The 124,528-nt window shown below is 40.2% G+C and overlaps 1 protein-coding gene across 1 annotated transcript; it reads left to right on the top strand.

Annotated features, from left to right (window-relative positions):
• Nucleotides 1-46,598: 46,598 nt before the first annotated feature.
• Nucleotides 46,599-118,400, top strand: Fyb2 (FYN binding protein 2). Its single transcript, XM_048351412.1, is given in 20 exon segments — nucleotides 46,599-47,304; nucleotides 51,635-51,796; nucleotides 53,578-53,611; nucleotides 71,772-71,872; nucleotides 78,594-78,628; nucleotides 80,724-80,755; nucleotides 81,543-81,639; nucleotides 82,560-82,713; nucleotides 84,640-84,645; nucleotides 98,208-98,322; nucleotides 98,416-98,456; nucleotides 99,097-99,160; nucleotides 100,118-100,216; nucleotides 101,930-101,958; nucleotides 104,573-104,633; nucleotides 107,978-108,064; nucleotides 113,673-113,763; nucleotides 117,286-117,442; nucleotides 117,556-117,589; nucleotides 117,883-118,400. Coding segments are annotated over 20 exon segments (2,127 nt in total). The 3' UTR covers nucleotides 117,905-118,400.
• The last annotated feature ends 6,128 nt before the right edge of the window (nucleotides 118,401-124,528 follow it).

Here is a 124,528-nt window from a genome sequence, read left to right as displayed (position 1 = left end):
TCTAGTTTCCTTTTGTGCTTCGGGACATAGTTATCTGATGGCATGAGGCTTGCAAGTGATACTTTATGCCTCTGCTATCATCCTGAAAAGAACATGCCTGGTGTAGCCCTCTAGCCCTGCAGGAAAAGAGATAGAATGGCAGAACAAATCTGCACATCTTCAGCTTGAAACAGAGTTGCTCAATCAAATCCAAACTCTAGCTGGCCCCCCAGCTGCCATAACACGAAGCTGCTGAGCTGACCACAGATCTGTGGATGGAAAGTGTGTGATGTAAACTTTAGAGTTTGAGTGTAACTGTTTCACAGCAATATTGTGATTGTACCTTTCCAACACACTCTCAGATTCCCTGATCTGTTGTCAACTACATGGGAGAATTGGATATCTCAGTCTAAGACCACACTAATATGGAGAGTAAATTCTCTGGTAAGCAGCCTTAGAGTTTGGGAACTTATGAGCCCTACCTCTCTCCTGGTATGTGAAAGCAGAATATTTGCTGAAGTATCCCACAAGCCAGGTTAGGCAGGGCCTGTGACATAGTATGGTCAGGACAAGTTGAAATCCAGGATTGAGTCTATCCACAGCCTTGAAAGTAACCAAAACGTTATAGAATTACTAATAAGATATGAGGAAGTGGATTTAGACAGAGCTTAGCTGAAGGCAAAGCTCAGGAAATAAATGAAACTATACCTGGCTCGTAGCCTCCGTTTCAACAATTCAGTAAGCCTGCTCTACTTACGATTTCTCTCTGCCTAAGAAATCCAGTACTGACTTTAAAATAGAGATTTTCACCATCCACAGTCACCTGGAAACACCATGGGTACAAGCTTAAATCTGACTCCCTTTCTGTTCATATTTTGCTTCCTTGCTTTGTGCCACTACATTGTTTATCTACCTGGTACTCGCTGGAGAAATCTTCCCAGTGGTATTTGTATACATAATTTAAACCTGCTCCTCACTAAGCTTATAGAAACATTTGAGGATTGTTAGTCATGTGTAATTAATGCTATTATTGCTAAAATTAAGATTATTAATGGAACCAGCAGCAGCAACTGCCATTCCCTGCATACTCTCTCCACGCCTATCCCTATGAGATATTCCATGTTCAGCTCATCCAATCCCCAGCCCACCCGAAGCAGTGGTTACCATGGTCCCGTGTTCTTCCAAATGATAATAAAATAGCGTGTTTGACGATGCCTCTTTGTCAAGCAGCCAGGTGAGCCTCAGAACCTTCTACAACAACTATATCTATGGGAATGGTTATCTCCCCATTTATCAAGTGAGAACGTAGAGTGGGTGAGGGGATGTCTTCATGTCACATAGCTGAGGTCTGCCCACTTCTTAATGTTTTCATTTGGCCTCATCTCTGACCCTCAGAAACAGAATCTACCCTATTGCCCCTTCGCTGACCTCTCTAGAAGGCAAACTCTCCTTGCACCAAAAAGCTAGACCTCTCTGATCTCATTTATAGATGGAATCTGGTGACTCAGGGCCAAATAATCAGGAAAGACTAGAAATCTTATTATCTCACCAATGCACAGCCAGCATCTCCCTTTCCTAGCTTCTGACATAGAGATATGCTCTAGAGAGCCAGAGTACAGAGGGATCTTGTTTTTCTGTTCCTGGGGTCTTGATTAGAAAATGATCAGGGAGAAACAAAGCATACACATTGTTCTTTCCCCAACCTTAACAGTTTACCAATCCATCTCATGTACTTTTAAGTCGTGCATTCACTCTACAAAGTAAATACCATTATGCTGGATTTATTCACTAACCGGAGAAGTAGTTGATGCCATGCACTTTGCTGGCAGTTTCAGATAAAACACTTCACTTAAATATATCATGAGTTCTGCAAAACAGAAGTTACTTATTCCCATTTTTCAGGAAAAAGAAATAAAGTTTTTAAGCCATACAATGACACACTCGCTATTACCCATAAAGTTCCTGGTAAAGTTGAGGTTTAAAAGCAGATCATCTAATGAAATACATGTGCTCAATCTGTGGCTCTAGGCTCCTTCAAGCAATCAAACACACACACACACACACACACACACACACACACACACACACACACAGTGACAGAGTGTCTGGGTCAGAGCTGAATGAGTGGAGCTGTTCTACTTTTTCGAGTCTGTCTTTCCTACCATTGGATGTGGACAAACATCCACATCCACATGATTGTCTTTTAGTTCATGGGACTACTGATTAAGAAAGCGCTCTCTCTGAAACCCCACATTCAAAAAGACTCAGGGACATCTTGACCTGTAATGATGACAAGATTCTGGACCTTGAACCTATACCTAAAAGCTGTATATAATGGGATAATGTTTTAGGGGGTAATTTGGATGTAGTAAACATGGTTACTATGTGAAATAAATGCAATTTGTAGCCAGAGAAGATTCTAACACAATACTTTTAAAACAGGATTCCTATGTCATTGATGTGCCCCCAATCTTGAACCTGGATCCTGAGATTTCTTGGTCAATAAGATATGATAGAAGTGCCACAGTGCAGATTTCTAGGTGCAAGTATTAATAAACTGACAGTTTCTGCTTCCAGTTTTTTGTGCCACTTCTAGCCCAGCTACTACAGAAGGATAGAGTCCAAGACATGCCAGGGAGAGGAAGCGATAACTAGCTTTGCTAGCCATGTCAGTGAGCCATCTTGGAAGAAGGCCTTAGAGAGAGAGGCTACCCCAACCCCCACCACCAGCCAATGCTACAGAGAGCAGGGCTGAGATGACATTGCTGAGCCCTGAACCAATGGCAACTTCATGAGCCATAGAAATGGCTGTTCTCATGTGAAACCACTTTGCTTTAGCATGGTTAGTTATACCACAATCAAGAGAAAGCCAATAGTGAGGGCTCATGCCTGTAATCTTAGCTACCTAGGAGGCTAAGATCTGAAGATAGCTGTTCACTGCCAGCCTGGGCAGAAAAGTCCACAAGACTCTCATTTCCAACTAACCAGCAAAAAAAAGCCAGAAGTAGAGGGGTGACTCAAGTGGCTGAGCATCAGCTTTGAACAAAAAAGCTAAGAGAGGTTGTAAGACCCTGAGTTCAAGAAATGCAAACCTGGCACCTGCCAGGCCTATAGCAGATTGCAAGGCCATTGTGTTAAACAGTCATTCTGGGGTCTTTAGAGAAATCACTTAAACAAAAGACAAACCCAAAGCTCAGAAAGGGCATGTGGCTAGCTTGAAATTCCACACCTTGCTGTGGAATCAGCATTGCTCTGAATTCAGTCTGGTGGATGGAGGTCTCCAATCCCTAGCTATGTGCTCAATACATGGTCAGTGACATAGACACTGCTGCCCTCCCCGTCCCAGCTGCCTACGTATCGAATCCAGGCTTACTTCTCTGATTGCTTATTTCTGAACACACTTTTGGATATATATTCCAAACTCAGCTGGGGAGGTTGAGTCAGCTGAGTGCCTTTCCAGCTAAGGTCACCTTGCATTCTTCCCTAAGCCTGTTTTCTCAACATAGATGCCAGAAATAGCTACTTCAGAGAGTTATTGTAGGGACCTAATGAGAAATTGTTATAAAAAATGATTCATCCAGTACCTAGCCATAATAAATCTTCAATGAATCAAGTGCTTTAAAAAAAAAAAAAGATGTGGATTTGGGCTCAGGAAAGTTTCTATTGCTCATCCTTTCTGACTCAGATAGAGAGAACCCCCATCTTCAGAGTCACAATGAGGAGGATGCACCCCACCCTGGATCATCATTTATCTCCCCCCCCGCAAAGATTTACCCCTTTTTGCCTCTGCTCCTTCAACCCTTCTGAACAAGAATGAAATTCAAACACAATTGTGAGCCGCTAAGCTTTGCTCACAGATTCCCCCTTCACGACTGACTGAGTCCTGACATGGGAAAGAAACATTCCGGCGAATCATGTAAATCCCCGCTCATCTCCAAATTGGGTGCTGGAGCGCCTCAGGGAAGTGATTTTACATCGTCACCGACTTCAGCCAGCGAAGGCACCAATTGCTCCCGCAAGATAATTCAGCCTGCTCCTGCCAGCAAAATCAACATGGGCAGGAGAAATGGCCCCTTGGGCTGAGGTGAAACAGGAAAGACACATGGTAAGCCATATGCCTCCTGCCACCCTCCCTGGACAGTGCAGGGAAAGTTCACAACTCCCATCCCCACTTGAACAAAGGATTTCAGCGATGGTAGGAGGGTGCTATGAAAGACAGTGGCTGGAATATGAGGTCAAGACTGCCTGGACCTCCCCTTCCTCCCTCTTGCATTTCAGAGGCAGTGATATGTTAGGATGGGCTGAGCCAACCTCCAGTATTCACGTAAGAGACACATTCTAGCCTGCCCTGTCTCTGAGGAGAACTGTTATCTGCTCTTGTGCTGCTGCCTTTTTAAAATAAAACTTATTTTCAAATCTGGTCCTCACAATAGCTTATTGAGCCAACAGCCAAGTGAGTTGCGGGAAGCACAGCACCTCTGTCTCCACGTAGCTGACAGAGCCCATCTTTCTGAGTGGCCATGGCTGCCTTCACACAGGCAGTGTGCTTCCCACATACGCTTGAAAGAATGCTGTCCTCTGGCTGGGTGCCAGTGCCCCACTCCTGTAATCCTAATTGCTCGGGGGGGCTGAAGTACTAGGTTCAAAACCAGTCCAAGTAGGACAATATGTGAGATTCTTACCTCTAATAAGCCATCAAAAAGCCAGAAGTGGAGCTGCAGCTTTCAAGTAGTTGAGCACTAGCCTTGAGCAAGAAAGATCAGAAACAGTGTCCAGTTCCTAGTTCAAGCCCCAGGACCAGCACTGAGGAGGTGGTAAGGGGAGAGAGGGAGGGAGGAAGCAATAAAGCAAGGGAGGAAGGAAGGAAGGAAGGAAGGAAGGAAGGAAGGAAGGAAGGAAGGAAGGAAGGAAGGAAGGAAGGAGAAGGGAATGAGTGCCTTTCTTTCAGGCCATGGCTGCCCAGGTCTGACTGCAAATATTAGAGAACAGGTAAGGAGCTCCATTTGTTATTAATAATTATATAACAAACTATCAGCTCCTCTAAAGGCTTTGACTCTAGGTGTTTGATAGACATGCGGTGGCAGAGCTCTAGCTTCAGCTCCTCCAGGCAACGCTCCCAGTCCCCTGTGCTGTGTTCACAGATGCGGATGTGCTACTCAGGGAACGTGTCCATGGGCATGCAGATGCTGCACAGCAGAGTTAGAACTCCAGTCCTGCTGTGACTGATCATTGCTAAGCTCTGTAGGGAAAGTTCTTCCCTGCTGGCTGTCGACTCTGATAGGAAAACCTGGTCTCCAGGCCAGGTAAGTGATGGCCAGTGATCATCCCACCCATCTTCAGCTGCAGTCCTTTCACAGCCTCCATGGACAGCCGCCGCCTGCATGTCCTGGGTCAGTTCAGTGTGAACCAAAGCCCGGCTCTGTCCTCATCTGCGAGTTTTCTAGATTGACTGTGTGCTAGTACCGAATTCAGTCACATACATGAACTTGTCTCACCATCCATCATTGGCCTGGCCGCTCTAGCTCACTCTCTGATATACTTGAGACCAATGGCACCACTAGACTCCATGACAGCCCTGCTGTCATGGCTGGCATAGACCCACTAAAGTTTATTTTTGCTTTTTTCTCTTATGGAGAAAGAATGACGCCATCGTAGAGGGTGAATGAGCATAAGCATGTGCCCACCAGTCATCCTCAGCGCCTTCATGAGAAGCGATACTGGACACAGGGCTTTCCTTGTCCACTGGCAGAGTCCAGTTCGTACATTCTCCAGGGTCAGCCTTCTTTCACCAAAGGAAACTCCCCTGCCATACCACAGCCCCCACGCCACCATGGGTAGCTTGTGGCTCTGCCCATCCCTGGAGCCCCTCAGTGATACCAGAGGCGAGCATCTGAGCACAGGCCAGTTATAAGGTAGCCCAACATGGCACATTCTGCCCAAAGAACAGTAAGCTGATCAACGTGATGTTCGCTCTGAGGAACACGAATTTAAAGATAGAAGGAGAAGCCAGTTAGGGATAGCACAGAGTAGGGCTGGTTGGATGTTAGGGAAAAAAAGGCTCAATAACCTGAAGCTGTGTGTGAATGAGGAAACCTGAGTACCCAGGGCTCTACAAAGACCAAAGGCATTCAAGAGGCAGGGAGAAGCCAGTGCTAGGATGCTGCTCAGAAGCTGTGATTCTGGCAGGCACTGAAATGCAGATCCATCATGCCCCACAGCTGGTGTTGCTGGAGGTCTGGATCCAGGCCTTGAAGGGAGGAGGACTGGATCTTATTGTGAGATTCCTAGGACCTCTCCTTTTCTCTCATTTCCCAGGACATCTTCATGCCACCCCTTCTCCTATACCCCTCTTCCTATATAGGTCCCTTTGCTATAACAAAAAAAGGCTGCCAAAATTCCAATCCCCATACAGTCATATTTGTGCAAGGCAGTTGGCTTAACGATACTTTATAGACTTTGAACTGCAGACATTATACCTTTCCTGTGAGCATCTAAAAAGCAAGGGCTAAGTTTGTGTCCTGCCAATAACTGAGCAGAGAGTTTACCATGCTGAGCAGTTCCCTTCATTTCCTTCTTCATCCCCTTGTTCATTAAATCTATGTTTAACTTTTGTAACTTCACATTTTCTGTTTTGTTATAAACTCCTTTCTAAGATAAAATAATGAACACACAGAGTTGATATCTAAAATAAGTCAAAGCCAAGGAAAGACCAGTCTTGCCCAGATCCAAAGGAGAGGGTTAATGGCAGGACAGAACTCTGCAGCCAGGACTGAGTTGAGGAAACTGATGAGGAAGCACAAGTCAATGAGCTCCACAGCAGCCATGACCACCCAGGTACCTGATGGGACCTGAGAAAGAGAGTTTCCTAAAGCGAGGGAGACTAAGTCATGGAGGGAAGGAAGGGCTCAGAATGATTGGAGATGCACACCAAAGCAGGGACAGGGCAGGGACGAGAGAGATACCTGACTTCATCCTCTCCTTGCCTTGGGACCTCGTGCCGAAGCCATGATGTCCAGGTGCTGTGTTCTGTACGAGTCAGTCTCCGCAGACACAGTGAAAGGCTGGGAAAGGTAGAGAAGGCCCCAAAGGTAATTGGTGGTCAGTGTGTGCTTAGGACTTCCTCCTAGGGGCAGGAAAACTCCCAGCCAGTTCTCTCCAAACAGAAGCCCCTGCACAGTGGAACTCTTCGCATCCTTAGCCTGACAAACTTGTACTGAAGGCTTCATGAATATGCATCGCATCTCATACATAGACTTCAACCTATGGACAGGTCCCTTCCAAAACTTTGCAGAGTCCCCATCCCTCATTGTCCTAAGGCCGTCCCATATTCTTACTATGAATATATTGCACATTGTCCAAATCCTAGATTACTAAAAGTTTTAACCGTGCTTGCCCCTGAGCCACCTAGCTCAAGCCAGTCATTTTCCTTACTGGTGAACTTTCTCTCTACTAAAGTCCTTGCCTCTCCGTTTTACTTTTGTGCGGAAGCTTCATTCGATTCTTTGTTGAAGATGCCAGGAATCTAGATGGCCACCCTCGCAAGCACCTACCAGTAACAGACTGGGGAGAACCAGAGTAGGTAGAGCTGTGTGGTTCTGATTCTATGATGGGGGCTAGTGCTGGCTTCCCTGTGGCTTGATGGCACACCATGACCAGCTTTTCTTCTAGGATTTTCAGCTTTGCCTGAGCCTAAGGGTCCTAGATGTTTGCAAAACACCTGCAACTCACTTTCTTCCCAAGCCTTTGTGGTCTGCCCTTAACAGCAGCAGACAAAGGGTCTCTCAGTTGTCTTCGGCATCCGGGTAAGGGCTCTGCACACTCTCAGTCTAACACTCTGAAGTTTTGTTCCCCAACTTTGAGGGGAAAAAAATCCTTCATCTTTCAGCAAAGGCCCAAGTTCTCATCTGTACAAGCAGGTCTTATCATGGGTACTAAGGGATTTAGAAAGAATTTTGTCCTGCATCAGTGCTGCTGCTTACCCAGTCAGTCATAGAACGGGCAGGGGGGAATCTTTGAATACAAATTCATATACTAAAGCAGGGCTCTCTGAGTTCCATTATATTACCTACCCATAGAGTTGGAAATAATACAGATACACTTCTTAAAAGAATCCCCTAGTGCTCATTCTTCAATGGATTGGACAAGGTTATTCTGTCTTACCTCACTGTGCCATGGAAAGGATCGGGCACACATACTCTACTTACTATATCCCCCACCCCCAAGCCCATTAGATTCCACTACCTTCAGGGCAAATATCTCATGCCTACCAGGGCTAGAACTCACATCCTCTGATTTAGGTGTTCAAGACAGATTTATACAGGATAACAATCTTTTTTAGGTTGTAGTTGCCTCCAATTTTCCATTGTCTGAATCATAGCCAGGGAATAAATTGAATCTTTTTCTAACATAGAATATATTACTCTTGAAATAGTAGGAAATGTTGATAATTGCCTTTTATTGGACTCACAAATAATTTATAAGTTGGTCCGGATTTTTTTTTTTTTTTGAAGTATCATAGTCTTTTATTCCTCTGCTTCTTCCTTGAGGCTAGAAGCAGTCTCTAAAAATAGCTGTGCAGAGATGTGCCTATTGCTCCCCCTGGTGGCCTTAATGCAGAATTGCGACTCAGTAAAATGGAGCCAAAGCTTGCATTTGAATAATTCTTTCTCCTCTAAGTACACAGAGACATTTGATTTACTCTTCCTAGTCATGTCTGCATTACAGAGAACTTCTCCTCATAAAGTCCATCTGCTTTGTGGGTAAGTAAATGATCAATCCCTTGTATATATTATTATATGGTGAACCTTTCTCAGAGGTAGAAACAGTTTATGTTGTTCTATCAAATGTTAAGGAGGCTGGAAGTTTCTTCTTTGCTTAAGATATGAAGAAAAGAAATGAAATTTGGCCTTTTAGGTAAGCATGGTAACAATTTAATTAGGAGGATAGACTAAATGTGTATGGAGGGAAGAAAGAGAGGAGGGGAGGAAGGAACCAGGTAGGGAGGAGGTGGAAAAATAGCTGCAGAATGAGATGCTCACCTTGGAATTCTGGGTCTGTGTACAACCTGTAGCAGGCAGGAAGCTGGCATGGCCCTCCCTCTTCCCCTCAGGCAGAATACCTAGTCTCCCAGCTTTCTTCACAGCTAGGCTGAGGGCATGTGATGGAGTTCTGGTCTGGCCAGAGAATAGAGGGAGATGGCATTTCCAGGGCATCTCAACACCCCCATAGTGAGTTTTCACACACTCCCTGTCTCTGTATCTGCCCCAAATGGAAATGAAATAATCCAAGATGTCACACACAAGGAAGAGGAGTCAATTTTGCAAGCCATCACTTAAAGGACACTGAACCAAGAAAGCTATCTCAGTGTCATCAAACTGTGGCATAACACACATACTTGGGTCAGTGACCTGAGATGTGAAATTGCTTGCACAGCAGCTGGGGTAAATTGTCCTATTAACGTAAGTCACTGAACCCCCCTGCCCCACAGTTTCTTCATCTAGAACTAGCATTAGTGTAGGGAAATACAACCCAACTGGTGCAATACTGGTACATACACTGGGATCCATAAATGCGGGTTAAAAATCTATTGTGTCTCACATCAGCACTTTCATTCTAAAAGGGTATTTTTGTTGTCATCACCTGGGTTCATATTAGCAAGAAACGGGAGCTCTTACACCAACTGGAAGACCAAAAGTGAATTTTATTGGTTCTCAAGGCATGAAACTCCAAGTGGATATTAATTAAGACTTAGAGCTGATTTAATCTATCCAGCAACTCAGGGACCACACTTTCTTCTGCCTGATAAACTTTATTCTGGCTATCAACAGCTTCTGTTTCTACAGGTTCCAAAATCAGATTTGGGAACAAAAGAAAACCCCTCCTCCTGAGGGGTAAGAATTCTGTGAGTCCTCTGATTGGCTTAGATCACGTGCCCTCTCCTCACTCAATCACCTTATTGAGATGGAGAGCATGCCTGAAGACTGACCAATCTAGATTCACATATAGAGGTATAGGTGGGGGCAGATTTCCTTATATCACATAGAGTTACAGGAAAGGAATATACAACAAATACACACACACATACACACATATGTGTGTATACATATATACATGTATGTATGGAACATAGAAGGCCTTTCCTTGGACAGAAGAAAGAATGAGTAGAAGAACATAAGGTATTAGACATACCACCATAAATGAGTGCTCCTATTGGAGTGTTTATGGCCTTTAGAGCAAGAAATAAGTTGTAGGGGGGAAATGGTGACTGTTATTTTGCAATCACTCAAAATAACCTTTCAGAAATCTTTTAGTTAACTGGATATTATGGTTTACAACTTTCTAACCTCTGACAATGTGTTTCCTAAAATATCCTCAGATATTGACTTCTTGAAATACCCTCAGATATTGACTTCCTGTCTCTCTCGACAGTGCAAGGTTTTAAAAAAAAAAGTCTTATAAGAATAAATTACTCTCTGGCTCTTCTGCTTCTCTTTCCCTGTGTTTCTTTGTGCTTCTTTTGGCTTTGTTCGAGCTTTTCGGAAAGCAGGAGGGAGTGGCCTGCTCTTCCTAGCAGGATAAATCAAATGACACTTAATCAGAAGGTAATGACACTGAGTTTTATACAGACCATTTAGATATTCGAATGAGATGCTCTTCTGAGCAGTCACCCAGGGAGGTGATTTTCATATTCTGATGAATAGTTGAGCCCCAGCTCGGATTGTATTAATTATGCTCTGGTTTCAACCAAAAAGTTGTCACAGTTTGGTGGACTACATTCTGAAAATGCACCTGTTTTCCAAAGCAATGATTTGTCTCTTAAAACAATGTATCTGCGGATGGAAAGCAAATTATCCATGGAGAATCACAGAACTATTTTGAATGATGGTACTAGAATAAATCTTCAAATGTGCACATTGAACCAGAGGCGTGGATTGTGTTTCATAGGGGAGGAGAAAGAAGAGAGGAGAAGGAATCAGGAAGATGGCAGAGTGGTAGCATCCAAGATGTGCTCCTTGATAAAGCAAATTCCCCCCTAGCCTCAGGCAAAGCCTGAACTCCTGTGAGTACTCAAAATCATTCACCACCAGGTGCCAGAAGCTCATGCCCATAATCCTAGCTATTCAGGAGGCTGATATCCTAGGACTGCAGTGTGAAGTCAGATTGAGTAGACAAGTCCATGAGACTTTTATCTCCATGTAACCAGCAAAACAAAAACAAAGCCCCCCCAAAAAAAAAATCCCCCGAAACTAAGAAGTAGCACTATGGCTCCAGTGGTAGAGAATCAGCCAAGAGACAGAGAAAGACCCTGAGTTCAAGCCTACTATCATCTCCCTGTGGCTGCTACACACACACACACACACACACACACACACACACACACACACACACACACACACACACACACACACACACACACACACAGAGCTCTCCTTCCAGGCCCAAATTTCCTCTACCCCTAGGGGAGTCAGGCCTTTACCAGAAGCCATGGTCTTGGGAATACCATTGCCTCTTATAAAGTGCCCTTCTCCTTCTCCCTGCCATCATTTCAAATTTTCATGCCACTTAACACCCAGTTCATGTATCTCCTCCCCAAAGCTCTCCTGCTAACCCATCTCCTACATAAAAAGGACTTTCATTGATTTTCATTTTTTGATCTTGCAACTTAAAAAAAGAGCCTAACATAAGATTTAATATTTTTCCCTTGTAGTACTTTCCTAGTTTGTGCCTGACTTGGGAGACATTGCCTATAGAGCCATCCTTTACCCCTGCCATCTCCCTCTGTATGGCAGGATACCGCCATGATGCCCATCTCCGACTCCTACCTGCACTTGAGCAATGGAAGGGGATGATAAGAGACTGATGGATGGGATGATGAAAGGAGTCAGGGCATTTCTTAGTATCTCTAGTAGCCTCATGGGATGTGTCTGCCTCTCCCGCTTCCATCTACTGCCCTCTGAATGGCTCCGGTTCCCAAGGCTAGAGATCAGCACCCACCACTTCCTATCTTTCCCCAGCCCCAGCTTACCAGCTCCCAGCTCTTGCTAACTTATGATTTTCCTCACGTCTCTCCAGCTAGAATCCATCATCCATATTAAATTCTTTCAGCTACCAATATTGAATGCTGTTTTTTGTTTTCCTAATGAGACCCCAACAGATATATCAATTCACCTCTCTATCTAGCAGTACCTGAGGAAGGTTGGTGTCATGATTAAATCAGTGAGTGGATTAATGACTACCCATGTTTACTTATTATAAATGATTTCTATTTCTACTTTCTCTACCCTTTTTTTGGCCTTTCCAAAAAGAAAATAGCTTTTCTAGAACTCTCTGGACTTTTACTAGCTGGATACCACATATCCACCTGCTTGGTCAGGTTTGCCACCACCACCACTACCCCCCACCCCCTGCCCCAGCATGGCCCAGACATCACTAGCAGATCGTAAAGACATCGGATTTGCAGGGAGATGATTAAGATCAAAAGCACAGAGTCCCAAATGCAGGCACAGGAGAGCATAGTTTCACTCTCGCCCTCTGATATATGACTTTAGCTGGGATGAGGCCAACTTCCAGTCACTCCTAGGCCCCATACAATTTGCAGACGAAGAGAAGATGGAACTTTGTAGGCAAAGTGGAAGATGTGGGTATTAGGCTGGCTTTTAAAATGCTCCCCTGAACACGAGGACAGCAACGGGGCTGGATGGTGTCCTTCATGCTGGCCAGAATGTTGTTCTATTTCCATGGTCCACAGGCCAAATGAGCAGAAGCCAGGCATTTGGAAAAGGTCTCTGAATGGCTGAACCCATTAATGCTACAGCTACAATGAAGAAATGGTGCAGCCACCATTTGCCCCACACATCTCTCAAATCATATGAATCTTTCAACACTTGGCTGTAAATGAGAGTGACTAGCTAAGGAGAAGAAACTGAGAGCCAGCATGGGGAAAGGAAAGGAATATAACTCAACGAAATCTCACCTCAGCCAAGTGCTGGTGTCTTATGCCTGTAATCTTAGATTCTCAGGAATCTAGCCTGGAGAGAATAGTTCATGAGACTCACATCACCACCGAACAAGCAAAAAGCCAGAATTGGAGATGTGACTCCAGTGGTAGAGTACCCACGAGGCTCTGAGTTCACACATACACACACATACACACACACACACACAGAGAGAGAGAGAGAGATCGATCTCACCCATGCGTAACACTTTTATAAACATTTGTCATAGGTTTATCACTAAGTTGGGTGTACAGGAAAAGAATGTGCCAAAGGCAATTTCTGTACTTGAAGGTCCTCCTGCCTACTTGCGGAGATTACAGGCATGAACCTCCAGTGCTGAATAACAGTGTGTATTTGTTTCACTTTTCATGTCTTGGCCAAACCTAGTTCACAGTAGACACAAGGTAAATACTTGTTGAATGAATGAGTAATAACTGAATGAATGACTAGGGACAAGAATATAGGCATAGACAGGCTATAGGTGGGAACCAAGAAAGAGGGAGCTAATTAAGTATGTGACCAAGTTCTTCCTGGAGCTTCCAGCTCTAAAATTACAAGTTTACAAATGTCTCCAATCTTCCAACTCCCTTCTCCTCCCCCATACACCACACCTCCAAAACCTGGCCCTCATCAAATCCTTTCGCTGTTCTGGTGCTCTCCCATATATACAAGGAGGATTTATGACATGCCTGCCTCCTTTATTATAGCGGCTGGGAGCATCAAATGAGGTACTTCAGTTCAACAAATGTTTATGTAGGTGATTAAATGCCACTATGATAAATGCGTTTGGGGCTGGGAATATGGCCTAGTGGCAAGAGTGCTTGCCTTGTATACATGAAGCCCTGGGTTCGATTCCCCAGCACCACATATATAGAAAATGACCAGAAGTGGCACTGTGGCTCAAGTGGCAAAGTGCTAGCCTTGAGCAAAGAGAAGCCAGGGACAGTGCTCAGGCACTGAGACCAAGGCCCAGGACTGGCAAATAAATAAATAAATAAATAAATAAATAAATAAATAAATAAATGCCTTTGGATGAACATACTGACCTCTGTGCTAAGCAAAACCTGGCTCATGTGCATGCTGATTGTGCCACTGGGACTGGAGTTTGCACGGTCTACTGTGAGAGGGTGGGGCATCTCAGGGAGCCCTGCCTTCCAATGACAAGACTCATCTGTTCCATCCAACCTCCTCATTCAGAGTTAGTGGACTGAGAACTGTCATAGGGGCCATGGCAGAGGGGCTTGGCTGCCTCCCACAAGTTGTTGTATGAGGTCTTAGCTGTCTTGTTACCTGATCTGAGAAGCTTCCACTGATGGCATAGCTCCTGAGCAGGGAAAGGGGGCACAAGAGTAGAGAGGGATAGGCAATTTCCTCAATCTGCTGTCAGGATGGCAGAGTCGGAAACAATTCCTACAAGCAGAAGTCGTGCTTCCTTTCCAATTTTGTTTTTCTATCCTTTTTTGGTTTGTTTGTTTGTTTGTTGATTGAACTCAGGGCCTAGGCACTGTCCCTGAAATTTTGTACTCAAAGCTAGAGCTCTATCACTTTGAGTCATCACTTTACTTCTAGTTCTCTGGTGGTTAATTGGAGATAAGAATCTCATGGACTTTTCCTGATTGGCCTGGCTTTGTACTAAGATCTGAGGATCTCAGCCTCCTGAATCACTAGGATTACAGATGTGAGCCACCAGCACCCAGCTCATTTCAAGTTCTAAGTTACACTCAGGACATTTGATTGGTGAAGGTAGGCCATTGTGAAAATTGTTCTCTCTCTGCACTGCCCTAGCCCTAAACACAAAGACTGAGATTCAAGTCTTATTGGCTCAAGGAGGCTTTCCTTCTCTCTCTAGGCAGAAATGCATATCTTTCTTCTATGGAGAAGGAAAAGGGGGACGTATTTACCATTATCGGGTGCCTGCCAGATGCCACCAGCTACGCAGGATTCTTTATATTCATTATGTCACAGTCACAACCATGTGGGAGCTGAGTATAGGAGCTCCATTTTACAGACTAGGAAGCTGAGGGGAGAATACTTGATCAAAAATCATTTGATCAAAGCTAGCAAGTGGTTGGACCAGGACTGATTAACTATCAGCTACTCAATATTCCCACAGCACTTTCCCAAGCTGCTAGCAAAACATAGGTGAGTTTTAGTTTGTCCATTCACAAACAAAATAAAATAATCCAAGACAAAGATGTCTCTAATCCATCCTCCTGCCTGGCCCAGCCACGTGCTCTATAGATCTAGAGATCTTTGAACACACAGGGCCAGTTGTGCTCAGGCCCCAGCATCTCCTAACCAGCAAGGAGATCTGGTGTCAATCTTCCCACCTTAGTCGGATGTCATGAGCCCTCAGGGGCAACTGATCTTTTCTGCAATTCTTATGCATCACTTCCTATTTCATCCCATTGGCCAGAATATAGTCACCTGCTTAAATCTAATCGCAAGGAAGGTTAGGGATATAGACTTCTCATATACCTAACACAAAGAATTCCAAACTGGACTTGGTGAAACATTAAATGTTTTCTCTGTCCTCCTTCCTCCCCATCCTTAATGGCCCCAACAGGTGAGGAGGAGGAGAGGAGTGGCCTCAGCACCACACCCTCCGGACCCAGCGCCAGTGCTACAGCTGCACACGCTAGAGGATATCCGGCTCTGGTAATCGAACCTTCCAGGGTCCACATTTCTTTGTCCCTCCCACAGAGCTGAGAATGGGTGGCTGAGATGAAATGTCATAACCACAGCAGATCATACCCACACTACTGGGGGAATGACATGTGAAGAGTCAACAGAGAGCACCAGAGCTTGCTGATATGTGTTTTTCAGAAGTGGAGTTCATGAAGACTCAGCTTGGATCTTCCGCAGCTCCGTCACACAGGGCCCCTCCAGAAGCCAGCTGGCCTCTACTTGCCAGACACACGTCACTCCCACCACACAGAAGCATGCCATTCAAGGGAGAGACATAAGAGAAAGGTGTGTGTGTGTGTGTGTGTGTGTGTGTGTGTGTGTGTTTGCTTTTTTTCATGGAGAAAAGCCGTATAAACTCTAGACTTCAATAGCTTTTTCTTATACATGGCAAACAAACTACCAAAATTATAATTCAGAGATCATGTAACTATTAATATGCTCTAAACATATATGTGTTCCCCCAAATGTGTGTCAGATTTTAATCTCCAATGCAATGATATTAAGAAGTAAAGAGTTTTGGAAGGGATTAAATCATGAGCACTTTACCCTCATTGATTTGTGCTTTGTAAAAGAGCCTGAGGAAGCTGGATGCTAGTTGCTCACGATTATAACCCTAGACACTGGGGAGGCTGGGATCTGAAGCCAGCCCAAGACAAGTCTGTAAGATCCTTGTTTCCAATTAGGCAGTGAAAGCATAGAAATGGAAGCATGGCTCAAATGATAGAGCACCAGCCATGAATGAAAATGATTGTGGACAGTGATACAAGATAGTAGTAGTGGTAATTGTAATAATAATAAAGAGCCTGGGGGGGGGGAACTAACTAAGCTCTTTTGCCATTGTCTTCTCCCATAGGAAAAAGCAGCCTCCAGAGAATGCAGTGTTCAAGGCAGAGGTTAAATCCTTACCAGACACCTGCTGTTGTCTTGATCTTCTCAGTTTTTACAACTGTGAGCCATGGATTTATGCCATTTAGGATCTGTCAAAGGTGTTTCCTTATAACAGCACAAATGGACTGAGGCACCAACCAACCTGTGGGTTTTGTGGAAAGACCTACCTAAGGCCTCCAACCTAATACTCTGAAACTTTCTGCATTACAGTCACGTGACTTGATTATGCATTGAAGTCCGAATCCAAGTAAACAAGACCTGAAGAGAGATGGGAATTCCCAGCTTGCGTTCTCTATCGAAGGCCCCACTTTTCTGGGTGATGGAACATGGGAATGATTGATATTGGTAATGATTTCCTACTTCCAAGCAAGCCCAATCTCCTTACCACATGGGAGTGATCTCCCTTTGATCTCAACAAGACAAGCATAACAGAAAACATCTTAATAATTCATCTAAGTGATGCATACATAATGTAACCAGCATTTGTGGAGGAAGAGGTTCCTTACAAGAACCTAAAGGCTTGCCACATGCCTAGCTCTGAGCATAGCCCCTGAACTGAAATAGGGATTAATATTCTCATTAAAATACAATTTAAAAGACAGCAACTTGCCCCGGTCACATTTCCTTAGCATCCTTCAAAATATCTTACTAAATTATATATTAAGATGTTTACTGAAATAGGTAGAAAATGAAGACAGGCATTTTCTTCAAAACAAGAGAGAAAAAGCTAATTTATACAGTTTTCCCCAATAGGCAAAAAGACATAAGACATTTCTTAAAGGTCCTTAAATATATTTTATCCTCCAATGTATTATCTTGAACTCAAGGCCTCACTACCACCTGAGCCATACATTCAGAGTTTTTGTTTTGAGTCTGTTTTTCAGAGAGGCATGTGCTTTTGTCCAGGCTGGCCTTGGATAGTAATCATACCTTCACTTCCTGAATAACAGGGATTGCAGTCATGGGCCACCATAACCTTAAATACATTAGCTTTAAATAGCTACATACCTTGTAATGTCTTCATGGAGTATCCATTCTTTCCTGTTTATCTGCCTATCCTCTCTTCATTTTTGTCCACCCTGTGTTGCATGGCTTTTCATTGCCCTTCCAGTTGTTTTGAAACCAATCAGGAATAGAGGAAGAAACAATGGAGTAGAATAGGCCAGAGTCCAAAAGGAAAATCAGACTCGTGCTCTCTGCATGGCCAGAAATTTGCCTTGACCTTCCCAAGCCTCGTATTCTTTACTTGCCAACTAGCAAATCACATCTCATACCTCACACTCAATGTCTGGAGAAATGGAATGAAATACTTGCTAGCTGTGTAACTCATTATACAATAGACTCTTCATAAATTTAACTTCCTTTCCTCTTCCCTTCTCTCCCTTGAAAGTAGTGAGGATATAAATTATACATACACAAATCACATATTATGCTGGAAATGCTCAGACATGATTAATTCAACCAATAATAATTTCAATATGAATAGGAGGTTACACAGCAGCACCATACTCACTCTGCCGATCAGTCCACATACCCCAGCTTTGTTGACATAGAACATGGAGCCCTCAATGGGCAGTGACTGCCCAGGTCTGCGTGGGTTTGACTGGTGCTTTCTCACATCCGGGTATTTTGCTGTGAACTATTATAGCATAAAGTTTAAGTAACATAGTTGCCAAGAAATAAAAGACTGAGAAATAATAAATATTGAAGCACTCCTGGCAGTATGTGAAACTGGAAGCAAGATTTGGAGGCAGCAAGAATATTCTGGAAGCAGTCATTTCTGCTGTTTAGTGCCCTGAAAAATGGGTGGGATGTTTTTAGAGAGTATGGTACATTAGCCAGGAAGAGCAAACCAAAGCAAGGAAACAGAAAGACCTACAAGATTTGAAACTTGACTTCAGCCTAAGTTATCTGCTAAGTTTTCCAATGGCCTATCTTTGGAATTTAGTTTGGAAACAGAAATGCTTAAAAGAACCCTTCAAAGTGTCAGATCCAGGGTTTCTTGTTTGCTACTTCTTGGAGACTAAATTAGCAGGCAATAGAATGGCTGTGAAGGAATTCTTGCCCTTTTATTTGCTGAGTGCCCCTGAATGCATGCCTTACTCTATTCATCCTTTGTTCAATGACTATACACTGTGGGGGGGTGGGGAGGGAGAATGAAGGAAAATCAAATAGTACATTTCAGGGCAGATATCAGAGGGACGGTGAGGGCCAACTGAGAGAGTGTGTGATGGTAAATTGGGTCAAAGTACTTTATCTGCATTGTAGGAAAATATAACAATAAAACAATAAATATAACAATAAATGTATAAAAAAGGGAAGAGGTGAAGGAGAGTGCTTCAAGGGGTGAGTTGGATACAAATACATTGTGTACATGTATGGGAATGTCACAATGAAATATTTTATGCAACTAATACATGCTAATGAAAACATTTTTAAAATATGTTGAGGGTCACAATAAGGGAATGTTTCCAAGTTCCAGAACCACTGCTCTTGGCAGGTAATAACAAATGCTCCATCAGCCATTGCCTTGTTTGTGATAAAGGGAGCTCATATGGAAAGTCACCTTGGCCTGGAGCTCATCCTATTTGATCAAACTGTGATATTCCTTCCTAAAATATAGTGCTACCTGAACTCAAAGGCCCAAATTTCACATCCTAACCTCTCCCCTCAATTCCTTTCTTCATTGGATGCCCATCCATTCTTCTGCCTTCACTTCCCATGTAATGATGCCTATGTTCCCTTTCTGTTCATATAGATGCAAAAATCTGCTGAGCATAGAATGGAGCCTCTCACTCATCTTAGGTCACTATAAAAAATAAAGCAGTAAATACAATCCACACAAACAGGTACAACACATACTTTATCCCCATCACAGACACCAGTGCCTGAGGGATGAGAGGAGAAAGAAAGAAAGGAATGATGTTTGGGTATTTGTTTCTTTGGGTAAGCACAGTACTAGGAGCCTTGTGAATGGCCTTTAGTCCTTAAATTAGCACTGTTGACTCTCATTTCATTTTAAAGAAGAGGGACTTATATCTCAAAGGTACCAACTCCCTCTTGGGAAACAGATGGATCATGAGACGGGAAATGGATGTTACGCTGTTCCAAATCACAGTTTCAACAGCTGTCAGTGATGACTGCCTATTATATCCTAGGACTTGTAACATGCCTTGAAACAAATCAAAGCAGACCTCACATCTAGGGACTTGAGACCAGCACATCCTCTCTGCCATTGTGAAGTGGCTTTGAGCCACTAGGGGGTGCCTTTACCTTGAGAGCAAGAGGAAGTTGGGCTCCAACTAACCCAAATGGACTTGGAGCCTGAGAGCTCCCGCCCTCACCTGATTTATACTTGGACACAGAGAGGAGAGAACACAAAGGCTCTGAAGGAAGTTTACAGGGGAGCCTTCTTCTGCAATACCTTGAGCTGAGAAGTACGTGACCCAATCTGAGGTGTCTCCAGACTATCATCTGATGAAGATGAGAGCCGCTGACTCATTCACATATTACAAGTGGTCAGGCAGGCACCTGCCCTCCTCCTCAACCCTGATCAGAGCAGGGAAACATTTTTGTTTCAAGAATTGAACCCAAACAGAGCAGAGCAAGATGAATAATACAAACCCCATGACAATAGGGAAGATCACCCTTCCCTCCCCTCGAAGATCACCCTTCCCTCCCCTCCTCCACACACACATACACACACAGTACAAAATTACTTTAGAGTCAGCCAGATCTGTGATCAGATAGATTTTTCTACTTCCTACCTAAGTGATTGGGGGTAGGGCTTGTAGCCTCTCAGAGCCTTAGTTCTAGGGGGAGGGGCCGGGTAGAATAACAGCACTTTCCGGGTCTAGTATGAGAGTTAAATCTAATAATGCATCCAAATACTTTGATAATACCTTCCACAAAGAGGTGCTGTGATTTTCTAGTTCCCCTTCTCACCTCTATTGAATACCCTGGTGAACTGAGCCACACTTCCGCCTATTTGGGATTTGGTTCCCCTGGAACGAAAGAAAGCATTTTGTGAAATTAAGTGGCATTAGGAGGAATGGAGTTAAACCCGAGGCTTTTACTAGCGGAGATCAAGGTGTCCTGTTGTCCCTGCCTGAGACTTTGTCATTAACTAGAGGGAGAAGATGTGCACTGTTCTGGAGCAATTCCCCAGAATGGAAGGAGACAGGACAGGACAGAAGCACAAAGTCAAACTCCAGGAGAGGGAGTGATTGTGATAGCGACCATGACCATCCGACCAGTTCTGGAGCAGTTGGAAAGGGCCACGTGACAAGTCCAAACTGGCTTTCTCCAGCCCCCGTTGCAGCTGGCAGAGATGAGGGGATAGAAGCCAGCCTGTGGTGCTCAGTCAGTGGTGTGGGAGGAGCCTAAGCCCAGGTGGAGCAGGTGGAGAGCCTGGGCTCAGATGTGTGCAGAAGTGACTGCTTCCTGGCCAGCAGAGGCAGAAGCAAACAGTCTGTTAGATCCAGCTGACGGGGAAGCTTGTTTTGTGTCCCAGACTCTGCCTCCCAGGAAAGCCATGGAAGAGGTGAGGAACCTGATTTGCATGTGGGCTCCCTGTGTCCTAGCTGACCAGATTGGGTTTACTACCTCCCTAGGGAGGGATCCCCTGGGAAAGGCTGTATGGCTTGGAACTTACTCAGGAGAGATGGGAGTGAAGAGGGCTGTGCTGTGTCCTACACCTCTTTGGAGCATGTGGACTAGAGAGCCACTGAGAAGAACACTGCAGGAGTTCTAGCTCTGCTGGGAAAACTGATTGTCTATATACTCCCCTCCCAAGGCACAGTGCAAGTGTCTGTCACTTCTGTGTGCTTGTCCCTGATGGATTGTGTCAGTTGGCCTTTATGGTTTTATGGGCCTTCAGGTCTGGGAACAGGGAAAATGAGGCCACACAGAACTCTCTCTGTAGCTTTAGATAGGTCTCTGATCCTTACTAATTGTATGACCTGGGAAAAGTCCATTTGTGCTCCTGAGCCCTGGAGCTCATTTGTAAAATAAGGTTATATTAGAATAGGTGCTTTGTGAGATTGAAGGTGCCTGTAAAAACAGAGATGAGCTGATCTCAGTCTGGTGTTCTAATTTCAACACTCTGGAGGTTCTGATAGGAAGATGAATTTGAGGCCTGCCTGAATCAAAGTCAAGAAGCTGAGTGCCAGTGGCTCATGCCTGTAATCCTAACTATTCAGGAGGCTAAGATCTGAAGATCACAGTTCAAAACGGACTAGGGTATGAATCTCTATGAGACCCTTAATTTTCAATTAATCAGTAAAAGGCAAAAGTGGAACTGCAGTTCAAGTGATGGTTAGCCTTGTTCAGTATCACTCAACTGGTAAGTTGCAGATCTGGGTAGGCACTCAGGCTTGTAGACAATCAAGGTCCAGTAGCAATGCCATACCAAGCAGTGCCAGCAAGGACTGGGGCAGGAGAGGAGGTAAAATAGCTGGAGTTTAGAGAAAAAGGTACACAAGGGCATATTTACTAGCTAGTAAAAGTTTCATGGATCAAGCTAAAATTACACAATGTTTACTGCTCAGAGAGAAGAAAAATGAGTTGAATGGGTAAGAGGGATGGTTCCTCATTTTAAAAGGAGGATTCTAATGTTTGGAAAGCCAACTAAATAATCCATGCATATGGAATTATTTCTTCACAAATATGAGCACATAATTAAACAATGAATATGTAAATTTAAAATATTTATAAATTATGTGTTCGAACATGTTTGTATGCATATGTATACATCTGTGTTTGTATATGTTTTATGTGGTCATATCCTATTTTAGGTGCTATAAATATAGCAAGGAACAAAGCAGGTGAAAATACTTGCTCTCATCAATGTATGCTCTAGTGGGAGAGGAGAAAGAGAGAAGCAAAAGCTCTAAGAGCTTCTGAAAGCGGTCATGATTGTAGTATGGATATACAAAGCAGGGAGGGGCTGCAGGATGCTGAAGCCTCAAGAGAAGCTCCCCCATGCTGGGTGCTGGTGTCTCACACCTTTAATTATAGCTACTCCAGAGGCTGAGATCTGAAGATCTTGGTTCAAAGCCAGTCCAGGCAGTAAAGTCTGTGAGACTTTTTTTTTTTTTTTAGCTTCAGCTTCTTTTTATTTTTATTTTTTTTCTATTTATTTTCAAAGTGATGTACAGAGAGGTTACAGTTTCATATGTTAGGCCTGGGGTACATTTATTGTTCTGTGAGACTTTTGTCTCTAATTAACCACCATAAAGCCAGAAGTAGAGGTGTGGCTCAAGTGATAGAGTTCTAGTCTTGAGGGAACACAACATGAATTCCTGAGTTCAAGCCCCAGTACTAGGACAAAAAAATAAGAGAGAGGGAAACAAGAAAAGTATCACTATAGAGAGGCACTTGATCAGAAACTCCAAGGAGGCCAGGGAGTTGGTTATGTGACTCATAGGACAGAAGTTTCTACAGAGATAAAAGCAGCTGTAAAAGCCCGGAAGCAGAAGATACCTGGTATGTTCAAGGATCAGCAAAATGGCTGCAGTTGGTCTTTCCTCACCTTGTAAGACTCCAGACACTTTGAAGAGACCCAGAAATGGACTCTGAGGTCTCAGGGAGCCAAGAATATGTCTTATTCAAAGAGGCACTGAAGCCTTGTACTTTAAAAAGAAGTCTCAGAGGCAGCCTGACTGATTTAAATTTCTGGCACTGTAGAAAACTACTGCCTGGCTTTGAGAAAGTTACTTAATTTCTCTATGCCCCAGGTACCTCATTTGTAAAGGAGAGAAAATAATATCTACCTCTTAGCATTCAATTGAGGTTTAAATGCATTAATACATATAAAGAATCTGCAACAGCCCAATGAGCTCCAAGGGCAGTTAACTCTGCAAACTGGCACAGTAATATCTTACAATAATAACATAAGCTACTATGTTTGCATTCTATCTCCTGCTCCAGAATTCAGTGTTGAGGCCCTAAACCCCTGTGGTCTCAGGATGTGACTTTATTTGGGGGTATTATCTCTTCTTTGAAGGGTGTCTACAGAAGAATCAAGTTGAAGGGAGGCTATTAGAATAGGCCTTAGTCCAACATGACTGATCGCCTCACAGGAAGAGAGTCTTTGAACATGGAGATACTCAGAGACATTGGTAAAGCACCATGTAGTCATGAGCAACACCTTCAACAAGCTGATGGCGGGGGTGGGGGGTGCTGGAGCAGAGCCCACAGACCCGCTCCCTCTAGGTCTTCAAAAGAGAATTCATCTTGCCCACCCATGGATCTTCACTTCTGGTTTCCAAAACCAGAAGACAAGAAGTTTCTCTTGTTTTAGTCAGCCGAGGATACTTTGTTACCATCAAGGAATATGAGACCTTTATCAGCAAATTAAGAAAAAGTATGCAAATGGTCAAGGCAGGGCAGAACACCCTCTCCCTCCCTCCCTCCCCCAATTTGGGGATAGGGATTTTTTGGACCCTATTGCCATTTTCACCTCTCCTGTTTAGAGAAGTCATCTAAGAGGGGTATGCTGCATGGGAAAGGGATAGAAATGATGTTGGAATGGGGAGTAAGGGGGTTACTCTTCACTGGCCACCAACTTCTCAGATTTGTTTCATAACTGTAAAACCTCAAAGAGGAAACTCCTGAAAGGACTTTTTTTTTTTTTTTCCAGTCCTGGGGCTTGAACTCTAGGCCTGAGTGCTGTCCTTGAGCTTTTTTGCTCCAGGCAAGTGCTCTAACCACTTCAAGCCACAGTACCACTTCTGGCTTTTGTGGGTATTTTATTGGAGATACATGTCTCACAGAGTTTCCTGCCCAGGCTGGCTATGAACTGCAATCTTCAGATCTCAGCTTCCTGAGTAGGTAGGATTACACATATGAGCCACCAGCAGCTGGCTTCCTGGAAGGAATTTTAAAAGATTATTTTAAAATAAGACAACAAGGTAACAAACAGTACAAGAAATGTATCCAATGCCTAACGTATGAAACTGTAACCTCTCTGTACATCAGTTTGATAATAAAAATTTGAAAAAAAAAATAAGACAACACTTTTCTAGGAGTTAATAAACACACATAAGGTACATAAAAATGTGCTTTAGAATTAATTAAGTAATTTAGTATCCCAATCTGCCTTATAGATAGGTAGACACAGGTACAAACTCAGATGCATTAACTCCAGAGTTTCCATTCTTAACCATAGCTTTGGGCCTTTTGGTCATGAGATAGACACAGGTTTTTAAGTAATTTTAAACCAGAAGAACTGATTGGAGACAACTACCAACTACTTGCTCTCTCTCAAGTTACTTATGTTCTCTTAGTTGTTCTTGTCTCTATGTTTTCTAGTAATAGTTATTTATTCATTTTTCTCTATAAGGATTGCAATGGATTACAAATGTTAATATAAGAAATAAAATCCTGTACTAATTTTCATAGTTATTGCTATCAAAGTTCCCCAATCTAAGCCAGGTGCCAGTGGCTCACACTTGTAATCAGGAAGCTGAGATCTAAGGATCACAGTTTGAAGCCAGCCCATGCAGGAAAGTCTGTGAGATTCTTATCTCCAATAAACTATTCAAAAAAAAACCCAGAAGTGACACTGTGGCTCGAAGTGATACAGCACTCACCTTGAGCAAAGAGAAGCTCAAGGACAGTGGCAAGGCGTTAGGACCTGCAAAAATTCGCTCATCCAAAATTTGTAGTAGAGCTGATACTAGAATTTAAGTCATCTTCCAGTACCCACCACCCTCATCTATGGTGAACTAGCCAAAGGACTTACCTCAAAGATCAGTGTGTGACCAGGCATGAGAAAAAGGAAGGGGAACAAATGTTGGGGAAAGTTTCTGACAATTTGAAGGCTGATATATCAAAACAAAGTACTATGTAAAGGAAGAAGTACCACTTTCTAAACCCTTCAAAAAGCAGCCACTATGTTTTGTGGTTGTAAGTGGGTGTTTTTTCCTGGTCTTTCTGAGATTTGTTTTGTTTTGTGTTGGTTCTAGGACTTGAACTAACTTGACTTTCCCATGCAAGGCTGGTACTCCTTGAGTATGACTCCACTTGATAGGAGGGTTTGGACTGAAGAATCTCAGTACCACTGTCAACTTTCCTGTCTGCCACTCTTGCCTATGTCCCCTTAGGCAAAATTATTTCACCTTCACGAGCCTTGGTTGCTTTCCTCTCTTATGAACAAAGGTTTAAATAATGAAATGATATATCTAAAAAAAGCATCTGTCACCAAAAATTCCCCTGCACTTCTAAACTAACATGCTTACATGTTTTGAGGTGGGTGCTGGACACAGTAGAAAAAAAAAATGGCATAGGCTGAGTGCTCCTCACTCAAAAAATCAGAACCTGAAATGCTCTAAAATCAGAAGCTTGAGCACTGATCAGACTCCAAAGTAGAAAATTCCATAAATTGAAATTTGCTTCATGCATGGAGTTATTCATAGTGATAAAATTAGGTCATCTTTTGACAATGTGTGTAAGGTATACATAAAATAAATGAATTTATGTCCAGACGGGACTTATCCCTAAGATAATCATGATCATATATGCTGGAATCCAGAGGAATCTAAAATGCTACTATTTTTAAGTTTTTCAATAATGAGTGCCCAACCTATGTGAGTCTTCTGCCTTGTTTCTGATTTTCATGTTATGTAGACAGGTGTCCTAATATCTGTCTTTGTACATTTACATGATGAACTACCTACTCAGGAGGCTGAGAGCTTAGGACCCAGTGTGAAGTCATCATGGGCAGGAAAGTCTGTGAGATACTTATCTCCAATTAACCACCACACACACACACACACACACACACACACACACACACACACACACACACACACCAAAAACAAAAAATAAAATAAAAATAGAAAAAGAAAGAAAGAAATTGAAGCGGAGACTCAAATGATAGAGAACTAGCCTTGAGGGGAAAAGCTGAGGGAGAGTGACCAGGTCCTGAATTCAAGCCCCAGTACTGGCATCAAAGAGAAAGAATATACTAATCAAACCTATGCTCTTGTTCCCCTTCTGTACTCACCATGGTCTCTTGTTTAGTGATCATTTTATTACATAGTCCTTTTCAGGAAGTAAGTTAGATTAGATTTGTGGAACATTCTCTTCCAGTCCTTTTAACTAAATGTATGACTTCATTCAAACCTCACAAACCCCATGGGAAAAATATTATCCCTGCTTTACAGATTAGGAAACAGGTCCTTTGGGGGTTACATGGTTTTGTTCTAAAATACAGGGAGTGGGGATTTGAACTAGATGTTTGAGTTAAAGCAATTCAGTGCTCAGTATTGCTTTGTGAGTTTGTTATCCAGAGACAGCTAAGGAAACATGGGACCTGGAGCCATGATTTTAAATAACATTTGGAGTGAAGTTATGCCTTTACCAGGAAATGCAATAGTCAACATTCATCTTCTTAATTCCTTCGTGAGACAGAAATTCTTCCTTGAGGTAAAGGCATGAAGTCTTTGAACATCAGCAAAGTGATAACTGAAGAATTGCTGGTTTGGCTCTTCTCGCAAATGAAGACTATTTTGGTTTTTGTTGTTGTTGTTTTGTTTTGTTTTGTTTTTAGAGAAAAGGTCTCCTGTACCCCAGGCTGGCCGCAAACTTGAAATCCTTCTGCCTCAGCCTCCTGAGTCTGGGATTACCAACATGAACCACCTTACTCAGCAAGGTGAAGTCTCGGAAGACTTGCCCAAGCTCTGGGCCTGGGCACTGTTCATGAGCTTTTGTGCTTAAGGCTAGTACTCTACCACTGAGCCACAGCTCTACTTCTAGATTTTTGTGGTTAACAGGGGATGCTAGTATCACATACCTTTCTGCTCATGGTTGGCTTCACACTGCAATCCTTAGATCTCAGCCTCCTGAGTAGCTAGGATGACAGGCCTGAGCTGCATGAGCTAGACTGGTTCTTGAAATGAAACGTTTCCTACCTATCAGAGTGGGAGAACTAGATTGAAGAAAGGCACTTCATGTAAATCTTTAACTCTTCTGATAAGATAAGCCAAGCCCAGATATTATTATTTCTACTTTTCACAAAGGAAAACTGACCTCTGGACAGTAAAGGATGAAGCATAAACCTGATGTTCTAGTCTCTTGCGCATGCTCCTTACCTGATCTAGAGCTTCCTCAGGATAGCACTGGCCCTATCTCCCCCCCACTGTCAGTGTGGAAGTGGAACAAGTGGGGTTCCTTCTCCTACCTCATGGCTCCCTCTCCCCATTGCATTCTTGGGTTACAGTAGGACATAAGGTTTTATGATAAAATGTTCCCAACAATGAGTCTCAAAGTTCAATACCCCCTCCTACATTGACACTTACGAAACTAAGTGCCAACACCAGTATATCTTCTGTTAGAAAAAGATGTAGAAAGTTTATCTCCACAGGGAAAGGATGAATGTCTGGGCTGTTACTATTTATTTCAAGGACTTAATTGCAAAGTACTTATACAATTGCAGCTATATTTTAGAGCAACCTTTTTAGCTAGAACGTGAGGCTGGGCTTTTTTTCTTCCCTGCTGGGTACTTCTTAGTTTTTTACTGTGAATTCAAGCTGGGAAGAAATACCTTTTCTAAAAAAGTAAGAACAAAAAAATCTTGAGGCACATGAAGAACATTTTGGCCATGCCATATGTCCCTAGGGGTTGTATGTAGTCAAAACTGTTTTTGTTTTTCCAAGCAGAGACTTCATGGCAACTTATGCCCTTGAGTTTCATGGCCTTGGTGTGCCCTTATCAGCTATGTTGGACCATGCCAGTACAGAAATGCTGTGCTAGCATTTCTGGGAAAGAGGAACTCTTATAAGATCGTGTCCTTTAGACCATTAGCTTCAGGTGCAGGGTGTACCTGTGTTGTACAGTATTTGCCCAGCATGTGAAAAGCCATGGTTTATATCTCCTAGGACTTCAAAAAACACTTGCCTTTAACTGAGTCCCAGAGCTACCTGGCCTTTTTTTTCAGAACCTCTGACAAGTTCTTCTGTCTCTCTGACTCTCTCAGCATGAGTCTCTCTCTGCCTAATGGCAGTGCCTGACCTAGAGGTGCTGTAAACTCAACTAATAGAATATTTAGACTCCTCACTGATGCATGCAAGTACTCAGTGGATAGTCACTCGCTGTGACTGTTGATGATGGTGATGTTACTGGAAATTTAGCACAGCTAACCAATTTCAATCCTTATGTTTGGCTTGAGAAGAATCCAGGCAAAACTCAAGCATAATAAAAGTGATAGCAAAGTTTATTGGGAAAGAAATTTGGCAGAACTAGATTATACAGCCTAGGCTTGCCATGGGATGATGGCCCTTTAGTTCATCTTCAGCTTTCTTCAGGGTACAGATAGGATTGTTGATTATTTATTTATTTATTTATTTATTTATTTATTTATTTATTTATTTTTGCCAGTACTGGGCCTTGGGCTCAGGGCCTGAGCACTGTCCCTGGCTTCTTTTTGTTCAAGGCTAGCACACTGCCACTTGAGCCACAGTGCCACTTCTGGCCGTTTTCTATATATACGCTGCTGGGGAATTGAACCCAGGGCTTCATGTATATGAGGCAAGCACTCTTGCCACTAGGCCATATTCCCAGCCCTGATTGTTAAGTTTAAAGAGAGGAAATGTCAGGGGCAATGGACAAAGGAATGCACAGTTTAAAAGTGTCTGTTTTACATATAGCCTGGCTGATCATTATCTCAGTTCTTTTTCTCCTAGTTCCAGAGATGTTGTTAGCACCACTTTCATTTGAAGGCAGCACTATGTTTCCCATGACATGATTTCTCCCATTCTAGGGGGCAGCCTGATTAATTTTTTGTCCATATTTAATTTTATTGTCTCATTTTTTTGGAAATACATTCATATCAATAATTTTCTATACTATTTGTATTTAACTTTGATCCAAGGATGTAGGGATATAGTTCTTCTTTATTTTGAGAATAATGTCATATCTTCTGATGACATGAAACAAGGAATGTATTTACAAGTTTGTATTTATAGGCACACCTTGAAGCATAGGAAGGAATTAAACAACCAGATTGTTTCAACTGTAATGTGTCAGTTAAACTTTTTTTTCTTTTACTATTCCCAGTTCAATCATCATTTTGCATCGGTTTGGCTCTTGCCTTTTAAAGTAATTTTTCTTCCATAAATGGCTTTCCCGTCTAATATGTTTATTGTTATTTTTCCCCTCTTGAATGACTGACTCTCATTCAATATGTAGAAGTAATGAACGGTTACCTTGATACATGGGGATAAGAAAGATTATTTGTTTTCACAGAGGATGTATTTATTGGAAGCAACAGCAAATGAAATTTGCACTGAACAGGGTTAAATAGACATGAAGCAAACTACCAGACATTATAACAATAGAGGAAAGACCATGAACTCAACTCCATGGAAACACAAAAAGGCAGGGTTTTTAACCAATGAAGAGAAATAATGGAAAAGTAACCATTAATTAGGCCACACGTTTGCTAATTGATGCTTATAAAATTTTGCTGTTAAACTTCACAAAAATTTGGAGACAGAAGTGCTTCTTCTATGTCTTTAAGATTTTTATCTCAGTATCATGGTCAGCTGTGTGTGATAAAACACCTGAAATAAAACAATTATACTAAGTGAAGTGAGCCAGACCCAAAGAAACATGGACTTTATGGTCTCCCTTATTGGGAATAATTAGTACAGGTTTAGGCAAGTCATAGCAGAGCATCACAAGGCCCAATAGCTATACCCTTATGAACACATAAGATGATGCTAAGTGAAATGAACTCCATGTTATGGAAACAGTTGTAACTACTTTCAACGTCCTATGTGTATCTGTAGCTTCTATTATTGATGATGTTCTTGTATCACCTTCCTGTGGTTGTACCTACACTATCTCTGTAATCTTATCTGAGTATATTGGAAACCGTGTATACTGGTATTGGAAGTAGGAAATTGAAAGGGAATACCAAATTTGAGAGACACAGGGTAAAAAAGACAAACAACTACAAAAGCAATACTTGCAAAACTGTTTGGTGTAAGTGAACTGAACACCTCCGTGGGGGGGGAAGGGAAAGGGGGAGGAGGGAGGGGGGTATGAGGGACAAGGTAACAAACTGTACAAGAAATGTATCCAGTGCCTAACGTATGAAACTGTAACCTTTCTGTACATCAGTTTGATAATAAAAATTTGAAGAAAAAAAAACAATTTCAAAGAGGGAAAGATGTATTTTAGCTACAGTTTCAGAGGTTCCAACCCATGCTTTTTTGGTTCCCTGGCAGCTCACTTCAAGTCAGCTCGGGAGCAAAGGGAAAGAGTGCATTTTATAACCAGACAGCCTGATTATTATAGGTAATTGTCTCATTTGAGAGTGACCAACCTATCCTGCAAGGCTTAGTCACAAAGATGTTATAGGTCAGTTTTGTCTTTCCTGGAACCCAAAATGATAGCAAAGAGATGGTGGAGAGAATGGCTTAGGACAACGAGAAACACAAAATGGAAGAAGAGATGTCAGGCCTTTAGTTAATTGTTAACAGCAAAAACAGTTTACAGATATGTAACAGAACCTGTTACATATACATTTTCAATAGACTGAAAGTGGGTTGTCTCTAGGATGGAAATAACATTCACCTTTGGGGTTTGAGTGCTAATTGAGATTGCCCATGAGAAAGTCCTATCTCTAGGTCCAGTTTACAGGGCTGAGGTTGCCTGTGAATTGGAAATTTAATTACAATATTTTCTCTAAGACCTTGTAACTTCAACCTCATTTTAAATTCTCCATCATTCACAGCTGGTTGCTACCTGACAGTGATATCCAGGGAAGGGATACCTGTCTACTGGGAAACAAGATATAGATAGATTTTTATTTTTAAAAATATGATATATAAAGAGAGAAACTCATAGGGTATTAAAGATTATGGAATAGGGGATAGTATATCTCACACAAGGAAGTGAGATATGGAATAAAGATATTCATATAAAACTTACAGCTGAAGCACGAATGAAGCAGGAGTAGACAGTGTAGCACTTCCACCACTTAGAAGAGTTAACAGGACTGGGGATGTAGCTCAGTGATAGAGCACTCACCTAGGATGTACAAAGCCCTGGGTTTGATCCACACACGGACACGTCACAACCACACACACACACACACACACATACAATACACACTGTGGATAATATTAGTTAAAAACATAGATGCTTGAGCTAGACAATTTAGATATAAATCTCATCTTAGAAACATGTCATTGGAAAAATTAGTTACAACCCTTTATGCTTCAGTTACTTCATCTGTAAAATAAAAATGATAATGAAACTTGCCTCCTACCTTATGCTTCCTATAAAATGAATTAAACTTTAGCTACAAAGCCATTAGCGTATCGCCTGACACATAACCAGCACTCGTGGCTTCATTATAATGAAACGTGTATGCTCCCTATACTTTCTGAATTGTGGTGTGATAGAAAACGTACGTATAAGGGATCTTGAGGAATCTTTGGCAATGATGTACTTGACTCTGGAAGAATGAAATACAAACAAGGAAGGTGTCAACCAGAACCACTGAGTAAGCTGGAATTTGGGTTTCCATCTTAGTTGCCGAGGCTTTTGAGGCTAAGTTTCTTCAGCTGTCAAATGGAATTGAAGGAATACATCATCTACCTTCTTTCAGGATGGCTATGAGATTGAGTGAGATCATCTAGGAGAAAGTCTATAAGGAAACTGTGATCCAGGTGAAATGAATATGATTACTGAAGAAATACCTGGGGTAGGAAGGGGTGAAGACTCCCAGGCTGTTACTTTGAGTCCTCATTTTTCAAGGTAACATCTGGTGTGGAATTAATTAGAGGCTTGGTTGATAAAAAGGGTATGTGAAGATATTAAACTTTAGTGTATAAGTCATTTGGAATACTGAGGGTCATACTGAGACTTCTTCTGCCGGTGACATCTACATGTCTGAAATATTAGCATCACCTGACCCAAAGTAGAGAAAATTTTAAACAGGAATGCAAATATAAAAATGTTTCTGAGTCCCAAGATCCCATTAGAGACTCTTTTCTGAAGAGTAGGAAAGATATAATTAAGTGACCTTTTCAACAAATGACTACATAACATTTTATGCAAAACAGAAATTCACTATGGAGAAGTAAAATATCCTTGCCTTCTTTTTCTCAGGTTGTTTGAATAAGTATATGTTAAATCTACTTTACATAGCCATAGCAACCTTGCCTTAGAAAAACTTAATACTAACCATTGCCAGACTCAGTAGTCACATCAATAATCCTACCTACTCAGGAAACTGAGCTCAAGACAATCACAGTTCAAGACTAGCCAGGTCAAAAAAAGTTAACAAGACCCCATTTCAATCAATAAGCCAGTCTCTACCTAGCACTGTGCACTAAAAATTTTCTTCCAGACCAAATATCACACTGTAAAAATTTTAATGTATAAATATCCATTTAATTTATCATATTGTAAATTTCATTAGGGAAAAGCAGTTTTTATTTATTCTTTTCTCTTGTGATAGCTAAGTGATTAAATAATAAGAATGACCACAGCCATAATGACAACAAATGGTATTTTAGGGGCTAGATACTATGCCCTTTCTACAAATGCTGCAATTTAATTTGTCCAGAAATCTGACAAGGGTAACTCAATCATTCCTGATCACAAGTAGAGAAACTGAAAGCTGGTTTGTTTAAGTAATTACCTCCTAAGGTCCTGCCACTACTGAGTCATGAGGCCAGGAATTGAACCCAAGTCTATTTGGTCCCACAGATCTTTGCTTTAACAGGCAAGGTTCCAACAACCTATGTAATAACACAATTTGTGCCTCCCTCAACTGGCTCAGAGTGTAATAAGGAAGAGACAGGAAAGCAATATAATAAGGCTCTATAGGAAATTGCCATGTGAACAATGAAGTCCTACTCGAGTGGCTGGGATACATAGAGGAAAAAATGTTTTTAACTCAACCTGGGGGAATCAAAGCAAGCTTTTTCAAGGAAGCTCATTGCTGATCTAGGTTGTAAAACATAAAATACCATGTAGTAGTGGATGGAAGTGAGAAAGGTACCCATGCAGTAAGGATGGGCATGAACTAAAGATCCAAGGCAGGATACAATACATCTGGGGAGAAAACAGACATCCTTTTGCATATCTGGGTTAAAAAACATGAGACAAAGGCAGAACAGAAAAAAGAGGAAGGGTATGCCTCTGCTGAGGGCTGTGTCTAGCTCACACTATGATGAAGTATTAAAAGGCAAACTGGACATACACATGGGATTCCAAGTTAGCTAAGCCTTTCTCCATCTTCTATTTATCCTCCTTGTCAGACAAGGAATATGTTGTCAGAGAACAGGTTTCAAATCTGAGGTATGACTTCACAGAACCATTATGAGTCCTATTTTTTGAGCTACCTCCTCTTTATCTCTCCACAACTCCATGGGCTTCACTCACCCACTCCTCAGTTCCACAGGTATTTCAAGTCACTAGCAGCTGGTGGATATTGTGTTAGACTCTGCCATCTTGAGCTAAATCTACCTTATGCCAGTTCTAGGACCCATACCTAGAACATCCTTTGTGTTAGATTCACATCGCTGGTGCTTAAAAGTGAATGTCTTCAGTCAGTGGTTGCATTTTATTCCACTCAACGTGACTTCATATTTTATTTTATTTTATATTCATAAGAAGAGTAACACATACATTGTATTTTAAATATCACCAAAAAATGAAAAGATTTTATATCCTTAATTGGTCAACAAGAATTTTTAGCTAACTTTCTCACATCATGACAAGTTCTTTGAGAGCTAACTAATTTCTGTATGGTTCTATTAAGATTGTAGCTAACAGAGTGTCTGGATATATACTCATTTACCCTGTGACCAGTATCAAGGTATCCATGATTAGTCTTCTAATTCTTACCACAGGCTTGCAAAAGAGAACAACTATGAAAGGGCAGTAGGGAGAGCAATAGCCAGCTCAAATAAACAAGCTCTGTGGTCAACATTCCTATTCCCTGGAATGAGTTTTTAGTGCAGCCGTCATTTGTGCCCTAACTTGCAATGCCAAATGAATGTAAAGAGGTGATCGGGGTTATCATTACCCCAGCCAGTCATGGGGTAATGGTCGAGCCTGGTCTGTTTTGCAGAGATCATATATTCAAATTTCAGGTTCACACTTATAACAAAGTCAAGCATGGATTCCTTTCTAGGGAGTTGAATTGTGAAATTGGCATCTGAGGGTATATGGCCCAATTTTCCCTCTGAGATGCTAACTATTAACACAAAATGCAGTGAAGCAACATTTTAGTGTCTGGGAGCAATCTCAAGCCCACCTTTGGTTGATTTCCTAAAAGGCACCATAAACCTCACTGTTTGCTAGAAGTAGTTGCTTGCTTTGATGCTCACTGTGCTGGGGGCAGGGGTGTCTAAAGGCCTATGCCATGAATGAAGAAGGTTTTACCATATCCTTTTCTTTGTTACCATCTCTCAGTTTAGTCCATGAAGGTATTTTAAACCATGAAAATAGAAATTTGCGTTTGTTCAGTTTTTTTTTAAAGGTTTGCAGGGATGGTGATACAACCCAACCCTTCCTCACCCTCCCCGTCTCTTATTTTAACCACACTCTCAGCTCTGCGAGGCTGTCTCTGGCCTTAGGAATTTTCAGCTTCCTCTCCTGGGCCTACAGTGTCCCCTCCCTATTGGTCATCCAGCTCCTATTTGTTCTTCACATCTCCATCTATCTAGGAGGCCCTTTTGCCCCTCAAACTCAGGTCTTCCCTGTTATGCCCTCGGTGCTGTCATGATTTCTGTGGTCTTTTCCATAATTCTGAACCCTGGAAGGCAAGGACAGTGTCTGTCTTGCTCATTTTTGTGACCCATAGTAACAGTCACAAAAAAATGTTGTATAGGTTTGAGAAAAGATAAGAGAAGCCAGATCTTGTCATTAAGGAAAGGGCATGCTATCACTCAGAGATGATTTCAAAACATCGCAGACTTTCATGTCTTTGTTGGGTTCAGATCATCATGGCTCCAGCACTCATTTGTTTTGTGACCTGAACACCGTAAGAAGTCTGAGCCTTGGTTTTGTCCTCATCATAAAAGGGCAAGCTTAGAAGCTGTTATAAAGATTATAGTAATTGAGCTGACAGTCACAATGTTGCTATGCATGCTACCTGGAAATACAGTAACATAGAAAAGTATAAAATCAAAACAATTAAAAGCACCTTTCAATTACTTTTATCTGGAATCATTGGTAATTTTTTCTTAGTTGCCACATGTTTACGACATACAAATATTTGAGCAGAGTTCAGCCCAACTGAGTCCAAAAAAACATATATTGGTAGTCTCCTGTCTGTGAGGGGAGGCAGTGTGACAGAGTAAGAATCCAAAGAACACAGTCTGGTCCATACTCCTAAGTCCCTCGCCATGCAAGGGAAGTGTGTGTAAAGCAGATACATATAGAGATCCCTATAATCAAAGTCAGTCAAACTGGAAATATAGGAGTGAGCAGAGGCTGCTGCAAAACTGTGGAGCAAGTGCTCTGAGCCCAGCCCAAGCACTGAGAGCTGCTCCTGAGAGGGACTTCTAACTCAGCCCAAACATGGAATGAACATGGAAAGGCCATTCCCAATGAAAGGAATAGCATGAGCAGATGCACAGAGGCAATTCAGTTGTTCCGGAATGTTGAATTGAGGCAGAAAGTGGTGGGGAGTCAAGCTGAAGATGCAGGTAGGACATGGGAGAGGACTACATGTGTCTAGCTAAGAAATGCTTAATTTTTCTTGAGGTCATGAAGGAACATTAAAGGGTTTTCAACAGAAGCCTGTTTAGAACTTCCATTTGGATACATTGCTGGCATAAAATTAACTAGCAGTTCTCTGAGGAAGATTATTCGAAAAAGGGAATACCCTCTAGACCATTAGTAAAAAATCTGTTCATTCATTTTACTCAGTAAGTCCATTGGTAAATATTTATTGAGCACTTGCTAGAATTCAAGCATCATATACGCTGTGGGCTCTATGAAGATGGGTATGCTTTTCAACCTTTCCTTAAAGGAGATCATAGACAGTGGGGGAGAGGAAGCATGTGCCTGAGTAATTGCACTGAGTAATTGTATGGACAGTAATGAGAGGCAGACCACCAAAATAAAATGATAAATGAAAGTGGAAAGGTTTGGATTAGATACTGACTTGGCTATAGAATAAGTACTCAAGGATTCATAAAATGTCTTCTCCCTAGAGGTTTTATGTCAGAGAGGCAGGTACAAGGGTCCCTGTGATATCTGGTATACAGTCAAGATTGAGAACCATTGCCAAAAGAGGTCTTGGAAGGGAGAGGTTAAGTTTTGAAGAAACTCCCAATGAAGGAGTTATGGGATTGTCTCTACTGTGTATAGAAGAATGGGCAGAATTTAAACAGGAGTTGTCTGGTCAGGAATTCCAGACATTTCAGATAGTAGCTGAAGTATACTCTGGGAGGGGAAGGGGAGGTTTGCAGAAAAACATAGCCCATATAAGTGAAGCCCAGGAACACTGTGTGTGACTATAACCTAAAAAGTTGTAATAGTGGTACAGGACTCAGTAGTAGAGCACTTGCCTAGCATGTTTGAGGCTATCATTTGATCCCTAAGGTGAAAAAGGGAGGAGAGAAAGAGGTAGAAGTGGTTAGAATAATCAAATCCAGGAGATGAAGCAGTTAACATCTTAAATGACAACTAATGATAGAGGAAATGCTAATCTTTCAAAAAGAGAGTGAAATATTAGACTGGAATTGCATCTTAGAAACCTTAGATCTCTGAAGAAATGTTCAGGAAAGTTGCCAGGTAGAATTGCAAGCATCTGAGAAGACAACCCACTATTCTAGGGGATATCAGCAGTTACAGCTACCATTTCTTATGCCTGGAGCCAGATAGTTGTTTGGTTTTTCTCCTTCTTTAAACCTTGAAAAAATATCCTAGGGAAGGGGTAGGAACTTATCCGTGATCCCTTACTTACAATTCCAAAATCTAATGAGCTTAACAACCACTAATTTGTCATCACTGTTTGGCCTACCTGAATCAATATGAGACAATTTATGGTCTGTAGTTATGCTACATTAGATAAACATTAGCCTGTTTCACTGCAGAAGTAGTAGCAAATCTGAGCCCAATGCGCTGTTTGAGCCCATCCCTGTTTTACAGCTATAGGGTCTAGAATATATTACCTTTCTAAAAATGGAAAAGTTCTGAATCCAAAAGCGCATCTGTTTTAGCATTCTGTATAAAGATTGTAGACCCAAACTACAGTTGTTTTGCTGATGCTAAAATTAAATGGTTATGGAACCTGAGCAACTCCCTGAAGACAGAGGCAGAAAGGAAGCCTGAGCATGTGCAGGGCAAGAAAAAAGGGATGGGGCTTGATGGGGAAAGGTGTATGCACAAGCTTTCATGTCGGGTACTGTGTTGGAGGGGGAGGATTATTGTGCTGGTGAGAACTACTAGGACCTTTGCATGAAAGTTCTGAGCTCTTTTTGATTGGTGGTGGGTAGACAGGAAGGTCTTCATGAAGGAAAGTATGTCTCAAAGAGACTTAAAGGTGACAAAGGGATGTGGTGTTGTATCTTCAGTGCCTGCGAAGGCAACTGAGATTCTTTATTTCTTCCTTGAATGAAGGCTCTGGGGGCCTTAAAATAAAAAAAAATAGCTTCATGGAAGATTAGCAGCTTTCTCCCTCCTATCACACTGTGCTATGCTCATGATAGGATATTTCAGAGACTTTGATCTGAAATATGCACTCACTGAAAATATGTTGTACCCTCAGACCTTCATACCTTACCTATGCTCTTCCTTTAGCCAAAATGTCTTCATAGCCCCTCTCCAATGAAAACCCACTCATCCTTCAATCTCCTTTCCCTTGGGAAGGGTGTAGTGAAAGGGGCTTGTGAAACTAATCCTTTATTTATTTCTTTTTGTTTTTTTTTGTCCGTCATGGGACTTGAACTCAGGGCCTGGGTGCTGTCCCTGAGATTTTTTTGCTCAAGCATAGTGTTCTTCCACTCAGAGCCACAGTTCCACTTTGGGTTTTCTGGTGGTTAATTGGAGATAAGAGTCTCATGGACTTTCTTGCCCCAACTGACTTTGAAACATGGTCTTCAGATCTCAGCACCTGAGTCGCTAGAATTACAGGCATTAGCCACCAGCACCCAGCTCTTCACTGTATAGTTTTTTGATACCACATACCATACTGTGTTTAGGTAATTGTTTGCATAACTACCTTCATTGAATGGGGATAAGGCATTTTGAATTGCTCTTCTTAGCTGGCCCAGCCATCAGCTGAAGATAGAGAGATGGAAAGACACAGTCCTCATTGAAAAAGATGGAGCTTAATGAGAGAGGCAGACCAGTGAACAGCTATACTAGGTTAGAGTGTAATATACCGAGACAGAAGCAAGTAGGTCCAGAAAGACCCAGAAGTCCCTAGGGGCACATGATCCTGTGGGACCTCTGTGGTCTATGGTGGACAATCTCAGGGAAGAGTGCAGACAAAGAAGAATTTTAGAGCTTCACTGGGGGCTGTCCAGATGTTTCATTTCTAGTCTGTGGTTCATGAGAAGAAGTGAGACAACCTTACCAGACACATACCCCACACTCTGGAGGAAAAAACAAACAAACCCAGTGGTCCTTATAGCTTTGTGATGGCAGTTTCTAGCTTGCCAACTTGTGCCTATTCTGAGAGCAGGTGGAAAGATTTCAAACCACCAAACTCTGAGCTCTGCTGTTCCTACCCCTTCTTGGGGCCCTAGAATTAATCATAGATTCCAGGAACATAGAAGTTTCACCTTATTACAGCTCTTGGAATGGGGAAGCTTGAAGTGAAGCCCTTTTGTTTGTGACTAGTGACTAAGATGCTATTCTGAAGACTGATATTTCTTTCCATCTTAGGTAGGGTTTGACAGCTATAATTGCCTCTCTTCCGGGCTCCTTGGATTCTGCCTGCCAAGCCTTGAATTTGGAGTTTGCATATTCCTTAAGGTTCTTGCATTTCTTTACCAGGGGAGGAATTTTTAGATTTGTGATAAATCATTGCCATCAATGTTTCCTTAGCAATTTGTAGAAATTCAAAAACGCACTAAAAATTTCTTTTTGAAATCAGGCAATAGGCATTAAAATAGCATCCTCTCCTTTTGTGACTTATTTAGCATATGTTTCTATGGCAATTTTCACATATTGAGCTACTTCTGGTTTTCTTGGGCATTTTTTGGTTCTTTTCCATGCCCGCTCACAGTGTGGTGTGATGTAGACCATGGGGAATGTAGGCCCAAAGAGCCATGACAAAGATGAGGGTCCCCTCGCAGTCTGCCCAGCAGGGAAACTTGGGAGAGGGCATAGCAGTCATCTTTGAAAACATGCTTTGTAAACCATGGACAGGGACAGGAGACTCTCACACAGAATACTTCTCATTTGCAAGTGTACTTGGAAAAGGTGTGATGATACTGAATTATGTTTTATATTTGTATTTGTTTTTGCAGTTTCACATCACCTTTTAAATTGCATTAACTCAGAACAACCCTGGGAATCTAAAAATACATGCAAAATAACCATGGAATTTACTAAATATCTTTTTTAATGTGTAAGTTATACTAGGAACAATGTTTTGTTCATGTCACTATAAATAATCAGAAATTGGAGAACACTTTATTAACAAATATGTGTTGGTTTCCATGGATCTTAACTTGTTTCAGTGTGGTGATTATTATAGAATTGTCTAAAGGAAATGTGGTATATACAGAATTGCCTAAGAAACTTGTACTAATACAGAAAAATAATTATATATTGGAGCTACACTTATAAGTAAGGTATACTAGCAGAATACTTTCTTTAAAAGTCATAAAATCACACAGACTTTTGTACAAATTCCTATACCAATCAATGCAACTAAGGGGCTGGGAATATGGCCTAGTGGCAAAAGCACTTGTCTCGTATACATGAAGCCCTGGGTTCGATTCCCCAGCACCACATACATAGAAAATGGCCAGAAGTGGCACTGTGGCTCAAGTGGCAGAGTGCTAGCCTTGAGCAAAAAGAAGCCAGGGACAGTGCTCAGGCCCTAAGTCCAAGGTCCAGGACTGGCAAAAAAAAAAAAAAGGGACTACATCAATGCAACTAAGTAACTACCAAGGTTACTGTATGTCTCTTTTCCCATCAGTTTAACTATAATGCTGGACAGTAACCATGCCTGCTTTGTGGATAATTGTGGAGATGAGCCTAAATGCCCAAAAGAAGAGCTGATAATCGGGATGATGAGGACAGAAAAATAGTGTTATCAAAAGTCTGAAACCAGAAAAGGTGAAAATTCCTTCTCACAAAGCTAAAGCTGTAGAATCATGCCCATATGGTCAGGTATTAATGTGTCTAAAAATAGTTTTTTAAAGAGTAGCCAAAAGATTTCTGCAGGAGGCAAACAAACTCTTCGGTTTAAGGAGTGAACAGTAGCACAATAGCTTCAATCCCAGCCTTGCCCTTTCCTTGCTGTGACCTTGAGGAAGTCACACTCACACTCTCTCAGTGCCTCAATATCACCATTTGTACCTGAGAACACAACAGATTTAAACAGGTGGCTGTGTGTGCAGTGCTCAGAACAGTGTCTGGCAGAGAATCAGAACATACGTTTTCTGTTCTGTTCTCCTTGTCTATTCTGTTATTATTTGCTTATCCTTGTTATTTTTTGTTATTGCTTATATTCGTATAAAATGGAAATTATTTGATGGCATTTTGTTCTCCTATCTTCTATGAATAGAATAATATCACACCGATAGAACTGGAATTCAGACCTGTAACTATCTGAAGCTGATCCCCTTATTCTTTTGAAATAGTAATTTCTTTGTTTTTCTTGGCTGGTTGCTACCTACTTTCCATAACAGAGCTAAACCCTTTGTGTTTAGAGGACTCCACTATCTTTTATCTTAGCTTGTCCCCACAATATCTCTGGCATTATTTTGTCCTGTGCTTCTCAAATGAGCTATTGGAGGCTGGTTCAGTCCAGATGAGAAATGCCCAGGCAATTTCCAGGGCTATTTTCAGAGCTGTCTTCTGACATTATAGTGATTAGATCATTTATTTCTCTGGCATCTAAACTACATTCATAAAGAAGATGCTAGAAAAGTTTGAAGTTTTGCACAGTTACTGTTCATCTATTGCATGAAACTGTTCACAGTCTTCATTCACTGATTCATTCATTTACCAAAGACTGTTCTGTTATCCTTGTCTGTTGTGAGCTATAAGGCTAGTGCTAGGGATATCAGCCTAAACGAGACACTGACTTTCCTTCAAATGGGCTCTGAGAGACTTGTAAATCTTCACTGACTCACTAATATTTCAGGGAGTATCCATTGTTTCCAGACACTGCTGCTCTGCAATGGAAGCGCACTGCAATAGTGATACAGTGCCCTTCCTTATGGAGTTTACATTGTGATTGAGGAAGACAAAGCATATACTAGATGTTCATAGGTGCCTTGAAGAAATCAAACTAGGACTGATTTTCCAGGGCTCTTCATTTCAGAAGACTAAACCTGTTATTGTTGATTTGAACAGAGAGACATTTATTCTAGATCACTTGGGGAATCACGCAGCACTGTGGAGGAGTTTGTATGCAAAGATGGGGTTGTTTCAGTGAGAACTTGTGGATACAGCCACCCAAGGTAGAGTATGTCCACACCTGCCGTAGCTGCTCCCCAAAGCTAGGATCTCATGTTCATCTTCCACACCTCCACTGACACCTTTGCTTGAAAGGACTGCAGTAGAGAGCATCCTGGAGGTGTAGCTTTGAGATTTCCAGAGTCTGCACTAAAGGGAGTTTCACTTCACAGGACTGGATGAGCCTGCACTCAGGATAAGACACATAGAGAGTGGAGCAGAGCTGCCCTTTGACTGACAATGGTTGTGCATATGACATATTAGTTAGAAATCTCTATGTATACTGAAGATCACTTCAAATACTATCTGGAGACATAGCCTCTGGTCTTTCCAGCCCCATACTTGGACACTGGGACTTCAGAGATGTGGGATGGCTGACTCACTCTACTGTATGCAGCATGCTGGTGCACATGGCTATGTTTTTCTATCTCTATCTCTATCTCTGTCCCACTGTCTCTCTCTGTCATACCAGAGGAGTTATCTTCAGGAAGCTACTTTTAACCTCTAGTACATATCACAAGCTTATTTTCTCCATTTCCCATAGCAGAATCTCTCTCCCCAATTCCATAAGCTCTGAGAGTGAAGGGCCTGACTTTATTCATCTTTAAAGCCTTAGTGCCTCCTAATTGGGATTTTGAGGTGACACAAGCTGAATTTTGAACAAGCAGGGGCTTTCTTTTAGTTCAAGAATTTGGAAGAGAGCTGAGCTTGGTGGAACACATTTGGAATCCGAGCAGTTGGGAGGTCACAACAGAGTAAGTAGGAGTTCCAGGCCAGCTTAGGCTATGTACTGAGATTCTTTTCTCCACAAAAGCACAAAAAAAAAAGAATTGGGGAGAAAGATGTGCATTGTGGGCCAAGGAAACAGGACATCCTAATGGACAGAGACTTAAAAAGAACACAGATTTGGGCAAATGCAAACAATTCATTGGGGTTTGCAGGAATAAAGAATGCTGGGGAAGGGTCCAGAATCATGTCAGGAAATTAACTGGCTGGGATTAAGATGGATCTTGGGTGCTATGAAAAAGCATTTGAACCTTTAAAAAAAAAGCTTTGGGGAACCCAACTTGAAGGATTTAAAACATGTAAGAGACTTACATGATCAGATTTGTGTTTTTAAACGTATTTGGCTAATAGCTGGGTAAATGGAGGATTACAGGGACTCAGAGGCAAAACAATGAGACTGTAAAGTTTTGTCAAGCAATAAGTGAGAAAAGCTTGAAGGCAGTCACAGGAAGAAAGGGCAGGCTCATGGGGATCCTGGAGATTTAAGGAGGATTTGAGGAGTCATTTGTTTGGGACGGCAGAAGTGGAGTCTGGTCTTGATGAGAAGATTCCTCAGCCATTTCCCAGCCCATCTTCATACTACTGACCTCATGTCCTGAACCCAGAATTCCCACCTATAAAGGTAAAAGGCATCATAAAAGGTGCCAGAAGAGACTTTGCAGACCATCCAGGCCAACTACTTTGGTGTGTGATTGAGGAAAGGAATGGCTTTTGTACCCTTCCTCTGAAAATTAGCCATAGTCACCTAGTCACCATATGTTAACTGCATACATCTCCATATAGCACTAGTCTCTAATGCTTTCTTGTGCATTTGTTTTTTTTTTTAATCTTACTCTGACATTAGAATGTAGTTTGTTGAAGCAGAACCCTGGACTGAGTAAAGCAGCGTTCTGTCCAGATGCTAAATGAACATCAGTTGAAAAGAGCACTAAGCCAGGAATAATCAGATTTACTCTTGACTGAACCAGTGATCTTTGCACAGGCCTTTCATTCAGAGGTTAGCAAATTCACATTTCTGTCTCCAATTAGGGCTTGGCTTAAATCAGTACTGCAGAGATAAAAATCTACCAAGCAATAATACTGTACATGGCTTTAAATACTGAAGAGCTAAAAATAAGTGTTACATTAAAAAAAACTTACCCACTGATCAACTCATAATCATTAAGATGGTTGCTATTAAAACAAAATAAGAGTTGAGGAAGATGTGGATAAGTTGGAATCTGAGTATACTGTTGGCGGGTGTATACAATGATGCTGTTGCTATGGAAAACAGTGGAGAGGTTTCTCAAAAGTTTAAAAATAGAATTATCATATGATCCAGCACTTCTACTTCTGGGCATATTCCCAAAACAATTGAAAGCACCACCTCAAAAAGATATTTGTACAACTAGATTTATGGCAGCATGATTCACGATACCGAAAATATAGAAGCAACCCCAGTATCTATCAACAGATGAATAAATAAACAGAATGTGTTATGTACATTTGTAAGTCCCAATTTAGTGTGAAAAATAGGGCTCAGAGAAGTGAAGTAGATGTCCCGAGGCACCTAACTTGAAAGGAGCTAAGGGAAGCTCTGACCATCAGGCACAGAGTTGCTGACTACATACCCAATGCAAGCTTCTGCCTTGTCCAGGGATAGGAACTGTAGCTGGATTAACTTCTCTGCTGCCTGAAGGATAAGAAATTAACCATTAGCAGTTCATGGAGAGGGCTGTGAATGTGTGCACAGGAAGTGGCTATATGGATGAATGAAGAGAGAAATAGAGAGGAAGAAAATAGAGATCATGCAAGCCAACTCCTAGACACCTGCTTTCTGTATCTTGCTCAATTTATCCCTCCCTTCCTAAACCTTCAGAGGACAGGTGTGAGTCAACTGTAAACACAGTTAGGAAAGGTCACCCAACATTCCCTCAGCTGCCAAAAATCAAATTCACTGCCATGGAGATGATCTGTGTACAGGAAATAAAAAAGAATCTGCAACGTAACCAGGAGAGGATAGTGGCTCTTGCTTTTTGAAACAGCTCCATTAGAAGTCCTTCTGCCTCATGTGATGACAAAAGGTGATAGGATGCACTTACAAAAATAAATTAAAAGTAGTGGGACAAAGTAGGAAGCAGTGGAAAGAACATTGGGCAGAAGATCAACCTTACTTGACTGGACCAGCTCACTATGGAGTCCTGACCATGCCCCTTCCCCTTCCCTTACCACCTTCATATACTAGATTTAAGATGACTTCTCAAAGGGAAGGGCATATCTTCCTGCAGAGCTGAAAACACAAAAGGATAATTTAGCTTTTTATATAGCTTCATAGGCTCTGTGATAGATGCTGTACAATGAAATATCTCTGTATGATACAACCACTTTTAAGATAAGATCAGGTTTCACAGAGTATTTGTCTAGAAAAAAGGTAGAGTCAGAATTTGAACATAGCCCCGTCGGTACCAATGTTTGCCCTTTTCCTCACTCCACAGTGGGAAGTTCAACAACCAAGATATGAAGAAGTAGCAAAATGTCAAAAACAAATGTCAGGAAGCTCATTCACTCTGCTTGGCCCTCCTCAGAGGGTATATTAATGACAAAATCAAAGTCACTTCCATGGAAATGGTCTGTGTACATGATAGAAACACCTGCAATGTGACCAGGAGAGAAAGTGGTAAGAAAGCAGTTGACAAGTGGAAGAGATGTGCACTGTGTGCACATGAGCCAAGAACACATGAGCCAAGCCAGTACAAATTATAAACAGCTTTGTTTGGTATAAGGACAGCCATGTTTAGTGGTGGTTAAAGATCAATTTCCACTATCTTTTCAGATAATTGGGAATGTATTATGTAGAACCTCATACACAAGAACAGAATGTAACTAATTTTTACAGGCAATGGAAAACAGTTTGGTTTATTTGTATTGAGCTGGTTGCTGGTGGGTCATGCCTGAAACTTTTGCTACTCAGAAATCTAAGATGGGAGTATTATGGTTTGAAACCAGCCCATATAAGAAAGTACATGAGACACCTATCTCTGGTTAACCACCAAAAAGCCAGAAGTGAAGGTGTGGCTGAAGTGGTGGGGCATCAGCCTTGAGCAAAAAAGGTAAAGGACAGCACTCAGGCCCTGAGTTTAAGCCCCAGTACTGGCACTTATACACAAAAGTTTGTATTAATAATTATTATCAACAACAATTATTAAAGTTTGTATTAGCAATCATCCATATACTCTCTACGTGTTCTTTTTATAGCATAATAATATTAGCCATACTTGAAGTATGTTTTTTTAAACCAGTCCTGGGGCTTGAACTCAGGGCCTGAGCACTGTCCCTGGATTCTTTTTGTTCAAGGTTAGCACTCTCCCACTTGAGCCACAGTGCCACTTCTGGCCTTTCCTGTTTATGTGGTACTGAGGAATCAAACCCAGGACTTCATGCATTCTAGGCAATCACTCTACTACTAAGCCACATTCCCAACCCTTGAAGTGTTTTAAAAAGGTGAAAATTATTTTATTTCATCTCTCCTAAACAACATTACTGAGTAATGTTGCCCAACCCACAGCAATTGTATCTTACCACTGTTAGAGCCTCTTAACTTGCCAGCTAATTACACAGCCAATTTTTCCTGGAATAATGAGACTACCCCCCCCCCCCACCTCTATGTTTTAGGAAGGGGTGAGAAACTTCAAGGAACTTCGAGCCAAATTTCAAAAGTTTGACACTCCACCTCTTCCAGGACCTAGCAAATTCCCAGCAGGTGTTCTGCAAAAGAGTGATAGAGGAAGCACACAGTCAGCCCAGACTTGGGCCAGTGGGAAGCCTCTTTCTTCCAACCTCAATTGGCCCCCATCATATTGTTCCAGCCAGGAGTCTCAGCCAACCAAAACCCAGAAATTGAAGTTTACTCCAAAGAGTGAAATTCAGAAGTGTCTAAGTTCCCCTGAACCTCCAGAAAAGTCTGCAGTGGGCTCACAGAGTTCTCAGAAGGCTTCTTTGCTGTTAGCAGGGAATCAGTCAAGCACTCAGCTATCCCATGAACAGGAAGCAGTGGCAGTCAACAGCTTCAGAGACAAGCTCTGGAACTGGGAGAAGGTTTCATCTCAGAAGAGCCAGGTATATCCACCCATTCTCACGAACTGTGGGAATAAGACCTTCTGTCAGAAAAGCACGAAACTTGCTCCAGAAAGGCCAGGAAAAAATCTGGAATCAACAAGCACCCAGACTTTTCCTTCTCAGAGGAACTCAGTAACCCAGAGAGAATCATGTGTCATCTCGAAAGAGCCCTCTTTTCTACTGCCTCTGAATGGTAGGAATGGTGAGGAGAACCCCAATCCTGAGAGAAGAAAGACATCCAACCCTGCCCCAGGTAAGTGACTGAGTCTCCATAGGCCTGGAAGGAAAGGCCATTGTATTTATTTTCTATTTGAAGTGTGCTGACTCCGGGATCAGATCTGGGACTGACCGATGTAACATGGAAATTGAAAGCCTGTCTTATTTAACTGTGGTCTCAGGTTTGAGTAAAGTTCTTAATCTCCCAGAATTATAACATAAAATCATTTGAACTGACTTGGATTTGGATCCTAGCTGTGTTTCATATAAGTACATGAACATGAGCAGCCTTACAGATCAGATCTGTTATCACCCTTCTCTGTATTGATAAGCAGCAAAACTATCCTCTACTTTCTCAGGCCAAAACCTAGGGGTAGTACTCTATTCCTCACTCAGCACCCTTTATTCTTTCCATTCAATCCATCATTGAAATCTTGGCTCTACCACAAAAGTTTGTTTGGGGACCCTCAACTTCTGTAGCCCTTGGTCTTGTCCATATTATAATTATTTCTCAACTGAACCATTGTCAGCAGCCCATCAATGTTCTTGCCTCCTTGTATTCTGTTCTCCTACCAGACAGCATGATCCATGAAAGCATGAATCACATCACACTGCTATTCTCCTCAGCCAGCTCAAACCATCTAACTGTAGTTCATGCAACTTGGTCTTTCCTAGTTCTCTTTCTTTGTTTCTCTTGCTATATTGTCTTACTCAGATACATCAAGTTGACTCCACCCCAGGTCTCTTCACTTGTCATTCCCTTTGCCTGAACACTCCTCTTTGAGATCTTTGAAGGCTTGTGCCCTAAATGTTTCAAGCCTCTGCCCAAGAGTCACCTGTTCTCAATGGACCTTGTGAGTCACTCTATACAAAATGGCTATGCCATTCCTATCACCTTTGTCTTCTTATATTACTTTGGTTTTGTTCATACCACTATGTATGGAATATCACTGTGTATTTGTGCTTGTCTAAGTATGCTGTGAATTTTAAGATGATAAAGCTTGGCTTCCTTTCTACCATAGCCTCAGAAAAGAAAGACCTATTAAGTAATCTCTCAAAAATATTTATTGAATAATAGGTTGGATAGATTAATGGACGGGTGTGTAGTTGGATGGGTTGAATGGATGGATTGATTTGTGGGTGGATGGATAGATGTATGTATGTGTGTGGAGTTGAATGGGTGGATGGATGAATGGGTGTGGGGTTGGATGGAGGGAGGGAGTGAAAGAAGGAGGAAGGGATGGATGGATGGGTAGATGGGTGAATTATCCTTCTTACAATCTTACATGACCTCTCTTTGTACTTAAAATAGTTCTTAAATTGCTACAGTCTAAATAACATTGCATTTTAGCCCTTGCAATGTCTCTATCTTTCCTCCAGCTTCTTTTCTACTAGCACATTAGCCCCCAGTAAATATACCACATCCATCTCTAGAATTATCTTATTTGGTTTTTTTTGCTTGTTTATCATCCATCTCTTCTTATTATACTGAACCAAAGGTCACATCATAACTACTTCCCACCCCCAGTGACCTAAGGACCTACTACTAGGCCCCATTTCTTAAAGGATCCATTCCTCTTAACACCACTACCCTACAAACTAGGTGTCAAGTCACAATGGATCCTTGCAGGACACTTGATTCTCACCAAAACCACAGCACTCAGAGTTTACAAATTTTGTGTGGGCTGTCCTACCCTTGCCATCCTCTTTAGTAGCAGAGGTAGGGCACTATAACTAGCTCTGCTATGTGAGAAGCATGAAGTGGCCCTGTCAATGTGGATCTGTCTTCTCTGGGATTCTGCTTCCTTCTTGTGATAACCTGGAGGCCATGTCCTCCCAAATGTGTCACTCAAAGATAGAGGCAAACCATTGTGGACTTTGTGTAAGCAAAGTCATTTGCCAGCCTAAGACAGTGAAATTTAGGGAGTGGCCTGTTGTGGCCACTAGTCTTATTCACAACAACAAACATAGCAACCTAGAGGATCGTGGTATTTAAAAACTGAATGAGCTGCTTAACACAGAGAAGTTAAATAGAAATCAAATGGCTTCTCTATGGAGCAGATATGTCTCCCTCTATCCCAAATTTGTCTCTTCAACATTTATATTTGGGGCCACTTACTGGTGGCTCACACCTTTAATCCTAGCTACTCAAGAGTCTGGGATTGGAGGATCCTAGTTCAAAGCCAGCCCAGGCAGTAAAGTCCATGAGACTCTTAACTACAGTTAATCACCAGAAAACTGCAAGTGGTGCTGTGGCTCAAAGTGGTAGCGTGCTGCTAGCCTTGAGAAGAAAGCTCAGGGACAACACCCTGTCCCTGAGTTCAAGCACTATGCTGACAAAAATAACAAACTACATTTTGTTGGACTCTCTTCTCCCAGGTTATCAAGCTTTGAAATAAATAAATAAGTATTCCTGAGTTCTGTTATCTATTGTCACATAAGGTTGAGAATGCTATATAGGATGAAGACCACCTCTGCTCAAGTAGTTGTTCCTTAACTTGCTATACAAGCTAACAGAGATTTGTTTTTGTGTGTCTCTGCTGTGAGTCAATGCTACACCAATACATATGATAACATTAAAGGAAATTTACCCATGAACATTCTAAGGTTTTCTTACTGAGCTGAAATCTACTATTATCCACTATAATTTCACAATAATTGTGGTTTTCTGCTCTTATGGACACTGAATACTTCTTAAATAAAATTTAATTTAATAAAATTTAATTCCATACTTTACAAACACAATTATATATGTATATATGTGTGTATATATACCGAGTCAGTATTCATATATGTATGTGTATGTGATGGGAAAGATGGATGAATGCAAAGAAAGATGGATGAGAAAGAATGGGAAGCAGAAAAGGAGTATCAATTACCCTTAGATGAAATTATTCAGTCATGGGGCTTGAACTCTGGGCCTTGCTCTTTAGCTCAAGGCTAACACTCTACCACTTGAGCCACAGCACCACTTCCTTTTTATTGAGAGATGAATGAAATGAACATGTGATTTGCATAGTACCTGGAAAAAATTAGGAGCCCAATTAGTAAACAATGTTTCATTTTTCCTGTGTTTTCTCCCTAATTTAATGAAATCTGACATTGTGACTTACAGTTACAGCCTAAAAATAAAGAAAGTTAGCCCTGAGCTTCTGGGAATTTGACTACTAATAGTAGGGGAAATAGAAGCTTTGCCTCCCCTCAAATATGGTAGAAGACAACACAAGGAAATCTCCAGGGGGATGTGCAAAGCCTCAATTTCCTGCCTGTTATTTTAGCATGGGGTGTTTTATTTTATTTTATTTTATTTTATTTTATTTTATTTTATTTTATTTTATTTTATTTTATTTTATTGCCAGTCTTGGGGCTTGAACTCAGGGCCTGAGCACTGTCCCTGGCTTCTTTTGCTCAAGGCTAGCACTCTACCACTTGAGCCACAGCGCCACTTCTCGCTGTTTTCTATACATGTGGTGCTGCGGAATCGAACCCAGGGCTTCGTGTATACGAGGCAAGCACCCTTGCCACTAGGCCATATTCCCAGCGCCAAGCATGGGGCATGGGTGTATTCTGCAAACCAAATGTCAAGCTGCTTCTATTTATATAAGATGTTGTATTTTTTCTAATGTTCAAGGCAGATACAGTTTTCATATACAATAATGGAATTTCTGTTGCAATTAGGTTTGTGAATGCAAAGGCCAAACTACCTGAAATTGTGATTGTTGTAGAAAAGCCCAGGACATAAAACAAATAGGTGCAAAGTACCACAGAGTCAGCTTTTAGTGGTAGTACCTATGTGTTATAAAATACATATCATTGAGAGAGAAAGAGTGAGAGAGAGAGAGAGAGAGAGAGAGAGAGAGAGAGAGAGAACAAGTCTGAGAGGTTAACTCTGGGCTTGAATTTAAGATAAGTGAATACACTTTCTAAAGAAGCTATCCTTTGAGCAGTCTTAAAAGAATTAATGGAAACTTACAAGACAGAATATGCAGCCGAGAACAAGAACTTGGAAAGACATGAACAGTGTCTTAGAGAAGAAACTTTGAAGGGGTTTAAAGCCCAATCTGGATAAATGGAAAGCCGGTGCTTTGTGTAAAAGGTTGGGTACCACATAGTGAGGAAAGTATTTTGAAGAAAGTGGGGCCATGTAGTGCTGTAGATGGTAAAAATGACATGAATGGGTTCCACACAGAGTTCCTGCATTGGGACTTCAGAATGGTGCCATGAGCAGGTAGGTATTTGGACTGGTGCATAATGACTGCTAGACAACAGATAGGAGGGAGGGAGCCAAAACTGAGGTTAAAAAAAAGTTAGTCTCACCTGAAAAGTAATCACATTCCATGACCTCATGTTTTCCTGTCTGTGCTCAGAAAACCAGCCAGATATCAGGCATCACCAACTTCCCAAAACAAAGCCACTGCCTTCCATTGAATCTCTGGGTGCACCTCCCCCAAAGCCTCCAAAGCCCCTGACTGTGAACCTCCAGGCCTTCCGGAGACAATTGGTTGCTATGACCAAGACCCCAAAAGAAGGTAAGGAAATCTGCAGGGTACCATACATGGCCAGCCTGGCCACACACAGCTTCTACGCCTGTTTCCTCATGTCACCTCCCCCCACCACCACCCAAACTCCAGGGTAGCAATGCCACCACTGCCCTTCCACAAAGCAGCAAAAGCATCACTACTATTCTCAAGTACAGGCTGTGGCAGCTTGCCCATAAAATGACAAATCTGCTAGAATTGGCCTCTTATCAATCCTGGGCCAACTCACTTCCCCTGGGAGCATTGCTTTTGATCACTGGGAATCTTTCCAAGAGGAAACAAAACAAAAAGTCGGCTGGGCAGAGAGGCAGTGAACCTTTGCATTTGCTGAAAAACCTGTGTTGCGAACAGAGTCAGCAGGAGTAGGGTGGGGATGAGGAAGCCAATGTGAACTTGGCCTGAGATCTTTTTGGTAGAGTTCCCCTAGGCCCTTGTGACCTGCCTTCAACAATTCAGTGACAGCCTGGGCCTTCTCTGATCCTTTCCAGGAAGCAGCAGTGGGAGCCATTTTTTTGTGTGTCTCTTTTGTTCCATTATTTTAAAAGAGCACTTTTGGTCCCTCGTGGCTCCCACCACAGCTGCATCTTGCTGACACCATGCATGCCTTTACTTATGTTTGCTCTAATGAAACATGAGGGGAACATACACTGTGAAGTGATGTGTGGGGCTGTGCTTACATTTGTTTCCCTGTGACCATCAGCACCAGCAGATGGTATATCCACAGAGCAAATGCATCTTTGTTCATTTGACTCCTTTGGGCAGCTTCATGTTGGAATTTCTCTAATGTAGAGGCTCCACCAAGAGCATGCATCGGAACCACCTAGAGGTCTTGTTTAACTCACATGATGGGGCCTCATCCCCCAGTTTCTGATTTGGTCTGTCTGGCTGAGAGCCTGAGGCTTTGCCTTTCAATAAGTTAACAGGGAATGCTGATGCTCTTGACCCATGGACACTTTGAGAACCAACATTACAACTCATGCTAAGCATTATCCTAAAAGAAAAGTCTCTAGGGGGAAACAGCACTGTTGGAAGTCTACTTTAGTAACATAAAGACTCATTTCCATCCATTTCAAAAAAGGACATGTATGATTTTTTTGGTTTGGGTCTTTTCTTTCTTGGTACTAGATATCAAACTCAGGAAGTTGCACTTGCTAGGCAAGCACTTTGCCACTGAGCTACATCCAGCCCTACTAAGTGACTTTTTTTATATAAGCATTAAATAATTCAGAGAACAAAATGCTAAATCTTTCATACAAAATAAGCTTTGTAGAACCCAGCTCCTCTGCCTATTTGTATGGTGCTCACTGAGCCTTGTTTTCCTCCATCTGAAAAGTAAGGAACATGGTACCATCAATAGCAGACAATTATTACAATCATAATATGTTAACACCTAAGAGATTAACCAGCATTCTCCCTGGCACACTAGGAAGCACTCACCAAAATCTTCAGTGTCATTTCAACTATTGAGCATCCTAACTATCTATATTCTCTGTGCCAGACCCTGTGATGGAAATGAGACTAAACCCCACAGAGGTATCGGTCCTCAGGGATGTCAAAGTCAGATGCTAGGGATTATACCCATAAATAACACCATAAAGTATGGTCATGAACTAAATACAGTAAAGGGACAGGTAGTTGGGATGATGGGGTAGGCATGAGGAACATTGGGGCACAAATGAGCTGACTTTATGGTCATGTCATATCATAAGCAATGTTCACTTTAACCAAGACACTGCTAACATTTCCTTTCCCTTTGCCTCTTGTTCTTGCAGTGTCTGTGGAAGAGGACCACCTGCCTACCGAGAGGTGAGTACAAGTTCCTTAATTGGGAAGAATGGAGCTCAATTGGTAAGGCTACTTGGCCTACCCATTGGTAAGCAAGAAGCACAAGCCAAACATCTGTATTTCTTGAAAGTGTTGCAGGAAGAACAGGTTTATAAATAACACTGGAAGATTAAATAAACTGCACTGGGCTGATGTTAGGTTGCAAAGATGGCCTTCTGAGGCACCTTTTTATTGTACAAATGTGTTTAGTGAATTGGAACATCAGCTTCCATGGGCACTGGAGATGTTAGGAGTTGGTAATGGAATGAAAGAGGCCCTCTTCCTAAAAACATACAATGGAGGTATCAATTCTTTCAAACAAATGATTTCTGATGAAGCCTTGGAGGTGATGTGCATTGATTTTACTGACCATTGTCTAGAGATTTCTTTCTCTGGTTGTCTCTGGAGGGCTGCAGAATTTGTTCCTGCTATCCTTATTTTTCAGCCCAAGGCTTGAGATCAGAAAATTTGCCAGTTGCCAAGCAATGATTCTTACCCAGCTAAGCCAAACTCCTTGCCTGTATACCTTTCCTTCACAAAGATGGTCTTGTTGGCAAGGAGGTTATTCTTAAGAGAAGAATCAAGTTCAAAAATGAATGATAATATTACTGATTCATCCACCAACTATTTATAATTATAAAGTCAATTACATTTGTAGTAGAGGAAGGTATAAGATTCAGAACTTGCACCAATGAGGAGGTAGTCATATTTCCTTGAGAGGGTCATCAAAGTTCTTAAAGAACCTTTTCTATTGCTGTAGTAATATTATTTAATAAGCACAAAGCTTCAGTAGTATTGAAGAGCTGTGGGTACAGCTAATCTGGGCTGGGGTCCACTGGCTTTGTGCATATGTTTGCAGGCAGCATGGACCATCTAAGGTTCTGCTCTGATATTGAGTGTGGTTGCTCACATGTTGGGGCTTGCTTACAGTTGGCTGATCTAGGATTGCTTTGGTGCTGCCATGACTGAGCCCCTTGACTTAGTACTATTTCTCTCCTTCCAGAAAACTAGCACGAGCCTGTTCTTTTGGTAGTAAGAGGAGATAAGCAAGACAAGTACAATAGCAAAGACTTTATGAGCCTTTGCTGTTTTACATTTCCTGGCATTTTATTGCTCAACTCAGCTCACATGACTAAGTCAGAGTCAGAGTGGAAGGGCATTGGAGGATCACATGAGAAAGGATAGGGATCCAGAATAGACATATGAATCCAATCAACCCATCACTGCTGTACTGAGCACATCTTGGTTGTCTCATGGTTGTCATGCTATGAACATCTTAGTACACTCTGAATGGTTTGGGATTGTTCAACTAGATATGCATTTCTCCCAGATCTTGGCACTAAGCAAACATGATTTCTATTGGTATGTTCACCACAGAAACAGCATCTGTTTAAATATGAGCGACCAACTTGCTATCTCTCTTGTTGGAGACAGCTCGTTTCTGATGTGACACCATGCTCCCAAGTGTGTGCAAGGGCAACTTTAACTTTTCAGTTCTTTTACACTGACTTTAGAGTACAACTCCTGTTTAAAATGGGGGAGGTACGTGTGTGTGTGTGTGTGTGTGCATGCATAGGTGTGCAACAGCACTGGTGCTTGATCTCAGAGCCTCGCACTCTCACAGCTTTTTCACTCAAGACTGGGACTCTACCCCCTTGAGCCATACCTCCACTTCTATTTTTGTGGTGATTAATTGGAGACGACTTTCATGGACATTTCTGTCTCTGATGGCTTTGAACCACACTCCTCAGATGTCAGGCTCTTGAGGACCTAGCATCCCCAGTGTGAGCCACCAGTACCTGGCTTGAAATGAGGTTTCATTGTACATCAGTTATCGTGTGGGCCATAGTACTGTAGGAACAAAAGATGATAAAAAAAAATAAATAAAGACCAGAATACTTAAAAGTGGATTTATGGAATATGAAATAATTTCAGCTATAGCTTACATGGTGAATAGAAAGTCTGTAGTGTTGATTATTTCTTCCCTCTCATGATACCTTAATATGGGTGAGGCAAGGTATTATCCCTAGAAAAAAAACACATTCCTAACATATGTTGGTGGATGGGTGGATGGATGGATGGAAGACTAGATGGACAAAAGACTGAACCAGGGGCTGGGGATATGGCCTAGTGGCAAGAGTGCCTGCCTCGGATACACGAGGCCCTAGGTTCGATTCCCCAGCACCACATATACAGAAAATGGCCAGAAGCGGCGCTGTGGCTCAAGTGGCAGAGTGCTAGCCTTGAGCGGGAAGAAGCCAGGGATGGTGCTCAGGCCCTGAGTCCAAGGCCCAGGACTGGCAAAAAAAAAAAAAAAAAAGACTGAACCAATTAGCATTCAGGCTGGAGATATACAATGATGGCAAATAGGGACAAAGTAATTAAGAGGAGATAATCAGGCAAGATATACTCTGAAAAAATAAGAGATATTGTTGGATTGTAAAGTGTAGTCAGCCCTTCATATCATCTGCATATTTTATACCCATGAATTCAACTAATCTTGAACTGGAAAAGCTTGGGAAACTTCTGTTTGTATTGGATATATCAAGTCACCTCATCATTACCATCTAAATAGTACATAATAAAAATTGCTCACATCGCACTTACATTGTATTAGGTACTATTAGCAACCAAGACATCACTTAAGTATTTAGGAGGATGTGCATAGGTTGATACAAGAGTACTAATCCTTTTTCTTATTTAAAAATCTTGGGCATCTGCAGATTTTAGTATCCATAACAGATGGTAGAAACAACTCTGTACATACATTAGGTGACAAATGCATAGTTAGTGCCATGTTAAGGAGTTCAGATTTCTTATAAAGGAGGTTAATTCCAAGCAAGATGGCAAAAGCTAAACTCATAATCCTAGCTACTAAGGGGGCTGAGATCTGAAGATTGTGGTTCAAAGCCAACCCAGGGAGGAAAGCCAATGAGACTCTTATCTCCAAATAACCACTTAACAGAGCCAAAAGTGGAATTGTGGCTCAAGTGGTAGAGTGTGAACCTTGGATGAAAAAGCTCCACAGTTCCCAGGCCCTGAGTGCAAGCCCCAGGACCAGCACAAAAGCACCCCACATACACACACACACTTGTGCATGCGCACACACTCATACACACACACATATGCACATACACACAAAGAATGTTAATTTGGACATATAATTCCAACAGCCTTAGATATAATTTCCATGGAAACCAGTATTTGTTTGGGAAGAATATCTCCCATGTACAAGGCAACAACTTTCAATACAGATATTAGATTTAGAAATAGTTAATGTAATATCATTACTAGAAAAGAACATGGTTATTATACAATGTAGCCAGGCAACATAACAAAAGCCTGGGCTTTAAATCAGCCCCTTCCACTTAACACATATAAATCTGAATGTGCCTTCAACTTTGCAAACCTCAGTTCAACCTTTGCATTATTGACACCACATATTGATATAAGCTGTGCTGCCAATATTGATATAAGCTAATTCATGTTATGGTGGTGAGGGTTGAATTATAAGATGCTTATCATAGTTCCTGACATCTAAAGGATGACATATGTAGCTATTATATAACTTCCTTCTTAAGAGAACAATCCATGCACAGAATTCTTATCTCCAAAAATCCCTTGATGAGAAACTTGGTCCTACAAAATTCACAGTTGGCCTTTGTTGGAGAAGATTTTTCTCCCATTCAACACATATGTATTAAGCCCATACTATATACTAAACATTCTTGTATGCACTACCAGAGCAAAGCCCTCAAAATATCTTACATGACTTTGTGAATGTGCACACAGTTCTATATTTATTTCCTCCATCAAGTTGAGCTGGAAGAAAAACTGAGCTCCACACTTCAATATCCAACCCTCTGTCCCATCTAAGATATATTCTTTATTACAGCAGAGATTAATTTTACACCTTTCTTTTTTCCTTATTTATTTTTTTATTGTCAAAGTGTACAGAGGGGTTACAGTTTCATAAGTAAGGTAGTGAGTATATTTCTTATCAAACTTGTTAACTCCTCCCTCATTTTCTTCCCACCTTCCCTCCTTCCCAATCCCCCACTCCCCGTTATACAGTTGGTTTACAGCGTACTGTCTTGTAAGTATTGCTGTTGCATTGGTTTACCTTTTACCCTTTGTCTCTCTCACTTTGATGTTCTCCTTCCCTAGTTCCGATAAACTACAATATCCAGGGCACCAAAGTCAGTTACAAAATCAGGGGTAAAACCATAGGGAACCAAAATAAAAGAAAAAGGCATAATTTCACATAGAACATTGAAAATAGCAATGATAAACCACTTATTTCTGTAACTTGGAGTTTATTTCGCTTAGCATCATTTTTACCCCTTTCTTTACCCAACTTCTTAAGGAATATAGTAATCAGTCATTATTTTCCTTTGTATTAAAACTCACATCAAAACAGGAGTCTTTGTGCTCTGGCCATATTTCTACATATATACATTTTAATCATAAGAATCTAGTGTGCCTAGAGGTGGCAATCTTTCATTTCAGGCCTTCTTTCTACTGTGAGTCAAATCTGAGTGGCAGCCTGATGTGACAGATCATCTACAGGTCTGGAGTCAGGTGAGTGAGTGCAGGCTCGAGCTCTTCCCCCACACCTTAGGCAAGCCTCTTCACCACTCAGAGCTTTAATGTATCCATCTGTAAAATGGACACCCAGCAGCATTATTTCTTCCTCCTGCTGTCAATCATCTTTGCTGTGTTGTCATGGGGACCAGATGGGATGAATTATATAAAGTATGGAGCACAAGATGTTTGATGAGTTTCGATGGCCTCTTCTATCCCTTGTTACTGTTAAAATATTAACATTTCATTAGTTCCCTACAGTGAAATGGCACTTTAGAGCTTATGCCTGCTCGTTACTCTTTGATGCAAGCAAAGTTTGCTACATCCCTTGTAAACAGCAGTAACTGCTTGTGAACAAAGGAGGTGGATCTCAAGGCAGAAGTCAGCACTGGCCCTTTCAGCACTCCAGAGTCGCACACTGTTTTATTCATTCACTATAAATCTGACTTCTGTGCTGTTAAGAAGTGGCAGGGTGTAGTCCTGACTGAGATTCCAAGGAACGGGATCTGAGTAGAGAAGATGCAGATACACAGAGCCTCACATGAGACATGCTCCCATGTTCTCAGGTTAGCTTTGCAATTCTGTGTCTTTGTTACATGAGAAAGGTTTTTCTGTTTTGTGCGTTTCTCCCCCTTCCCCACCAATCTGGTACCAGTCTGTTTTGAGTCACCTGGGTGGTGCCCTTGTTCATACCTAGGCATTTGGAACAAACTTTTGTATTCGTGCTTTTAGTGTGTCTACCCCATGCAGAGTACAAAGACAAAACTTTGTGGAGCAGGGGCAGCCCATGGAACTAGGACTGCATTACCCAGCAGGGAGGGCTTGCTCCTGGGGCAGTGGAGGGCAGATGTCTTACCTTTAAGGCATGCAAATGAAACAAAGAACAATATCAGCAGTACTGAGGAGGTGCATTTGCAGCCCTTGTTTGCATAGTGGTAATTGCTACTGAGAAACACATTTTAAAGATTATTAACTGGAGTTTAGTCACTGGAGTTAGGGAGAAACTAAAGGGTGATTAGAATGACCAAGGAAAGCTTCCTTTAGGTGGTAACATGTAGCTTGATACCTGAATATAAAAGCCTCCAGTTATGAGAAATCTATAAGAACATTCCAAAAGGAAAGAAAAGCTATGCAAAGGCTTCAAGGAGAATCCCCCTTAGCAGGTTTAAAAAACTAGAAAGGAGAGGATCTTAGCTAAAGCTCAATGAGATACAGAATGGCACTGGAGAATCATGAGGCACAGTATGATTTGGGTCCCTTGTATTGGGACGCTTGGGAGAGTTTTAAGCCATGGAGTGACATGAGCTTGATGTTGACTTCCTAAATATCAAACTATATGCTGCATAAATAGCACATTTAGAGGGGAAATAAAAAGACAACAAGTTAGCCACTGCAACCGCAGCATGAATAGCAGCACTCATAGTATCTATTCTAAGTATGTTAAGTACAGGATTCCTGTTTCATAGCTAAATAAATGGAGTCACAGACACATTAAGAAACTTTCTATGGGGAAGTAAAAAGGTGAAAAAAGAAATGAATTGAAGATCTACTTCAGGGGAAATGCTGCAATTGCTAGATGAACTATGGAAATTGAGGTGTGAAGGAAAGAAAGAGAGAGCTTGCAAGTTGTTTGCAATTTTGCTCATTATTGTTGGTGTTCAGGTGAAGTGCTCTGCCCACAATCAGTGCTCATTGTCAGACAAGAATAACTCTTTCTAAAGCTGTTTGGGACTGTTTTCTAGTTTATAACAAGGTCAACACAAAGCATGTCACAGGGCCTTTATGCCTGTCAGACTACTAGTCTTAAGGCTATGTTTAAAATTATTTAATTATGCCTTGCTGAATGGCTGCATTGCAGGAGGAGAATGAGAACTGATCTCAGTGACCAAGAACAAAAGAGGCCTCTCTTGTACTCAGGGCTGCTTGAGAGGTACAGAGACCTGGGAATCCCAGCCTGCTCAGTTGAATGTCTCTGGGTCCGAAGAAGGGAGAGGAAAGAGAACTTTCTGAAGCTTTTGCCCTTCGGAGATTTAGATTCATAATATCCACATGTCTTCCCTTTAGTCTACTTCAATCATGTCTTCTTATCTCTTTTCAATTGGAGTTCAGGGGAATCACCACTCTTTGGTCTGCCTTTTACAAAGATATTGGTTTCAGGAGAAGTAGATGTAATAATGTTTGTCTTCTTTCGTATTTTGAGTGTTTCTCCATTTTAAGACAAATAATCACCCATAGATTCTATTTGCTGAGTACTTTCCATAAGCCAAGTCTGTGCCTTACACTTAGATCTACTCTTTCCTTTGGAAATTCCTAGCCACAGTCACTCCTTGAAGGAATTGGTCATGGATTTCTGACTTGGATGATATAACTGCTTCTGGAGCACCAGGGTCAGCCAAGCATCTTAGCCATCTCAGGCCACAATCCACATGACTCTTCACCCCATCAAAGGAGGGCCAGGTGTAATACTCCAGGCTCACTCTACTATGTGAGCTTGGGTATATTCCCCAGGAAGGTATTCTTCAACGCTGGCCCTAGAATTTTATTTTCTATCTGCAGAGAGATCTGCATGATCAAGGCCAGCAGGGGTAGAATTAAGTTATGGAAAGGTTTGGACCCATGTCTTGTCTTTTCCCTTTAGTAGCATTCAAATGAATATTGGAAAATGTCTTGTTGAGGACAAATTTTCATTCTCTTAAGTTGTAGACTTGGAGCTAAGTTTTGTACACAATAGTACATTCAGAACGAGGAAGGTTGACGGGAATCTAATATTTATGTCTGGTCACCTGCTGGGGAATATCTGCCCTTTTGTATCTGTAAGATTCATTTTATCCCTATGGCCAGGTTAGAATGGCTATATTAATATTCTGATTTCATAGCTTGGAAATCTAAGCCCAATAATGTTTGTTTGTTTGTTTGTTTTGCCAGTCCTGGAGCTTGAACTCAGGGCCTGAGCACTGTCCCTGGCTTCTCTTTTTGCTCAAGGCTAGCACTCTACCACTTGAGCCACAGTGCCACTTCTGGTCGTTTTCTGTATATGTGGTGCTTGGGGAATTGAACCCAGGGCTTCATGTATACGAGGCAAGCACTCTACCACTAGGCCATATCCCCAGCCCCAATAATGTTTCTTGATTTGCTCTAAAGTATAAAATACTACAGAGCTTGTTTAGGATATGAACTCTGGATCCTATTAGAGATGTTCAGACTCACCCACCTATATCAGCAAACTGAAAACTCCATGAGAAAAGGGAACATCTGTGTTCTCATGTCTGTTTTTCCAGGACCTAGCACACAGTGGACAGGTGAAGAAGAAATGTTTAATGAATAAGTGATAGATCAGTGGAATGACAAACAGAATGATACTGAGAAAGATGGATAAATTGCATCATATCAACTTCAATTGCCTTTGTTTTAACTGTGCTGAGCTTGTTAGGCAAGCATTCTACCACTTGAGCCATGCCCCCAGCCCTTTTTTTAACTTTAGTGAAGACTATAGGTAGTCTCACACTTTTTGCCTGGGAAAATTCTTGTTCTATGATCCTCCTACCTGTCCCTTTCAAGTAGCTGCCATCGTAGGCATGAATCACATCTAGGTTTTTGTTGAGATGGGAGTCTCACTATTTATCCCAGGCTGACATTGAACAGTGATTGTCCTGATCTCCACCTCCAAAGTAGCTGAATTACAATTATGTGCTAACTCCCCAGCCCATTAGCTTCCATTAACATTTAGGTTACATATATATTTTGCATTAATTTTCATATCCAGTATTCTATCCTTCTAATATTAAGGCTAAATAGAGCCATCTCAGTTCTCCATTTCCCCCTTGTGTATTAGGTAAGGGCTATTCTCATGAGAAAAATTGGCGCTCACATAAAACTTGCCTCTGCTCCTTAGCTTAGAGCCTAGCTCCAAATGATACTGTCAAGACACTTGTCCTTATGTTTGTTGCTTTCATGAAAGGTATAGTCCTCTCTCTCTTCCTCTTCTGTAGACTCATTATTCTTCAAATCAAATATGTATTTAACTCATCATCAAGTACTTAACATCAATATTGAATAGAATAAAACTCAAAAATCACAATTCTCTACTAAGGTCAAGGAAGTCCTTCTATATAGCCTAGTTTATTCTCCAAATTCTCTCCTACCTCCCTTACCCTTTTTCCACCATCTTCTACCCATAAACTGGCCTGCGGGCTACTCTTCAAATATGGCAGGCTAGGTGGGACCAAGCAGGGGCCAGAGGTAGAAGGTCAGCATAGCACACATGAGGCTGAGTTTAACCAATAGTAACGTATACCTTTCTTTTCTTTATTCTTTTGTTTTCCTTTTTCTCTTCTTCTCTCCCTCCCCCTTCCATTTTGTGCCAGTCCTGGGCTTGAACTCAGAAGCTCAGCACTATCCCTGGGCTTTTATTTTTTCAAGGCTAATGCTCTACCACTTGAGCCACAGCTCTACTTCTGGCCTTTGTGATGATTAATTGGAGATAAATGTCTCAAGGACTTTCCTGCTCAAGGTTGGTTTCAAACTTCTATCCTCAGATCTCACCCTCTGAGTAGCTAGGATCATAGTGAGCTACTGGCATTTCTTCTCTTTCTTTGTTCCTTTCTTCTAATAAAGGATCTCACCACATATCATAGGCCTCAAATTCACGATCCTCCTGCCTCAATTTCCTAAGTACTGGTATTACAGGCATGTGCCCCACATGCCTGGCTTAATTTTTTTCCTTTCTGTTCCCAGCTGTGTAATTAAAGTTTGATTAAATGGAATGTAGAAATAATTGAAATTAGCAGGTCTAGGATGTGAATTACAAGGGAACAAGCTTAGATTTGGGAATGAGATCGCTTTGGACTCACATTTGTTTTCGATGTACGCAGCAATGTGATGTTGTAAAATAAGTATCAGTGGGTCTTCTATTTCCTCACAAAGTAAATGGTGATACCCAATCCTACTTATATTAAGATAAATGTAATTCTGAAAGTTGAAATAACAATTTTTTGTGCAGCAGTAATGGTGCTTGAACTGGAGCTTAGGGCCTGGGTACTCTTCCTTAGCTTTTTCGCTCAAGGCTAGCGTTCAATCCCTGAAGTCATATCTCTACTTTTATTGATATATAGGGAAACCTAATGCACAGGGCTATAGGATGTTGTTTTGTATTTGTTATGGTAGAATTCCTAGCAGAATTAGGCTATGATACAGGTGCTGATATATATGAGACCCACTTTAAAGAGCGTAGGTGTTATTTTTTACCAATTGACCTCAAAAAAGATTTCATAGGGTGAATGCCTTTTGGGAGAGTAGTCTCACAAGAAGTAAATTCTGAAAATGGGAGTTTGAGACTTCCAGTAAATGAAAAGTCAGATGGTCTCTGTAAAACTTTGTGCAAAGCAGCTGCTAGCTAAGCCACTTTTTCTTCTCATCTCCAAAGTGCATGGCACATTGGAATCAAAAGTGGAAGCAAGCATTTTCAATCTAGATCTACTCTCCTGATAAAATTATGCACACAGGTCTTTCTGTTGAAGTCTCAGTCTTCCTACCTAATGCAAGAATCTTCTTTCAATTTTGCAGAATATTTTCTTGCAGTAGAACTTTCTGACTCATGAGTTTGCAACATGGCATGAGGGAAAACAATAAGGAAATTCATCTGTCAGATGTTTCCACATCCCAAAAGTTACTCCCACACCAAGTCCACACAGTAACCTGTGTGGAAATAGGGTTTTAAGAACCTAAATGATGCTCAGGGACACAGAGGTCCTACACACAATAAACCCTCAAAAAACAGCATACAGATTAATCGCGTCATTGTTTATGCAAGTGAACAGTTCTTTGAATGATCTGCATGAACACCTGTCCAGAGAAAACAGCCCAGCCTAACGCAGAGGTTGACAGCTTGTTCTCCAAGGTCTAGTAAGGACTCTGTAGAGCATCTCAAGGGTGTGCCCCTGAGCAAGTGGAATCAGCCATGAGAGGAGATCACTTGCCAACACTTCAGTCAGAGGTCTCACTTGTTCAAATGTTTGTTTCAGGTAGGATTCCAAGAGCCAATAAAAGTTCAGAAAAATCTGTTTTTGTAAGCCATCTTTAACACTGATATTGCAGTTAAGGAGATATTACTGCATAATATTGAAGAAGTCATTAAAACACTAAATTTTCATGATGTAACACTTAAATTACTAGACACTTTCTATAAGGAAATATGATACCATGTCTGTAATAAAGGACTTTCACAAGCTAGGAGCGATGGGATGCTGAATAAGATCTTTTTTTAAAATAACATTTTAATAGCTGTTTTATTTTTATTTATTTTTAAAATTTTTATTGTCAAACTGATGTACAGAGAGGTTACAGTTTCATATGTTAGGCATTGGATACATTTCTTTTTTTAGATATATATATTTTTTATTATCAAACTGAATTACAGAGAGGTTACAGTTTCATACATTAGGCATTGGATACATTTCTTGTACTATTTGCTACCTTGTCCCTCATTCCCCCCTCTCCCCTCCCCCTTTTCTTTTCCCTTTCCCCCCATGAGTTGTTCAGTTGATTTACACCAAACAGTTTTGCAAGTATTGCTTTTGTAGTCTTTTGTCTTTTTACTTTGTGTCTCTCAATTTTTGGTATTCCCTTTCACTTTCCTAGTTCTAATACCAGTGATACACGGTTTCCAATGTACTCAGATAAGATACAGAGATAGTCCAGGTACAACCACAGGAAGGGGATACAAAAGGGTCATCAATGATATAAGCTACAGTTTCACACCACATGTTGAAAGTAATTACAACAGTGATATAACAGTCGTTTCCATAACATGGAGTTCATTTCACTTAGCATCATTTTTTTTTTTTTTTTTACCAGTCCTGGGCCTTGGACTCAGGGCCTGAGCACTGTCCCTGGCTTCTTGCTCAAGGCTAGCACTCTACCACTTGAGTCACAGCGCCACTTCTGGCCATTTTCTGTATATGTGGTGCTGGGGAATCGAACCCAGGGCTTCAAGTATATGAGGCAAGCACTCTTGCCACTAGGCCATATCCTCAACCCTCACTTAGCATCATTTTATGTGTTCATAAGGGTATACCTATTGGGCTCTTGTGATCCTCTGCTGTGACTAGCCTAAACCTGTGCTAATTATTATAAGTCCAGCCCAAAAAGTTCATGAAACCCCTCCTTAGCCGACGGCTGAGTATAGTGGCCCATGCTTGTCATCACAGAAACTATAGGAAGCTTAAAAATAAGTTGATAATAATCTAAGCGTGCACCTGGCAACAAGTGAGAGACCCTACCTTAAAAATACCCTGCAAAATCAGGTCTGGAGGAATGACTCAGTGGTAGACCACCTGCCTGCCAATTATGAAACTCTAAATTCAAATTCCAAACCCACCAAAAAAGAAGCTTTATTCAACACAAACCTCAACAGGTACTACTGACTCATACCTGTAATCCTAGCTACTCAGGAGGCTGAGATCTGAGGATCATGGTTCAAAGCCAACACAAGCAGAAAAGTCTATGAGACTCTTATCTCCAATTAACCACCATAAAACTCGAAGTGGAGTTGTGGATCAAAGTGATAAAGCAGCACTAGCCTTGAGTGAATGAGCTCAGGGACAGCACCTAGAGCCCTAGTTCAAGCCCCATGACCACCACCAATAACAACAAAAAAGAAAAACCCACAAATAAATAAAACACAAACCTCAAGACCTCGCTTTTAAAAATGCAACTATTTCTCTAATATAATAATATTACTAGCACACTTGTAAGGAATAAATGTGCAGAGAGCAAATACTTCAGTCATTACCCACAGTATACCTTTAAAGTAGATTTTATTAGTAGTACTTTGTAGAGTGGAAGGTGGAGGATTAAAGTATTTATCTGGTACTTTATTACTAGAAAGTGGAAATGAGCTAGGATTCAAATTCATATCTGTCTAAACCCACGCAGCAGGTCTGGTGTTTCTCTATTATGCCTCCCAATAATTCTATGGTCCTAGAGGTAGATATTTTTCATAAATGTGGAAATAAAGACGTTGAAATCACAGAGTTATTTCTTCCTTGCAATTCAGGGTCTTTATATTGATCCACACTGTATAAAATCAGGGTGGATCTAGCTTTAATGCACTAAAATAAAAAAAAAGGAAGACAGAAGATATTCTCAGACAGCAAAGAAAGTGATTTAAGCTAACCTGCAATATCCTTTTACCTCCTTCTGACATTGGTTTCAGGACTGTCTGCCAGTAAGGACAATTTGTCTAAAGCCTGCCTTTTAAAAAAATGTGATGTTTCTTTATAATTATCTGAAGTGACATATTTATTCCTTTTTGGTAAAAAGTATGACAAGAAATTGATTGGACATCTTTTTTTCAATTTTCCCACAAATTGTTTCTTATTAATAAAGTTAATTTACCATAGACTCAGTGAAGTTGTTGGGTCATTAGAGCATGAGATCCATAGTGGAGCCTATATTAAACAAGTTTCTCTTCACTATTTCATGCAGGGAGAGAGGAACATAAACATGGAAGGAGAAGTTACTAAGGCATTTGAGTTTAGCATTTTTCTTTCAGCAAAATGTACTATTCCTATGTCTTTAAAGACTTCATAGAGAATTTGAAAGAAATAAGGACAGAAAATAGTAAAACAGCAAAGTGATCAAAACTAGTAAAATAGCAAAGTGGTCAAACAACAAAGAGAATGAATTTGGTAAAATGTGCTAAGGATGGAGGAAGAGAAGGAAAAGAGACCCTGGATCTTTTCATTTTCTGAGCTGACAACTTTGTGAATACATATAGAAATGACAACAATCAAGAAGAATACCAAAAGGCCAAGATTGACTGCATTTATGAAAAGCCAGCAGGCTTATGAGTAAATAGTTCTCCTTCAAACTATTCACACTTGGTGTGAAGTAGCTGGAATTTTCCATCTGTAATGGATACATTTGGAACCCCTTTGTTATGTTCCAGGATTCCAATTTTCTTTCTGCGGTGCCAGAACCAACTTATATCTTCCCTTCTCTCCTGTCTTCCTAGTCAGATCTTCCTGCCTATCATGAATTGGGAAACACACTTACATTCCATCTACCAACTCCTGCATTTGCTAAAGATACATTATTTTAAATGGTTGTCTAAGTGCTATGTCTAAGTGCTTCCTAGCACTTGGTTTTGCAAACAAAGCTATTTTCCTTGCAGATATACGCACATCTTATTTATCAATTGCAATTGCAGTATTTCATTTTACCAAATAAACACACCACAATTTGCTTATTTATTTTCTTTACTAAAAGATGTTTGACTGGTTTTAAATTTTCTCATTTCAGATAATGTTGCAAAACCATCATTCTATGTTTCTAAGTGAATATAAGCAAGTTTTCTGAAGCTTGTGACTTGGAAGGAGAACCACTTAATATTAGAAAATAATTTCAGGGCTACTAGATATTGAAAAATTATCTTCTGAAATGGTAGTTCCAAGTCTTAGTATAAAAATCTTCTATTTCTCCATTTTCTTGCAAAATTAGTGTTTTCAAACGAAGATTCTTGCTAATCCCACAGGTGTGAACTAAATTATCATTTTCCTGTTTACTGCAAGTTTTGGAAGTTAAATTTATAGGCCATTCAATATTTTCCATGATTGCTTTCATTTAATTTTTTTTGTGAACACACAATTGATTATCCAGATACCTTTTTGAAAAGTCTCTATTTCCAAAATTACATGCAAATAAAAGCTCAAATTGCTTGATGGTTCTATATAAGGAAAATCATTCTGATAACTGATGTAGGCCACTCAATTTTACCTTTCTATTAATGATGCTTATATAATCTTGTCCCAGTTTTCCATAGATTCATCTTTTGTGCTATCAGCCCAAAGTCCCCAATAAAATTTTTGTGCATATTAACTCTTTGTTACCTTTTACCACCAAATGTGTTATTTGTTGAAAGCTAATCTAGCTAAGGAAGAATGTTCTTCCTTAAGAGAATGCTCTTTTTGGCATCTGTAATCTTTTCCCCCTTCTCTTATTAAAACAATGTGATCAGTTACAATGGTACATTTTCTAATATTGAACCATCCTTGAAGTTTGGAATAAATTTTAGTTGTTCTTAAGTTTCAGTATTGCTTAATTCATTTTTCCAAGATTTTATTTAGGAGACTGGAGCTAAATATCCTGAAATTATGCACCGTTTTTTAAAATTATTTAATCATTTCATGGTTTGCAAAGCAAAATTATACTAAATCCTTTAAATTGAATAGGTTTTCCTATATTTTCTGCCCCCTAAACTGTCCATTTAAATGAGCCTATAATATCATGTAGGTGGACAAAAGAAAGCGTGACTGTATGCTGTTCCTACAAGTTTAAGTCCTTTGATGATTATTGACCTGCTCATTCTTTTTTTTTTTTTCTGTCAGTGTGGGAATTTATGTTTCTATACACAATTTCCAATTTTCCCTAATAATTTTTACATATTGGCAGAGAACTGATAATAGTGTTTTCATAGATTTTTGAAAACCCAAAACTATCTGTAAGCTGAGCATGGTAGTGTATACTTGTGATCCTAGCACTGGAGAAACAGAGGCAGGAGGATCCCAAGTTCAAGGCCAAATTAGGCTACATAGTATGACTTTGTCTCAAAAAGAAAGAAAAATACAAAATCAAAACCAGACCAAAACGATCTTGTTCTCTCTTGTGCACGCTGTCTCTGTCTCTCTGTCTCTGTCTCTTCTATCTCTTTGTCTCTCTGTGTCTGTCTATCTGTCTGTCTGTCTGTCTGTCTGTCTGTCTCTCTCTCTCTCTCTCTCTCTCTCTGTGGTACTGGAGTTTGAATTTAAAACCTTGTGTTTGCTAGGCTGATGCTCTACTGTTGGATCAATTCCTCCAGTCTTTCCTTTTTGCTGGTTATTTTGTAGATGGGCTGTAGTAAACATTTCTGCCCATGTTGGCCTAACTTGTGATCCTCCAGATCTCAGGCTACTGAGTAGCTAGTATTGCAGGCATGAGCCACAGCACCAGCTCTTTCTTATCTGTAATTTGGGTGTGTGCACTCATCTTCTTGTTCATGCCCAAATCTAATATTATTAAACCTGATTTAATATTAACATGAAAGTGAACTAATATTCAATTTTCCTTTGGAAGTATTTGGTTTAAATGTCTTTTTCCATCTATTTATACGGGAACTTTGATGTTCGGACTACTTTCAGCAGCATAAACTATGCAGTCAGATGTAACTTTTTTTTTCAGGTATAACTTTATCTTACCACAGTAGGCAAATCTGTAAGCATTTATTGAAATTCCTCATTGGTTTTGAACTTTTACCATTGTATTTTATATAATTTTCTTATTTCTATTTTTTTTCTATTCTACTTTCTTTTCTCTCAAACACTTAAGCTTTCCCATTGAGTAATTTCTACCTACTGAGAAGTTAAACAATCTATTTCTATTCTTTTTTACTGCAATAACTGACACCTGCAATATGAACGTTAATCAAAATTACTATCTTGCTCCTAAATATTGCAGTCCTGAAACTAATTTCCATATTATTATTTAGAATTTTAATTTCATCTTACTTTGAAACCTTTCTAAATACTTACAGTTGATATGCATTTAGATTTACCAATAGTTTCATTAGTTTGTGTGTTTGCTGTTGTTCCTTATATCTAACTTTAATACTAGCTTAATTTCTTTGCACCAGAATATGTCATTATGGGATATTTTAGTAGGACATGTGAGTAGTTAATATGTGTACTGGCATTCTAAAACATCTATTTTCCCCTTATCATTAAGTGGAACCTGAGTTGGAACAGTTTTATAGTGCCAGTTTTCTCTGCTCAGGGTTTTAAGGTATTATTGACTGCAATCTCCATCCACTACTATAGTAATGAGTAGTTCATTGCCAATCTGGTTTCTGTCCATAGTAGATAAATTATCTTTTCTCTCACATGGATTTTATGGTTTTAGTTGATTTGTGCTAGTCTATTACAAATAGGATGTGTGAATTTGTCATCATTCCTCATTGAAGCTGCTTCAATGGAAAAATGCATGTGCCTTTTTGGTCTTCAAAAAGTCTTGTCTCTTATTTAAATACGCAACTTTGCATTACTCTTTCCTTTCATCCCACTATCCCTCATTTGTGTGCTAAGCCTTCCAATTCTATCTTTCCTCTCTTGATTTCAGTATTTCCTACCTGATGCTCTCTGCACTGCATTCTGGATAATTTTCTCAGATATAACTAGTTTACTAAGTCCCTCTAGTCCCTTTATCCAGTCAACTTTTCAACTTCATTAAGTTTTTCAAGAATTATATCTATGATTTCTTTAACTCCTTTCCCTTGATCCTAAACCTCTTATTTTTAATGCAGTGGCTTTTATTACTTACTTTATTTCTTTAAGCATTTAAAACACACTTATTTTAAATTCATTTTCTTTTATTCTGTATTTTTTTTTTTTTTTTTTTTTTTTTTTTTTTGCCGGTCCTGGGGCTTGGACTCAGGGCCTGAGCACCATCCCTGGCTTCTTCCCTCTCAAGGCTAGCACTCTGCCACCTGAGCCACAGCGCCCCTTCTGGCCGTTTTCCATATATGTGGTGCTGGGGAATCGAACCCAGGGCTTCATGTATAGGAGGCAAGTACTCTTGCCACTAGGCCATATTCCTAGCCCTTATTCTGTAATTTAATTTACCATGAGTTATATCTCTCTGACAGTCCTGGGATGGCTCGTGTCCTGTGTGGCTTCCGGTTTTGGATGTTAAGCTGATTTCACTTTGTAAATCCTAAGCATCATGTTTTCTTTGGAAATCCTAAGTGTTACGGGTTGAAGATCATTCTCTATACATTTCAGATTTGCCTTTACAAGCAAGACTTGGATTTCAAATTGCAGTTTGGGGGGGGGAGGGGCGTCCTGGTTTTGTTTTGTTTTGTTTTGTTTTTTCTCTTTCATACATCAATTGATTGAATTTAGACCTTATATCAGTACTTGGGGAGGGGGAAGTTATGAGTTTTTTATTTTTGTGTGACTGATTCTTTTAGCATCTGTGACTATAGTCCAAGAGCAAGCTTTCTTGCTCACTCACCGAGAGAGTGACTGCACAGCACAGATGTTACTGAAAACTTATTTTATAGATGAGGCAGCACTTTGTGGACTTTATTCTCAAAGGCAACTTCCCATGCACAGGAGGTCTGTGGCTCAGAATTCCCTTCTGACTCAGACAGTAAGTCTTCAGCCACACAGTGATGAAGTTTTCTCTTTATCTAGTTGGTCTTAAGTTTCCTGGCTACCCCTTCACTGCAGTCCTCATTTGCACCTTTGCTATGGGTTTTCTCACTGTGCTTGACATCTGGGTGGGGGAGGGGTAGGTCTCCATTTATTTCTGTGTGAGGTATGTAATCTTCACGCAAGATTTTACTGTTATATTTTATCCTGAGTTCCTGTGCATTGGAGGGAGATGACATCTACCTTCTGGGTCTACTAAGGTTGCCATATTGGCTAGACATAGTTACATTAATTCTTTAATAAGCAAAATATGCAAAGAGTTCTAAAAGGAGATTAAAGAAATGTTTTAAGTAACCTTCTTTCTCCCTGCCTCTCAGTGCTGAATTTGAAGAACCACATAATTATGAGGCAACAATTTCCTATCTGAGACAGTGCAGCAATTCCATTAACCCCAGCACTGTAGAAGAAATTGCTGATGGTAAGTCTGCTAAGCCAATTAATAGTCTAACCCTATGTGGAATAAAAAATGTGTATTTTCTCACTAGGAAACTAAAATATTCATAATCATTCTGTTCAACAATCAATCTCATTTTTCTTTCTCTCTCTCTTTCCTTTTTTTTTGTTTTTGTTTTTTTTGTTTTGTGCCAGTTCTGGGGCTTGGACTGAGCGCGTGGGCTCTGTCCTGGAGCCTCTTGCTCTGCCACTTGAGCCACAGTGTCACTTCAGGCTTTTTCTGTTTATGTGGTATTGAGGAATCAAACCTAGGGCTTCATGCATGCTAGGTAAGCACTCTACCACTAAGACACATTCCCAGTCCCTTCTTTTTCTTTTTAAGAAATAGATTTTAAGTGCTGGACATCAGTGGCTCATGCCTGTAATCCTAGCTAATCAGGAGGCTGAGATCTGAGGATCACGGTTCAAAGCCAGTGCAGGCAGGGAAGTCAATGAGACTCTTATCTCTAATAATCCACCAGAAAACCAGAAGTGGCACTACAGCTCAAGTGATAGAGCAATATCCTTAAGCTGAAGAGCTCAGGGACAGAGTTCAAGCCCCATGACCTACAAAATAAAAAAAAAAGAAATATAATTTAAGTAGCCAGGCACTGGTAGCTCATATTTGTAATCCTAGCTACACAGGAGGCTAAGATATTAGAATTATGCTTCAAAACCAGCCTGGGCAGAAAAGCCTATGACTCTTATCTCTAATAAACTACCACCAAAAACCAAAATGGTGAAAGTGGTTCTGTGGCTCAATTACTGGAGTAGTAGCCTCAAGAAAAAAAGAAAAAAAAAACCTGAGGGACAGCGCCAAGGACTTGAGTTCAAGCCCCACAATCAGTTCTCTCTCTCTCTTTCTCGCTTTCTCTCTCTCTCTCTTTCTCTCGCTTTCTCTCTCTCTCTGTATATGTATATATATATTCATGTATATACACGTGTGTGTATGTGTGTGTGTGTAGTTAAGCACAGATAATATTTATAACTACTACTACTTTTTCTTTGCTGCTTCTTTTCTCTTCTTCACCAATTGACTTAGCACCTCTGCCTTTTGTGGGTATGTGGGAAGGAAAAACCGTGATATAGTGATTCGTTTTCTTCCTTTACCTTCTACAAAAATTTTATCTTTCCTTGGGTGATGTTTCTCAGAAAGCGCCTGTTTTCACTGTGTTTGGAAATGGAGACTATAGAACATGAGAATTATGCCCCTGTATTCAATCTGACTAGGAGAAGGGAATTTATTTCATAGATCAGAGATTAGTTTAGAGCTAATTGCCTAGTATTGGCAATTGTCAGACCTGTCAGTTAAAAAAAGAAAGAGAGAGCCCTCCAGATTAAAAAAAAAAGGATGAAGAAGCAAGGACTCATAAACTACTCCTTGCTATTACCTATCAAACCATCTAATTCTCTGTAATACCTATAACCATTTGTGCTGCGATAAATACTAGGATTTACTGAGCATGTGCTGAAGGCTATCTCTGTGCTAGGCTCTCCGTGGGTCTTCCGTGAACGTTTTTATTATTACCCAATGTTAAACAGAAAACTAAAAGTCAGAGAGGATGGGTATGCAAGGTCCCACAGCACTGCATGGTGAAGCACCATGGGAAGCAGGCTTCACTTCTTGTGATGCTGCTCCTCAATCAAGATTTGATTTCCCTGGAAGAAGAGATAACCCTCCCCCAAAAAACAATCTTGTCTCTTGTGCTTATTGTACAAAAGGCTCAAGATTCTAAAAAGGAAATGCTTTTTCTGGAAATATATACCTAGGAAATTATGGGGGAAAAACAACAACAACAACAACAAAAAAAAACCTCCTCTCTTCGTCCAAAGAAATAAGCGTTTGAAGAACTACTTAGACAACTTTTTTTTTTCTCATCACCTGGGCAAAGTCTGGGTTCTCCATGTGGTTTGTAAAATACTAGCTGCAAGGTGAACAAGTTCTGTTCCCCATGACTATTAGTAGGCAACTGCACCCTACATCAGAGTATCTGATGCCCTGCTTAACAGCAATCTCGGGAATCTTGTCAAAATATAAATTCTTTTTGTGTGTGGCCTAAGGCTCTTTATATCTAAAAATTCCCTGGTGATGTGATACTGCTAGTGTATAGACCACCACACTTTGAATAAAAAGGCTTTGGGCCAACCAGACACAGTGGCACACATCAGTGATCCCAGCTACTGTGGGAGGACCACAGTTAAGAAGGGAGATGCTGGGCTGGGGATATAGCCTAGTGGCAAGAGTGCCTGCCTCGGATACACGAGGCCCTAGGTTCGATTCCCCAGCACCACATATACAGAAAACGGCCAGAAGTGGCGCTGTGGCTCAAGTGGCAGAGTGCTAGCGTTGAGCAGGAAGAAGCCAGGGACAGTGCTCAGGCCCTGAGTCCAAGGCCCAGGACTGGCCAAAAAAAAAAAAAAAAAAAAAGAAGGGAGATGTTGATGGGAAGATTGTGGTCTGAGACTTGTGCAGGCAAAAACACAGAAGATCATATGTGAAAAATAACTAGAAGCTAAAAGACATGGGAGGAGGGGTGTAACTCAAGTGATAGAGCAAGTGATAATGCCCTGAGTTCAAGCCCCATTACTCAAAATAAAAACAACAGGCCAGTTATGTGACAGTGTCTAGAAAAAGCTTCTTTCCAAGCCTTCACTTCCTCTCCTTGGATCACATAGTCTCTCCTGCCCCACCATCTCCCCTGTGCCCATGTGTGAGAAGGTTGCTAGCACATTCTCTCTAAATCCTTCTTCCTCACAACAAGTTCAAAATGTATGGGAAATAATCAAATGTAGGGCTTTTGGGGGCTGGGAATGTGGCTTAGTGGTAGACTGCTTACCTAGGATGCACAAAGCCCTGGGTTTGACTCCTCAGCACCACATAAACAGAAAAAGCTGGAAGTGGTGCTGTGGCTCAGGAGGTAGAGTGCTGGCCTTGTGCACAAAGAAACTCAGAGACAGTGCTCAGGCCTTGAGTCCAAGCCCCAAGACTGGCCAAAGGGTGTGGGGGGCGGGGGGAAGTAGGGCTATGCGATCAGTTATAATGGAGACAAATGAGAAAGTTCCTCAAAAGTTAAAAATATAACTACCATAGGATACAGTGATGATCCAGTGATTCCACATCTGGTGATGTAGCAAAGGAGGGGAAACCAGTATGGCAAAGAGACATCTCAACTCCTGTCCTCACTGCTATTCTATTCACAATGGCCAAGAAATGGATCCACCTAAATCTCCAGCCACTGATGAATAATATAAATACGGCTTATATTCTTTTTTGTCCTCAAAAACAGGAGAGAAGTCTGCCATTTGTGACAACATGGATGACAAAGGAAAATTCAAATCAATGTCCTTCATGAACTTAGTCTTAAGGCTCTTAGGAAAACTCTGACAAATATAATTCTACTAGATGTGAAAAGAATTATACTTCAGGACCAAGTGTGGTTTATTCTGGACTGCAAAGCTAGTTTAATACAATTCAGTTACTGAAATTTTCCATGTTGACTTGAACAAAGAGAGTCATACAATCCATTCAAAAAAGGCATTATAAAAAATTCTATCTCCAACCATGAGACAGAGATTCTTGGAAATTTAAGAGGGGAGTTTTCCCCCTTGTTGATGGACATTTGCATGGGAAGATCCCCAAGTGATAAATACCAAATGCTTTCCCTCCAAATTTGGGGATAAGACAAGAATGCTCTAAATTATTACTTTTACTCAACATAGCACTGAAAATTCCATCCAGTAAAACAAGAAAATAAAAGACAAATGGATTTAAAAGGAAGAAATAAAATGGCCTGTATTTGTACTGACATGATTGTCTAGGTAGAAATTCCTAAGGAATTTATTAAAATGCAAAAGCAAACAAATATACCCCCACACACAGAACCTACAAATGAGTTCAGCTAGTTTAAGGATACAATTATATTTTTATATACTAACAATGAACACAGAAATGCTAAAATTGAGAACACAATGCTTTTTCAAATCTTTCCAAAAAGATAAAGACGTAGATTTAAATCTAACACAGCATGCATAAGGCTTAGATGCAGAAGACTATAAAATTTGGATTAAATAAATCAAGGAAAATATAAACAAGTAAAGAAACATACTGTGTTTATGGATTAGAAGACTCAATATAGTAAAATTTGATAGTAAAATTCTCAATTTTCCCCAAGTGGTACACAGGTTTAAGGCAATTCCTATAAAAATCTCAGCAAGATGTTTTGTATTGAGAGATGAGATTATTCTAAAAATGTGTTTGGGAATGCAAGGGAAATAAAATAGCTAAACGTAATTATGAAACAGAAAGTATAGGAAATATCAGCCAACCAATTCCAAGTCTTAGAGCTATGGTAATCAAGCTTATGCAGTATTGTTAGAGAAACACAAGGAGCAGTAGGATAGAATTAAGAGCCCCAAAATAATAGAGGGGGTGAAGACCATCAAAGTATATTCTGTCATGTGTGGAATTATCACAAAGAATCCCTCACTTGATGCGACCAATATCTACTACTACTGCTAATGATAATAAAAAAGAGAACCCAGAAAAAGAACTAGGCTAAACCAATTTTTCTCTTTACAAAGATTTAAAGGCAAATTTGCACACTTGTTGCTTATCTATGTGGGAGGCCGAGGTCAGGAGGATCGTGGCTCAAGGCCAGCCGTGGCATGTATGCGAGATTCACTCTCAACCAACATCTGGACACAGTTAAATATATCTGTCACACAAGGTGTGTGGGAAACTGAGGTCTGGAGAATCATGGCTTAAGGTCAGTCCAGGCCTAAAAATGCTTGAGGACCCCTTCTCAACCAATAGTTATCTGGATGCAGTGGTACCTATCTGTCATCCCAGCTACATAGGAGGTGGAGTTTGAGAGGAACACAGTTGGGAGTCAGCCTTGGAAAAATACATTCAGGAGACTCGATGGAGTCTTCCTGACAGAGGAAGCTGGCTATGCCTGTCGTCCAAGTTGTAGCAGGAAGCCCAAAACAAGAGGATCATGGTACAGATTCATGTCTATGCAGGAAGTGAGTCTTTATCTCAAAAATAACCAATAATAGTGTAAAAAAAAAAAAAAGAGGAGAGAACTGGGAGTGTGGCTCAATGGTAGTGTACCAGCCTACAAGCATGAGACCTACAATTTGAACCTCAGCAACATAAAAAAAAAGAAGATGCAAAGGTAAATTCAACAGAGGAAAATATAACCTTTTAACTAATGATGTCAGAGCAATTGCATTGCTATACATTAGAAAAATGCTGTGCTTTAATTCTCATATTTAATTCTTATATCTTCCACAAGAGTTAACCTAAATAGATATTTCTTCCTTTGCTCATCAAGGTCAAGGATCTAATAACTTCTTTGTGAGTCATAGGGGAAGAAGGCAGGAAGATGTAAGTTGGCCTCTGCTGTCACCATCAGGTGACTGTCCCTTGAACCACAGGAAGAGAACAGAGATGGCTCTTTGTGGTTTCTAGCTCAGCATGGTGCCTTTGTGAGCTTTTCCACATTTTCAGAGCATTTGACCCTAGCCGCTGTTTAGTAACCATGCTCTTCTAGAATCTCCGCAGCATTGTCCTCAGAGCTCCTCTAGGCAGCAAAAAAAAATCTCAGAACAAAATGTTTCAATCTAAAAATCAGTGGAGATGCAAATGTATAATCCCCCCATTTAAAGTACATATTATTAACTATTCATGTAGAATTTTAAGTCTGAGTGTTATGACACAAGAATCAAGGTTTTATTATTTTTTATACATTTATAATAAAGGCCTAGAAAGTCAACATGTTGCTTTGTCAATTTTGTAAGAAAAGCTTTAGGACTCTAGCAATGGGTAAGAAACTGAGAATGGTCCTACCTACTTGCCATCCACATATGTTCTTTAACATTGGAGAGAACTTTTATAGATGCTTCAATGTAAAAACAAAAAAAAACATGATTTTATGAAAAAAAACTATTATTATGTCATTTTTAAAATTTTTATTATAAAACTGATGTACAGAGTGGTTACAGTTTCATCCGTTAGGCATTGGATACATTTCTTGTAGTGTTTGTTACCTTGTATTATGTCATCTTTTTAAATTCAATCCTTGGTACTTTGTTAGATACTGAATATCTCTAAGGCAGATTCTCCTTGCCTGGTCACAAATGACCAATCAGAGGCCCAAAGAAATGAAGTAATTTGTCTGAAATTCCCCAGGTAGGAAATAGCAAGCAGGTCTGGGATTTTAGCCCAAATTCTAGCCACTCCTTATATTTGTTAATAATTAAGGTAACCATGATGTCATAGAATCCACAGAGCCATCAGAAAAATCAAAGCCTCCATGAAGTTCTGGTTTCAAGATACATTTAGAAAAACAAAGCACTTTACGGGTTTATCACTATTTTTTTTTTTTTTTTTTGCCTTTCAAGTTTGCCTTTTAAGGGCCACCTCTAATTTTCAGCGCTTTGTTTGAAGCAGGAAGTATGTATCTGTTTACTAAACCAGGACACTTAAAAACGGTTTCATATGTTTCCATTGATTCTAAAGTTTATTCTGGAAATCCCCAAAGAAATTCAAACTATGATCAATGACCCCAGAATTTCCAAACCATGTCGGCAGAGCCTAGCATAAATCAATGCTCCAAGCTTGAAAAAACAATGAACTCTTGTACAACTGCTTTAAAAAACAAGTGGATAAACTGAGTTGACTTGAAATATTTTTGTTTTTGTAGCAACCTATGAAGTTGAAATTGAAGAACTCCAAAAGGTATTCTATCTTTTCTTGTTACTCTTCTCATCCTAAAATAAGCTTAGAGAACTGATTCTCAAGTATTTTATTTTTATTTTTGTAAAATTGTTTCTGATCTTCTTCTTACTCCCCAAGAATTTCCAGACTCTATTAGATAAGATTCTGAACCCTGAGCCTTGTAGTAACAAGAATCAGAAAATACGTAATGGGATCAGAGGAAGTGACTGGGTCTATTCCTCACAGCTTACCTCTAGTGGCCATTACTACCTGTCTCTTCATAACTATCCCTTGTAAAGGTCAAGGCAACAACCCTTGATGTAATCCAACTATATGCATTTTGTGCTTTAAAGGAAACAACCAGCCCTTCAAAGGCACTTCCTGGGTTGCTGCTGGATGTGGTGTTAGATGCCCACTTAGAATCACTGGCCATGGTGACTTCACCTTGCATCTCCATTTCCTCAGCTGGAAGTTGGGGATACCAGAGCATTCACATTGGGAAGTCCTTGTATGGATGAGTGTAAAATCCACATAGGTGAACAATAATTTCCTGGAACCCAGCGTTTTGCCTCTCTGTTCTCCAGTAATTATAGCCTCTGAGAAACAGAAGACTCTCAGTGGGGATAGGAAGCAGGTGCTTGTTATTTGTCTGAAGTGAGTGTTCAATAAGTAAGGGGAACAGCACTTATCTCACCAAGTCGCTGAGAGAAAGAAGCCCTGAGAGAATGTGAACCCTTACTAGAGTGACTGGCACAGTATAGGCACTTACCCAGTACTTTCATGTCAGGTAAAGTTTGACTCTCTGCTTACTGGCTATGTTTAGTCTAGAATTTCTTTCTTGTCTGCTGCAGTTTTCTTAGGCTTGCTGTTAAAGTGTGTTCATTAATGCATATACCTGAAGAAAGGAATAGAATTAGTCTAGTAAAATACTTCACTCTCCTGGCCACATCCACAAATGATCAACTCTTCTGAACAAGTGAACCCTCCCAGTCACCGAATCTCATTCCTTTCAAACAAACCAGCATTAATGTATTTTTCATGTTTAAAACTTCAGCTATGTTGTAATCACTTTTAAGCTTAGAGAGTGGACTCTGATATGTGGGTCTGAGTGAGTGTAGTTCATGCTCTAATACAATGATTTTTGGCCCCTTAGAAGAGCTATTTATGTTCACACCAAGCCACCATATGACTCTGTTCCCTATCACTGTTGTAATTGTTTTCTTTCCTGATGATTATCATTTTGGTCATCTTTGTGTCTACGATGGTTCGTTTATCTGCTCCAGAATTACATAGAGGCACTTAATTCTCACATTTACTCTGGAAACCTATATCGCTCTTTCCATATTATCTATGTAGACTGAAGACTCAATGCAGCTAAGTAAACTACAATTAATGTAGTAGAGATATAAAACAAGGTTGATCTGATTCCTCATTCTACCAGGGCCATCTTTACTTGGATACAAAAAGATGTAAATAAGAAGCAAGAAGCTGCTGGATGTGCTGCAGGACTTGCCTCAAAGGAAAATATAGGAGCTATTATGTCTGGACTTCATAGCATTCTTTTGGATGCTCATTTGCTGTTTTCTTCTGGGTTCTTGGCAAGATTCCAGATAGTTAATAGCATCAGATATGTTATCACTGAATAAATAAGAATCTCTATTGTGATCACTGGGACACAGTTTTAGTGAAGCCATATCTAGGCCATATAAGACCTGAGTTTTGACCGGATAACACAAAATAAGTAAGGGAAAAATTCCAGCATTCCGTCCGTTTAGCCCCACTGCAACCCTGCTTAAGCACCACAAATGCCTATTTCCTCACATGGATCAGAAGTTCTTCCTTCAGATGCATTCCTGGAAAGGTGTGCAGAAAACAGCTTGTCCATATCAAATCATATGTGCACATACTGTAACTCCCTAACTTCTGAAACACTTATTTTCTTTCCTGGTAGATCTTCAGCTCCACATGGAACTTTCTGCAGTCACTGTCTGCCTTTATTATGCACTGAAACTTCACCCCTCACCTTTTGGTATGGTTACCTAATGGTCTGTAACCAAACAACACAGCTTGATTGGGGTGGATTTAGGAAAATAACTGTTTTCCTCTTTGCTTTCAGCCTTGGAAGAGCTCTCCGCATCAAGAATTAAGGCAAGTTTTATCTTCCAAAGGGAATCCATTAATCTAGCCGCCAACAATCTCAGGACTGAACTAGGTTTCTTCTGGCGTTTCCCATGTACCCAGTGCCTAAACTGGTTCTGTCTTGAAAGATGCATGGCACAGAGCAAGTCTTTGGTGCCCCTGTCCCTCCTTCCTTCTTCTCTCATTTTCATCAAGCTCATGTCACACTCACTCAAAGACAATGATGAAGAATTGAAGATAGATCTATAAAGAGACATGTTAGAAGGATAAGGCACAGGGAAGCAGAGACAGTGTGATCACTTGGGGAAATCAGGGGAGGATTTTTCAGAGGCAAGATGGTTTGCACAAATCAAGAGGGGCCTTATATTTGTCAGCAGTATAAGACCTAACAGGAATGTCTGAAACTAAATACCTAACCAAATGGCAGATTTTCTCAAACAGGGCCATAGACTTAGGTAATTCTGGGTCTAGATTCAAGGAGAAAACAAAAACAGCAATGTGATATGTGATTGGAAAGGATAGTTCTAGAAGACAATGAGGTTTAGATATTATACTGTAGGTACTGGGAGTTAAATGATTTAAATAGCTATTGAGGCTCTGGCATGAAATAGACCAGGCAGAAACCCAGAGAAGTTAACTGTGTATTTGATTTGACCCCGATCCCTTATTTCTTTTTTTAAAAAGGTATACATTTGTTTAAATGCATTTGTCTCATTCATTTCATTTAGGATTGAATGGTGTGCTGTCATCTAAATACTCATCTTCCCTTTTTCTTTGATAACTGTTTACATTCCAGGCATGAACATGAAGACAAAACCATGAAGGAAAAAGAATCATTTGAATTGGAGCCTCAAAATCCAGCAAAAGATCCACACTTAAACCATCTGTTGAAGGTATCTGTGTTTTGTAGTCTCTGTTATACTTTCAGACCTGTGACAGAATCAGTGCAAGGGGTGACATTTTACAGACTGCCTGTCATCTGTTCCCATGGCTCTGAGCAGTGCTTCTGTAAGCATTATACCCTAGCCACTGTTAGTATGGCCTCTGTGACCAGGGAGGTGAGTCACTGTGAGGAGTATCTCCATGACCAGGCCATGAGATGTCCTTGCATCTCTGCTCTCCCAGTAAGGAGACAAGCGCTAAAGGGAGGAAGAGCAGAAAGACATGAGAAGGAACTGAGAAAGGTGAGTGGACAGACAAATTGACAGAAAGGAGAAAGAAGAAAGAGTAGCCAACCTCTCTTACTATCATCAGCAAAAACTAACACTATTTTCTCATGGGTAATATTGCAAATGGATGTATAAACAGCCTGCCTTGTACTTGGTGCTGCCTTGTATTCAGTTATATCCTGACTGCTTCCCATTGGCAGAGCTAGGTCTTCATTGGCCATTTACACGTAAATGAAAGACAGGGTGTGTGCCCTGTAAACTTAGACTCTTAATAAGTAGGCACTAAAGAATGACTAATAGAAACAGTTGTTGTAGCTGGGTGCTGGTGGCTCATACCTGTAATTCTAGTTATTCAAGAGGCTGAGATATGAGGATTCTGGTTCAAAGCCCTCCCAGGCAGAAAAGTTCCTGAGACTCTGAACCACCATAAATGGAGCTATGTCTCAAAAAATAGAGCACTAGCCTTGTGCAATGAAGCTCAGTGACAGTACCCAAGCCCTGAGTTCAAGCCCCAGGAAAGCCACAATTTTTTCAAATGGTTGTTATCTATAAGGAATGAATGAGTAACAAAATAGCATGCATAGGTGAAGAGGTGATTAAACAAGTCAGAGCCCTGCAGTACTCTCCCTGTTGTGCATACACAGGTAGGTGTCTATGAAGTGTCACCTGGAGAAATCCAGGTGCCTGGAGACCTCAGGGATAGAAGTTGCATGCCAGATGGAAAACAGGAAGCCATGGCCAACATCATCCAGACAAAGGCCTGTCCTGAAGACAGGAAACTGACCATACATGCTCAAAGTCAGGGTAAGCTGCATTTCTTCCTAATCTTCGCCATTACCAAATTATTTTAAAGAGTGTGGACAAGATTATAATTTATTCTACAAGTCTTTATTGAACATGTACCAAATATCTGGCCCTGTTGAGTTATGCACAGGAGTGGAAACAACAAGAGATTTAGAAGCAGAGTACTTTGTTCAAATCTACACTGGGAAATGACTTCATAATTCCTTCAGCTCACTTGTAAAAGAGGATTATAATATGGAACATAGACCATGTGTCCTATGAAGAGTAGAACCAATAGTCTATTATGTAATTGACTGGTTATTTTCATACCTACTAGCTGCTTTTGCCTTTGTAGGATCATGACACTGGCACGCTGATGACATAATGCAGCATCATTTGTTGAGCTTATGTAAGTTGCACTTTACCTTCAGGTTCATCAAGACTCTTGACTGCAAGTGTAGCAATTAAATCATACTCTGCTAACGCAAAAATTTAAAGTAAAAAGTCTAGGCATTTCTGGGGCTCAGAAACACCAATAATATCACAAGGACTCAGTGTCCCTTTCCCTCTCCTAGTTTTGTTTCTTTCTCATGTGACTCCATGTTTCAGGTAGATTCTACCTTTGTGGAAGTAAGATAGGATCCAGAGGTGAAAGTCTTCTAATCTATATTCTTATAAACCACAAAGGCAAATTCAAAAATTCTATCTTCCCAACAGCCACAAGACCAAGTCTTATTGGCTGCTATCAGGTCTCATGCCATCTCTGAGACACTCATTAAGAAAGAGGATATAATGGACTGATGGGCCTGCCCTGCATCATAACTCCTGGGACCTGGAGGCAAAGTCAGTTTTATGAAAATGACATGCCATCAGCTTGAAGGATTTCCCAAAGAAAACAAGACAACCATTATTAGAAGGAAAAAAAAAATCTAGATCCTGGTAGATGAAGCCATAGCAAGCCATTGACATTTCATGATATATCACAGTTGTAGTGCTCATAAGATAAACTAAAAATCTGTCTTAAAAATCTGTCTCTCGCCTCTTTTGCCTTTTATATCCATACAAATGCATTGCTTTTTTCACTCCATTCTCTTCTCAGTGACCTGACCATATGTTCTTAAAGGGCTTTATAATTTGGCTTGATCTCTTTCCTCTATATGGGATGATCTTATATCTACTTTCTGCCTGCTAGTGCCATGCTCACACTTCAAATCTATCCCAAGTCACATCAATGTTGACTTCCTATAACCTTCCTGCTTTCCACACTCTAATCTCACATACTTGTCTTTCCATGACACCTGAAGAGTAACAGAATGAGCACATTTCCATATTAGAATTGTGAATCCATCATTTCTAGACCCAGGACCAAATATAGAAAATACTATGAACTTCTTAAGGCTCTTAGTTCATGCAAGTAAAGCATCTGGTTCACGTATTAAATAACATTAGATGTCTACCCATATTTTCTTTTTGGAAGTGTTGTATGTAGCATGTCTTACATTGTAATTCAGAGTTTATCTATGTGCACATTGTGATCAGAGACTGTTTAGTGCAGGCTTCCTATCTTTCTGTCACCCTGACACAACGTCTGGCATAATGGAGCTACTAAACAAAATTCTGTTCAATGAAGGGATGAAAGAATACATCAAGTGTCAGTGCACTACAGTGAACTGGAAAATTTGAATAAGTCTCTTGACTCAAGCAAGTAAAGTGCAGAATAAATGTTTTAAACATTTATCACAGACAGACCTAATATAAAAAGCAAGCCTGAACAGTGCAGACACCTTGGCAGGTGAGTGCCAGAGCTCACATTTACCCTGAAGGTTTTTGTTGAGTTCAGATTCCCTAGAGCTCCTGATGGCACAGTGTGCAGAGGATTGGAGGTATGCCTTGGGCCTGCCCAAAGCAAGTTCATCATAGGAGACTGTTGTCTAAAGTTAGGGCACTGTGTTCATCAGCTCACTGTTACTGTAACAAATACCTGAGTTAATCCATTTTTAAGAAGGAAAGATTTATTTTGGCCACTGGTTTCAGGGATTTTGGCCTGTGTTCATCTAGTCCTGTTGTGTTTGGTCCTGTGGTGGGGCAGTGCATCATGGTGGGAGTGTGTGGAATAAGCTATGTTCACTTCATAACAAGTGAGAGTAAGGGGAGGGGCTGAGGTCCTAGTACTCCCTCTAGAGCATGCCACATGACTAAAAGACCTCTTACCAGGCCTCGCCTTTAAAAGTTCCAGGCTAGGGACCAAGCCTTCAAGGTATAAGCCTGTAGATAGACATTTGCGAAATGGCAAAAAAAAAAAAAAAAAACATTTACATTTGTACTTTTTTTTTTTTTTTTTTTTTTTTTTTTTGGTCAGCCATGGGTCTGGAACTCAGGGCCAGGGAGTTGTCCCTGAGTGTTTATGTTCAAGGCTAGTGCTCTATCACTTGGAGCCACAATTTGATTTCCAGTTTTCTGGTGGTTAATTGGAGATAAGTTTCACAGACCTTCCTGCCCAAGTTGGTTTTAAACCATAGTCTTCATCTCTCAGCCTCCTGAGTAGCTAGGATTATAGGTGTGAGGCATCAGGGCTCTGCTAACATTCATATTTTAAGGTAACATGAACTCTTTAGCAAAGGGAGTCCACGCAGTTAGATTCTAGTACATGAATGAAGGGGAAAAAAATCTGATCCTCTGCAGCTTAAATTCACAACTTTTTATGAGTTTAAAGAAAGTCAGCTTAACCTAAAGTGGTGTCAGCTTATCAGACATTCCACACAAAAATGGAAAAAAAAAACATAACTTCTTTAATATCCCAGGTTTCAAATAATTTTGACAAGTAACATTGTTTTAAAAATTGGCACTTGATAGCCAATGCCTGTATTTCCAAAAACACAGGAGGCCGTAATCAGAATATTGTAGTTTAAAGTGAGTCCAGGAAGAAAGGTCCTTTATCTCCCATTAACCACCCAAAATCCAGAAATAGAACTTTAGCTCAAATGGTAGAGAACTAGCCTTGAGTGAAAATTCAAGGACAAGGGATGCTGGCAAGTTGGCAGAGAAGCAATAGGGAATCACTCTAGCTCTCTCTGATCAAACAGAGGTTTAGTACTATAACACTAACTTTACCTCAAGAGAAAGACCACAAAGAAAATATAAACAGAGAATCACAAGAATGAAGAAGAACTAATACCTATCCCTCACAAGGATGGAAAACTTCTAAGTACCTTCTCCCTACCCTCCCATCTTGAGCCTGTGTCATGGCTAAGCTCCGAAACCTGAGAAGAGCTGACAGCAACACACCTGAAGATCCTCAGTTACTCATCAGGAATGTGAAAATGCTGCAACCAGACACAGAAAACTTTCACCACAATGCTGCCTGTCCATTCAAAACCAACACCAAGAACTGTGAGTTTCTCTACCAGATACCCCTCCTATGGGAGACCAGCACTGGTGGTGACCCAGAGTGCTTGGTGAGACACCCGTCTCTCTCACCTAAGAAGGGATACCATACTTAAAGATAGCAAAGAGGCTGGAACCCTTTCTCTCACCCTTTCCACTTCCTGCAGAAGACCACTGGGACAAAACCCTGACTCTGAGCCAGAAATCCACATCTACCAACAGCCATCAGGACCAACATTGGTTAGGCACTGAAACTCTAAGTTCCCAACAGCCATGATTGATGGCAGAAAAAAACCTGACCTGCCAAAAGCAGAGATCTCCCACACTGCCCTGTAGGAACCCACCCTCTCCAAGGATCACACCTGTCCCAGATGTTTGAACATAGCTCCATATACTATGCTAAATAGGTGCCAGACTGGGACCTGTCCTGCTCTGTGGGAAACTGACCCCTCCAAGGCTCACACCCAGCCTAGAGGACTGAATGCAACTCCCTACCCTGTGGGAAGTAGACACTGGAGTGGGCACCTGTCCAGGACTCAAAATAGGGATGATTTTCCTGCTCTGCCCTGCGGGAACCTACCTCCCCTCCCGGGCTCACACCCAGTCCAGAGGCTTGAACACAGCTCCCTACCCTGTGGGAAGTAGACTCCCATCTGGGACTTGAGTGGGCATCAGTCTGGGGCTCAAGTGAAAACAGTTTCCCCACACTATCCTTAAGGAATCTGACTCCTCTGAGGCTCACTCCTAAACCAAAAGTTTGAATGCAGCTCCCACACTGTGGGAAGAAGACACCAGTTCAGGACTTTGGTGGGAACATCTCTTTAATGCATAGTGGGAATCTGCCTCCCCACCGCCCCGCCCCCCAACACCGAGGGTTCAGAAAAGGTCCTGGAGTTCAAATGCTGCTCCTGGCCCTTGTGGAAGCAGATGCTACTTCAGCACTCAGGCCAGGATGACTTCCCCACTATACCACCTACCCCAGACATGTATCCCAGCCAGGACACTAGACTGCTATGCATCACATAACAGGAACCCACCAATGGGCCTAAACCTAAGCCAGGATACCAGACTGCTCTCACCCCACAAGGCTCTCACAACTGACCCAGGAACATTACACTATTTCCATTCTGCTGAGCTGAAAGTTGCCAAACCAAAGTCCAACAGAGATGAATCACACTCCACCACAAAGGTACGTAATACACAAGCTGAATGACCCAACAATCCCTGAACCCAAATGAGTATGTCATTGTGGAAGATTACAAAATTCATGAACAATCAAGAGAGCAAACCAAATTCAAAAGCCAACAACAATCCAAGGAAGGACCCTAAAAGTAGTGAAAAAGAGATAGAGGACAAAAAGATCTTTAAAGGAAGAATAAGAGGATTGGCTGGTGAAACTAAAGGGGATATCTAAAACAAACAGAAGAATACAAGGAAGAAATGACCAAGAATATACAGGTCACCCAAAAAGATATGGAGAAAAGGAAATGCTACATAATTAATTAAAAGAAAAAATTAATGCCCTGAGAATTGACTTCATCAAAGATCTTGGAGGCATGAAAGGCTCAATTTCCCTGTTGCATACCACAACTGAAAGCATAAGCAATGGAATAAGTGAAACAGAAAATTGAGTTGAGCATAAAACAGAGGAATTAGAGCAAAAAAATTCAAAAACCCAAAGACATGGTTAAAAATTCTCAGAACATGCCAAAGGGAAATAAAAAAATTAGGAGACTTAGCCAAAAGATCAAATCTATGGACAGTGAGGATAGATTAGGGAGAATGAAAAACTAAAGGCAGGGCTGGGACTATGGCCTAGTGGCAGAGTGCTTGCCTAGCATGCATGAAGCCCTGGGTTCAATTCCCCAGCACCACATATATAGAAAAAGCCAGAAGTGGTGCTGTGGCTTAAGAGCTAAAGTGCTATCCTTGGACAAAAAGAAGCCAGGGACAGTACTCCAGCTCTGAGTTCAAGGCCCAGGACTGGCAAAAAAAAAAAACAAAACAACAACAAAACCCTGAAGTTATTGAAAACCTATTCAACAAAATAATAACAGAAAACTTCCCCAGTATCAAGTGAGAAAAATCTCACCCATCTGAAAAAGGCATACAGAGCTCCTAATAAACAGGATCCAAAAAGAAATATTTCTAGACACATCATAATGAAAACTCTGGACTTAAAAAATGGAATTAAATTTCAATGCAACAAATCAAAGAAGGAGCTATATTACAATGGAAAGTAAATCAGAATTGCTGCAGATCTTTCCACACAAACCCTGAATGCAATAAGAGCCTGGGATAGTATAATTCAAGCCTTGATGATCAACAACTACCAACCCAAATTGGTGTACCCAGTACCCAGTAAAGCTTTCATGCACAGTTGACAGTGAGACTAATACTTTCCATGCCAAAAAAAAAAAATTAAAGGAATTCATGAACAATAATACTAAAGGGAAGCATACAATCTGAATAAAACAAAGTCAAGGAAACACAACACTAGAAAAAAATCACTAGAAGACTAATTTAGTAATCACAGAAAGAGAGAAGATACAAATCATAGGAAAACAAGAAAGTGGCAGGAAACATAACACATCTCTCTGTAACAACCTTAAATGTTTAAGGACTCAATTCCCCAACCAGAAGACATACAGCAGCAGATTGGATCAATAAACAAGATCTATCCATTTGTTGTCTCTAAGAACCCCACCTCACAGTCAAAGATAAAAACAAATTCTGAGTGAATGGATGGAAAAAAATCTTTCATGCAAATGCATCGAGCAAGAAGGCAGGAGTCGGGCTGGGAATATGGCCTAGTGGCAAGAGTACTTGCATCCTACACATGAAGCTCTTGGTTCAATTCCCCAGCGCCACATATATGGAAAACAGCCAGAAGGGGTGCTGTGGCTCAGGTGGCAGAGTACTAGCCTTGAGCGGAAAGAAGCCAGGGACAGTGCTCAGGCCCTGAGTCCAAGGCCCAGGACTGGCCAAAAAAAAAGGCAGGAGTAGTCATATGGGAATCTGATAAAAATCCATTTTTTATTAAAATTAGTTTAACAAGACAATGAATGTTATCACATATTAATAAAGGGAATGATCCATGATAAGAAATCACGGTAGTCAACATTTATGCACCAAATAGTGGAGCACCTAAATACATTAAACAAGCACTCAGACTTACAGAACATGATAAACTCCAACACAATAATAGTGGGAGATTTTAACACTCCACTCTGACAGGTTAACCAAACAAAAGATAAGCAAAGAAACCTCTGAATTAAATGACACCATAACCCAAATGGACTTAACAGATATCAACAGAGAATTCCACCCAGCAATGATTCAATTCACATTCTTCTCAGTATCCCATGGAACATGATCCAAAATTGATTATGTCATAGGACATACAAAGAACCTAACTAAGCAAATACAAGAGAATAGAGATAACTCCTTGCATTCTATTGGACACAGCAGAATCAAACTGGTTCTCAACAACAAAATATGTTGCAGAAAACACTCAAACACATGGAGACTGACTAACACACTACTGAATAGCATATGGGTAATGAAGAAGTAAAGAAGGAAATTAGTTAAGTCTTTGCAATTCAATGAAAATGAAAACACATCACAAGGTAACCTCTGAGCTACAGCAAAAGCCATGCTGTGAGGAAAGTTCATAGCCCTAAATGCACACATAAAACAAATAGCTCAAGGAAACAACCTCATGATGCAACTAAAAATGCTAGAAAAGCAAGAACAAAACAAATCCCAAACTACTAGCTGGCAAGAGACAGGAACAGTTAGGGAAGAAATTAATGAAATAGAGACTGAAAAAAGAACAACAACCAAGAATCTATCCATAAAATCACTGAAACAAAAAGCTGGTTCTTTGAAAAAATCAATAAAATTGACAAACCACTAGCTAGGCTGATAAGAAGTGGAATCAATAAAATTAGAGATGCAATAGGAAACATTATAACAAAAGTCCTGTTTTCAAAGATCTAAGAAACCCAAATGATTATAAAGTCCTGCTTTCAAAACCTATTCTCTCGGGCTGGGGATATGGCCTAGTGGCAAGAGTGCTTGCCTCATATACATGAGGCCCTGGGTTCAATTCCCCAGCACCACATATACAGAAAATGGGCAGAAGTGGCACTGTGGCTCAAGTGGCAGAGTGCTAGCCTTGAGCAAAAAGAAGCCAGGGACAGTGCTCAGGCCCTGAGTCCAAGCCCCAGGACTGGCCAAAAAAAAACACAAAAAAACAAAAACTATTCTCAAATAGATGGAAAGCAGTAGAAACAAAGTTTTCAAGACATAAAACTGCCTAAGTTGAACCAAGAAGATATAAACCAATTAAACAGGCCCATAACACACAGTGGCATTGAGGAAGTAATCAGAAGTCTTCCAACAAGGAAAAGCCCAGGCCCTCATGGATTCACAGCTGAATTCTATGAGACTTTAAGATGAACTAATACCAATACTCCTCAAACTTTTTTGAGAAATAGAAACAGAAAGATCAATTCCAAATTCATTCTGTGAAACCCATATCACATGCATCACATCCCCAAACCAGGTAAGGATTCAACAACAACAACAAAAAAGAGAACAGTAGACCAATATCTCTGATGAACATAGATGCACACGCTGGGCACTAGTGGCTCACACCTCTAATCCAAGCTACTTAGGAGGCTGAGATCTGAGGATTGTGGTTCAAAGCCAGTCCATGCAGGAAAAGGTATGAGATTCTTATTTCCAGTTAGCTGCCAGAAAACCAGAAGTGGAGCTGTGGCTCAAAGTGGTAGAACACTGTCTTTGAGTAAAAAAAAAAAAAAAGCACAGTGATAGTGCCTGGGACCTGAGTTCAAGTCACACAACTGACAAAAAAAAAAAGAAAGAAAATGCTAGCCAACAGAATCCAGAAACTAATAAAAACAAAAGCATACATTATGATCAAGTAGGCTTCATCCCACCACATCAACATGATCATCCTCAAAAATGCAGAAATAGCCTTCAACAAAATACAACAACCATTCATATTTAAATCTCTGGGGAAGCTAGGATAGAAGGAACAATCCTTAAAATAATAAAGCCTAGGTATGACAAACCAACAGCCAACATCACACTGAATGGTGAAAAACTACAACTATATCCCCTAAAATCAGTAACAAGGCAAGGATATCCACTTTCTCTATACTTCTTCAATATAGTTCTGGAATTCCTAGCCAGGGCAATAAGGTAAGGAAAGGACATAAAAGGGATTCACATAAAGAAGAAATCAAACTATCCCTTTGCAGACAATATGATCTTATACCTAAAGGATCCCAAAACTCCACCCCCAAACTCCTAGAGCTAATCAACCACTTTGGCAAATTAGCAGGATACAAAATTAACCCACAAAAATCAGTAGCCTTTTTCTATGCCAACAATCAACAAGCAGAAAGGGAAATCGGGAAAACAACTCCATTTGCAATAAACGTAAGAACAAAACAAAACAAAAAACAACCTAGGAATAAGACTAACCAAAAATGCATATCACCTCAGTTAACAGGGCCAACATTGTGAATTCAAACAACAACAAATGTGGGCAGAGATATGGGGGGAAATGAACCCTATTGTGCTGTTGTTAGGAATATAAACTAGTACAATCCCTCTGGACAACAGTCTGGAGGTCCCTCAAAAACCTAAACATAGGAGCTAGGAATATGGCTTAGTGTTAGAGTGCTTGACTAGCATGCATGAAGCCCTGGGTTGAATTCCTCAGCACCACAGAAAGAGAAAAGGCCAGAAGTGGCGCTGTGGCTCAAGTGGTAGAGTGCTGGCCTTTAGCAAAAAAAAGCCAAGGACAGTGTTTAGGCCCTGAGTTCAAACACCAAACAACAGAAAACAACAACAACAAAAAAAATTAACATAGACCTTTCCTACAACACAGCCATACCACTCCTTGGCATCTACCCTGAACATCATGAGCCAGGATACCATAAATAAAAACCCTGCACATCCATGTTCACTGCTTCACTATTCACAATAGCCAAGATATGGAAATAGTCCAGATGCCCCACAATAGATGAGTGGATCCAAAAATTGTGGTACTTATACACAATGGAATTGTACACAGTCATTAGAAAGGATAATATTTGGTCATTTGCAGAGAAATGGATGGACATAGAACAAATCATGTTAAGTGAGGTAAGGCAAGCTCAGAGAGACAAATGGTGCATGTTCTCACTGATATGTAGAAATCAGATCTAAAATATACTGGGATATGATTAATTATACAGGACTCTAGATACTCAGAAGAATACATTCCTAGGAGAGAAACAAAAGAACAGTGCTTATATGCCTCTTTATATTTATATAAAATTACACACACACATATATACGTATATATACATACATATATACGTATATATGTGTGTGTATATAAATATGTGTGTATGTATATCAAAATGAACTCCAACTGGAGCTGGAAATCCTGGGCTGGAGGCAGCTGCTGGCTTCTTTCTCCCTGCATGCTTCTTTCAGAATAGCGCTGGGTCTGCCTGGGAGTGAAAGCCTAGAGGAGCACTGTCTTGGGATGATGGCATCCCCAGCATTTCCATTCCACATGGCAAAGATGGCCGTCTTTACACACAAGAAGTCAGCGATAAGGTCCACATGACCCCATCAGTGCAGAAATCTCTTTATCTGCAAGACTCACTTGACAGGAATGACTCGACAGAAACGAAGACTCACAGCTCTTCATTGACACAGAGTTTGCAAAAAGATGCAAAAGACATCTCTTGTTTTAGCATACACCGGGGAGAGAACACCATGAATATTCACGTACTCCTGAGCACCTGGAACACAAAGAAATTGATCATCTAAATGGCAATGGCATTATGAAGAATTCGTTAGAAATTAGATATTGCAGTGCGTCTCTCGAGGAAAACAGACAGTGTGACTGTTGTCTATGTGCTAAAGTCTTTGTTGAGAGCAATGAACACTGTAAACACAATGTAACTCACACTGGAGGGAAATCACATGGTTTTAGTTTGTGTAGGACAGCCTTTGTTCCTTCAAAGTTCAGTCACCATACGACTGCACACTATGGAGACAAAGCGTGTGAGGATAGTGACCTAGGGCATGTACTCGATCAACCCAGGGAGCTCTGTTGGCAGAATGGAGGAGACACTATCCAGGAAGTTGATGACAGACAACTGTGTACTGCCCCCTCCATTCAGCCAAGTCACTCCCAGCAGCAGGAGGACATGCCCACTGGAGGAGGGGCAGATGAAGGTCCCTTCTGTCTGTGGGAAGCAGTCACTCCGCAGTCTCATTCTGGAAATCAGGAAGGAGCACCTGCCAGAGAGAAAGCACAGGCGTGTCCTCCAGGTGGGGAAGCCTTCCAAAGGTCAAGTGACCTAAGACATATAAGAGAACACACACTGAAGAGAAACAGCATGAATGTCACATTTGTGTGAAAGCCTTCAAATGGCCAAGTGACCTTAAGACACATAGCATAGTTCACACTGGAGAGAAACCCTATGAATGTTGCACCTGTGGGACAGCCTTCACTACACCTTCTCACTGTTTCATACATGAGAGAATACACACTGGAGAAAAACCCTATGAATGTTGCACTTTTGGGAAAGCCTTCACTACGCCATCTTATCGTGTCACACATGAGAAAATATACACTAGAGAGAAACCCTATGAATGTCACTCCTGTAGGAAAGCCTTCATTCAGCCATCTCACCGTGCCACACATGAGAGAACACACACTGGATAGAAGCCCTATGGGTGTCACTTCTGTGGGAATGCCTTCACTATGCGACCTTATGGTGTCGCACATGAGAGAATACACACTGGAGAGAAACCCTATGAATGTCGCACCTGTGGGAAAGCATTCACTAAGCCATCTCAACGCACTGCACATGAGAGAATACACACTGGAGAGAAGCCCTATGAGGGTCATTTCTGTGGGAAAGATTTCTCTTTGGCCTCCAGCCCTTTTCACCATATGAAAGTACACACTAGAGAAACAAATGATGCATGTCATCAGTGAGTGAAATCATTCAGTATCTCATTTAAACCTTGCCAGGACGAGAAATGAGAGCAATCACACAAATGCAACCTGTGTGTGGATGGTTTTGGTACACTCTGTAACCTTAGAAAGTAAGAGCAATCCTCCCGGAGGGAGAACTCAGGAGTCTCATCTGTGTGGGAAAGTCTTCAGTCAATCAACCCATTGAAGACAACACCAGAGGACATATACTAGACAGAAACCACCGATAGACACCATCTTTGTGAGAGGCTTTAGGCCTGACTATCTGTGGGCGAGAGACTATGAACATCGCAGCTGTGGGAAAGCCTTCAGTCATCATGGAGGGTTGGCTCCCTCAAAGAACCAACAGCAGAGAAACCGTGAGTGTCGCTTGTGGGAAAGCTGTGAACTGATCTACTCCTCTTATACAGTATCAAACGATGCACACTGATAAGAATCCACAAGAACATTTTTCATGTGCGAAATCCTTCTGTCTATACTCAGCCCTTCAATGTTATGTGGGAATACAAAAAGGAAAGAATACTGCTGTGTGGGGTATTACATCTTGCTTGTATATTATGCACATAAGAACTATGATTATGACTCAACCTTTAGTGTAAATGTAAATATGATGAAATAGAACCAGAAATGCCACCTAGAGACCCAATGTCAGTTTGGCTAGTCAGTCTCACTGCACAAGCACATTTAAGGATGTATGTGTGTAATCTGCTTGGATTCTAGAGAATGTAGGAGTCTGTAGTTACTACATTAGTTTCAATGTTAGTTACCCTAAGGGCTTTGGCGGGAAGGAAACTCCTAATCCATCCTTAATGGAGAAACCTTTCCATCTGTGATGTTTTTGTGTGTATGTGTGTGTGTTTTGGTTCTTTGTTGGTCTTCTGGGTTGAACTTGGTGTGAGGGCTGTCAACTATCCTTTAGCTCTTTTTTCTTTAGGCTAGCACTCTACCAATTTGAGCCAAAGCCCCAATTCCGGCTTTCTAGGTTAACTGGAGAACTTACTTGGCCCGGCTGGCTTTCAATTTTGATCCTTAGATAATCAGCCTCCTGAGTTGCTAGGATACAGGCTTGAGCCACCAGCACTGGGATACAATGTATTTGTAAGTAATAGGAGGGGATATCACTTGACATACCTCATTTGTCTTTAATTTTGTGAACAAATATTCATCTAAGCACCAGATATGACCTGCAAAAAACCCTGAGGTAACAAGTTCTAAAAACACTAAGTATTCCATCTAAATGAATGATGAACTTGTATAATTGATAGCTTTTTTTATTTAACAGCCAAGTTTCTGGTATATGTAATGTTCCATATTGTACATGATGTTTAGTGTCGTGAGTGATGAAAATCTCTGAGTCGATAACGATGTAGTTTTCAACAGTAGGATTCACTGAGGAAGCTTGATCTTAAAAAGAAAGTGGAGTCATTTCTGATTTATTGGATGTCAAAGCATCTTTAAACGATATATAGATATGTATGAATATATATGTACAATAGTGAGATTTCTTAAAATTAATAAGGAATCGTCACATGTAGATTTGGATGACATGCAATCCAAACTAAAGGTCAACCAGACAGAACCTAATTTGCAGATAGAATTAGGAATACAGATTTCAAATAATTGAGAGACTAGTTTGAGAAGATATGACATTTATTTTGTTCTACTTTTAATCATGAATTTTAAACCAGAACATTGGATCTGAACTCCTTAATAGGTGGGAAGATATTCAGCCCATACTTTGGGCCACCCCTTCCTTCAATATCCTTTCCACTGAGATCGTTTCCAACTTCTTCATGTTAGCAGAAATCCCCAAATGTGCTGAGAAACACAGCACAGGGTTTTCTCTCCTTCCCAAGTGTCTAGGAATGCCATGACTATGTCAAAGGTGAGTGCCTGGGTATGCAGTCTAAGGCATTTGGGGCTCCTTGGTCATCCTCAGTACATGGGTGTTACCATGTCTGTTGGTCAGGCCCTCAGAATACTCCTGATGTTGTCCTTAAACAGCTCCTTTGGGCAGAGTAATGGTGGGAGCTCCTCTAAGTCAAATCATCATGATAGCCCTGGCATAACTTACATAAAATATATGGAAACATATATCATTCACATCAAAAGTGCCTGGCCTGAGTGTCTCAGATATGTAATCCCAGCTTGTCAGGAGGCTGAGAACAGAAGATTATTTTTTTGAAGCCAGCCCAGGCAGGAAGTCTATGAGACGCTTATTGACTGCCCCAAAGTCAGCTGTGGAAACGATGGCTCAAGGGGTAGAGTGCTAGCCTTGAACAAAGAAGCTCAGGCCCAACACACAGACCCTGAGCTCAGGCCCAAGGAATCAACAGAAGAAAAGAAACAAAATGAGAAGCTCCTTAATGAAATAGTTTACCAATGTTATGTAAGTAGTCACTGGTGTCATATTTTCAATAATGTGGAAAAAGTGTGCTTTTCAAGATACCTTCTCAAATGACCTATATTCAGGTTACTGATGACCATATCTTTACAAGTAACAGATGGTGCTTATAAAGTATATTAAATAGCATTATAGTTTGCTGTAAGATGCATGTATATTTTTAAAATTAGAAATAAATGACCAAATGTCGATACCGAGCATTAAAAAAAAAAAATGAACTCCAAGCTATGGAAACAAGAGATCTCACTCTTTTTAACAAGTTTTGCTTTTTGATGGCTCTGATTTTTTTATGCAAGGTGTATTTGCATGTAGATCTTCAGGAGAGTTGGTAGGGGGTACAAAACTCAAAGGAAAAGGGTTAGTGCAGCAATGAAGCTCTGTGGACACTGAGGAAAGTGAACTATGAAACTCGTGGTGGAGATGGGAGGGAGGGACTGGGAGAAAGTGAGGGAAGGGAAGACACTATACAACAGGAAATGTACTCATTCTCTGACTCATGTAATTATAATCCCCCTGTACATCACCTTTATAATAACAATAAAGTAAATTAATAAAAGAAAAGAGGAGACAGGAAAGACTTTCCTTCCCCTTCTCTGCTCTGAGCCACTTAGGAACTCAACACAGCAAGAAGGCCTTGGTCTGTATCCCTGAAGAGATGGGGTCCTCACCAGAACCTGACCATGCTGACACTTTCATCTTGAACTTGACAGCCTCCAGGACTATAAGAAATAAACAGTTATTTTTATTGGCATGTTCAAAAACAAACTCAGGGACAGCATGGAGGCCCTGAGTTCAAGCCCAGGATCAGTACATACATTAAAAAAAAAAATGTTTGAACAGGAACTAGGACTCTGTAATCCCAACTACACATGGGCTGAAATTTTGGTTTTTTTTTAGTTCCAAGCCTGCCTTGGCAGACAAATTTGTGAGATTCATATCTCCAATATGACTCGAATAGGAGAGCACCAGCCATCAGTGGAAAAGCTGAGTGAGAGTAGGAGGCCCTGTTACTGGTACAAAAAAATTCCAGTGGATATTGTAATGTACATCAGATTAGATAAAAACAAAGATGAGTTGTATCTATATCATTAATCTATGAAAATTATCAAAGCTCAATCTACTTTAGAAACTGATTTTAAGAAAAGAAAGAATGTAGGGCTGGGGATATGGCCTAGTGGCAAGAGAGCTTGCCTCGTATACATGAGGCCCTGGGTTCGATTCCCCAGCACCACATACACAGAAAACGGCCAGAAGTGGCGCTGTGGCTCAAGTGGCAGAGTGCTAGCCTTGAGCAAAAAGAAGCCAGGGACAGTGCTCAGGCCCTGAGTCCAAGGTGCAGGGCTGGCCAAAAAAAAAAAAAAAAGAAAAGAAAAAAAAAAGAAAAGAAAGAATGTTAAAGGGGGATAAGGAAAAGGGAGAATAGAACAAAATCATAAATATGCACTCACTTTTTTTGCTACACTCCTGTAAGTGCTATTATCATGATCCTAGCCTCGGAGAGTTATAACTGGAGCTCCATGATGCAGTGGATTTTTCATGAATCATTACATACAAGGTCACATCCGTTTCTACTCATTTCATCTGCCTTTTCTGGTTCTTGCTCCATCGCCAGTGACATGTGTATGAATGTGCTCTTAGTAGCAGCTGCTGAGGTTCTCAGAAGGATTCTGTTTTCCACAGGTGGGTATGTGGAGGCTTTGGAGGTGACTAAAGAAACCTCAGATTCAACAGCCTTCAGGTCAAGTTCCCCTTCAGAGGAGACCTATGATGACGTGGAGTACCCCAAGCCAGATGTGTAAGTACCTGCAGTCAGACAGCTTACTAGTGTCAATGTGATGGGACTGGAAAGTGCACATAGTCAGTGACCTTTGTGTCCTTTCTCCCACAGACCAAAGCTGGACTTCTCAAGCTCATTTGCTTCTGAGAGTGGTAAGTACAGGAAGCCATGTATGGAATAGCAATCTCTTCCTTTCAAAAAAGGAACTAGGGACTGAGACATTAAATGAGTATGTGCATAAAATATTAGAGTCAAGTGTTGAGCCTTAGCTAAGGTTCAGACCTTTAATCGAGTGCTGAGCTAAAGTCATGCTAAAGTCATGCTATGAAAAAAGAGATTCCTCCAAAGGCATTTGGTTTCCTCTCCTACAGTACATGTCTCATGTTTAGAAGACTCCAATTGCTACCTACTAAATATAGGAAGGAGGGACGGTAAATGAAACTTTCTTTTACTAAGTCAGATCAGACTTTGAATTAGAAATGAGTCATGTCATTCCTGCATACCGGTATAGAGGTTTAAGCATTCTTACAATGTGTACAAATTTTAATTAAAAAAAAAACTATTTAAAAGAAGGTACCAACACCTAGTAGATATCCAAATGCATTATTTTTTGTTTGTTGGGTGTTCATCTGAAATCAGGTTTAGTTGCCCACACCTAAGGTAGTCCTAATCCCAGCACTTGGGAAACTGAGGTAGTAGCATCTAACAAGAGCTCAAAACAAAACAAAAACAAACTTAAAAAACCAAAGTATTGTTATTATGATTGAACATAGTTTTCTTATTCACTTTCAGAAGAAAATAGTGAAGAAATGTATGAAGATATCTATAAAACAAAGAGCACCCACCCCAAAATAGAGTGAGTTTCTTTTTTCTTGACTTTGTGTATGCTTATGGTATTTTCATTTGTCATGTGTAGCAGAGTTTAGGAAATGACCCTACCCTGCCCCCATCCTTTAGGATAGCCTCACAGAGGGCCCTTAGGATATTTGTAAATTTACATTGCTTTCTCTTTTGAAACACTGTTTCCCAGGGCAGAGAACTTTGCTATTGCAGTAGAAAATAAGAGCAGGAAAGTAAATATTGGTGAAACTTTCTTAAATTGTATGTTTACATTTCCTGTGTCAAGTCAATGATTGCAACTTGTCTTTGTCTCTGCAAGCTAGTGAGTCAAGTCCCTGAGATTCAGGCTTTATTTTGACATCTAGAAATTCACTGTTATCAGGAACAGAACAAAATTGTTCAAAGGCAAAGGACGTGTCACATTGTGGAAAGGAAAACTAGCCAAGATCAAAAGTAAGAAGTGTGAGAGTTGAAGAGAAAGTGATCCTGATGTGGGAATGGGGGTGGGATAATGACTTTGTCAATCTTCCTCTTTCCCACTAGTGAAACAAACCCAAGACAACATTAGGAAGGACTTTGATCATCAAGTAGGCACTTGTTTTGCCATTGCCCTGTAATATTCATTAAATTAAAAATCAATGATATGAATTTAATGTGGCAGGAATATCTCTTGTAATTTGCAAATGGTCCTTATTCATCTTCTCCTCTAAAAAGAAGAAAGTACTCTACAGACTACCAAAATATATACCATTTGAGGTAGATGAAAGCTTGTATTGCTGTAAAATTAGACCTTTTATGGCTGGCTGGTGTGTGCTTCTTTCTATTGGAATCTAAACAAAGAAAGGGGTCATTGTTGAGAAGACATTTCCTTGAGTTTCCTTGAGTGGAGTATGTTCTAGAAATCTGATGGAAGCTTTCCATATCTCTAGTATTCTCTCAAATGTCATGGTATTTACCCTCTGATTCCTCTTAGTTTAGATGGAAAAGAAACACTTAAAAGACTCCAACATTTCTTCAAAAAAGAAAAGGATAAACTTAAAATGAAGAAAACCAAGTCAAAAGAAAATATAAGGTAAAAAGAATTGCATTTTATCTCTCTTTCCTGGAAGGGATTAGGCCTGGGCTGATGTTTCTCTCAACAGTGAAGGAAGCATGAGAAACTAAACCCCCAGGCCTGGAATGAATCACAGCCATAAATTCCAATGAGAAAGTAGCATGTCCCTTTTGAAAAACCTGCTGAGGATAAGGCTATCAACAAGAGTAGAGGGAAAACCTTAATCCAGCAAGTTCCAAACGGAAAAATTCGGTATCTGTTCATACATTATGCTGTGAATGGTGCCATGTCCTCATATTCTTGCTTGGCACTATAAGTCTCAGCAGTATTATCTGTGTACACTCGATTTGTCTCTCTCAAGGACAGCAATGTGTGGAGGAGGAGATGAAGTATACTGCTCAAAGTCTTAGACCTGGAAAAGCCCTCCAAGATAACCTCAATTAACTGCTAATCTCTAGTGAATAGAGAGAGATCTGGGTTCTAGATTTGAATTTTGCTTATGCCATTTATTCAGATCACTTCCGTGTGCATTCATAGGCTGGCAGTTTCATCCTGCACGCACTGGCAGAATGCTATAGTCTCTCGAGACAGCTTACTCTGAGCTATTGGTACAGATATACAGTCAGGGATCTGTTTATCTATGTTCCAGTCAGGGATGATGAAAATTATTTTCTGAGAATATCAGCCATATTGAGATGGAATTATGCTACTTTACACTGAAGTTCTTTTTCAATTATAAAGCTTTAAAATTATGTGATTTGCAGTCTACGTGGTTGTTAGAGCTATTCATACCAAGTGAGAACACCCTCTGTGACAGCCATGTTTTGTAGTTGTTTTCTTATATTCATATAATTTTATTGTTAGTATTAAGGAGTCATATAAAGGGGTTGAATTCCATAAGTCATGTATGAGTACAATTCTTCTTGGACAATGTTACCCCTCCCTTCACTTTCCCCCAGTTTCCCCCTCCAGTCCCTGCCCACAAGTTGCATAGTTGATTTTTCACACACTGTATATTGAATGCCACAACTGAATTGATTCATCTGTCTTTTGTCCATTTCTCCCTTGATAAACTCCAAGCTACTTCAGGTAAGAAATTATGGCTGATCATCTTATATACTCAGCACAAAGGTTTGGCTCAAGGTAGCTGCTCCAGTAATACCTGTAAGACTCTTTATAAATTAAGACTCACTATATATTGTTTTTTTCTACCACTCCATACATTGTTCCATGAAATCTTCCTAGCTATAAGATCAGAAGAACAAAAGCAATCTTCTTGGACTGCATATCCTTTCCCTCCTAATAGCTGACCAGCTTACTTGGGCAGATTTCTCTCCCTCAGTAGTTCCTTGATATCACATGGCCATGGTATATAGACAGAGTATTCATGAATTCATGTGCAGCTTCTTTGGCCCCACCAATCCTTATGTATACTGATGTATCTGATGGGCCTCTTAAAAGACCAGCAGACTGAAACAGGGTTCTCTGGACAGACAAGGTCAGAGCTGTGGGGAAGCTTGAGGTGAGTAATTGGGAAATGGAGTCCCAGGCAAATCATGGGGACAAAATAACTCACTGTGAACAAGGCTGAAGGTTTGTTTCACATGCTTGCTTGTGAGGCATGAACTGGATTCAGAAACCCAGCTATCAATATGTTAGTTGGTATGTCTCAGCTAGTCTTTCTGAACATCGCTTTTCCTTAAACTTTTTGTGTCTTTTGTCAATCAACAGGGCGTTTTCCATTTCCCTGCCTGACTTAGGTAAGTGACCTTTACCTGCTGTTGACCTTTGAATCCTAGTATATTCAGCAGCACTGGTTAATATTTGGTGACAGGGGAAGAAGAGAATCCTCTGTACCTTCCCCCATCCAATGAATGTCCTTTGGGGACAATAGGAAGCATTTTTGGGTGCTACCAAATACCAGGCTGTAGGGTAGGTGCTTTCCCCTTAAAATCACAGAGAAACAGATGCAAACCTCCTTTGTGAGGAGGCTCTAAACGCCACACCCATGCTTTAGTGATCTGGGATTTGTAGCCAAGTCTCTCTGAGTATGAAATCCAGGCACTTTACATTATACCACATCCCTTCTGATTGATTTGATAGCCAGATCAGTTTATTGAGGTGTAATAAATTGAATTTGAGCGGAATATAGTGGCTCACGGTTGTAATCCCAGATGGAAATTGGGAGAATTGCAGTTTGAGGTCAACCAGGGCAAAAAGTTAGCAAGATGCCATCTCAACTGACAAAGCTGAATGTGATGGTTCAAGCTTATAATTCAAGCAATACGGGAGACATAAATAGTAGCATCATGGTTCAAGTAGCATGGGGAAAATAGGATACCATATTTGAAATATAAACTAAAGCTAAGAAGGCTACAAGTAGAGCTTAAGTGGTAGAACACTTCTCTGGCAAGAAGCAGATCTTGAGTACAAAACGCAGTACTGGAAAATAATCTTTTTTTTTTTTTTTTTTTTTTTTTTGCCAGTCCTGGGCCTTGGACTCAGGGCCTGAGCACTGTCCCTGACTTCCTTTTTGCTCAAGGCTAGCACTCTGCCACTTGAGCCACAGCACCACTTCTGGCCATTTTCTATATATGTGGTGCTGGGGAATCGAACCCAGGGCTTCATGTATACGAGGCAAGCACTCTTGCCACTAGGCCATATCCCCAGCCCCCAATTTTTTTTAATCTAAATGTGGCACAGTCTGTCCACTAATTAAATAAAAAATGAGTCTCTAAAATCTTGTTTGCTGTGCTATTAACACCACAGTGCCTAACTGAGCACAGTGCCTGGCACCCTGGATGCCCAACTCACTGAGTTTGTCTATAACGAGGGCTAGGTGTCTTGCTTACTAGATTTCATTGACGGGCTCTGACCCTATAGCTCCTTTGATTTCATTTTGAGTCAGCCATTCTATTATATTGTATTATATCAGATTGTACACATATGAGTTTGTCAGACTAAACAACAAAGATTCTGCACACCTGTTGAACTGAGGTCTCTCAACATCTCCTCAGTTGTATTTTCAAAATAAAAGAAAAGCCAACTTAGAAGAGGAATGTATCCTACAGCTTGAGCATCGCTATTACCCAAACCTAGAAACTATCTGAAACCTTTTGAGTGTCAACAGGACACCACCAATGGAGAAGGTCACCTGATCTCATGAGACAGGTGGCAGCCAAAACACAGGCATGCCAAATATTGTGTGTAAAAATTATCTTCTGGATGTACATAAAAGATGTATATGAAACAAATTTTGAGTCCAGATTTCACATATTTATGAGTTTCATGATGTTTATGCCCAAGCATCTATGTAATATGCATATTCCACCAGCCCAAAATATTTAAAATTTGGAATTTCTGTTCCTATGCATTTCAAATAAGGGAACCTATATATATCCCTATCCATATTTTAACGCATGGAAGAAAAGCATTTAAATAATAAGTAATTATGACTAATTGAATATAATTATGCCAAAAGGTCTCAAAGTTGACCACACAGTGAATGACTGAAAATCATGATCTTCTAGGTAGAGTGCCAAAAAAATGTGAATATCATAAATTAAAATGATAATTCTGTACTAAGTCAAATTCAATGTAAATGCAAAATTGAATAAAAGAAGAGTTGCCAGTGGTTACAAAACAAATAAAAGAAGCCATGCTGGTGGCCCACGCCTATAATCCTAGCTACTCAGGAATCTGAGACCTGAGGATTGTGGTTCAAAGACAACCAAAGCAGGAAAGTCCATGAGACTCTTATCTCCAATAACCTACTCCTAAAAAGCTGGAAGTAGGGCCATGGCTTAAGTGGCAGAGCACTAGCCTTAAGCACCAAAGCTCAGGGACAGCACTCAGGCCCTGAGTCCAAATGCAGGGACTGGCTAAATAAATAAATAAATGACTTTGTAGAAGGAAAGAGCCAACATTAATGTTCAACATAAATATTTTGTTGTTTCAGATATTGAATATTAAGAAGAATCCTCTTAATATTCCAGCAGTATAAATGATGTTCCACTTCTAGCCTAAAAGTGATTCTTTCAGCTACCAACACTTTTTGATCTATACATGAAATCAAATTGGTATGAATATGTATATACACACACATACATCCATACATACATGTGTACATACATACAGAGAGACAGACAGACAGACAGAGAGAAAGAGAGAGAGAGAGAGAGAGAGAGAGAGAGAGAGAGAGAGAGAGAGATTTTCAGTCAGTTGAATTGCTTCCCAAGAGAATCTTTCAGTTCCAGCCTATCAGGCTTGAGGATACACTTGTATGAATAGGTAATGATGTATTCATTTGGAAAACCAGCAGTTGTATAAAGCGTACCTAACAATGCATGCTTTTAATTCTTATCTCCACTCTAGGACTTAAGTCTCAGGAAGTTATTATCTATGATGATGTGGACACAAGTAAAAAAGAGCCAAAGTAAGTCAGTTTATTGTTTTGATCATCCCTGCTGACATTTAACATTCCTTGACACCTTGGTAATTCTATCAGAGCCATCATTTCTGGTCCTTGGATACTGAATTCAGAGTGGAAAGCCATCTGCTTTGGAGGGAAGACAATAGTTATCACAGATAGTCCAGTGGTCCTAGTGGCCACAAAGGCCCTGGAGCTTTGGAATCCATTTTTTACCTTTGGATCTAGAGAACTGAAATTCTGTTCAATATATTTATTTAATGAATTCCTCATACATGATAAAATTCAGGAGAGCAATGACTATTTGACAGACTGTTTTCAAAAGTTATTTATCTATCATCTGAAGAAAGAGAGAGAGAGAGAGAGAGAGAGAGAGAGAGAGAGAGAGAGAGGACCTTGCTATCTTCCTTTTCCTCTCATCCAAATTGCTATGGATAAAGATCAACCACTCATATTTATCTGTCTTACTCATTGCAACTATACTCTGTTCCTATCAAATCAGAGAGCTACATTTTGGTAAAGTCATTAGTAGCTCTTTGTTAAATGCAGTGGAAACTTTCTAATTGTCACCCTTGGCGTCTCTAAAATATCTTAAAATTTTGGTCATGCTATCCTCCAAAGGAAAATTTCCAATGTTTCCCTATGTTTCTATGTTACTAATATTTCTTATTCTTCCTTGTCTGCTTATGTGTGTGAAAGAGTCTATGTGTGCCTATGTGTGTGTGTGAGCGAGAGAGTCTCTGTGTGTGTGTGTGAGCAAGAGAGGCAGAGAGTAGGAGAGAAACATATCTACACTCATATCTTAAACCTGTTTTTGAGATTTACTGTAATGGTTCTACTTTTTTCAGTACTAGAAATAGAGTTCATGGCTCACACATGCATGCTAAGCAAGCACTCTATGGTCTTTATTTATTTATTTATTTTTATTTTGAGGCAGGGTCTCACTAAGTTACAAGCTGGCCTCAAATTTGCAATTTTCTTGCTTTTGCAAGAAGCAATTCCATTTCAAGCAATTATCTCTAACAGAAAAGAAAGAAATCTATGTACAAAATATCCTTTTCAGGATTTTTATAAAATAAGAACCTATGTGTCCAAATATATAATAAAATTCTAAGCACATTATAGAAGATTACTCAATAAGACCACTTAAATATATGCTGTATATATAGTAAATCATTTCCAGTGACCTGGAGAATACTTAAACTACTATGACAATTTTTAAACAGCAGAGTACAAAATTGTTATGCACAGTATGATCTCAAGTCAGCTTTTAAAAGTATTTGGAAAAAATGTTTAGAAGAAAAGTTGCATATCTTTGGAAGATTATGCTCATTTTCGTCATATTTCTTTCTGCTGCCCCCAATTTTTTAAACACTCAAGGTATGCTACTTCATACTCAATGAAGAAAATCAATTTGGAGTCTGTCATTTGCCTTACCTATTCCCTGCTCTCCTGACTGTAGCACCTCTTTGACACCTTCGTGCCCATGTTCATGTCAAATATGAGTATGTGTACTTAGCAAACCGTGTACCTAGTGCTGAGCTTGTGGTGAATATAACTGGAATCTATGTCCTGCTTCTACTTTCTGGGAGCTTAGAAAACAGAAATACATGGGGCTGGGGATATGGCCTAGTGGCAAGAGTGCTTGCTTTGTATACATGAGGCTCTGGATTCAATTCCCCATCACCACATATACAGAAAACAGCCAGAAGTGGCACTGTAGCTCAAGTGGCAGAATTCTAGCCTTGAGAAAAAAGAAGCCAGGGACAGTGCTCAGGCCCTGAGTCCAAGCTCCAGGACTGGCAAAAAAAAAAAAAAAGAAAGAAAGAAAACAGAAATACATGAGCCCAGAAGTTAGGAGTCATTGCTGAGCTCCTTCTCATGGGCTCCAAAGGTAAGAAATGTTGAAAAGACGGAGGTCAGCTACCCCTAGACAAGTCTGAATTTTCTTAGCTGCAGCTTCCACGCTGAGTCCCTGGTAATCCTATTGGACAGTTGGGACAATAATCTTCAGGGGACAGTGACATCCACCAAATTCCTTGAAATCTATGTGTTCACTATCTTCCCAGTGAATGGCTACTAGTGTGTTTGAGTGCTCACATGACAGATACAGTGATGGTTAATAAAAATGTGCTCCTTTATTGTGCTATGTCAATGAAGGATGTTCTCATAGCTTTGTGAAGAAATGTTCTGAGGTAATAGGTAGTCTGTTAAGGACCACAGACTTTGGAATCAGATACACCTATGTCCAATGCCATTAGCCATTCTGTGACCATTGATTTCCTTCTTTGTAAGACATTATGGGTCACTACTCTGCAGGATCAATGCAGTCCTTACTATGAAAACTGAATGAGATAAATTAGGTAAGATGCCTAGCATAAGACAGATGCTCACATAGATGCTCAGATACATTTAAAAAATTGGCTTCCCTTATAGTTGCCTCTCTCTTCCTTGTGTCCTCTTTTTCTCAGATCCCCTAAAACCAAATACTAGTTGGCTTAGCTTGACTCATGCTGTTTAATAGTAGACATAAAGAAAGAGGCTTATAAAAGAGATGAAATGTGATCACAAGTAGGGTAATCTGGTTTCAAATTTAGATCACTGCAGATCAAGTGTCAGCAGACTACAGCCTATGGGGCAAATGTGGTCTGCTATTTGTTCCTGTAAATAATGTCACAAGAATAGAGCTGAGCTGGGCACTTGGTCACTCATTCCTATAATCTTAGCTACTCAATTGGCTAACAGCTAGAGAATCATGGTTCAAAACAAGCCCAGGTAGAAAAGTCCATAAGACTCATCACCAAAATAACCAGCAAGAAGCTGAATGGGAGGCCTGGCTACAGTTTCACAATGTCATTTGAGCAAGCCAGCCAAGCAAGCACAAGACCTTGAGTTCAAAGCCTAATATTGAAAAGAAAGAAAGAAAGAAAGAAAGAAAGAAAGAAAGAAAGAAAGAAAGAAAGAAAGAAAGAAAGAAAGAAGGAAAGAAAGAAAGAAAGAAAGAAAGAAAGAAAGAAAGAAAGAAAGAAGGAAAGAAGGAAAGGAAGGAAGGAAGGAAGGAAGGAAGGAAGGAAGGAAGGAAGGAAGGAAGAGAAGAAGAGAAGAAAGAGAAGAAGAGAAGAAAGAAATAAAGAAACAGGACAAAGTAGAATTGAATATTTGCCATGGAGATGATATAGTCAACAAAGCCTAAAATATTTAGTATGGGATTTTGCCATATATTATTAAAATATATTTCTAGGTGGATTTTTGATACTTTGTGAAGAGAATTATCTGGAAACTACTTGTGATCCTATAAATGTTTAATAGATCAATTCTAATTTGCCACCTCAAAATAATTTTCTTCTCAGCAATGATGATAAACTGAAAACTTGGAAGCCAACATTTTTGAATCCAAAAGGGAAAAAAGAGAAGAAAGATGCCGAAGGAACAGAAAGGTAGGTGTACAGGTGCACAGGTGCCCTTACACGTGCAGTGCTGCAATTCCCACCTCTGGGAACCTAAGGCAAGTCATGAAATCTGACTCTCATACTGTCAACAAAATGAGAGCACACCTTCCTTACAGACTCATCATCAACAAAATGAGAGCACATTTCCTCACAGTGCAGCATCTGAATCATTGAATTAAAAGAGACAAGGACAACCTTAAGATCCACACATTTACCCTCATCCTCTTCTTCTCCATTTTTGGCAGAAGAGGAATGATGGTGAATGAAAAACTTCCAATCTCCTTTCATACTATAAGAATTTTTCTCCTTAAAGATAGAATACCAATGAAAACTTGCACAAAAGGCTGAGAAAAGGAGATAATAAATATCACATAAGACTAATTTCCCTAAAGCACACTATAACTCTAATTATGACTATAGTTCATGTTATTTTTAAAATGCTTCATTTGCCAGGCACTGTTGGCTCATGCCTGCAATCCTAGCTACTCAGGTGGCTGAAGTAGGGAGGATTTTGCTTTGAGTCCAGCAAGGTAGGAAAGTTTCCTAGGTTCCATCTCCAAAATAACCAACAAAAGCTAACCTGGAAGTATGACTCAAATGATAGAACATCTGCATAGCAAGTGAGGCTCTGAGTTCAAATTCTAGTACCATCCAAAAAAGTAAAAAGCTTCTTCAACTCACTAACTAGCCTTCATTCACATAATTCAGGCCCACTGCCTGCATGGAAGGGCATGGTTTTTGCTGACTTCGGTATTATCCTACCTCTCTGTTCCACTATTCTCAGTTGCTAAGCTACAGATCCAAGGGAATTACTTGAACAAATGTGTTGGGGAAATCCTTAGTAAACAGTCAATGAGCCATGAACAGTGTTGTCTGTCTGTTCTGGGAAACCTGTGTAGAAAAGACTTACTGGGGCATGGCAAAAGAAGTTAGACATGGGTCTCCACCAACTCTAAACACAGAGCACAGCACAGAATGACCATTCTCTTCAGTTTATTTTCTTTGGTTTTAGACTTGATGTAATTTGTTTTTCCCTGGTTGGAAAGATGTATAGACTAGAAAAGCAGATTTTTTTTTTACATTTAACTTCCTACTTTACATAGGTTTACATTGCACAGCAAAGTGTTGTGGGAGGAGGGAAATTTCATCTTTAAAAGTTTGGATTCTTCCCCAAGAGAGCCTTCAGCACATTGATGACTACTAATATGTCTTTCTAGGAAATAATTTTCTAGTACTTTTCATGTCTTTAAACAAACTGACATAATAGGGCATTTTTATGCTCAATTGCTTAAATGTGAAAATGTGGTCCTGTAGATTGATGGAACGATTTCCTTGATCCTTTAAAATGGTTTCTTACTCTACCAGTAAGTAAAAAATACTTCCTATACTATTTCAGTCCCCTATGCTTTTGTGTGAGTGTCTATATGTGTGTATGTGTGTGTGTATACAAGGTTTCACTTGGCTTTTTTGCTTAAGGCTGGTCCTTTACCACCTGAATCACAGCTTCACTTCTGGCTTAAAAAATATTTGATGCTAAAATCAAAGGGGCTACAGTTACATAAGTCAGGCAAAGAGTACATTTCCTTTGGGACAGTGTTATCCCTTCCCTCACTCTCTTCCACTTCTGGCTTTTGGGCAGCTTAATTGGAACTAAGAATCTCCTGGATTTTTCTGCCGAGGCTGGCTTCAAACCACAATCCTCAGATCTTAACCTCCTGAGTAGTTAGGTTTACAAGCATGTGCCATCAGGACCCAGCCAATTGTGATTTTCTTAATAAATGATGATGGCAATCAGGCCATGCAATCTGGCCTAAATGGCCTCAGTAGATGATGTATGCATAGAGAAAAGGGTGATTCTTGAGCTGGAAAGGAAATGTAGGTTGGGGCCAATTATAAAAAGTTTATGTGCAAAACTAACTCTGGTACACTGCTGGGGGGAATGTGAACTAGGACAACCACTGCAGGAGTCAGAGAGTCCTTGAAGAATTAATAATGAATCTAGCTTTTGACCCCATCAGACCACGTAGGCATAGACAAAGAAAAGTAAAGCCATATATAAGAGAGATACTTGCAGACCTATGCTCACTGCAGAGCTATTCATAATAGCAATTAGTATACAAATAAAAAAACTGTAGAGTCATCTGAGGTGCTCAACAACCAATTAATGAATAATTAACTTATGGTACATGTATGACATGGAATATTCCTCAGCCATAATGAAAAATGAAATTATATCATTTTCAAGAGAATGAACAGAACTCAAGATTATCATGTTAAATGAGATGAACTAAATGCAAAAAAGGCAAATATCATGTTTTTACACCTTTGAGGAATATAGATCTCAAAGACATATACATATTTATCTACAAATATATACACATGCTTGGGCATACACATATTCATATAACATGATTGTAGTGTGTCACTATTGGGGGAGAAGGAAAGAGAATGATGGGAGAATAATATTCTAATACACTGTGTCTATGTATATAGATGGCAAAAAGAATCTCATTGGAAGCTGTTGAATAATGGCAAGTTAGGGGGAAATGTGAAAGTGAGCAAGAGAGGAGTTCAATTTAGCTAAATGATAATATGTGCATGTGTGAAATACCATGGTAAAACTCTTTGCAGAATTAGCATACACCAAAAATGGAAAAAAAAAAGAATGACAGGAAATTAAAACAAGCCCTTTTGGGGGATGGGGTGGCTGGGGGGGGCAGGGTGAATGACAGTACTTACATGCAGTATTTACATATATGTAAACAGACTAAGGAAACCTGTTGAAATTGCACAAATAGGGCAGGAATAGAGAAAGGTAGAGGAGTGAGTTTGATCAGGGTACTCTGTATACATGTATATATCGAAATGTTGTGAGGAAACATTCCTTATACAACAAATAGATACTAGCATATTTTAAAAGTAATAATAAAAAGCTCATGTACTGTACTAACAGGGTTTGGTTTTCCCTCAAGGCAGCTGAGGGGCACTAGAAGGTCTTACACAGGCAATATTATGATTAATTACATTTTGAAAGGGCACCCTTGGAAGCAGGTGTGCAGAGGAGGAAGGTTTTCAGGAGTAGCAAGGTGGTGGTATTTTGAGCAAGGCATGTTTAAAGAAAGGGATGAAGGAGGCACACTATAATAAAATGGGCCAGACTTGGTTGACAGCTCTCCTCCTTCCCATTAGACAGACTGTCTAATGAGCAAAACTCGTCTCACATTCCAAATCCTTCAGCAAACAGATAGCACTGTGTTCTTAGACTTGTCATTCCCTGGAAACACTAAAGGCAAGAGCCTTACCCACAGTTGCTGGCTTCCATTGAATAATCTGAGGGGAAGTGGGAAGAATGACAAATTTCCTTACATTTTTCTTCAGTAGATTTTTTTAATAGTTCTAGATCTGATTCCAAAAAGCTCACCTTTCTCCCTTTTCTTTTCCTTTCCTTCCTTATCTTTCTAACCCCTCTGTTCTCTTCCCCCTCCTCTCCCTTTCTCTTCCATTTCTTCCTTATGTATAAGGTTTGAAATCCAGTCCTTGCACTTACAAAGCAAGTGCTCTGCCACTTGAGCTATGCCCCCTGTCCTTTCATGCTTTATTTTTTTTATACAGGGTCTCACGCACTGTTCATCTCTGGCCTCAGACCATGACCCTTCCATCAACATCTGGGGTGACAGATGTGAGACATAGCACCCAGCTTGTATTTGATAGAATCTTGATAACTTTGGCCTGCACTGGCTTCAAATCAGGATCCGCAGAGCCTTCTCTCTCTGCCTCCCAAGTCACTTGGCTTAGAGGCATGACCTATGGCATCCATCTCAGTGTTTCTTGTTCACCTTAAATTGTTTCATCAGTCCTTTTTATAATATTTTAAATTCTTAATTTAACATATTTGTGAAGTATACAATAACGTGTTAGTACATGTATATGATGTAAAATGTTCAGATCAGAGTACAACTCATATCTATCACCTCATTTCCTTGGGTCAGGAACAATTTCTAATAGTTTTGGAATATATCATTAATTGCTGTCAACTACCATTAACCTACTCTTAGAAGTCATTCCTACACTCCACCTGTAATTCTTGTAGCCATGTGTCGTCCTATATCAACTTTATGTTATTCCAAGTTAATGTGCTATCAGATAAAGTTCTTTACTAGGGATGAGGATATAATCAGTGGTAGAATGCAGGGTTAGCAAATGTGAGGCCCTGGATCTGACCCTCACAAACTGAAAACAAAAAACTGCATACAAGTACACACTAAATGATAAGAAAAAGTGATTGGTATTACAGCTGTTTGACAATCTGCTGTAGTAGAAGATTGTAGGTATAAATAAATACAAAATATGGACATATAACATACAAATTTATATCTGTATTTATCTTGAAACAGGGTGAATTTGTAACATTTTATTATAGCATATTTAACCCTCTCGGCATTATGTTTTGCCAATTTACTTCAGCTCTTTATTTATTTATTTATTTATTTACTTACTTACTTACTTATTTTCCCCCCTGTATTGTCAAAGTGAATTACAGAGGGGTTACAGTTTTATATGTAAGGCAGTGAGTACATTTCTTTTTCAACTTGTTACCTCCTCCCTCATTTCCCTCCTCCTCCCTCCCATTTTCCCTCTCCCCCCATGAGTTGTACAGTTGGTTTAAACCAAATGGTTTTGTAAGTATTGCTTTTGGAATGGTTTGTCTTTTTATCCTTTGTCTCTCAAATTTGATATTCCTTTCCCCTTCCCTAGTTCTAATACCAGTATGAACAGTATCCAGGGTACTCAGATAAGATATAGTGATAGTTGGGGTACAACCACAGGGAGGGAATGCAAGAGAAACAAAACAAAACAAAACAATCAATCAAACAGACAGACAGGAAAAAATCCCAAAAGGTATGGTTTCACATGGAATGTTGCAAATAATTACAACAGTAATATACCACTTGTTTCCATAACATGGAGTTCATTCCACTTAGCATCATGTTATGTGATCATATGGGTGTAGCTATTGGGCTATTTTGATCTTTTGCTATGACTAGCCTAAATCATGTACTAGCTATTCCCTATAAGGGGCACCATAGGGTTTATGTTTCTTTGGGTCTGTGTCCCTTCACTTAGTATGATTATTTTCAACTCCTTCCATTTCCTTATGAATGGGGCAGTAATATTCCTTCTGATAGAGGCAGAGAATTCCACTGTGTATATGTACCACAATTTCCTGATCTACTCGTCTACTGAGGGGCATCTAGGTTGGTTCCATGTTTTAGCAATGACAAGTTGTGCTGCAATGAACATAGTTGTGCTGATGGCTTTAGTGTGGCCTTGCTTGTAATCTTTTGGGTAGATGCCCAAAAGTGGGGCTGTTGGATCATAGGGGAGCTCTACGTTTAGCCTTCTTAGGAACCTCCACACTGCTTTCCAGAGCAGTTGAACAAGTTTGCATTTCCACCAGCAATGTAGTAGGGTTCCTTTTTGGCCACATCCCATCCAGCATTTGTTATTATTAGATTTCCTGATAATGGACATTCTTATTGGGTGACTTTGTAACATTTTATTATAGCATATTTAACTGTCTTGGCATTTTTGTCAGTTTTCCTTCCAGAAATTTCTTCAGAACCAAGAAGCAAAACTTAGAAAATAAAATGGAAAGAGAAGAAAAACTTTTTAGAGAAAGATTTCAGGTATGTTTCTCTCTAAAAGTGAAAATGAGCAATATTAATGGCTAGGAATGTCTATCTTTAAAAATTGAGTAAGATAGAGATGTGGTCTTTGACTAGGAAATGCTGAAATTCCTGATTAATTCCTATATATGCCTTTGTATATTTCTAAGCTATTCTGTGCGGCTCTGTTCCACTGTCATTCTTTCCTCCCATTATCTGGGTAAAATCAGCCTCTCAGTATATTTTATACATCTACTATACACAATTATTTTTGGTCAATTATGGGGCTTGAACTCAGGGCCTGGGCACTGTCCCTGAGCCTCTGTGTGCTCAAGGCTAGTGTTTTACTACTTGAGCCACAGTGCCACTTCCAGTTTTATGAGTAGTCAATTGGAGGCACAAGTCTCAAGGGGTCTTTTCTCCCTCAGCTGCCTTTGAACTGCAAGCCTCAGATTTCAGTCTCCGGAGTAGCTAGAATTACAGGCATGAACCATGGGCGCCCTGCTAATACACAAATTTTATAACTCCAATTAGTTATATTATAGTGAGCACATCTATGTGTTGCCTGAAGCTAACTTAGATCTCTTTGGAAAGTGATACTGTCTTGTTCAAGTTGCTCCTCAGTTCCCAGCATAGAACCACCTGTGAAATGTTTGGTGAATGAATGAATGAATGAATGACAAAATAAACAAACACATGAGAGGTACTTGAATGAATGAAAGGAGGAATAAAGAAGCATCTGAAACATTTTGTCTACTTATTCTGTCATGAAGGGTCCCAGGAGCATTTTTACACTGTTACAAAGCTCAAATAATCCTTTGTGATTTCATATATTATCAAAGTGAGAAGCATGTTTAACATCTTCAAGTACAAAGAAACCTCCCACAGATAAGGTTTAGGCTTCTCAACATGGCCTGGGAAGCTCTTCCTGTAGTGTTCCTGGTTTTATCTCCTGGTACTCTGTCCTTTCACTTTCTGCTTTGGCAGCAACCTGCTCACCAGTCTTCTTCCACCTCCTTTCTCTAGGCAGTTGCCTAGAAAAAGGCTTAACTTGTTCATTAATCAGGACCCAGCTTCTTCTCTTCCAGGAAGACTTACTCAAAATTTGCCTAATTTAAAAACAAACAAAAAACTCTTCTATTCATATAAATAACTAAGCAATCTGTAGCTTACTGCAATTACATGTTTTTATCCTATTAAATGGTAAGGTTCCGGGGCAGAGGATTGTCATATTGATCCCTGGAGCAGCATACACTGCCTAACATGAGAGGGAGGGAGGAAGGGAGGCAAGGAGGGAGGGATGTAGGGAGGAAGGGAGGGAGGGAGGGAGCAAGGGAACTAGGGAGGGAGGGAGCGAGGGAGGGAGGGCACAAGGGAGGGAAGGAAAAAAGGGAGGGAGGGAGGGAGGGGGCAAGGGAGGGAGGGAGGAAGAAGTCAGTGCTAGTGGCTCACAGCTGTAATCGTAGCTATTCAGGACACCGAGAGCCTCCTGGTTCAAAGCCAGCCCAGGCAGAAAAGAAAGTCTGTAAGACTCTTAGTACCTCCAATTAACCATCAGAAAACTGGAAGTGAAGCTGTGGCTCAAAGTGGTAGAGTGCTAGCCTTGAGCAAAAGTGTTTGAGGACAGTGCTCAGGATTTGAGTTTAAGCCTCACCACTGACAAAAAGCAAACAAACAAAAAAACCAAACTTAAGGCAACTAGCAAATAAACCTCTGGTGCTAAGTCTTACTTTGGTGATAGCTGATTAGAGTTACTATACTTAGGCAAGTATGATCTGAAATTATCTACTGCAATTTCTGATGCTATTTGATTAGGAAAAACCCAACAGGATAAAATTGCTTATTGCAAAGATCCCTACTGCACCCCATCTATCTTATACAGGACACAAATTCAATTTTCTTTGTATCTCTATGGTTCTATTCTTCACCATCAGAGGTTCATTTCCAGTTTCACTAGAAAAAAAATTATGCCATTTCAATAGTTTTTACCTGGTTCACATTACAAAGTTTTTGGTACCTCATTGATGCCTGGCATTGTAGGCACAGTTTTGTCTTTTCATTTTCTAAGACATTATGTTTATTAAGTGAGACATGTTGTGTATATTTATAGTAGTATTAAACAGTAAGTTGTACGTGGCAGTCATAAAAATGTCTGTGGAGTGGTTAAAAGATATATCAAATAGAAGAATCAGCATGAGCAAAAGCACAAGAAAGAAAGGGAGTGGTCTATTCCAGGACTGCCCATAGCTTCAGGAGGCTTCAATACAGAGCACAGAGATGGAGGAACAGGAATGAGAGCCTGCAAAGGACCCTGAATGTCAAGCTACAAGTGTGGGTCTTATTCTAAAAGCAGTGAAGGGTTTTCAGACCTTCCTAACTAGGAAGGGGATCTAATTACATTTGTATTTTAAGTAATCACAGAGATTCAGAGTGCAGCAACGTCTGGAGAGACTAAGAAGACCAGTTATTAAGAAGTTGTTATAACTAGGCACTGGTAGCACATGCCTGTCTTAGCAACTCAGGAGACTGAGCTCTGAAGATCATGGTTCTAAGGCAACCCAGCTGGAAAGTCCATGAGACTCTTATCCCCAATTAATCACAGTAAAAGCTCGAAGTGGTGCTGTGGCTCAAGTAGTAGCATGCTAGCTTTGGGCAAAAAAGCTCAGTCACAGCTCCCAGGCCCCAAGTTCAAGTACCATGATGAACAAAAATAGAAGTAGTTATTTTAGCAGGTGAAAGGAAAATCTACCTCTTAGACTATACTTGGTACAAAGTGATCTTATATCATCCATATTCAGGGTAGTTCCAAGAGTGGAAAGAAGGACTGTTTTTCATATATTAGTTATAAACAGGCAAAGGGAGATATCTAGCGACTCTCATTTTGGTGAAAAGGCACCTGTCATTTTAGCTTCATATTTGGATTTTCTTTCCTTTTCTGACCAATCGATTTGTTAGAAGGTAAAATACATGCAAATGGACAAACCAGTTACACACACACACACACACACACACACACACACACACAAAACACCCACTTCTGTGTGATTAGAAATCAAATTTCCTACCAGTTTTGTTTCCCCACAAATGCCTGCCTCTCACTGAAGTAGGAATGAGAATTAGCCCACATATACCCAACCCCTACCACTTTTGAGATATGTAAGAATATTATAAACCCTGTGGCACAAGAACAGGGTTTGTTGTTAACATCTTTTCAGGGTTTAGAAGTAACTATGATTATAATAGCATATCCATATCTTCTCTCTGGCAGGATTTACCCCACTACAATTAGCCAGTGAGTGTAAAAACCATAGTGCAAATATCATCAGGCCAACCAAATGTAAGATTATAGTTCTTTCCTCTTAAATGTCTTTCCTTTCATAGTATATGTTCCTGTTATTTGCTGCTTCTCCAAGTATTAGTCAATAACTAGCATCCTGACTTTTATGGAGGTTACTATACTATATCCTCCACTAATTTTGTCATAATGAATAAGAGTAATAACAATGGAAGGATTTTGTTTTTACTGGCAACTTCTCCTTGTAGTATGACAAAGAGATTGTCGTCATCAACAGAGCAGTGGCATGTTCCAGGAACTCAAGAAATGGAATACTTGATTTGCCAATAACTCCTGGAGAACAACTAGAAGTCATCGATACCACGGAGCAAAATATGGTGATATGTCGCAATTCTAAAGGCAAATGTAAGTGTGTTGGCTTTCTGCCTATAAAATGTCTAATAACTATTAAACAAAAAAATTTAAAGCATTTTCTGTGAAGAGTTCAGGTTAAGTAATGGTGACTTTTATCCCTATAGATGGATACGTCCTCATTGAACATCTACAATTCAAGTAAGTTGTCTGATTTTTACTCAAATCATTCCTTCTTAATACTTAAGATGGTGTCCTGCGGATATTAGTCTGAGGGAAAGATTATTGAATTATTTTTAAAATATGTATGAGGTATCCTAACTCTCCTATAAAGAGTGCTAGAAAGCGAAATTAGTGTATCTTCTGAGTATAGTACCAAGCTGACAAAGCACAGTTTAAAGGAGCATAAAATACTAAACTGAGCAACAGTTTCTCCAGAACTCTCCCTTGCATTGCCTCGGTTTAAAATGTTTTCTTTTTCTGTTTTTCCTCAGGCACCAAGGTTGGTCACGTTAGGAAGGTCAAGTCTGATGGGAAGAACAAAGACCTGCACAGGTGTGAAGGGCTTCTGTAGCCCTGAGTCTTGCCTCCAGAACTTTGCTTCTTGTCCAAACAAGGAAGTTGAGATGAAACGTCATTGGGAACTCTGAGAAGGGAGACAAAGGCAGCATCTTCCTGGAGATGGAGGCTTTTCTTCTACACCTTTAATTTTCAATGTTTATTTTACTGCCAGTTCAAGAGAATGTGAAAGACTATGTGTTAGCCGATGAGCACTTGCTTAATGAGCCATATCCAAAAGTTGGAAATTGTGCCTTATAGCACTCAGTCAGATGTGCAGATAGTTAGTGGGCTCCTAATACTAGTGCACAAGCAAGCATTTGTGATGCTACATGTTGTGCATTTAAAATCTGACATTAATTCTGAATAGTAAATAAGGTGACCATGTTCTTTTACTCAAATATTAGGTGTAACTGTGAAATACATGTTTCCCCCCCTCTTTTACGAAAAAAATCAGATGAAATGCTGTTGAACTTTAGTTTTCTTTGGAAAGTTTGCCAAAAAAAAGAAATTATTTTAAAATTAATTCTTAAACTCTTCCTAACTATGAGCATTTTAAGACAAATCTACATATATTAAACAAAATTTTTAGCAAAACGGTACATGCTGCACCACTGTAAAACACCGTTACCTAAAAGAGAAAAGTATTCATTGATTTATGCCTCTAAACCTATCCAAATAGATTAGTTTACATGAAAGTAAATAGAAGCTAAAACAGTTGTAAATAACATTGTATTTTAAAAATGATGTGTACTATGCATGTGATAAATAAATTCTATATATACATTTAACTGTTTTAAAGATTTCAGTGGCTTTATCTGCACTAACTGAAGAAGTTTACCCAGTTATTTAAGCAGAGTGATTTGGCCCTCAAGGAGAGAAGAGAATGTTTCCATGGCTTTATCCTTCATATGCTGAGACTTCTTTTTAAGATTCTAATATTGTTTTCTTCTACTGCATGTTCCATATGGCACCTGCCAATAAAGGCTTGTCTTCAAGACAGGAAGCAAAGGTACAGAGTTTAAGAGGAGAGAATAGGTAGAGATTATTTTATCACAGATACTGTAAATAGTGAGAGGAGTGGCCAGAGGATCAAGAAAGATGTTACAGAGATGATACGGAAATTCCAGCACAGAGTTGGAAAATGCATCTTCTGTCTAGTGACTGGTGTCCTTGAAAATCTATAAATGACAACTAGCTCACAGTCAGGAAGGAAATAGGAGCCTTGTCCTCCAGCAGCACAGAACTAAATTCTGCCCCAAACATGAATGAACTAGCAGCAGATTCTCCCAAAGCCCCAGTCTATCAACTGTTTGGTTTTTCACTTGGTATGACTTGAAGTGGAAAACAGCAGCAGCAGCAACAAAGCCAGTGAAGTCCACTGGGTTTTTTACTGTATGATAATAAATTTGTAATGTTTTTACTAAGTAGTTAAGAAATTTCTATGATGTTGTTTAGAAAAACCCAGTTAAGCCCACTGGACTTCTGAAGTATAAGGTAATAAATGCGTTTTGAGTCCTTACATCTGAAGTCATAGCAACAACAGTAAAGTCATGTGGTAACAAAAGTTGAACACTACAGCATAGAGTGTCACAGACAGGCAGGGGCAGAGAAGATGATGGGAGATCTCCAGTGAGTCAAGGCAATCTCTTTCTACAACAGCTTGCCCAAGAACTATCAGTTGACATACAGCATAATAGTTAAATGACTGAAGAGAAACACAAAAGACCTTTCAAATTAATCAGACTTTAATTTGATTTTGTGCATATAGGTGGTCAGACCCTGTGTTTGTTGCTGATGAATTCTATACAGTGCAAACACTACAAAAACCGTCTACCGAGGAATTGTGTAGTTGACAACATCCCTTTTCCTCCCCACCCATCATTTAACACGCTCAAAGGTACATAACAAACAAAACTGAAATTTTAGTCTATGGTTATTAAAGTACTGGAAGTCTTTGTTTCTTCTCCTCTGAATCTGATTATAAAAAGTGGTCCCAATTTCCAAAATGTAAAAATACTTTAAAATACAGATGTAACCCTAGCCAGGTCCCAGTGGCTCATGCCTGGAATCCTAGCTACACAGGAAGCTGAGATCTGAGGATTGCAATTTGAAGCCATCCTAAGCAAGAAAGTTTGTGAGACTCTTATCTCCAATTAATCACCAAAAAAGCTGGAAGTGGAGCTATGGCTCAAGTGGTAAAGCACTAGCCTTGAGCTAAATAAATAAATAAATAAACAACAGGGACAGTGCCCAAGCCCTGAATTCAAGCCCCAGGACTGGCAACCCTCCCCACCAAAATAAACCCATACATTACAAAAAAAATCAGATGTAATCCAGTGTGCCAATGTGCTGGCTTGTGATGCTTATATTTTTTTCAAAGACCCGTTAAAAATGAATGTGTGCTATTTCATGGAAAAAATTAAATGATTACTATCCAATCATATATTATGGTTGACATCATTAAAACCTAATAGCTGTCAACTTTCAGTTTTATTTGTTGAACTTAGAATCCAATGCATATTTATACACATGTGATAAAGAACACACCACACCTCCTAAAACAGTATCAAGATACTCTTCCTCATATTCTATCCACAACTTCACAATCAAAACAGTATACAGCCATAGATGCTTGTCAACAGTTGACCCAACACTGTATTTTTGGTACATTAAGGCAGCTTCAGCCAATGTTTGAAGAAATTCTGGAAGAACAGTATTTGTCAACACAAAAGACAAGTTTGCTATCTGAATACTGGATGCGTTGGAGAAATGTAACATGTCTCTTAAAACAAAAACACCATGATTTGTGAGACTGTGATCTTCAACATTCTTAGCACTGTTCTTCCCTTATAACACTCATCAAAAAAAAAGTCAGGACACTCATCCTACCAGTATCCAGTATTATAAAAGGAATTTATCTTAAATATGTGGCTCTAAGCCCTTATTTAAACAAGGGGCTTTACACAGCCTCTCACACGCCTCTGTGAGGTAGGTTACTATCCATGTTTTGTACAAGAGAAAGCAAATGAGGTTATGTAGCCTGTGCCACAAAAGCAGCCCAGTGGAGAATCTCATTCCAACTGAATTTGTCCTTAGCTTCCAGCACTATTCCATCTTTCATAACTTGTAAAATATTTTAATGTTCTTCATTGTATTTATTTTAGAAGCATGAGAATGAAGCCAAATATTTACCCAGGTGACTTTAAAAAGTGGGACAACATAAAAGAGACAGAAAATACAGTCAGTGGTGATAAATGTGAGGTTTGGCCCAAGGAACTTGAACGGGCAGAAGCAAGCAACCTGCAGAGGGCACAGGTAAGGAGAAGTAAGAGGAATCAGAAATAAAGGAAACACCATTCCAACAAGTTTATTATTCCTGCTCCTAGAATCCAAGAAGGCACAGTTCAGTGTTTTTATTTTTAGAATGGTGTATCTACTTCTCCTTGCCATTCTACAAAAGTGATCATATCTAGAAAATGCTCCCCACCCCCCTTTAGAACAAGACGTACTTTAAAAAGACTTCTGTGAAAAATTTACATTTAATTAGCAGGAAAAACAATGAACCCAACTCTCTCCTTACTTAGAATATTGGTTTCCCCTTAAAATTTTAAATGAACACAAACTAGTCGAGCCTGAATAATAATACTAATAAAAAACTGTATAAACTTGTATTTGTTCCAAATTTCTTCACGCTGGAATATTCTACAAGTACTTAATTGTTCTCTTTGAAAGAATGTTGTACTCTAGAATTTCCTTAATTGCACTTGAGTCATGATTGAAACATACCTACCCTGCTTGTCCAAATAATCGAGTTACCTCCACAAAACCAAAACCACTTTCAGATATAAACTAGGGTTCCCCAACGTCACACAGTCAGGGCTGCACATTTGTACTGTCATGCAAAGCTGGCAGTAAATACCGGCCTTGCTTTGCAGCATTAACACCTTAAGACCAAACCTGATTTCTTACCAGGTTATGGGTGAGGAGTCTAATGGAAAGTTACTCCAGTCTAGACTGTGGGTCCTGTTCTTCATACCATCATATCCAACTGTAAGGGAGAAAGGCTAGAGAGGATGCTAGCATCTTGTCTAAGGAGAACATCACATTTATAGCTCATTGAACATGTTATATTTCAGTTTTAAAAGCCAATAATGATTAGGTCATTCACACACAGACACTCCATGAAAAAAAAAATGTCATCTGTGTACAAAATTTACAAAAAAAGTCTGTTCATGAAACTTAGACAAGTCCAATTTCAATAACAGTCAAAAATATGATAATTTAAATAGGGACTGGTGCTAATTTAACTTTGTACAAAGAGACTGTGCCATAAGAATCATATAGATAAGAACTATGGCTACAGCTTAGTGGTAGAGCACTTGCCTAGCATACACAGGGCCTTGGCTTTAATCCTCAGCACCAATTTTTTTAAAATCACATAAAATTACAGGAAGAATTGTATCCCAAAGATTTTTCAGTATTTTAAGCACCCTTTATAACTTAGAAGTACATTTAAAATCAATACATTCATCATAAATATTTCAGATAATTACATCTTATTAATACAATCGACTGGTTCCTACAACTTAGTACCTAGTTAAGACTACTAGTGTCACTCCAAGACTTGAAAGCAATTACCTGTGCTTAGTGCCATCCCCTGACTCCACACACCTGTCACTGATGCAGGCTGTTCTGCTCCAGAGTGAGATGACACAACTGACCACCACTTAATAGTCTTCTATCATGCAAGCTTTAGGCAGAGCTTTCTGGTCCTGCTTACTCATCTGGAAAAATGGTAAAATAAGCTTTTCCTGGTTACTTCACAAGTTTCTTGTAATAATTCAAAGTAGGGTCCCTGGATCTAAACCTGACAATAAAAAATACACAAACACTCCCATTACTACAAACCAGTAATCTGTTTGCTTTAAGCCCAGTGTAAGTGATGCTTTACTTGTTTGGTTTTTCTGCATGGTATCTGCCACTTGCATTCCAGAAGGCAGCAGGAAATAAGATATTCAGTAAAGAAATATTCCAGTCTATGCTTTTTGAAATGCCTCACCAAATCATAATGAAATATTCAGACTGGTACAAAACCCTGACTATAAATAAGTGACCGCTAGCACAAACCATACAAAAGGTAGAAAATACAGAACATTAAAGCTCAAAGGTGCCTTAGAAATCTTTTACTCTCACTACCATTTTAAAGTTTCTCAAAAATGAGGGCTCCTTGAATGCGAAGATTCTAAGTATGTGCCATTATGCCTAGTGAATTTTTTAAAGAGTAAATTAATCTTGGCAACATGAGAGTTAGACAAAGGCATATGGTTTTCCTTTATCACAAAACGGACTTATGAAGTCTTTGAGGTTTGTAACCTTGCCCTCCTCAAGGGAATAGGAGGCAGCATTTTCCAAATTTACTCTGTTGGAAGCTTTTTTCTTTGGGGAATGCTTTTCGATGGAAAACACTTCTACAACATACCTAACTAAGGCCTGGTATACAGCCTCACCCAGGCAACGCTCCTCAGAATCTCACAGAGGAAACTGCTCTTAGCTCTCCCTTACCTGCCTGACCCACAGTTAAACAGTTTAGGAGAGTGGCATGTGGGAATCTGCATCCTTCGTTCCCGTGCCCACGAGATATGAAAAGCCTGCTATCACAATGTGGCAGCCAGCCCACTGTACCTGCAAACCAGAGTCACCTAGAGTCACAAGGTCCCTATGCCTTTTACAATGGATGCAGAAAACAAACAAAAACCTGTTAGTTTGGGTTCTCCTAAAATTGAACAGGTATCTATCAACCCAGGTGTTCTTTAATACTGGCAAAAATTAGGAAATGGTAAATAATTTTAAACTCTAAAAATAAATCACAACTGTTAATATAAATTTTTGATAACAGTGAGTTTTAATATCTGATTTTTCTGGCCTAATGAAGCATTCTGCATTTCTTCTTTTTGCTGTCTGCCTTCAATACTGTGTTTTTTTCATTGGAAATGAAAGAATCCATTTGGTGCCTTATTTCTAAAGCTATCCCACTCATAACTAGGCAAATATTTTTAAATTGCCTTGGTTTTTTTTCCCCAGAAAAGGTACAGACACATTTGGAGAAGCTAAAATTATACTGTATTGTTAACATACATGAGACATTAGGACAGCTAATCCTAATTAATCATATTGAGAACTACTAAAAAGTATCCACTGGCGCCACAAGATGGCAGTCTTTTAAAGGTTAAACTTTAAACTCTCAAACTGTAACTCCAACCTTTCATTTTCCTGAAGTTGAATTTAACAAGTATAAAACATCACTTTAAAAAGGATCTACAAAATAACTTTATGTGATACAACCAAAACTCCTGAATCAAAAATTCTTAAAAGTTAAACATGTCTTCTATAAGGGTGGTCTAATACTCTCATTCACTTCTTGATTAAAAAAAAACAAACACATAATTTTTGGCAAAGTGAAAGAAACTTATGTCAAGGCAACGTTCTTATTTTGTTTTTAAGAACTTAATATTTCCTAGGCTAAGGCAGGTCAATAATCTCATTAACTACAACATAAATAAAACAAAGGAATAAATAAAA

Source organism: Perognathus longimembris, chromosome 7, assembly GCF_023159225.1.
Source record: "Perognathus longimembris pacificus isolate PPM17 chromosome 7, ASM2315922v1, whole genome shotgun sequence".
Lineage (NCBI taxonomy): Eukaryota > Metazoa > Chordata > Mammalia > Rodentia > Heteromyidae > Perognathus > Perognathus longimembris.
Note: the sequence above shows the minus strand (reverse complement) of the source record. Positions and strands in the feature narration are given on the sequence as shown.